This window comes from Lates calcarifer, linkage group LG3 (assembly GCF_001640805.2).
Source record: "Lates calcarifer isolate ASB-BC8 linkage group LG3, TLL_Latcal_v3, whole genome shotgun sequence".
NCBI classification, from domain to species: domain Eukaryota; kingdom Metazoa; phylum Chordata; class Actinopteri; family Centropomidae; genus Lates; species Lates calcarifer.
The window spans coordinates 10988430-11132608 of record NC_066835.1 but is presented as its reverse complement, the minus strand read 5'-3'; the positions used below and the strand labels follow the sequence as shown (position 1 = coordinate 11132608).

The following is a 144179-nucleotide window of genomic DNA, read 5'->3' as shown; positions in this document are numbered from 1 at the left end:
ATTTTTGTCATATTCAGCTTTGAGCTAGAGCGTAGAAGAGCAAAAATATTATAACCCACCCCTTGTAAATTTCTGCACGATGAAGAGAGGGGTTGCAGAGAAACCATTCTTTGTTAAAAGCAGGGGGACCTGTCTTATCACTGAATGAGAAAGCCAGGTTCTTAGAGGGGTCTGTTTCTTCGCTCTACAATGGAAGTCACAGCAGACGAATGAAGGTCAGCGTTGTGTGTCTGGAAAATATAGAGCTCAGTGAGTCTGCCTCAGAATGCTTCCAAATAACTCCATCACTGTCTGCCTGCGTGTCTGTCTGCCCACATACATCTGTCTATTCATATCTGTCACTCCTGTCCCTTTTCCTTGACACTGTCCAACTCTGCCTATTGTGCTTTTTATGAGATGTATCTCTGCCTCCTGCTCCTTTTCACTGCCCGACCCCCCGCTCCCCCATCTCTCCACTCTCGCAGATCCAAACACGTCAGTCCTCCTCAATAAGTGTCCAGAGGTCCCCTATGAGGTAACACTCCCAGGGTCTGTTTCATCTCCAAGACTGTCTCGGCTCACTCGAAATCACATGAACGGCATCGGAACTGCTTCAAAATAAAAGCAGCTACAAAAGTACCGATTGTGGTAATATCAACCATTCAAACGGGGCTCACACATCCAAGGCTGCCAGAGAATTTATTTTAGTAATGAGATGGAGAGATGCCCTGCACATATCACAGCTTGGGCTTTGATTTATGCCGCTGAATGAGGTGATGCCGTAATTTGTGCACGAGGGGAAAACACACACAGCCATTTAGTGATGGGATCCAGCTCTGTTCAGTGGCACTCTCCCAGCCCATCTGGCTTCATTTACAATCCAGTTGGAGTCACACACGAACATTATACTTGGCTGTCTTCATTTTTATTGGTCAGCCTTGATTTATGACCATCAAAGTCCAAAATAATTGGCTGACACTGGATGTCTTTTATAAGTCGTGTTCAGGGGGCAAAGCTTCGGCGGCAAAAAATGCTGGAAAATGAGTGAAAACAGAAGGAATGCATGACGTGATGCCTTGAGAAGGAGCAGCAGAGTCTCTGCAGCCGAGCTTCCACTTGTGTATTTTTATAACAGGCGCCTCCTTGGCCAACTATGTATGGTCATGCCAAGTACTTGTGTATACAGCATTGGCCAGGTCATGTAACTTGTAGATTAAAAACATCTTTGCCAAGATAGGTTCAGTGACTAGAGAAAACACAAAATTGCATTGGAGTTATATATCGTTTAACGCTGAAGCTAGAGGAAATTACTAAAGAAAAAAATCTTCAACCAAGCATAAAAGTATTTCCTTACTTTTATGTCTAATGCATTGAAATAATTACAAACAGCTTTTCTGAAAATCAAACTGACATGTGAAATCACCTCACCTTTTGCATCAGGAAATATACATTGAAAGGACACTGTGGCCAGTGTTTATGTTTTTATTTTATTTTATTTTCAAAGGAAGATAAAGTCTGTCTGTGGCAGCTAGCTTAATGCTTCTGTTCCAAGCTTATTAGCCTAGCTAGCTGACGTTGACACTGATTAACACTAGACATTACTTTTTGCTTCATTGCTCTTGTTTTAAGACACAGCTGTATTTGTCAGATATTCTATCAAAGACAAGGGCTAGCTAGTATTAGTCCTTCTATCATTAATCCAGTTGTAGTGATGGCAATGACCAGACTCAAAACACACGCACAGTCCTGTAACCTCAGCTGTACTATCTGATCCGAATCACAACACGAGGTAACTGATGGAGTCACAGTGCATTGATGGAGTGATTAAAATGTGGCTAAATAACAGCTATTGCAGACAAGTAGTGTATCTTTAATCCCTGCACCCCCTCTATGGTTGGTCAGGTTCCCTCTCCAGCATTGTGTCAATCATCGTGACTAGCTTAAAATACCATCTGAAATAATCTGTGTCCACAAAGCCACTCCAGGTGTTGAAAAAACACAAGCTCTTAAAAAAAATGCTGATGAAGCTTAATTCTTACTGCTTCCTACTATTGTTTCTGTGACTTTAACATCCCTGCGCAATGCATGGAAGCCACAGTGCAGCTCTCTGCTAGCCACATGCTGGCACACAACCAAAACAAGACCATCCCATAATTTAAATCCACAGGCTCTCACACAGACCCAAGCTGATACATTACAGTACACCTATTACTTATTGATTTTGTATTCTTATTTTACAAGAGGCGAGTTGAGGGCTTGTTTTTAGAGCTTGTTTTTCAAAGTGTTTCTGTCCTTCCAATGAGACAATGCAAAGTCAAGACTACTTGGATAGGTATTTTACCCCGTCTTTCTTAATCTCAAGTACACAAAACATCCTTGAAAACTCAGACTGAACAAAAAGTTGCATTGTGTCTCATTCAGGAATGGTGGAGAGGCTTGAATGACAAAAAAAGACAAGAAAGTAATAAACCAGCAGAATAAAATCAAGTGAGCTGAGCCAAGCAGCTAGAGAGGGTTTTTTTTTTCTTCTGCCTCCATCTTTTTTTAGTTTTTGGAAGGCAGCCTAAAAATGTGCCTGTCGCAGATGTTTGGACAGAAGGTGTTTGCATGCTGTTCGTTTATACACTGCCATACGGGACACAGTATGACCACCACAATAACCAGTAAGTAACACTCTCCATGTGCACAACGCCTCGCCAACTTCTACCTTCTGTTTTTGGAGGGAATGTGTACCCCTGTGGATTGAGACGTACCTTGAAGCTCCTGACTTGCCCCACCGCCACTGATAATGACGCTGAGACGGTAATGGATTTTGTGGTAGCACTTGGTTCAGGAGGGAAAACAAACTCTTTTTATGGAGGTTTTACTCAAAGTCTGCGTCTAAATGCGTGCACAGACGTTTACATCTGTGTGCGTACAGACCGCTGTCAACCGGAGCTTGTCAAAACTCCCACACATGCAAACTTCTTCCTCATGACATGGTAGCTTTGCACTGCTATGCTCTACTGCAGAAAGCTACCCGGGCCATCTGTCATTCTACCCATGAAGGTGAACAGACTGTGTGCCTGAATCAGTTCCAAGTTTCTCATGCTACCACTCCCACTACATATTGCAGGGGTACAGTATCACTGTCACCAGCTTTATGCTGCATATTCATCAGTTTCGACAGTTTGTCAGAATTCTACCATCAACGCTCTTGACTTATTCTCAAATGACTCCAAAATATAATCCCTTGATGCACAGCAGAATATGGAAACATCCAGTATACCTGAGATGAATATATATATTATTGTCCAGAGTAATAAATGACATAGAGGGGAATTAAAAATCGGCAGTGTGGTATGATGGGAGGTGACAACGCCTCCATATGTGAATAAAATCAGCTCATACGTGTTCACCTTACAGAACCATTTGTCATGTGCTTGTGTGAATCGTCTCAGTCATCACATGTGAACACAGCACTTCTGTTCATTAACGTATCTCACCAGTGCAGTGGAGATGAGGCAGACTGATGTAGCTCCAAACATATGCTGTTCATTTTTCACCCTTGAGCCATAGTTTCCTGCCTGAAATCTGGGATTATTTAGCAGAGAGAGAGAGAGAGAGAGAGACCTGGTTTGGTCATGAATGTGGCATTAAGCCTTTATAGTCTCAAATACTGCGTGTGGGTTCAGCAATCCCCTGGATACACTGGCGTCATTTTTGTGGCTATGAAAATCTACAGTTCTGCAAACAAACATTTTAAAAGTAATTTTTCTCTACCTGCAGCCTATTATTTGCACTGACTACTCTACTGGCCCAATTTCACACAGCTGAAAAATTGGCAATCTGCAGTGCCCCCAAAATATTACCCCAGCATTATCGAGCTATAGACTCCTGGCTCAGAATTAAAGTTTATGGTTAAGAATACTTAAACCTGACATCATTAAAGTATTAAAGTAAGTACCACTGCAGAGCCTCTTATTGATGTGATAATTTATTTAACTACAAAACAAGTTTGATTTTCTGTTTTAATAGGAACACATCTTTAGATTTATTTCTAAATCCAAGGGCTATAAAAGTTTGTTCCTTTTCTAAACCACAGATATTAGTAAAGAAAAATTCTAGTCCAGGGTAGATAGGCTTAGTTTAGCTTAGCATAAAGACTGGAAGCAGGGAGAGACAGGTAGTCGTGCTTTGTCCAAAGGTAAAAAAAAAAAAAAATCAACCTAATAGTGCCTCTCAAACTCACAGTTTTCACATGGGGTTTTGTGCCAGAATATTTCAAGGCCAGACACAGCGACTTCCTGAAATGTCACTGTGAGGTTGCCAGCCAAGCAGCAGAGAGCAGCTAACTGACTGCTGACCGTAACCTCGTATTTTCTGTACAAACATTAAAGTGATACCAAGCAAATCAGCATATTTCCCAAAATGCCAGACTCCTTTATCTCCCTCCGTAAAATCAGTTTAAGTAAACAATAGGAAGTAAAATGTATAGGCAGCATGAATTCATACTGGACAGATAAAAACATGTGAAAAAGATATAGATTTGTTGCACATGGCACAATATCCATAATATCCATAATATCCTAAAGCTCATCATTTGCAATTAGTAATATTACGCTCATTCAACTGGTTTAAAGGGTCATTTTGAAAAAGCAAAGACAATTGTGGAACCACTTGTTCTGTCTGGCATGTCTTAGTCAGATGGTTAGTTTGTCTTGTGGATATTTGTAGTTTTATCTACAAATGGGGTTTACCTGCCAGTCTACAATTATTTTATAAACACACATGTAGCCTTTGGAAAATTTCAGTTCAATTGATGCACTAATAAGCAGAAATATTTTTACTTTAACTGCAAAATGACATTATGGTTGAATTTAATTTCAGCGTCATTTTTCTTTAATCACAGTCCTACTGAGCTCAACATTACAGAGGGGAAAAAACCATTATATGTAACTGAATAGGCTTTGCCACTGAATAACCACTGTGTCAGAAGAGTGTACTTCATAGTACTGTAGGTCTGTGAATATGCATGGCTCTGTTTTTGGTGGGAGCAAATCCAAGCAGCAGTGAATAACACTCTTTGTTGAAGCAGCCAGACCTCTCACAAAAATTCAATTTCTGAAACTACATGAATGAAAGGCCTCGAGCAGAAATGTGAAAGTCAGCCAGTCAACATTAGGTTCAAGGCAAATTTTTTTTTCTTGTCATAATTCAGGCAGTGGAGAAAAAGTTTACTTTAAATTTCAGTCTTTCTTAGTGTTCTAAGGTTCACGTATTTTCATAGTTATCTGATTCATAAAACTTATGTACTCTAAGAAAGTTAACAAATGTATGCAGAAGAGGATGTGATCATGATTTTGACTAACTTTTCTGAACAATGCAGCTGCCATCATTTACCTTCTATTGTCTGCTTTTCTATAGGAGGAGGAAAAAAAACCAACAACCATTAGAATAGGACACGTGGCATATTTGTTTACCCCAGCATATCTCTCATTGACATGCAAATGCTCCCATCTTCCCCCCACTCCTCAATAAAAAAAGAAGAGAAAATCAGTTATTAAAATTCAGGTAATGTATTCCTGTTTCTGAATTCTATTTGAGAAACGTTATTAATTTCATATATCAAGTTCGGAACGGCCATCTGTTCGCTGCGCACCGCTGCACCTCCCTCCATCTGCCCCTGAGTTCCCCGCGCGCCGTTCTGCCGCCACCGGCTCCAAGTTTTTATGCACTCTGGCTTTTTGATTTGTCACTCATCGCCGGCTGGGCCCATGTGACCAGCTGAGCGTGCTCGCTCCAGGATGGCAGGGGCCTGGTGGGGGCATTCAGCGAGATCACGATGATGGTGACATCTCAGGTGACTCTGAAGTTTAATAAGTGACTTTGACCAGCCGATAGCCACCAACGTCGCCTCCTGACACTGCTGAACTCACTATGGCTGCCTTTCTCCTTCCTCTAACTCCTCTGTTATTCTCTGCACCTCCTCTCCTGTATAGCCTCTTCCTCTTCTCCCTTCCGGCTTTGTTTTTATCTCTCTCCTTTCCTCCTCTTCTTCCCTTCTTTGTTTAACTCTGTCCCTCTCCCTTCGGTGTTCTCTCCTCCAGCTACGACACCCCTTTCCTCCCTCCCTCCCTCCTTTCTGTAAGTGGAAGAAGCAGATTGTGCAGTCGGCACAGTGCGACGTGTCCCTGCCACAGTTAATTTAGCATCTGTGCCTTCATGAATATGAATACATTTACACGTCCAGGATATAATTAGGTGGTGGAGTGTGGAGAGGGTTCACGACACTCCAGGTGGGGAGAGAGAGAGAGAGACAGAGAAAGAGAGAGAAACAGAAAAGAGATGGAAGTGGAAAAGAGGAGCAGGTAGGGCTAAAACAATCTCCCAGGCACTGTGACCTCTGTCGCCCAGCTAAGCACTCACATCAATCACACAGAAATAGGCTGGAACTGCATGACTGAGGGGGTTTACATGCCTGGCACAGAGAAGTAGATGCAGATGCAGAGGCAGGCTGTGAGGCCACTTAAGCTTACAGCAAAGTGCATAGTTGTGATGCTAGCTGATGATTATGCGTGTATGTATATGCTAGGAAGGCTCATGTTACATTTGTTTAAATTACTGGTGCAGGCTATCTAGGTGGCTCATGAGACCTTTTTAATACTGTGGGTGTCAAATAAACACTGAGAACATGCTTGACTTTCTTTTCATGGAGAGGATTATTAGTTATTTGGAAATATTGATGAGCCTCCAATTTGGTGACTGTAGGTTTTTATCTCTACATCCTGCAGGTGACATAGTCACCTTCCTGTCTTTTGTGTTCCTCGGTGGCTGGACTTGGGAGGTTTCCAGTGAATTGTCAAGTTGCTGCATGAAATTTGAGGCCATGGTCATGGTACTGAAATCAAAGACAAATAGTGGGTTGAAATATTGCACCAGGGTACATACATGACTATGATTGATAGCATGATGATGGAGTCTGTGTGCCTGTTTTCCTAGGCTGTCGTAGTGAAGAAGATATTGTCAATGTAGTTACAGTCCCGTGTAATGGTCCTCAGGTGATTAGCAAGTTATGGGTAATGACTGAAAACAAACAAGTTTGCTTGACAGTGGTCATCTTCAGGGCCCAAATAGGGCCTTAGGTATCAAGGAGGTGAACTGCCACATTGTAAGGGACCAGTTAAGATGATTTAGGCATTTCTTGTACATGTACTCTGATAACTGCCAAATGAGGGGAGATCCTAGAGCCAGGCCCCGCTGGAAGGCTTATAGATATTCCTGCTAGGCTGAGAAACACCTCAGGATATCCAAAGAGGGGTTGGAGGATGTAGACGTAGTGTGTTAGCAGGATTTTTAGCTATTCTGTTCAGTCATCTGGCAAAAGAGTATGGCTGAATAGATGGATAGATAGATGGTGTAAACAGTGTTTATGTGTATATACTGTAATTATACATTGTTTTACTTTTATGTTAAGCTTACTCACATGTGGTATTTGTGTATATTTTTGCATACGTTTATAATGCAGATTTCTCTATTTTCCTGTGCTGCTTTGTTTGTCTCAGTAAAACATGGTTAAGAAGCTCAGCTTGGTATGCGAGTCCATAAGTCATTCACACTGCATAATGGTTTATTTGCCAAAGCGCTGTGCTATTTAGGCACCAGGGAGGCACAGTCTCCAAAATGTTTAATGTTGTGTAGTTTAGCCATATGCCACTGTTTTACAGCAAGCAATGCCTGTGTCATTACACCCCGGTGCATTGGGCGCTTTCCATAATGGATCCATAACGAGAAGTTGCTGCAAATGAATAGCCAAACATCTTTGGGGATGTTTGTTTAACACAGGTGTTAGCCTTCTGTAAATATGATGGCAAGGTGCCTTATGATGAGGTAAGTTGCCAGACAGAGGTTGGTGTTTTGTGTGGAAAGCAGACAGCTCCTCTGTCTGCACAGTTCCTCTGTGGAGTCAGTGAGGAGGGCTGGCAACTTGGGGCTTTAAAAGTCAGGTTTTGTATTCCCTTCTTGTCTCTGTTCCAACCTGACTGACATGACAAAATCGCTCCTTCTAACCAGCTTTCACAGTGAGTGATTTGAATGAGGGGATGTTCTGAAGTGATACAACAATCTCCTCATTCATAAAACACTGCATCACTCCCGTATCAGAGATGTCCTTCAAAGTGAAAAACAACATTGTCTTTAAGGTTAAAAGTTTGTGATGGAGCCTGCACACTGCGCCACTCTGTTCCTCGCCAAATGCTCGTCAGGGGACCAAGCGAGGTAATTGATTTTGGATGCAGTCATGCAGGGGTAGTCCCAGCCACCGCAGATAAGAAAGAATTTCAAATCAAAATTATGTCTGCACTATGCATATGAATCAGATCAGGCCTAATAAAATAAAGGTATTAGCGGCAAGGGAGGGAGAGAAGTAATTAAAGCAACTCACCAGGCGCCGCTCTCGCTACGCTCTGGAGGTCTCAGTACCTAGGGGTAAGTTAAAGAACTTGTAGCTTTTAACAGAAGGCGCAGAGGTCATCTGACTTTGACTTTGTTCCAGCCTTTCAACAGGGGTTCATACGAGGGTTCACTCATGTGCATCACACATCACAATCTTTCCATTACGCTCTAGCATATAAAATACTGTGGTATGTAACAACCACAGGATACAGTATAAAGAGGATTTAATGCAATGACTCAGGAGTAGATAAAATAAGGGGAATAAAATACCTGTTTTTAGACACAATTCAAAATGCACCAGTGAAAAATCTGCCTGAACCTGACCTGCATAAATACATTCTCACAAAATAAGAGACTCAGCCTGAAAGGAGGACAGGCCCGGACTGAATAGACCTGAGGGTATGAGACCCAATCCAAATGCAGTTGACTCTAACAGACCCCAATAGAGGGAAGAATACCAGCACTGCCTGCAGATGATGTGCCATCAATTGACGAGCAGCAGTGGCTGAAAAGAGAAGCAATACGTGTCATTTTACCCGTCGCTTTCACAGTCGTAAACAAAATTTTCTCCCGCACAACACGACCACATGGACCCGCCCAGGCATTGGAGATATTGACACACAAACCTAAAACCTGTGTGTGCTAGTTTAAGTGTGAAAGGTGAGCTGAGCTACATTACAGCACCCTTGGACCTGGTAGAAATTTAAAGTCTTGCTCAAGGATACTTCTCATACTCCCTCTTTCTCAAATTTCACCCACCCTGCACTCACTGTGCCAACCGCTGCATTGTAAAACACACATCTAGCACATGCATAGGTCAGAGGACACACAAACGCGCTCTCTATCACTGTCTATCTCTCTATCTGTCTCCTGTCAACAGTTGATTCAACAACCGTTTTTGGTTGCTCGGGTAGAAGTCATTCTCTTTGTCTGTGGTCAGAAGCTCTATAAGTTCTCTGGGGAAAAAGGATTATTCACCCCCCTCACACACTCTCTGTCTTCCCCTCTCTCTATCTCTCTCTACTCCCCTCAGGGCTTGCCTTTGAGTGTGTCCCTGGATGCTCTTCCAGTAGCCCTCTTGATCTGGACCCCTCTGTGGCTCTCTTTCATTCTCTTTTTTGTTATTTTCTCTTTTTTTCTCCCCACATTTTCTCTCTTTCCTTTGGTTCCTCCTATCATATTCCCTCTTAACCTATCACTCTGTTTTTTTCCTGTCTTGCCCATCTTCTTCTCAGTCTTTGGGCATGTTGTACCTTGGAGATAAATACAACTTCTAGAGTGGGACACACACACACTCACACACACACATACACACACACAGGGAAATACAAATGGTGGATAGAGGCTCTAACAGGTGCCACTGGGACAGGCCTGGCTTAAGACTCCAGCCTCTTCAGCTGGCTGAAACGGTGGGGCCGCCGGGTTCTCAGAGATGGCATCATGCAGGAATACTCTTTCATCACAGCAATGCATCCTACAGCATCCCCACTTAACCCCACTACCACCACCACTGGGAGCACACACACACACACACACACCAATGCATGCACAGGTTTTAAAACCCCAGCATGAAAACAACAACAGGAAAAGTGTCCAGGACAGCAAGGTCACCAGCATGCCAAGATGTTGAGGCATTCTTGTATGCTCCTGTGTGTGTGTCTATATGTGTGTGTGAGAGAGAGAGGAAGAGGCAGTAAGTGGAGAGAATCTATTAATAATGAACAAATGAATGAATTTTGGTTGTGTGTACACACACACACACACACACAGACACACAGACTGCACGCACACATGCACATCTTGTTCCATGTGACAGCATAGATGGTCCTCTTTTATCCCCGCTGGATTTTATCTGCTGGCTCCAGAATCAGTCCAATCCAATTTATTCCGTCCTTCACCCTCACCGAGTCATTTACGCCTACTCTAATTTCCGTATCATTTAATTCTGCTCCCTATCTTCATCTCCCCCTATTTTCTCCTGACACCACATTTGGAGTTCTGATAATAAAAAAAAGAACTCAACTGAAAAAGTTGCCAAAGACACACATGGCATGGTTTGTAGATGCATGACGGGTTAATGCAAATTCAGGAATCAAGACAGGTGACTACTGAATGTCACCTTGGTATCTGAAGGGGCTTTACAGCAGGTCTGCAGCATAAAACCTACAATGGTAAACATTCAGTTAAATGGCAGCTAGGTAGTGAACATGCCCATAACTTAAACAAGTATGTTTCTTTTTATAATCCTGTTTTCTCTTAATCACAATGTGGAAATTTATTGGAAATAAATCTCTTTCTTTAGCTCTCAATAAGTGTATTATCCCACTATCCACAGTAACTGTGTTTCACAGGCTCTAGTTGTTTTGAAAATTGTAAAGGAATCAACTTGGTTAGTACTAACAGAAAAGGTTTCAGTGAAAACATGGGGTCGTTATTGATTTGGTCCACACTAACTGATCTTCATTTCCCTGACATAAAATGTCATAGTAAGAACAGTACAAGCCCATAGGAAGTCCACAGGCTGCATTGTTGTCCTTGACTATGGTTTCATTACAGGCACAGCTTGGTTTAACAATATATGGGACAGTAAACTTATTCTACTGTTGCACAATTTAACATAATAAATGTTTAAAATACATCTGTAAGTTTCCACATTTTGCTGCATCTCTCCAGATCTTTTTAAAATAACAAATGTAAAGCCACAGCTTGGTAAAAGTACAGCTGGTTCAAGAACACTCAGATGACCTCCAAAAGTTGCCTCTTTTGTCCTGGGAGAGTGTGATGTGCCAAGCCCCCAGTCTGCGTGCCCTGCAAGTGAGCGCGAGCCTGGCAGCGATGCCAGTCCAGAGACGGGTAGGAGTTCTGCAGGCCATCTGGGAAAGCTCCAGGAGAATCCTGGGAGAGCTTGGCGCTCATCTGTGGGGCCTGGGACCTGAAAGTGCACTATAATCATAAACAAAAAAGCAACAAGAGAGAATGAGTGCAGGCACCATGCATGCACCCGGACTCTCAAAAGTTAAAAACCCACCAGTAAAGATTGAGTTGAAATTACTGTAAATATACCCTTCAATGTATAAAGAGCTGTAAAATTAAGTGAAAAATGTAACTGATAGAAACTGATTTAAAAAAGAGTCATGACTCATTCATACATCACTGAGCAAAACTTACACTTTTGACGTACTCTGGTTGTGTTTGCTTTGTAGCCCCCCCCCCCCCAAAAAAAAGAAAAAACCAAACCTTCCCTTCAATAGATTTATCATATGAAAATGATTGAAGGGATGAAAGAGAATTTTTTAGATGTTGAACTCATTTTTTTTTTCTCTTAATGGTCAATTTAAGCAGTACTTAAGACTGTATCGCTTTGAAGTCTTTGAAATTTTAATGATGACCTTGATTCTTGTGTGAATCAAATGCTTCAGCGGGGAGTGGAGTGCGCATCAATGTTTCTCGCCCACGTTTAAAGGCCCCCGCACATAAATGACTTAAGTTGGGTTGTCCAATAACGTCTCCAAGGATGCCAGTAGGTGGTAGATGTGGTAATTAATTACTCTGTGGAGATGTAAACATTCTGTAAGAAGTTGTGTTTTATGCAAACTGGCTGTTTGTGTTTACTTTGCTTTGATAGTTAAAGCTGATTTGGTTCGTCTGACCTCTGAATTCAAAAAAACACTCAGTTTCAAAATAGGATAATGTCAAATAAATTTCACATCAAAAACAGGGGAAAAAAAAGACACTTTCATTGGTTCTCATGTTTAGATTAATTACCATGTGTGTCTGTAGCACCTATGCATTTTTAAGTGTAGAATGAGGCGAACGTATGTGTTCATTTGTCCTCTAATGAATACCTAACTCGAACTACTGATGTGTTAAGTCTTGATTCTACTCTTTCATCTCCTTCTCTCTCCTAAAGGGTCTATTGATCACACAGCACTGTGGTCAATGTTACAACCAGTCCGCCCCCCACCCCCCTACCATCTTTGCTTAATGTAGTCAATAATCGTAATGGTGTGATCAGTGCGGCCCCCCGTGAAATGGCTGCACAGCTGTGACTGCTTCATTTGACTGGTGGGAGAGCTGGAGGAGGGGAAGAGGAAAAGATGAGGAATTCTAAGGGGGTGGCTGCGGCAAAATTAGATTAAGTGATGGATGGATGGATGGATGGATGGATGGATGGATGGATGGACGGACGGATGAGTAAGTGGTAGAGTGAGTGAAATGAATGCACAGAAGCTGGTTTCATTTAGAAAAGTGTAGAGGAACGGAAAAGTCTGGTTTACAGCGTAACAGATGGGAGGATTGATGGAATGACGGGAGAGCGGAGGCGATGAGGATAGAAGAGTGGAGGAAAGAGGGGGGGATGGGAGGACTCTTTAAGCGTTGTGGCATCCAGGCATCCCAGAGGAAGGAGATTAATGGCGTGTGCCTCTCTGTCTCTGTGCCTCTTTGTGCCAAGCGCCCCCTCATAAAGCACACCTCACACATCTGGCACAGGAGTGGGGCACCAATCCCTCTCCGTTCCACCCTGTCTGTGGAAGAAGGGAGTTCCTCTTGGCACAGCTATACTGTGTTTTTACGGATACTGGTGGAGAATTAGTCATATTCTGACTAATAATTAGTTCTCTGTATTTATCTGAGATGACCATGTGATATTCCATTATGAGGACAATCATTTTTTGAGGCTCCTTTTGTGTTCACCAGATGTATATCTGTCAATTACAGCACTTAGTAACCAACCCAGTGGGAATGGCGTTCCATGTTACCCTCATGTAGCCAGTAATACAATTACCTTGTTAGTAACTGATAGGATCACTCTCATACTGAATACAAATGAATATAATTAAGTATATGGGTACAGTTGTATTGCATGACTAAACCTATCTTTACCATGTCCACTGAAATTATTCAAAATGCATCTTGTAAAGAAATGTTATACTGGTCTCGTGCAGCATAAAAGTTGTTGAGAGTAAGTCAGAGGAAACAGCTGGATGGACTAAACATCAGGTTTAAAACCTTAATGCTTTCCCAGGCTGCATGTAGGTAAATGTGTACGTAAAAAGGTGTGTGTTTTTTTCATATTCGCTTTTGTTTAATCAGCCAGTCTAATGTTATGTCATCAGATTATGTTTAAACAGCGCATCACTCTGAGGACATTTCACATGTCAAGGCTTCAAATTTTAAGCTTTTCGTGTGTCATTTAACATTGTTTTGGTTGGGGTGGAGTTACGGGGACAGGTGGGGTTATGGGCTAGTAAGCAGAGAAATTATGTGAGATGACACACGAAAAAGCAAAAAAAAAAAGTGAGACCAGGGTTTGTATTCTGTGTCCCACTTGAGGATACACTTGGTTATAGTTAGGATAAGGTTAAAGGTTGATTATTTTAAAAAGTCAACGCAACGTCAAATGTCATCATAAAAAGTTTACTATGCTTTAGTTGCAGGTGTGGATATTGTATTGTTATATGTTCACAGTGAACAATTTGCTCAGGTAGAACAGTTGCCATATATGTTCATCATATGTACATGTCCTCTTTATGTTGATAAAAAGGGTGAGTGTGATGTTTCTTACAAAATATAACGTTGCACAGTTGTACGTGAATGTATTGTTCATGAGTAACTTTTGATAATTGCCATGTTACAACCCAGTAACTGTGGAGTTTTCTTAGTTCATATACATAGCTTGAACCGTTGGTGCCCGTCTGCTGGCTTCAAGCTAAACCAAGTGAAACATAAAGACTCTGAAACCTCTGTTTGACAGTGGCCAAATGCCAATTTGTCATAGAAAATTGAGTTAAATGTTATATGAGAGGTGTTGAAATGTGTTTGATTGGTGGTGAGAGGTGAATAAAAGGTTGTGTGTGTATGTATGTATCAGTGTTTGTGTGTTCATGAGAGATGGGTTTGACGTTTTACTGCACAAAAGCAGTTTGGTGAGGGGTGTGTGTGTGTGTGTGTGTGTGTGTGCACTATACTGTATGTTACTGAGCACTGAATGTGTGTGCCCTTCGTGGCCATGTGTGCGTAACCTATCTGAGGGTCGTAGGCGATCAGTCTCTGGTGAATTCCTGTCGGCGCCAGAGAGCGGGAACGTTTGACGGATCGGCCTCCCCCACACTCAGGACGCTACGTTCCTACACAGATGGCGTAATTAACGGGAGGCGAGCCAGGGAGGGAAATTTATCTTTGATCAGCACCTTCGCGCCAGATTGTCATCTATGTTAATATGATGATAGCATCAGTGCGCACGCGTGTACACACACTCACATGCACACACAGCGAGAGATGGATGGTGAGAGAATAGAGGCTAGGCAGCAGTCAGCCCTGAGGATACAGGGTTATGTGCGCAGTCACACGCATACACACACACACACACACACACACACACACACACACAGAGTCTCCTCCTAATCCTTTGTTCGCGGCATGGCACTGCACTCCCCTGCTGTGAGGAGAGCTGCGATGATCTTTGGAGGATGCCTTAGAAAGAATACATACACACATTTAACTGTATGATTGAAGTGTGTATGCAACAATCAAGAAAATTTCACTCAAATTTGCCACTTCAGAGTCTATAGTAACTATAGTTTTCACTGTAAATTGAGCATGTAAATAACCCAAAGCAAATAGTCATATTGTCTGCTACATGACTGGCTGTTTGAGATGTAGAATAATTTTAAAAATTCCACCTTGAAATATAAGAACTTGAAAACATCCAGGTGACAGCTACGGTTTGGTATGTGTGATACCTCTGCCTCTTCAATTAACTCTGCACGTGCATGAGTGTGAGTGTGTGTTACCATTTGAGAGGAAATGTCACAGATGAGCTCTGCCGCATACACTTTCACCCCAGTGAGATATTAGGAGTAATGGCGTGTAGGTGTAATGGCATGTGCCATAACATCTGGACTATGAGAGAGGAGAGGGAGAGAGAGACAGAGGAAAAGAGAGAGGGATAGGTGGTCTACAAAGTCTCCAGGGACCATCCAGGCTGTGGAGGTAGGAGGATAGATGATAGTGGGATTGTTGATGTAAGTGCGTAGAGAGAGAGAGAGAGAACATGAAACAAAGGGGAAAATTACAAAGGGTAGTTTGGAGGTCATAGTAAGAGAGAATGGAGGGAAGGTGAGATAGAGGTAAAGTGAGGAATGGAATTGGTAGAAAAAAGGAGAACAGACTAAAGACAGTAGAAAGGAGAAGTGGAGGAAGTGGGGAGAAGAGAGGAGATAGGAGAGTTGGCCAGTTTGAGTAACTGAGAGAGGAGTAAATGAGAGGTGAGATGACATGAGGAGAGCGGAAGGAGCATATTGGTGAGTGTTCAAACATTTCCAAACAAACCGACAGGCAGGCAGACAGAAAGGTAGGCAGACATGCAGACAGACAAAAACACGAAGGCAGACAGACAGCAGGGAGAACAAAGGCTGTGTTCCTCCGCCTCGCTCTGCTGCTCCCCAGTCCATCTGCTGCTTCTGCGCGCAGCCTCCGATCTGTTTCACACTCATTTTCAGCTATCTCGCTCCTCTCCATCCTTTCCGCCCTCTCCCTCCCCCCTCTCTTCTCCCTCGGCGTAGTCACACACACACACACACACACACACACACATATTACGTTTCTGCTCATTTTCATCCTAAACTTGTACCATCCCTCCTACCTATCCTCTTTTTCTCCATGGTTAATTTTCTTCTAACTTCCATCTGTTGTTTATTTTGGAGTTTGACGTATGACACAGCCACTACCTGCAGGAGACAATGGCGATCATCAGCCACACATACATGACGTTCTTTTCTTAAAGGTGTTATACGTAAGGTTTCTGCTATCACTACATTGCCAACGTTAGCATTAACTGCTGTTTACTTATCAGTTTAGAGGAAATGTTGTGAGTTTAGCATCAAACTTCATTTCTTTACTTGTCAAGGGTAAGAGGTTTCGCCATCAATGTGTTTACAAGATAAAGGACGCTACAATGCTTCACTATTTTAAAGTGGTATTAAGAGATGGGCCAGGATGGCACTAGCCAGTTAGCATGCTAACTCCAGTAGAAGAAAAGAAGTGATAGAAATAGAAGAGTTAACATGTTCCCTCTAGACTGGTAAGCTGTTAATGCAAATTTTGTCTATGAAGCAAGCACAAAATCATACATATAGCACCTTACAGGTACTGTGTGTAGCTTCAACGTGAATACTATGAATAAAAACAACCAGCTGAGGCTGAAAGTCTGAAAAGGATACAGTCACCATTTTTCAAGTCTGATTTAGGCACCTTACTACTGTTACAAACTTATAATTTAAATATATCTACATAGACTTTTGTTTGATGTATCACCTGCCTTGAATATCCCATTCAATTTGAGGAACATATATTAATCATAAATATGTCACACTCCACCAAATAGAAATATGAAGGAAAAAAGTCAAAAAATCAAGCCGTCAAAATCATTGGTCAAAGAGGGAAAAGAGGAGCAACAACTGATTCCTTCCAACTAAAACAGGCACAGCTGTGCATTGGTGCCCTAAAAAAATCCTTCTGCCGAACACCTGAAACTCATTTTGCCTGCGGTGGTAGAGATGTTTGTAGTTAATTCTGGGATGAAGTGTTTTCAGGAAAGCTTAAAATATCTCAGTAGAGAAAATGAAAAGGTCACAGGGGCATTAAACTTATTAATAATATTAATAAATACATTAATTCATGTTATGTTTTAATTATAAGAAACAGTAGAGCAATAGAGACAAAACAGACATAAAGAGATCAGGTCTGCTATATGGATGACACCTGTAGTTCCCAAATAAGACTGTAAGCTTAGAGGGATCTGTGAAATCTGTGTCATACATAATTAGGTGTCAGATTTAAACAGTCTACCATGCCTGTGCATCTGTGCATATATGCACGTGAACACACATGCACATGTTGGTATTTACATGCTTTTGCATTTACTTGACCTCTCGCATCATTTAGTTGCTGGTGACTCTCCAAACAGGACCGCCCCAGCGACAGCCCATAATACAGTGTATCATAATGGGAGATTTGCTTTCATGAGCTAAGCACCGGGACTGTTTGGACCTCCCATTTAGACTCAACAGGAGCTTGGCACCGACTCTGCACAGGTGCAGACTGAGAGAGAGAGGGAGTGAAAGGAGGAGAGAGAATTGGGTCCTGCGAACAACATTCAACATCTGTGTCAATGGCTGTTGCACAAATTTTCACCAATAAAACAGAGAGCAAGGGGAACGGAGAGAGTCAAACAGAGAGAGGGGGATAAGGAGTAAAGCGGGGATTCAACATCTGTCAATGTCTGTTATGCTTTCTACTAAATTGAGAGGGAAAGAGAGAGGAAAGGAGGTAGGATCTTAAAATAGCAGAGAGAGAAAGTTGGTGGCTAGCCAAGCCTGGATGAAGCAATCCGCTTCCAGCTGTTGTCTTGTTTGTGTATCAGAGAGAGGACAGGAGGGGAGGCAGGGAATGGGAAGGTAAGAGGCTATTGAAGGTGGGGAAGAAGAGAGGGATGACGAGATGGGGAGGTTAAAGTAATCATGCAGGAGGTAGCGAGGATACAGCTGTTCCACAGGTTGGAGTTATGAGAAGGAGCTCTGCCTTTGACTGCAGGATGAACTGCAGCATGTTTCTCTGGCATGTCCTTCCTCTTTGGATTACCCTGAGCTTATCACACTCTGGTTTTGTTTTATCATATGTTTACTTCCTGGACAGGTCTAACACAGGGTTGACACACAAAACCCCACATAGAAAAGCCACAGCCAAACAGTTGATTTGAATTCACAGAGGAGTGTCTTGCTGTGAGGTGACAGCATTAACCAGTTCACCTACCTTAACCATAATTATTTATCACTAAAAGCTCAACAAAAAACAAACACATAGGGGTTATACTGAACGTTCACTGAATGTCTGTTTCAAGGATTGTGCGTCCTTGTGCCGACAGATTTATCTGTTATTTTAGCCTGTTTTCGTGTGGTGACGAATGAAATTAATGTTTACAAAACAAACTACCTTTCACTTTCTATTTTGTTATCCTCTGTTTAATAAAATGGACGGCCCAATTCGTTTCAAAACCATTTCTCCTTCATAACTGTACCCTTTAAGCACAGTGATTCACATTCACATTCTTTCATCATTCACAATAAGCTCTGAAAAATAGTTTTTGATCCACAAAGCACACAGGACAAGTCAAATTGAAAAGATTGCCTTGACTTAGTAGATAAAAGTAGATATTTGATGAAGTATCTTCAGTGTATTTGAGGGACAGCCACGTTCCATCACTAGCACTCTTTTTACATCATGTCCTTGTTAGTTTCTTTAACACCCTCTGTCAGCTGTGGCTAGTTCTTTTATACATGCAGTGATCTGTGGTTTGGGTGTGTGAATGTGAATCTTTTTGTATGTTTTTTTTTTCTAAATACTTTCTAGGTCTGCTTGATAGATAAGTGGCAGTTTTAGGGGGGAAAATGTTGCTTATGCTAAAATCAACAGGCTTTTGAAATTTGCCAAATTGACAGGCTTGAATAGGAACCAAACAGGTGGAAAGTGGTGTGCTCTTAATGTGATTGCATGTGTCAGAATCAAAAACCAAGCTTTTCTCATGAGGAGGCAATTCATTTGAGATGTTTCATTTTATAGTCAAAAGGCTAAAATGAAGCAATTTACGAGCTGAGTAGACTTGGGCAGGGGGGTAGCCAGTTGCACACATCAAGGACACATCTTCCCTATGAGCACAAAAAAATATAGAAGGTAAGAGTGCATCTTCAATTCTTTGTAAGGTTTTATTTGTATTAGAGTTTAGAGCATTAATACAAGTGGTGTCTGTTGTCTGTGTCTGTTGTTCCAGTCTAACTGTTGTTGTTTCCAACTCCTGAAGTTGCTTGGACTTCTTTTCAACACCCAGCCAGAGCCTTGTTTTTTTTTTCCTTTGGTCTCAACTCACTCTGAACGATTTTCTCTCTTTTGAGTACCTTGCATCGACAATACCAGTAAAGATTGCTTCCTGGCTGTTACTCATGCATAGAAAACGCTGCCTCAGTATTGTGGATTTCACCCAATGCATAGAAAGCAGATATGACTGTCATATGTTTTTTCTTTCTTCTTTTTTTTTTTTTTTTTTTTTTTTTTTTGGCCATGTTTTGGAATTTGTCAATACTGATGATGATGGCAGCCTTTTGTGGTCAGAGAAAAGGTGTTTTGTGTGTCTTTTTGAGGAAAACATAGAAATCATTTTGTTTGGATTTCCCTCCTAGTCTGGTGAAGGCTAATATCTGTCTTCTTTTTGAGTAGTTTATGTTTTCTCTCACATTTGAAGAATAATATAACTGAAAGGATGAAGAAGATATTTGTTTTCTTTTTTAACCTGTTCTAATGCAAGGAGTAGAAATGTATTTATTTAGCTTTCAAGATAGGTAAGGCATATAGAAAGATATTGGGCTGTGGAGTTGTTGAGTGGCCAAATGGAGGATAGTCATACTGAGCAGAAGTTGAATGAAAGTGTATGTAACCAGTGTGTGTTATTGTTGAAAAAGCGTATGTGCACTCAACTCACCCTCTATAGATGAGGTAAAGGAGAAAAGATTGCTTGAATAATGAATGAGGTTTGGCCACAAGGGTCAATTTATACAGTACACAAACACAAGTGATACCTTTCAGACATGAGTATATGTCACATTAAAGTGCACACAAAGACACAAAGATTCATTTCCTAATGGTACTAGTTTTTTCCCCCTTACATAAAACACATCTTCACATCTCCCTGTATGTTTGTGTCACTGCTTTATTAGAATTTATTGTCACATTAAGATGCATAGAGACATAAATGGTTAATGGGTCCCCCACACAGCTCATCAGTTTAATGCATGGCTAACCTCTCACAATTAGCAAGATCAAGGGACACAGCTCTTTCTCTTTAAATGGAGAGAATGAGTGGAGTCTATTGCATTAAAAAGTAAAGAACATTATATCATCTTTATGCAGTTTCTTCTTCTACCTCCATAGTTGATACGCCACATGATTCACTTTTTCACACACATACAGTTGTGTGTGCATATATTTTTCCAATGCACACTCTCACTCACACTCTCTTCTTGCAGGCTATTAACCTGTCTGCTTTCTTCAGAGTCTCTGTAATTTGGCCGTCAATTATTAAAATTCTACCCGCTGGCACATGGAGACAGAAAAAGTCCCCAGCATTCATTCTGGACCCCAAGAGGACTGACTTCTAACACACACATGGGCTAATGTGTGTGTGACGTCCTGGGTATTGCGGGTTTGACATCGGGCCCACCGCACTGAGTGGATAATTGTATATGAGATGAGAGGGGTGGGTGAAAAGGAAGGACTGGCGTTTGCTTAACAGTATGAATGTTATAATAAATTGGCAACCAGTTGTGTTACTGAAAATGAGGATGGACAGCGATTTCATGTGCTGTATATATCTTACAGTAATGGAGACTTGATGTTTAAACAAAGACACACAGTCACCTCATTGATACAAACCACCTGAAAACAGTATAGCCAATAGCAGTGCCAGCAGCTTCAGACCTGCACTTATAGATCATCAGTTCCACTTTGCCACCGATGGGCAAAGAAATAACAGGAAACATCACCTATTATAATGAAATGTTGCTGAAACTCTCATTGCCTGCAGGTGGTTCAAATGCAAAATTACAACAGCCATTCCTCTCTCTCTCCCTCTTTTTTAACATGTAGGAGATGATATAAACACATTTGACATTTGGGATTATTTGAGTTGTGACTAGTTGGAGTCTCTGCTGGTTGTCTTGAAACATCACAGTGATGACTCCAGGTATTACACTCAGCCGCAAAATAGTCCAGCACATAATCCCCCTGTAAAACTCCAATGTGTCGTTTCTACGCTGGACTTTTTGTATGGATTAAACAAACAACATGTAATGTGTTAATTAATGAGTTTTAGAGGTGGTTGCCTTTGGACAGAGCCAGGCTAGCTGTTTCCTCCTGATTCCAGTCTTTATGCTAAGCTAAGCTAGCTGGCTGCTGGATCTATGTTCATATTTACAGTGAAAACAGTCCTCTCATCAAACTCTGGCCGTTAGATAGTCGTTAGCCTTTTTTCTCGAAATGTTAAATGATTTTTTTTTTTCAAGTTTCAAGTGATTTTGAATATATTCACAAGGCTATTTTTATTGCATTTTCAGCAGGATGGAGCAAGACAAAGTGTTAGAAAAAAGCAGAAACCTTATATTGTTGAGGTTGGTGTGCAACCCACTGATGTGTGCAGGAGTGCGTGATGTGTGTGTGTGTGTTCTTCATGTTTGTATGTCTGCCAGATTAAGCCAAAAAATAAAACAATACACAGATCCATATTGAAAAGGGATGAACATTTCACTCTTTCCTTTCAGGCTAATATGAACCATACACTCCGCCACGATAGCTCGCCAAGAACAAAATGGTAATGGTGGAACGTTGAGGGGGTGCGCTTGATTATTTATTTGTGTTTCAACAGGGGAAACCGGAGCTCCGTCACCACTATGAGGCTATGAGTCATAAAAGCCTGTTTATTTAGAAACCAGAACTTGCTGCTCGACAGGCCGTTACATCTGGTGGCAATTATATCATTCAGCTCTCCATCCCACATGCTGAATTCAACGCATATGTGGGAGTTGCATCACATCAGAGTGTGTTGTACTGTATGTGTGTGGGTGTTGTGTGTGTTCTACATGCCCTAGTACATGGTTTTACTTGTGATCCAAAAACAAAACATGTCATCAGTTTAAGGAAGTCGCTTTTTTTTTTTTTTTTAAACAAGAGAGATAGTTTACAAGAGATTTCAAACAGAATCGTTTATTTGTTTTTGTCCCTGTACGAAAAGTCTTTGACCTTTGACATTTCATTTGATGGAGGATGTCAATCTGTGTTCTCATCTGGGTCAAGAATTTTTCCGCAAGCTTTTATCACTGAACTGAACGAGGAGTGGGTTTCAGAGGAACGGCGGCGGTTTTTCTTGTGGCTTCTTTTCTTATGGGGCTCCAGTTCAACAGCTGCTAAAACTTCACTAAGAGCTTTGGCCGTTGAGGGAAAACATCTTGTTTCATTTTAGCCGCTCTGTTGTTAAAGGACTTGGAACACTCGCTCTCTCATCTCCTCGCCGCTCACTCGCTCACTCGTTTGCTCGCTCACCCTCCTCCCACCTCCTCCTCCCCTCTCTCCCCTTCTCCTCACCTCAGGTCCTGTCAAACCTCTCACTGGGGAGAAATAGAAGGTGGCTCCTTGGTGAGGTGTGTGTATCTGCATTTGTGCATGTATGTGTGTTTCTGCGCGCATGTGTCTCTAAGCGTGCTCCTGTCTATTCAGTCATGTGTGTGCATGTGTCTCCACGTGACTCAGTGTGTGCTCTGTTTAAACCCACTGTCTCCAAAGCCTTACAAGGCTCCCTGTGTATAATTGGTGACCTATTACTTTCTGCCCATTGCATTTGACAGATATGAATTGGAGACTGCCATGCAGACATGCTGATTAATGACAACCACAATTGGTACCTTTTACTTGCCAAGGATGAGAAGTCAGGCATTGCAGAGAAAAGAGAGTCAAAATGATGAACACACACACACACTTTTGCACACATCTGTGATTATAGGGTTGGTGTGTGTTTGTGTCTCCTCTCTCTCTCTCTCTCCTTGCACATACAGGCCATTTCTGACACAGGGGTAGAGTTATTCTAATCGACCAATGGTGAAGTGTTATGGGAGCCAGCTGTTTGCCAATGATGCTACTTTCTCGGCGTGCGAGCATGTGTCTGCGTGTGTTTTCATGTATGCGAAACCCGGGGGTGCGGGCGTTGGGTCTGCAGGGGGATGGCATTAGTAATGTGTGTGATTTAGCACACATCTGGTCATATACACTCGGCGAGGGACCGGAGAGTTATATTAGCACACAGCGCACACACTCGAGCAGCTCTACACACCGCTAATTAACCTGGTGCTTCTCACAGCTGCTGGCCTCGACTTTGCTTCTGCCAAGACGGACGTGGGTGGCTCCTCAACCTAAATCAGTCTGCACTAATTGCTGGTCTATGCTCCCCTGCGTCTTTACCTTGCTGCCTGTCAGCATCCTATCTACCTGTCTGATTTGACAAGCAACTCCCACATATTAGAGCCACTGTGATCACTCCGGCAACTCAAAGGTCTCGCAGTGTTTTGATTTTGCAATGATGCCAAGACACAATGTTGCAGAAGTGGCTGCATGCTTATCTGGGATCTCTTGCAGTTAAGTGTTTGAATGACGTAATGTGTGGTTAAATTAAATGTATCACTCCTCTGTGAATTCTCAACTTGAAATAGCTGAACTTTTTTCACTTTACTGTATGCCCTCACTGTGTAGTCATTTCTATCAGGAGTTCACATTGAGGTTGCTGAAACTATCCATCATATTAACATGAACAAAAAAGACTCTCTTTTAAATAGCGCATTGATTCAGTGGCGATGGAGCTTGCTTAGATTTAGAGTTGATGTCCGGAGAAGAATGAGGATTGGGATTTATGCTAAGGTGAGTCTCAGCTCACAGTTTTCTGCCTCTTTTATGGCTTCTCTGGCACGCTAAGCTGTTCTTGTCACAGATGCCTATGATCAGTTATACTCCCTCCATCCACTACTTTGCAAGCCAGCTATACGAATGGTCTTGTCATCAATAAGGATGTTGCCAGGAACCCCGGGGTTGAGAACGGGACCAAGAATGGAGGAGGAGCCAACTGAATTTATAAGTAGCTGAGCTTCTCACAGCCACCAGAGCCTTAAAAGGGAATAGGTATGAGGAGAAAGTAGCTGTTCTGTGTCATTTCCACAAAAGCAGGCATCTGTCTCCTTTTGGCATTTCTCCCCATGCTGACAGAGGTCATGAGTTTGTGTTGTGTAAGCATGAGGTTAACAGTGATTCTGTCAAACTCAATGGAATGATATGAATGTGACAAGAAAGGCAAAGAGCGCATAGAAACAACAACAGAAAGATGAAAGAAGTCATCAAATTATGAGACAGGCCGTCCATAGAAGGCCATTCATTTCACCTCAGAAAAACCAAACTCCATATATGAACTCCATATAGGAATGCATAGAGAGAGATGATTGAGAGTGTTTAAAAAATGTTAGAATCAATCCATCCACCACTTGGGTATGTTTCACTAATGTTTCGATCTAGCCATACTAGCTATTGGCTTATTAGCCAAGGCTTCAGGTGAAGACATTTGGCACAGTGGAGAGGGCTTATGTGAATATCTCTGGTAAGGGAACTGAAAAGGGGGGAGTAAGTGGGCCTTCATGCCTCCCCCTCCCTCAGATGGAACTGTACTTTAAACAGCTGGAGGAGGGTCGCAGAGGGGCTGAGGGAAAAAAAAAAAGCACAGAAGAAAGAAAGGTGGGGGTGTGTCGTGGGCCCTTTCACCAGAGCAGTTGTGTGAAACTGTAAATCCATCAGCTATGTTTCAGCGGGACTGGCAGCACTAATAGACGCATCTAGTTAATATTTTATGAAGTGTATGATGTGTGTGTGAGCTCAGGGGAGGAGAAGACAAGGGGTATTGTGATGGTGTCACACCAGACAGACAAGTGTGGTCGGCAGTAGTGAGAGAAAGTGTCAGTGTGTGGATGAAGGAAGATGCACCATGACCCATAAGTCCCATTGATCCCATAAGTCCTCTGCTGTATAATGAACACACGCAGGGACTGGAAGGAAAGATTTTATGACAAACATTTACAACAAAATGGGAGTGATTTAAATATATATATATTATCAGTTACAAAGATGACAAGCAAACAATATGGTGATACTCATTTCTCTGTTTAATTGATAACAACTTCCAATTATCAAACTATGGGGTGTGAAAAAATCTTAACATTTTTTGCTATATTTTTTGTAACTCTCTTGTAAGGTTCCAGATAATTATTGCTGATTGGATATGGGGAGGATGAATGCGGTAAAGGTGAGATGTATGTGTATAGTCAGCACGCCTATGTGTGTGTGTGTGTGTGTGTGTGTGTGTGTGTGTGTGTGCACGTGTGTGTGTATACTCTCCAGAGTGTCTGCTCCCCACATGGAAAACATTGCCATTCTGGGCTTTTTCTGCCTCATAGAATCACAGCTGCTTTCTCCCATTTGAGGAGATTTGTCAAAACCGATACACAATTCACTCCATTTTAATGTTAAATCACGGTCCAAAAAGCCATATGAATAAGTGAACAGTCGACTTTACAGATGTGCATGTGAGCACACACCTGTGCTCGCACATGAAAGCAATCAGACTCACCTGTATTAGTTTAATACTCTGCTGAACAGCAGCTATGTATCACAGTGGTTAGGTTTTAGATTGGACATTTACTATTCGCTTTTATATGATCATGTGGATTACTAAGGTGATCATCCAAATAATAATGAAGTGCATTATGTTGATATGTTATTTTGGTTAGAGAGTATAAACACACCTTCTGAAATAGTTTCCTTGCCCACATAACTGTCTAGTTTTTTATTTTGCCATTAGCAGCCTTATAATGAAGTTGACCAGCATGGAGTCAGGTCATGCTCTATCTAACCACCCACCTTGAGGCTTTCACAGTCCCAGAAACCCTCCTAAGTCAAGGGGACTGTGCTGGTCATGGACGGCTGTACACTGACTCCAGAGGATGACTGGAAGGCAGAGAAAGGCAGACTTCAAACCCAGATGGGCTTTGATACGGCCTCTGAACCAGTCCCTTGTCATCTAATAGATGGTGGCAAGAGAGAAATAGAGGAGGGGAGCAGCAGGAGGAGGAGGAGGAGGAGGGGTGAAAGAGAGGGTGAGGGGAAAGGGAGCGAAGGCCTGGGGAGTTTTTGAAGTGAATATACTCGTAACATGATCAAAGAAAAGTGAAGAGAGAAAGGAAAAAGACAGAGGAATCTTATGTCCTTCAGACTTTTTTCATCCAGAGTCAAAGTTAAGTTAAACTTTACTGCACACTTCTAATTTACTGCCAAATGTTAAGGTCTTTGTTATCAGTTCCAGACTTGAGACAGTAGCAACAAATATCAACAGAGTAGAGACGTTTTTATATCGCGAATCCTAAAATATAAAGGTGAATAATGGAAAACATGGGCTGCAAGAATGAAAATATAAATTACTCATACAATGCAAGTCCAAGTGCCTCAACAGTCTTTTTTTAATTAAAGTAACTGGACTATGGTTTTCCAAAAGTGCCTTTAAAATATGTCAAATATATAGACTTTGTTCTAAAACTGACATGTTCATATGTGTGCAATACTGTTTATCTGCATTTATCTACATAAAATATCCCCCAAGTAGGTATCTCATGCAGCTGCAAGGTCAAACTGTGTGTGTGTGTGTTTGTGTGTGTGTGTGTGTGTGTGTGTGTGTGTGTGTGTGCCAAGTTTCTATGGCCTGTGTTCTGACATCTGTTTTGGGTGAGAGGGCTAAATGGGTCTTGGATGGGCTCCGCAAGCCAACTGTCTGTCCCAGAGCACAGAGAGCTTGACTCTGTGACCACGAAATCAGCCCAGCTGAAAACCCGCCATCTAGGCTGGACTATGTGCATGTGTGTGTATTTAATGTATTTATCATGTTGTGGCGGAAAAATCTGTTCAGATCATCACTAATGAGTGATTTACCTCCCATCTGTGGAATAAAATCTGCCCCCAGAAGAATCTGAACCGTTAATAAGAACCTTAATAAACAATTTAGGTTAGAGTAAGAGTGGCAGTGGTTATGGTCAAGGATTGTGTGCAGGTTATTAGCAGCAAATAAAATGTTGTTTACATGGATCAATGAACAAATGAAGCTAAAAGCTGAACTATCCAGACTCATATTTTAGAGCACACAAAAACATTACTGAGAAAATTATCTATATTGGAGTTCAAAGTTCATTCTTGACCTTGGAGGTATCGGCTGCCAAAACTATCTCACCTCAAAGTCCATTATGTCAGCTGTTGTGGGGCTTTCAGTCACATCACATGATCTTCTGCTTCAGTCCTCATTTTGCAGACCATGCAATATAATCGAAAGCTAATAAATGGATTGGATTTGATTAGTCATGTTACAATGAAAAGAAACGTGGACGTAGTTACTTACATGGTTAAATGATGCCTAAAGATTTGAATATGAATAAAATGGCATGTGTGAAAGAAGTGATATAAGAGAGGGAGAACTGAGAGAAAGATGGACTAACAGAAAAGCGGTCTTATAAAGAAAACTTGTTATCCCTCTACCCGAGTAGCACCCCCCTACTCTCTCGCTTCTTCTCTTATTTTCTCTCCTGTGCGCTCATTTTCAGTGGGAGCAGTGGTGGTGGGAGAAAATGTGAGATCCAGATGTCGAGCCTTCACTGCAGATGTGCTCACTTAGAGGCCAAGAAACACTAATCTGCTTTGTTGAGCGCACACACACACACACACACACACACACACACACACACACACAAGCATAAAAGTGGGCACACACATTCACATAAACCCATATTTTCAGAAAGAAAATCACATACACACTCATTGAGACAGGAATGTTTATCAAATTAAAACCAAAGAAAGAAAAAATACTCACATACAGGCAACAAAAGACCTACAGACTCTGCCCTCCTCTCTGCATCAAGGATTTTTGGTACAAATACTTTCTGCATTTCATTTACTTAACAGTCACCAACCTCTTAATACTTACTGGCCAGAATGAAACAAACAAACACACACACACACGCACACACACACACACAAGAATCCTAATGGTTTTCAAAATGGTTTCAGATATTAATGTTTCCTCTGCTCGCTACTACTTACATGCCTTGTAGCCCATTATTGTAGAAATGAGCTGTGTTCAGGAGACCTCACTCAACCTCGTCCAAGGACTTGATGCTAATGAAATGAGCAGGAAGGGCAGCATTGAACCACTGACAGAGAAATTAAATATGTGAACAACCAGGCACAGGAATCCAGTTCCCACTTATGTTCTGTGAACAGTTGTCACTGTAACAAGCTTTGGACTTGTTCTGGTATAGATGACATTTTAAATATAGACAGAAATAAATGCTGCAGCTGAAAAGGCTTAGAAACAGGCTTTATTCAACTGAAGGACATCAACATATTTAGAATATTACAGTGAGTTTTACAGTGATATAAACTTAGACTGGTACTTCATATTGCTCTTAAAGGTGAATAGGAAAATTGAATAAAATACTGTAGAGCTGAATAGAATTAGCGCTGCAACAGTTATTTCCAGTATCAATTAATCTGCCTTTTATTCTGATGATTAATCAATTAATTATTTCATAAAAAAATATCAGGGAATTGTGACAAATGTCTCTTGAGCTCTCACAGCCCAAGATGACGTCTTCAAATGACTTTTGTCTGATGAGAGATGAATATTCAGGTTATGGTGAAATAAAACAGAAAAATGCAGGAAATTGACACATTGTAGCTGGAACCAGAGAATGTTTGACATTTTCCTAAATAAATGCCTTAAACAAGCAAACTAATATGATTAGTTGACTAATCAATTAATAGACTAATTGTTTCAGCCCTAACTAGAATGGAACCATTTTTAAGCAGCCTCATCAGCAGGACCTTTTGAAGATTTCTGTGATTATTACTATATAATATTTTTGAGTTGAACTGTCTTCTTTTTGTCGGTTAATGCCTATTTTATGCAGTAAAACTGCATTGATGACTCAATACTTGGTTCTGTTTCAGTGTATATTCAATGTGCAGTTCATTGCGTAAGGCAGAGAAATTGCTCGTTCTCTCTCAGTGTGTATGTGTGTGTGTATGTGTGGATATACTGGGGGATCATAGATGTGCGCCAGTTTATCAATGTAGGGGTGAAAGGGTGGAGCTATATAGCGGCTTTGAAATATTCAGTAGAGAACAACACATCGACATCAGGGAGAAAAAACTAATACCCATGCATGTGTGTGTGTGTGGTGTGTGTGTGTGTGTGTGTGCATGTGTGCATCCGTCCCCCCAGGCCTGTTGCTCATTATTCGTCCTTGTGTCCTCCCAGCCAATGATTATTGATTGGGCCATGTTAAGTATGGAGAGGGCACCTTATGGTGACAGCTTGACTGGTGTTGCAGCGCCTTGATCTCTTCTGTGGGGAGGCAGGGGAGGCAGAGGGACGAGGGGAGGGAGACGTTATGGTGTGAAGCGTGTGGATGTGGAAAAAGATATTTGGGGGTTGGAGGTGCAAAGAAGTGTTCCTGGATGGGGCAATTATGGTGGGAGAATTTAAACAGCATTTGTTTAAACTAGACTTGGACTGTGCTGTGGGTGTGTATGTGTGTGTGTGTGTGTGATTACTTGCATTTCTCTTAGAAAGACACATCAAAGGATACATGGCTACTTCTGCATACATTGTGCCTGTCTTTGGTCAAAGACACTCCTTCAGGTGTTCTCAAATAAATTAAAAAACATAACCCTGACAAACTGGAAAAGACAGAGGCAGGGTCTTGGAGGGAGAAATCCACTGACAGGGCTTGTACAGTTGTAGCAACGTGTAGCAGAAAGGATGAACAAAGTACAAGCAGCATTATGAAGGAGAGGGCACTTGTTGTAATGTTATAAAGACTGCCTCGCTATATTCATCAAATGTAATCAGTGACGTGTCAGCAGGTGCTGATCAGCTGATGGTGAGCAATGACCTCAGTGCTCTATCTGAGCTGGAGCAACTCTTCATTTGATGTTTCAATCACTCAGTCCTCTTCACCTGGAATGCCTCATGAAAGTTGTTGATTATGGAGAACCGAGCCTCAGACAGTTTTTTTTTTTTTTTTTTTGCAAATGAGACCACGACTTTGTCTTTTAGTTCAAAATGGTGGGCTGTGGGAACAAGTAAAGCACTTTTTGGGAGAAGTGTTAAAACATACTTAAAACTACCTTTAACAGCTGCTCTGTTTTCATCCTTGTTTCAAACCTTGTCTGTTTGTCTCATGGCTGAATTGATTTGGGTATAAGTTAGCTATGTACCAGTTAATCTATATTGTCCTTTGTTTTGACTGTTATTATTCTTAGTAGTATTGTTGTTTTTACTTGTGCAGCAGCTACCCGTCCTGCTCTGTTTCCTTTTACTACAACATCCTAAGCTGGGGCCCTTTGAAACCACCCAACCTAAGGAGACTAATAACACATCTTTTGATTTAAATCAGGGTCATGCAACTACTTATCGCTAATAAATAAAACTGTGCCAAAGCGGGCTTGTTTTGCTTTATCAAAGAGGGCCTGTGACTCCTTATTCATCTTGGCTAATTGTGCAGGGAGTGAGGGGGTCACACGGGTATATCTGGAAAACTGCATATTGTGAAAGGGATAGAATCAGATTTCCGTGATATATGGGAGAATATGAAACCAGATGCTCAGTCTAAAAGCACTGTGTTCAACACAACCATTAGTACAGCCTGAATCATAATTTATCCTGCAACATGAAGGGTTTTTAATTTACATCAGTTTCTTTTAGAGAAAGCTGAATCTATTTGTTACATCTGCACACTATACATCTAATTTCTCTTATTGTGTTTGGATTGCTACAGATAACAGCCCACTATTCATTCTGTTGGCTCAGGATTTGGAGTGCCGCCTATTGGCTTGCATCAATGCCCTCCTGTTTGTTTTCTCCACAAGAGTAGATGAGTCAACTGATTGGCAGTCAGACGGCACACTAGATGACAGTGCTAAACCTTGGCCCAGGCTAACTGTTTAATTATTCAGAGAGAGAGCAAGAAAGAGAGTGTGTGTGTGTGTGTGTGTGTGTGTGTGTGTGTGTGTGTGTGTGTGGTTGGGTGGGTGAGAGGCAGAAAGACAGAAAGGAAAAAAAATGAATGAATGAATGAGCCAAGGAAAGAGAAATTTTTAAAAAAGATGAAAGGGAGTAAAAGAGAGCAATTCAAACTCCGAACATTACTTAATATTTCCGACTGAAAAAGACCCACTTCTTATTATCACCCACCCTTGCTGGTGCAAGCACTGCCTAATGCCTTAATCTAGCTGCTAGCCACTGCCACCCACCACAGCGTGAGACACACAAACACAATAAAGTAGCACTACCTCTGCCAACACTACACACGCGCACACACACACACACACACACACTCACTCCAAGCACACTCCAGCATATGGGTCAGATCTAATCGCAATAATTTCATTTCCCCCCTCATCAGCTCCAAGCCAGATAGACTAAGTCCCATTTGTAACCACTGCAGCGCTACTGGAAGGAAATATGACAGATAAGAGGACTCTTGTAATAAGCCGGCTGTGTGGATCTGATAAATGAAGAGAGCTTTTGCCAGTTAGCTGGAGAAATATATTGTGGAACAGCAGAAACCCAACTGTGGTGGCTTGAGGATTCATAAAAATAAATGGGGAAACAAATTAACTTTGTTGATTAGCGGCAAGATGGAGGAAGCCGCTTGGAAATGACTCGATGCCGTTTGGGAAATCTTGGGAGTACGAGGCGGCGTTCTGATATCAAGGAGAGAAGGGGGGGGTTAAAAAAAGCATAGATGCATACGATACAGTAAATCCTCGTAGGCATCTTTTCAACAACAGAGTCACTCCTCTCTCTTTCAATAACAAATCTCTATCTCTCTCACGTGCACACACACTATGTGCAAAAACATAGTTTCTGTTGAAGAGTCCACCCTGTTCAGCTGTTCCTAGTTAAAAGACAGATGTGCAGCGCTGCCTGTGACGCAAAGTGTAATATCTGTTTAGAGCTTGGGCCTGCATCATGTCCATATGGCTTTCAGTGGGAGAGGTAGAGCCGCTCAGGCGGAATTTGAAATGTAAATAGAACAAAGGATTGTGGAAGGTGGTTAATTTCAGCTGTTTCCATGGCAGGTAAGCTGTGTCGGTGAGGCTGTGATGTTTATTTGTGTGGCTTTATTTCTCCACACAGCATGTAAAATGATGTTTGACATGCTTTTCACAGTTGAGAAATATGCATGAAAAAAGGGGGTTAAAAAAAAAAACAGCAATCAAGGCAAAGTTGCAAAGAGAGAAAATTATAGTAACAGTGATAGATTTCAATAGCACGACTGTTTAAACAGGGGGAAGAACTGGGGTGAAATGTGGAGTTGGTTTTAACATTATTTTACAGTGTTCTCCAGTCTCTGAGAGGGCTGTTTGTCTTTCAAAACTGAGAGCTCCCTGGTATTTTCTGCAAAGCATATTCCAATGAAAACAGGTCAAAAGGAAAGTCGAGGAAGTTTTCCATGTGCTGGGTTCTCTCCTGAGGAAACGCTTCAGTGCGTCTCAGGGAATCATCCATGCAAGACCCAACACATAAACAGTCACCTCGTCAGTCACCTTGTCAATCAGTCGGCCAGTCAGTAAGCCAGTAGGCCAGTTCACCATCCAGAGAACCAGTCACCGAATCACTCCTTTTCCCTCTCGCCCACCCACCACCTCCATTCTCTGAACCCACCCACCCTCTCCCCAACACCAACTGAGCTTCATAGACCTGTAATGATCCAGTGTCTCCTCCACTTACTAATGCTTGGTGGAGCTGCAGGTCACGACCTCTTCCCTCCCACACAGTGCTTCCCATTGGTTGGACAAAATGATTGATTCTTGTGTTCTTTCTTTTTATGAAATCAAATTTGTCTTCTGATGTAGTGCCACTCAATTTTTTGTCTCTATACTTAACACTTGGATTTACATAAGGAAGATCAGGGTGTTGAGTCTCGATTTAACCAGATCTCAAAAAGATTAAATAATGGCTTTGCTATTGCTGTACAGTGAGGGCACAACTAAACTAAAAATGTTAAAACAGGGAAAAAACTTATTTATATCATGTTAAGTATTTGATGCATCAGTTTAGTTTGATGCGAGCGGGTAACTTTGTCAGATTTAATGAATCAACAGCTCCGCCCTTTGGGGGCATTATTTATTCCACGGCTGACATTGGCATATTGACAGACATGTCAATGTTTAGATGCATAATTCTTATTACTTAAGCATCAAAGCATCCTTATTCAAGAGGAAGGGAATGTTTTAACACCTATCCCAATCATCAGATTGCATCTTTATTATTTAAGCCACTTCCTCGTGCTGCATATTGATTCAGAATCAAATAAAGGAAAAACAACAAATTGTTTCTGCCTCTTTTCTGCTCTTTTGATAAAATGAGTGTGCTTGTGAGGCCACTGAATTGGCATAATTACATGGGTTTAAATGCAAATTTACAGTGTGCTTATTAATTCTATTCTGCTCATTTCAAATGACTGACTGCACTTAATTAAATCAGATTGATTAGACCTTTTCTAGACTTTCCCTTTACAACCACATAATTATGACAAATAGAGCCACTTGACACCAAATCTACAGCAGAGGACAGAGCTTTCTTTTCTCTGCTATTCGGGGTCTTTCAAGTCCCACCGCGTGGGGATCTACAGGCAGTGCTGAAACGGGTCGCCATGTTGTCCTGGATTGACACTGTTTATTTTAAGGCCAGCTAACCTGTTATTCACATTTTTCCATACATGAAAGTGTTACATCAGCCATCTCCTCCACCCATCCACAGCATTTTCACTCAAACACCCCCATCCCAGTCTCAATCCTCTGGACATATTGTGCTTGTTCCATTTCATGATGCTCCTTATCAGCACACCCACATGTTCTGGAGAATCGGGTGACTACACTGGTCAGTGGATATGTGGTTATATGATGTTGAGCTCCTAAATTGGAGCCTAGAGATATCAATTAATATAGATGATGGATCATAAAAAAAAAACTAAGCTGTTTCTTTAATTGGATATGATTTCCTGCTGTTTTATATAACACCAATGACTCCTTTAAGGTGTGTCCTTAATGACATTGGCTGTCTGGGCTGGTTGTATTTGGCCCCACTTGTATTTCCTACAGTCTAATGAGCAGACATCATTTGTTGTTGTTCACAGTGTCCCTCTCAGCGTGAGACAGTAACCAGAGGAAAACGGCTATCTCATCAGCAGCCATCTCCTGAATGTGGTCCTTTGTCTGATACAGTTGAGCCAGGTCATGTGAGTACACACAACAAGATTGAAAAATGGTGATTAAGTGGGATAAACTTCATAATAGTCTTTTGTCACTGCAGTTACTTAGCTTGAATATTAATAATTCCAGAACAGCGCTAATGGTGAGATGAAGACAAAGAGAAACAGGAATAATAATTAAGAGAGAGGGGAAAAAAACAATATGCAGAAAACACATTCAAAGAAATGTATTTAAAAAGCAGCACCCCAGGACCTGGCGAGTTAATGGCTGAAAGGGCTCCTGCTCCTCAAGTGTTTTTCTGAGCTTTGATTGCAATTTGGAGAGGAATTATCTCACTGGGGTGCGTGGGTGGAAGGAGGTCGGATCTGACTGTGAAGTGCTTGTCATTACCAAGATCTCTCCCCTTCTATTTTCCCTTGTTCCCTTTGTCTAACTCTCTTCCCCTCTCTCCCCTCTTTGTCTAACTCCTCCAGTTGTGGTTGTTCTGCAACTGGAGCTCGACAGTGTCAAAATATTAGCGAGTGCCGTAACACAACACACATACAGTACACTGTGTTTCATTTGTGTTTGAATATTAAGCGATGTCTGCAAAAACATACATATTTATATGTTTGGAAGCCCGACTACTCTGCATCTGTGCTGCAGGATATGCAATACCATCCCATATTACCTCCTCTGGTAAAACTAAAAATGAGCAGCCGTGTAGGAAATCTGATGATCTGTGATTACTGGATTTTGTTATAAGATATAGGAAAAATTACAAGCACGGACATAAATCCATGTGCCTTCACACACACAGGCAAACATGTACATGCATAGTGAACCTGTCTCTTTCATCACAGATGCACCCCATCAAGACAGGTTCATTTTCCACATTCCTTCCCCCTCCTTCTCCTCCATTGATTTGACAATCACTGTGTAATCTTGGGCTTAAAGGACTCTTTTTAAAAATGCCGTGGGCACTAGGGTCATGATATTTCCCCTTAATTACTGTGCCACATTATCACCATAAAGCACTTTCCACCTCTCTCACACTTCTAATTACATTGTTCCGATTGCCGTGACACATCCTTTCATTCGCCGATGCACTTTGCAAGCTGAATGAGTGCGTGAGCAAGAGAGAAGGAGAGGAAAGAGCAAATGAGCAAAAAGAGGGAGACAAGCAACACTAAGCAGCTCTCTGATAATGCAAGCAAAACATCTTCATAAAAGAAATTCTTTAGATCTTTTGCCCAACTTGTGCTCAAGGCCCTGACAGCTAAAACAAAAAATTACAACATATAAGTATCTGAATTATTTGCCCTGAAAATCAGAGAGAAAAAGAAGAAAACTGAGGAATCTGCCCCTATGAACTTATGGTGAGACATAAAGATGCTTTTGAAAATCTCTATAGCTGAATTTCTGAACTTAATCTTATAAGCAGTAGCAATGAGTATTTCCTCTGAGATCTATCAAATCATCATGTCAGTCATTTCTTTCTCAAGAAGGACTTTCTTGCATTTCATTCCTCAGTAAAATGCTGCAGACATCGACAGGAGAAGCAGGAGAGAGACTAGAGGCTCAAAGGGTGAATACTGCTATAGTGTGTCTTTTTTTGTCTGACATATCTCCATATGACAGTCAAATGAGCTTTGTTGAAATCACCCAATAAATATAAATGGGATGGACAAAATAACACCTGTCAGTCTAACACAGCACAATTCATCAGCTCTGGACAGTTGTATTAGACTGTATTAGTTTTAGTTAAAACTAATAAACCAAGTTGGATGTATTTTACACACAAGACATAGTTCAATATGTTTGGCCAACTGCTACACTTGCACTACTATGTCTTAGAATAACAGATGTTTTAAACATTTATTCATTACTTTTAGTTTCACATTTTGTTGTCTCTGTTCACCGGCTAACTAGTTTTCACTCACTCTCAATAAACTGTTTCATGTCGATAGGAGACTTTTCCTGTGCAGTCGGCTTATTGTAGCTGGCGATTTATTAGTCACTGTCACAATAAATGGTTCAGCCTCACACTAATCTGTAAACCCATTAGTGTATTTATTTTCTACCTAAACACAAATATATGTTAACCATTATCATCAAATCCTGCTTTACCTACCAGTGATATCACTGGAGAAAAACAAATTAAATGTACTGATGATGATCATTTTTGTTTATATAAATGTTTTGTGGTTATGCTGATTTATTTTTAGTTGTTTTTTTTTTGTTTTTTTTACAATTCTATAGAAGTAACAATAAATTTGAGTTTTGACTTGGGACTCCCCCTTTAAACAGCTAACCCCCTCCACCACCCCATTTTACTTGTCACAGTGTTCACAAACCATTATGAGGTTGTTCCCTCTGGTTTCAGTGTGGGATGGGAGGAAGGGCTCAGGGGCTACAGTTTCACCAGGTGGGCTCTTTGCTAAATGGCCATAGCTCACTTAATGTGCCCATTAAAGGCAGTGAAGTGGTGATATTGTTGGACAACCCTTTCCTGTGTGAACACCGTATGAACCCTGGTGTGTTTCCATTGGTGGTCTCCATTTCTCTTATTCTGCTTGCTCTCCCTGTCCGTCTCTCTCCCTCTTCAAGCCAGACCTATTACACAGTGATGGCGAGAGTCCTGTTACGTGGTACATAACTCTTTGCATTCCCAGAGTGTGTCTGAAGAGCCATTACAGTGCCAAATGTGGTTGGTTTACGTTGTGGAGAGCAGAGGAGATGGAGACGTTTAAGATAATCTAATTGATGAAAAAAAAATGTCTTTGTGACACTTCAGAAGCTATTTTAATGAAGAATATATTATACACATTTGCTGTAACTATACACACACACACACACACACACGCTGTGTGATCTGTGTGTTAAAGGAAGAGGGCAGGAGGAAAAAAATTTAAATGGAAGTTTGAGTGCTTTGTATTGAGCGGAAAATCATGAGGAGCACAAAATCAGTAGATAGAAAGAGCAGTCTTTTCATGCTTTGTGTGGGCAGAGTTGAAGGTCAGTGACTCAGAGCAATTAGAGTCGCACTTTAATATTTAAGCTAAATGCTAAATAACACCTCATGTAAAATTAATACATAGTTGCATTAAATGAAAGCTTTTTCTACACTGGTCCACATCTATTTCAACAACTACACAGGTAAAATACAAAGGCCCGATATACTGTAGGTCTCCTCAGTGAAAGACATTATAATCTAAGTTATTAGCCCTGCATTTTTTAAAATGTATACTGAGTGCATGTGCATGTTGTCTATTATTTTATTTCAACTTAAAATGCTCAGTATCACAGAATTAAAATCTTACGTATTGAAAGAAAATCCTCTCGTGCTTATTGTCTCTGTGTGTTTAGTTTTTCAAATTGCAAATGCTATTTTGGTCCTGAAAATTAAAACGAATGCTTCAGTTAATCAGTACTAATTTAAATATTATTGCCAGCAAATGTCTTAGCTTCAAAACAGTTTTGCCTTTCATGTGACTTTTAATACCCACTACTTTTGATGAAAGTAAAAAAAAAAAACAAAAAAAAAACAACAACATATGGGCAAATAAGTTATTCGCCTGTAACATTCAGTCCATGGCATATTCATGTAATATGAGGCAGTTATCTGCCTCAGGTCTACAATTAACCTAAATATTGAGTCAGTCTTGTGTATTTTTGGTCAATCATACTTGACCTGAAGACAGATTAAATACTTCCTAAGTACCTAATTATCTCTGTGTTTTCTGCCATAGTTCAATCAAATTCATTTCAAATATCCAATATCTTCTAATATTAAAATATCCAGCTCCTGTGTGTATGTCAGACAGGAATAATGAACTTTTGGGGAGACAAAGCATTTAGATATACAACAGATAACCTTTAATCATAGATCTGAGTATAGTGCATCCTGTATTATCAGTAGCTAAATAACTGGCATTCATTCATTCCCATTACTGACAGGCTTTTTGCATATGAAATTATTCTCCTCTGAAAGGGAAAATAAAGGTGTCAAGTGACTCTTGCATGTGTTACTATAGCTACCATATCACAGCCAACCATCCACACTAATATGTTGTATGCAGTACATATATCATTATGCCACAGGTACTGTCCAAGGTCACATATTTGTACAATAACCTACTAATATAATACAAGACTTCACTTACCATGATTCCTTTTCAGTGTCTGCGATGATGTGGCGGGAGATGGATTGCTTGAAAGGGATGGGAAATAGATGGGTGTGGGGTGAGGTGGCAGGGTGTGTCCATTTGTCAGGGTGGTGTGTGTGCATATTGCACACTGGAAGCGGCAAAAAGAGGTGAAAATGGACAAAGATGTGTGTGGCCCGTGTGTGTGTTTTGTATGAGTGTGACTTGGACGTGCGTCGCTCTCAGCCTTTGACGACCTTTGCGTGTTGCCGTGTGAGCAGAGTGACCCGGCTGTACTCATTAAAACCAATGGAACGGATCATTCCCCGCTAATTGTTTTCCACTGACAAATGGCTCCTCTGACTCCTGAAGACTGCTGCAGGGGCCCTGCCTGCCTAGAGCACAGTGACTCCACTAATGAGAACCGCTGGTCTGTGAGTGTGTATGCGTCTGTGTGCAAGCAACAGTGTAAATGTATGTCTGTGAATGGGCAAGAGTGTGTATGTGTGTGTTTGTATATGCTGTATTTGTGCTGCCAGCCTCCCTCGCTGTGCACTGGCATGTGTAAAGTCAGAAACACTGCTACATTAGGCTCAACATAAGCCATTAAGACATTTTTCTCTTGTCAATCACCCTAACACCAAGACATTGTTAACAAGTAAAGTATTCTATCCAACTGCTTAAAAAGTCATTATTAATAGTTGCACACATTCAGTACAATGTAATGTGTGGATGGCATTCGTTTTAGTAAGACAAAGGTAATTTTGCCTTTATTTACACTGTAGGTAAAATATTTTTTAATGTCAGCTTTAGCATGATTGTTATTAATAGTCAGGCCATAAATCTTTCTCCTAAACCAGTACTCTTCTCTGTTCTTCCATTGTTTCTGCATTCACATTCAGTTTGTTTCGGTCATGTAGACATATAACCAGGAGTATTATTGATGCAATGGCACAGATGAGCATTTTCTGAAATGGCGCCCCTATCAGTAGGACAACATTAGTTACATTACATTATTAAGTGCCTTACAACATTGTTCTAATCATATTATATCTAATACAATATAATGATATCTAATCATATACTTGCAAACCTAAGCCTGTTTTCTGTCCTGATGCCACCATGGTTAAGGTTTGGTTAGGTTTAGACGCAAAAATGGCTCGGTCAAGGTTAGGAAACGATCATTGTCATGGTTAAAATAAACCCACATTGACTGTTGGTAGGAAACGGGAAACAAACTGAAGTCTTCCAAGTCAACAAGTCCTCAAAATTAAAAGACAAATGTCCATGTCCTCTAGATTGACACCCAGGAGTGGGACAATATAATTTAGGGAAAGATCACGGTTTGGGTTTAAATAAGTACTTTGTCAAGATTAGGGAAACATCAGGGTTTAGGTTAAAATGACTACTTCATCAAGGTTATGGGACCTTCTTTATCATGGTTGGAAAATGATGATGAAAATGGAAAAGGGAAACAAACTGTGATCTCCCGTGTTGAAATCTGAATTCCAACCAACCCGATCATCTTCATCTGTTGACTTTGCAGCTGTAACACTGTTAGACTGTTTCCTCCTTTGCTCCAGGTGGACGACAGTCATAATTTCTATGACTGGGCTTTGTCACTTGATCATATGCTGATTTTCATCAAAATGTCTGAATGCTAAAATGACTCATGTTGTTTTGGAAGAACAATCTTTGTTATGTTTGTTCTTTTCTTTCCTCAGCTTTTGGTGTATTTCAATGGTTCTATCTCCATTTCCTCCTCTATACATTTCTGCTGTCCCTGATTTACACACCACCTTACTACACACACACACACTTCTCTTTCTCCCCATTGTCCCTCTCATTACTTCCACCTGTTCCATGGTCCACTGGATCACTGTGAATCCTATTAGGGGATGCCCCTCAGCACCCCACAACCCCTCCCCAGCCACACTACCTGGCACTAATCCATCAGAGGGGCAGTCAGGCTGTGCGCCACCCCACCGCCACCCATCCCTGATACCCGCCAGTGCCCAGTGCTGCAGCAGAGGCCCCAGCTGGGGGACCGCCAAAGCTCGGTCGTTATCAGATGACGGATAGCTTCATATCAGGTGTGTAAAGTGAGCGAACGTTGGAGAGGGCCATCTGGTCGATGATTTGGGGGAAGTTGGGAAGTCGGGTCCGCAAGCGAGGTATAGCAAGGTGGGTGATGATGATGGATGGGGCCAGGAGCACCGCCGCCAATCACTGCAACCTTTAGCAGCCATTATATGTACATCCATACACAAACTGTTTCATAACCACATAAGTATGCAGGCATGGTTAGACAATAGCTGTTCGGTATATCTATTTACTTCACATGTGCACATGTTCCTACTAACTGGAGGTGTGGGGAGCCTGTTAGTCTCTACCTAAAGAAGAGAAATGAATCACTCTGAAACAAAAGCTGTCTTATTTGCATGTTGTATCTTGTTTACTGGCTTGTTGACATCAGTGAAAAGTAGGCCTTTATCCAGGAATGACCTGGGTTGGTTCAGAGTTTGAGGATGTCTCGATCCCACATTGTCACTGTGAAGCCAGGACCTCTGCAGTGCTCTGTGCAATCATCCTGGCTAACATTAAGCTAGCTGTTGATGGTCAAAAATACCTCCAAACTGCAGCAATGTGATGTGTGGGTGTGAAGGATTTTGACTTTTTTTAAAGAGTGTTGCAGTACGGCTGAGAGACAAGAGTACTGTGATGAGTAATGTAACTAATTACTTTTGTAATGAGTAACTGATTCCATATTTTCCCAGCACTGCTCAACAAAGTGTGTCACTGTCATTTTAAACTGAACTTATATATTAGAGGTTGCAGACTGCTATTGAATTAGCATTTACTTTTGAATCCGTGGTAGTATCTCAATAGGCAGAATCATATATAATGCAGATATCATAGTATCTTCAAACAAAAATAGGGGAAATAAATCCATCATCTTAGAAAACAACATTTTGTTACCATTGTTACGACGATCTTGTGAAATGTTAATGAATTAAATGTTTTCTATCGGAGTGCTCATAAAGGCATTAAACGTCCTTGAGTGATGTGAATAAACAGTGGAAGTGTGTTCTGAGTCGGTGGAAACGGTGCGTCGAGAACACACTTCTGTTTCCCAAGACAAAGGAGCAATGTTAGGTGGTTAATTACTTTCTGAGCCGATGAGTAGTTTTATCATTTGAATTCCACTGTACATTTGTTTTGCCAACATCAAGAGGCTCAGAAGATGATTCATCACCCAAGTGACATTATAACAAAGGGATTAGCACAGCTGTCGAAAGCAAATGACAAGGGTAGGAATTACAAAGGGCAATACCAATACTCCATACCAGATGAAAACTGTGGTTGGAACTTCTGTACAATTCATGTCTATGAGCAGTTAATGTTATAGGCCTTTGTGAGCTGTAGTGTGTATAAAATCTGAGGCATATCGTAAAGCATATCTGGCTTCTTAATTTGCCCACGCAATTGGAAAACCCTCCCGAGATGTGTTGTAAAGGTCTCATTGCCTGAGTACATTTCCAGTTGTTAAAACATAGTCCCATCTTGGCAAATGAATTCACTCCATCATCCCCAGTGTAAAACCAGGACTAAACTTTCAGAGGTTCTGCTCACTCTGAAAGAAAAAAAAAAAAAAAACAGACTCTCTGTCAGACCGACTGACGAGGAAAGCAACAGAACATTTCTTGCATCTTGTCTGTCTTCCTCTTGTCTGTCAACTTTTCTTTTGTCTTTCCACAACCAGAGGGAACACGGGAATGAAGAGAAGGGAAGGAGAGGTGAGAGGAGATGTGTTTTTCACGTGTTCACATCAAATAGCACGTGGAAAACTACAGCACCTCAAAGGATTATGGGATACCCTCCAGGCCCCACTAGAGAAGCAATGACAGATGTATATATACAGTATCTGCCATTTTGGGATTTGATGTACACAAAGACAATACAGTGGGGATATTTCTTCATTTTCAAAAAGGAGATATTTTCTGTTTTAATGTAGTATATTCGTTAAGATGACAACCTATCTGTTTGCTCATTAGACATGGAGTTTGTTCTGTAATATACCATCACATAATAAGACATCATTATCCACAGTGTGATTTGAAAGTTATTGTCCTACATGTTTGCATGCTGTCAGGATATTTAGCCTGTCTTCTGTAGAAGTTGGAGAGACTCATTTACATTCTCATGGAGGAAGGCGAGGATGTCAGTTTTCGCCCACTTAGTTCTTCTCCTTTGCTATGAGCCAGACGGTGGGTTGAATTCCATAATACCCTAGTGAGTGACAGAGATCCCTCTCCAGACACTGTACCTGCATAAGATGCTGCACTGCAGCTGCTATCCCATCATGCACCTCTGTCTCTTTTCCTCCCTCTCACAATCCCTTTCCATCTCTGTCTGAGGAGGGTTATGGATTTTTTTTTTAGATTTAATTTACTGCTCTTCAGACTTTATCCATGAGTTGTAGAATAATGTGTGTGGTGTGTCATATTTAAATATTCATGCTGTGAGAGATAAATAACTGTGTGTGATTCACTTCAGTATTGCATGTGTGTTTGTTTCAGTGGCATGGTGATATTGAAATATCAAGACATTGTGCCCGGAAGGCGATTTGGGGTGGGTGGGTAGAATAAGTTGACTTAGGTGCTGCAAAGATGTTGTACATCAAGATCACCGACTTTCTTACCTGATCACCTGCGTCACTGTTTATATGTCGGTTGGTGGAGTGAACTATCTTGTCGCTACTGTAAAATCTTTACTTAACACGGCGGTTCTTTGATTACGTCAACAAACCGGAAATTACGCTGAATCCACCGGAGTGTGACTCAGGTAACTAAAGAGAACTTTACTCATAGACTGTTTGTATTTTAATGTCACACTACGTCCAACAGCTGCCGTCCGTCATGATGCAGCTAGTTCGTTTCATTTGAGTGAATTAATTAACTAGCTAGCGAGCGAGCTAATGCTAACCAGCCAGCGGGCTTGCTAACTAGCTAGCTAACATTGTTGCATCTATCCACTGTCAGACTGAGAACTTTAAACGAATGTTGAAATGCTGCAACCCTGTACATTTTATTTTCATTGTAAGATTTTGCTAGCGGAGGCAGGTTACATTTACATATGAATATCAACTGACCCTGTGCTCGTCTCTGTCTTCACTGACACAGATGAAACTGAAAAGACTGAATCGATCAAAGCTCAGCTCCGGGAAGGGAAGATACACAGGATAAGATGAAAAGATGAGAAAAAAAAGAAAGAGGGTGAGGAAGATGAGAGGGAAAAAGCAGGTACTATATCACCGTTATGTCCCTGTGTTATTCAACCATAGACTATTTAAAATGTTCAACTGGAAGAAATGTGTATATGTGCAGTTTTAGACACATTGCTATGATTCAAATGCAAACTCAAAACACTAATATGGAACAAAGAAGGTGTGATAATTTTGCTAAATTATTTTTAATATACTCTGGCAGGAGACATATGAGGAGTCAGAGAAACAGACAGACAAGTAAACAGAGGGAGAGGGAGAAAAGAACAGAAAGAATGTAATGTTGACAAGAGACAAAAGACAGAAATAGTGGAGTAGTGGAGATGAGAAAGAGGGAGCAGGTTATAGCAAGTAGAGAAACTCAGAAAAGACGTAGAGAGAGAGTCACAAAAGATTTACAGATAATTTTTGCTACTGCCCACTGACATGTCTTTGAAGCTAATGTTTTCCCATTTTTCAAATATCTTAAAATGCACATTTGTAGATAGAGGAAATCAACACACACACACACACACACCACACACACACACACACACACAGGTGCATCACCCTTGTTAAAAATAACAAATCACCCTCTGGTTATGCCATGTGGCTGCAGTATCTGAGGTTACAATACACCCAAATATTTCAAATATTAAATCTGGGGTAGTTAACAAAATCCCTGCCTCTTTGAACGTGCACATTCCGACCAATTAACCTTGCGAGGGCATTCAATAAAAGCCATGTTTTTCCCTTGACAGACTGGCACTCCCCATCTCTATCAATGCTACTTCTTTTTTACTATCTCAGAATCAATCAAGTATTCAATCTCTGCTGACTCACTTGAGGACAATTCCAAAAGTTACTGTTACCTTGGACATTATTCTCTAAAAAAGATTTTACTTGCTGGTGCACCTCAGTTTTCTCTTATTAATGACTTGTCCAACCACAATTCAATAAGCAGAGGAATTTTGGTGTTCAGACCCGAACAGAAATGAATGTCCTTTACTCCAGAAACGTGACATTTACACAATGCACACTAATGGATGTGGTGTGTAAATATATATTTCATTCAGTCTCATTGAAAAATGGACTGTGGTCCATTTGTTGTAAGATGTGTTGTTTGGCTGCAACCCTGCTGGTAGAGAAGCTACATGGTTATGTCATATAAACTACACCTATGGTATGCTTGGAATTTGCAACAAAAGCACTTGGTTCAGGAGAAGATTGCGGCAGTGTTAATTCTTGGTCTGTGATGGATGCTGAAGTCAGGCTTGTATTAGGTGATTGGCATCTGCTGCTTCACAATCACTGGCTCATGCACAGCTGTGTGGCAGTAATGTCCAGTCACATTCGTGAAGATGCACACCATGGACATTATAACCTGACACCTAACACTGCTGATTACACTCACGTCAGTGCTCATTCTCCTCCTCCATGTGATATTTTTCATATTGTTGATTTATCTAAGCTTCATGATCGTGTTTATAAAGGAAGATCAGTTCTCTCAGCAGAACCTTATCTGCTGTTTCTAACTGTATATTTGCTAAATGCAGTGTTTCCAACTGAAATGCAACCTTTTTAGCATTAACACCTGTTCCTCACTCTTGACCTGCTTGTACTAAGTGAGCTACTTCACTTTAGTTGTCTCTCTTCCTCATCCTGTGGTTTTTGTCACCAGTGGTGTTGATGATGGTGATAGGCTGCTCAGCCTCAGGCAGTGTTGATCCAGTTTCAGATAATTAGAGGGGTTTGACTGGCATTTGTTTACTGTCAACTCCCAACTTATATTTGTCTCATTCAGTATTTGTCCCCATGAATATAATATATGTGTGTGTGTGTGTGTGGTGTGTGTGCGCGTGCGCGTGCGTGTGTGTGTGACTGTGTGTGTGAGTGTGACTGTGTTACAGGTGGCCGCCCAGTAGGTGGGAAAATGCAGGAAGTCTGCTTGTCTGTGTGCACATGTATCAGACGCAGCATGTTTTTCCCTTTCAGAGGCGAGGTATCCTGTGTGTGTGTGAGTGTGTGCGTGTGTGTGTGTGTTTGTCGCCGATCACATTGGGCGGCTGACTTCCAGGAACCCCTGCAGCAAAAACAGGCACTGTGTGTTTCCTGCTCTCACGCACCGTTATCACAGGACACACACACCCGCAAACACACACACACACGGATCATTGCCCTATTCTCTTTTCCCTTGCAGGTTTCCTCAACGCCTATCCTTGTGCCTCCGGCCGTCAAGATGTTTCGCTGTGATTGTCATGAAAGAACTAACTCTCCGGGAACAAACCAGAGGACACAAATAGGCGAGGAGTGACGGCATCCTCGTGGCCCCGCTGTTTTTTTTCTGACTGCGTTTGGTTACTCAGATCGAGTGGGCACGTTACCTCTGCACCTCTCCTGACCTCTCTTGTGTCCGATTCAGAGGCCACTTTTTTCTCAGGCATGTACTTGACACAAACCTCACTTCTTCCTTCATTTCATCAAGAGTCATGAATCTCATTTCCTTTTATCATCCTTTTAACCTCCCTCCTCCTCCCTTCCCATCCCTTACCCTCTCTCCCCTGTATCTATTTGTGCATCCGGCGTAGCCCACTGCCTATGTGAGACATTGACAAAAGGATCCAGACTGGAAAATGGAAGTAGAGCACAGAGTCCTTGCTCTGTGCTTGTGAGAGTGCCAGGGACTGTATCTATCCATATTCCCTTTGAGAACACAATGCAGCCCACTGCTGAAGCACTCCAGATGACAAGGGAGAGATGAGAGGGGGAGAGAGAGAGAGAGAGGGAGAGAGATGAAGTGAAAGAGAGAAATGCACAATGGTACCATTGCAAACAATTGCCATTAATGGCATCATCTTTTTCCCCACAGAGATTGCATTGGGGGAACAATGAGCTCCACGTTGGTTCAGTAACAATTCACTGAATGTTTTACATACAGTATATGACAGAAAGTACTCAGTGTTACTTTAGCTGCGATGATGATCTATTAGCTGAATAAGGTGTTTTTAAAAAAAATATTAATTCATTTTATCCAGTGGATACACAGTTTTTTTTAAGGTCTAACCTCTGTATAACCTGGAAAATAGAAATCGTGTAGCAATGAGTAGTTGGTTATTTTTATGAAAATTTGTCATCAAATCAAAATGTTGAATATTCATAAAAGAATGTCTTGCAGTTAATTGAGGTTTAGTCATTGTTGCTAACATCACCTAATTTCTATCAGCCAAAAGGAAAGACGGCAAATATATGGGCACTGCAGAATAGAATATAATAGAAAAGAACAGAATAGAATAGAAGAATAGAATGTTTTATGAGATGTTATGAACGGGCTATGGTGCATGACTTGTTCAACCATGCAGTTCAAGTGGACCAGTTGTTATCACCGAGTTGTAAACGTAGCTTCTGCTCTGTGCTTTCACTGGCTCTGCGGGCGAGATGACTTCCAGATGGTCCGGGGAAAGTGTTTGCCTTAGGTTACTGCAGGCCAGCCTGCCTGCGCCTTTTTCGGCTGAGGGAAAGATAGAGATACAGTGTGTGTCTGTGTGTGTGTGTAAGTGCAGACATGCATCACGCAGTCCTACTTTTTTTTTTTTGGACACCCACACACACACACACACACACACACACACACACACACACACACACACACACACAAAACAGCCAACCAGCCCCTCAAGCGCTCAACCACTGGCTGGTTCCTGTCCATGACACTCCACTGTTGTCTGTGCAAGTGCTTCTCAAAAGTGGGGTCCAAGGTCCACAAGGGGTCCCAACCAAGAAAAAAAAGATCACTCTATGTGGCTGATTGGAAAGTATCCTGATCACTGGTTTTACTGTATAATAGGTCCCCACATAAAGCAAACAGACGTTTAAAGAATAGGTTCACATTTCTTCAGGTCTGACTTTAAACAGTACGTACTTCCCCATATGTGCATTGAAAGAATTATTAGTTGCTGTAATTGTTGCTTCCGTCCATACTGGCCACAAAGAGACTTCCTATAAAGCAATTTTAATGTAAGTGACAGGGAACAAGTGGCTTTTCTGTGTGCCATTGTGCCCTCAGGAATAAGGCACAAATACAACACCATAGAAAGAATCTACTGTTCTTATTCTGTGCAAAAATGTTTATCTGAGGCAAATATGTAGCACAATCTGTCAGAGTAAGGCAAATGAAGTGGCTATTTTCCAAGTTAGTCATTTTTGTCAGACTCTAGCCAAGTTTCCTTACAAATGTAACACAAATTTTAGCAGAATTTCCAGAAAATTGTCAAAAGAGAGGGCATATAAATACATATTTCCATCCACTAATATCCTTTTTTATGTCCTGGGCTCATTGAGATTGAAAACAGTTGATGGTTCTAATTCTCTAGTGGATTCCATGAAACATGCAGAAGAAGATGCAACAAGATGATGTGGCTGAAAAAGCACAAGTTAAGCCTAAAACAAACAAAAACAATGCATATGTGGTGGAAAAACAATTCATTTTAGTAATGTTACAGTCTCCTCCTCATCAGTTTCCTCAGCCTGTTTCTGTTGAATTTTATTGGATTTTATTTTATATCAATATGGCAACGTTGCCACCTCGGTCAAGTTTGCTTATTTGCATTTTTTTTTTCTTTTCTGAATTTCTGGTGTTTCCACTCTGGCTTTTTCTTAACACACAAACTGAAAATTCACATCTAGAAAGTTTCTGGAAACGCACTTAGTGTTTCCATACTAAGCTGCAGTGAGGGGATAGTAACACAAACTGGGGATTTAATACCAAAAGAGGTTTGGTGGACAGATGGGACCCCAGAACACAGCACTTTTACACAAAATACAGCCGTTTGTTTCCCATCTGAAACCAACAGTTATCATTGTTTCTTATATCCATGAGCATTCCAAAATCTTTAGGACCTGTTTATTATTGCAACCATGACGACGAACGTCCTTTGCTTATTTTAACCCAAACCACAATCTTTTCTTAAACCTAACCAAGTACTTTTTGTGCCTAAACCTAACCAAAACATGGACCTTTCCAGAAACTAAACCAATGTTCACTATTGTAACCATGACAACAAATGTTACATATGGTCGCTGTTATAAAAAGACTCTGAAAGATGCTCTGTTGATTTGTCTAACCCACACTGCTGAGTCTTGGCTGAACTTTAGAATCTGCACTTGCATTAAAGACAGAGGAGACTGTAGATTTAGTCCTTCATCATTTCCACTGGAATTACACTAGGAAGAAATGCCATGACCATAAGCACAGGAACAATAACAGCAACCAACGATGCTTTAAATGTACATGAAAAAAACGTGTTGAAAAAATGTGAACCTATTCTTGAATTCTTGACCAAGATAACATGTGACTACACATTGTCTTGTGTCCTTGGGTAAAAAAAGAACATAGGGGGTAATCTCTCTGGGAGCTCTTGACGTGAAAAAGCTTCGGAAGCCACTGGCACAGTAGAAAACACTTCGACTTGACCTGACCCTGCTTTTTCCAACCTGTTTTAGGACACACAGATGCTGGCTGCTGCCCAGTCGCCTCCTCCCTCCCTCTCTCCCTCCCTCCTCAGCAGCGCTTCAGTCCCGCCCACCGCCACCTGGCTCTGCTGCGCACCGCCGACTGGAGGCAGAGCGCCGCTACTCCTCTTCCAACCACCGCCAGAACGGAGAAGCAGAAAACAGGGAGCCCCCGAGACCCCGAGGGTGTGTTGACGAATTTTTTGGTTTTCTCACATTTTGAAAAAGACACGATTTCTTTAACCTAGAGCGACTCGACGTTTAAAGGATTCTGGAGGAAAGTAACGAAGACGAGTAAAAAGAAAGAAAGAAAGAAAGAAAATAATCAGACGGGTGCCCCTGCGCACTAACTGCATCCTTCCTCTCCATCTCTTTCTCATCTCTCCTCCTTCTCCGCCTCTGTGCGTTTTTTAAAAGCAAGACTACCCCGGCTCTTCCCCGATCCTGCGTTATCCCTCAGTGACTGATCGTTCACCGCAAGCCCCGTGTGACGCCCGTCTTCTTATGTTTTTATGGTCGGAGTTTGAACCACATTTCTGAGCTGCTGGAAGTATACTTACTACACCGCCAGAGCCGCCCCCCTCCCTCCCCGCCACCGCCGAGAGCTGGCCGGACTCTGCAGCTTTCGTCTTCCCCGACACGAGCGGATCATCGAGGGGACCTCGCGCGGAGTCTAAAGGACTGGAAATTATTTTGCCCTCTCACATCAACGTACCGCATGGTGGGAATTTCTGCCTCTTTTCAGTGTAAGTGGAGCTCTATCTTACCCCCCACCCCCCCAGTTATGCTTTGGCTGTAGTTGTTTTGTGTCCCCCTCGTACAGACATGTTTGCGCTACATTGAGAAAAATATAATCATGAAATAACTGCTGACCCATAACAGAATTTAACATTTTTGATTTGTGCTTTCTTTCATATATTTTAATATCAAGTAGGCGGAATGTGTGGAACCTCAGAGAGCAAAAAATATGTAGCTTTGAATTAAAACCAGCTATCACATTATTTATTGAAATATTTACAGAAATATCATTCAAATAGGTTTTATTTTTATTATGCGAGAGGACAGATCTGTCACAGGAGAGAACAGTGCGTATCTGTGATACGGTCACAAGTACATTTTATTCTAATGGGAAATTAGCTGTGAGAATAGGTTTACTGCCATTAAAGGATTTCAAGTTGGAATATAAATCATAACTTTGCAGAATTAACGCCCCTTTTGCTCAAACTAGACCAAGGAAATCTAAATATCCTACTCAACTATTTAACCCAGTGTTGTGTCTGAGGACACTTTCTAAGAACAGACAGTGATCGAGTCATTTTTATGGTATCAAAAGAATAATCTGCTTCTCATAAACGGCCGGTTCCGTTTGTTTAAATAGGGACATCAACTCACAGTTGACTGTATTAAAAAAAAAAAGCAGATATCAGTTCGCGAGCTTGAGCCACCAGGATGGAGAGCTGTTCTCTCGGGCAACAGGCAACTTAAGTTGACGGATCGAGTTTGGTGACACGCGTCCGACCTGTCAGGATCAACGCTTTCTAAAAAAAAAAAAAAAAAAAAAAAAAAGCCTTCACATCCGCTGACGAGCCTCAGAAAGCGTGGACACTCAAAGACTTGGATTGTTGAGTTTTAAAGCGAGGCGTGTGTCGCCACTCCTCAGCACGGGAGAGATGAGAGATGAAAATATATGAAGCAGAGATTAAAATGACACAAGGTGAATTCACTGATTACAAGTCCCCTCGAATTTGATAAATTAGAATAATCCTAAATCTGATGACAAGATGTTCATCAGTTTCTAAAAGACACGAGTCAATATTTTGTCATTAATGGTTCCTTTCCAAGAAATTGTTGTTGTTAATGTTCGCACTTTCGGTGGAAAAGATTTTTGGATGCGGCGACTGTGTGTCATCCTCTGTGTTTTGTGGAAAGCCTCCTCCTCTCCTCTCCTCTCCTCTCCTCTCGGGCGTCCTGGAAAGCATTTCAGAGAGACTTTGCATTTGAAAACATCCTCTGGAGCTCTGTTAACAACTGTCAAACGCATCTTCTCAAATCCATGTGAAGTTTCCATCTCCACCCGCTGCGACTTTGTCATCATCACATAGCTTAACCGAAAGCGAAAAAAGATTCAGTTTTTTTTAATGGAGTGGCGTAGGGTTGAAATTAAAGGGTTCGCGCTATATAGGCTTATTTTACTCCAGTGGGAATCTTTTCCCCCCCGACTGGGAAAAGAGCAGACATGCGGGCTGTAGAGAGGGGAAGCTGCTGGGACACAACCTGCTGTCGATGCCCGGCTGTTCTCACGGCTCGGGATTAGAGGAGGAGGAAAATATCTCCTGGAAACCCACAGGGCTTTGGACATTTCTTTACGCATGCCAAATAGTCCCAAGCAAAGCTTCGTAGGCATCTAAGAGGGTGATTGTTAACTCCTCTCAAAAGCTTTGACCCGCTGCTGATGCAGTCTTTGCTGAGTTAAATGTAGATGAAAAAGAGCAGAGCTGCTTATGAGCATTTTGCATTGATACAAACACAATGTATATCAACAAGAAAATTGTTATCAAGCTGTCATGAGGCATGTGTGATTCACTGTTATCAGGCTTTTTATTATCAGTATTAACTGTCATTACTTATTCTTATTTACTGCAGTGGTCATACTATTCAAATTGGTTACCCCAGCTATCATTTAGTGTGTCATCTGGTGTGTTTTTTTCTATTCTTTAACCACTGGGACTTCTATTAAAGTAGTGACTTGACTGAAAAGACCATTACCTGGAGTGTGTGTGTTTACAGAGATAAAGAGAGAGAGAGAGAGACAGAGAGAGAGAGAAGGAGCAAATGAAAGGTAAACAAAGCTGGTGATGAGGGGAGAGTAAATGATAAGTGCTGTTTGCAGGATATCACCGTGTGTGTGTGTGCATGGGCACCTGTGTCCATGTGCACGTCCGTGCACACTGTATAAACAGGCTTGTATTAACCTTAGTTGCTAACTGTGGTTCAGGCTCTGCAGCATCAGCTAGCTCTTCCAAGGGCCATCTGCCCAGCCACCAGCCTGCCTCACACCTGTTCTCCCCCCTCTCTCCCCTCCCTCCCCACCTCCAGCTCTCAGGCTATAGGGTCAAATGCATCAGACCACTGCTCGCAGACACGGACGTGGCCTTGCAAAAATGATGGCAGCCATTTTATTCTCGCCTTCACTCACACACACGCACACAGACTTCGAAATGCACAGAAAGACTGCACTTCCCCAGTTGACAGGTTGAAAAACATGTGTGTCGTCAGCACACTGACACAATGTGGTGTGTGGATGACACACACACACACACACACACACACACACAGTCACTTTGCTTTGATTATTTGCATTTCTTTCCTTTAGTACCTTTTGATGCTAACCACAGCTAATAGCTTTCTAGTGGTTTATACTGCATCCAAACACAGCATTTAGATCACAGCCTCAAACAATAAATTACTATTATTTCAAATGGAAAAAACTGCTGATTTCCCCTTTAGCACAGAATCACTCAAAGGCTCCAGTGCTGTGATGTAATTACAAAGCACTTCTTTTAAGTGTGACACACAGACGTTTGGATGCGGTCCAGGTTTGCTATATAGTGAATAAGTGATGATGACTCAACAGAGTTAATATGCCAGCTACACCGTGAAGCCCCCTTGTGTATTTCTGTATCAGCTGGAAGGTTTTACTTTCTCTTAGCAGCACATATATTACCCATTGTCCCAGCAGAGGCTTGTTTGTTCACATGGTGTTGTATTGGATGGACCATTTTGCCTGTATCACCTGCATTGATTCAGTATGCTCATTTGGTTTTACCTGAGCCACTGGAATACAATGTTCAGTTAGACAGAGAAAATGAATCGATTTAATACCAAACATTCTCTAGTTTTAACCTTTAAAATGTGACATAAATGAGTGTATTTGAATAGCTTTAGGTGTTGGACTGATTGTCAGACAAAACAAGCAAATTGTAGGCATGTCATTTTGCTTCGGTCGGCTAATGGAGCTGTCACTTAACTACAACGTCCTGCAGTTGAGTCTAGTGTGGAGGGTTTGCTGTTGTCTCCTTTTGTCAAATGTTAAATATTAATCATTTGAAACACAACGGCCTCAGTAAATGAACTCTATGTATATAAAGATAAAGATGGTGGGGGTTAAGTGGAGGTTTCATTTGAAGAAACGCAGTCAAAGGGCAAATGTCAGCTCTAGAATTGGATACTAAAACCACCTTTCCATGCAGTCCTTCAAGATGTATAGATCTGTTCTGATTATTCCGAGCCGTCTGTTACCAAGCCCCAGAGTGAATTATCGATGGAATCTGAGTGTGTGTGTGTGTGTGTTTGTATGTGCACAAACATACACACACACACACACACGTGCCCTTGTAGATCGATTGGCCCATTGATGGTTATCAGCGAGAGGGTAGTTCTCTTCACTGCTTATTGAATTTCATCACCCATGAAAGAGCAGCAGCAGTGGTATAAAAGGACTTACAGGTACGCGCGTGTGTGTTTCTGTGTATGCAGCTGCGTGCAAGTGTGTTGTGTATGTGCTCTAGCACGCACTCCCCCGCGCTCACAAAAGCAAGAGGTCTTTGCTTTATTGTAGCTGTGAGTTGGCCTTTACAGGGGCTTATTTAATGTCAAAGTCAACAGTGAGCACTACAAACTGATTTTATTGGCCTTGTTCGTGTTTTTACTCCAGATAACATGAGACTTATAGGGCAACTGAAGAAGAGGCCAATAGGGCAGAGTCTGACAATGCATCATGTTTCATGGACGCAGTAAATTCTTCACAGGTTTTTACACTTCAAGCTATTTAGGAAATAAATGGAAAATCATATTGCTAATAATTCAGTTCCTGAATGTGAGCAAATCCAACTCCTACCTTCAGTAACATAGAGACAGCTGTACAAGCAACAACAGAGAAGCTAGGAGATACAGTTTTTCAGTTGTTCAGGTAGCGAACTGTATCTACCACCGTTCAGGGTTCCTGGGCTGAATCACACACTGATAGACATGTGCAGGGCAACATAAACACACACACTCTCTCACATGCACTGCCCTCTCAGTCCTCTGTATATAGACTGGGATTGAGTTGCTAATTAACTTCACTTTCTCTAACTGTATCGCACACAGGCAGACTGCCATACACACACACACACACACACACACACACAGTCGCACACACACAGAATCTCTCTCTTAGGCTCCTTCTCATGATGTCTGTCCCCTCGCTCTCTCTTTCTCTCTCTCTCTCTCCCACTGTTTATTTTCCTGCCTCCATCTGGAGTCGGCTGATATTGTAATCGCCCTAATGCACATTGCCTTCCCCTCACACACACACACACACACACACACATACATACATACAATGTGCCATCCTGACAAGCCCCCTTTCTTATTCCAAAAGATAAGCCACTGGATGTGATTCTCTGTGACTGTGTGTTTGCGTGCAAGCGCGAGTGCAGAATGCAGGTGTCTATACAGTGTGTCTAAAGAATACAAAAGGACACACACAAAAGTGTATTTCTCCCCCCTGCACTCTGCAAAAGGTAACAATATTGAATAGGGAGCCGTCTTAGTGATGTGGACCGGCGATAATGTGGCCGAGTGAAGATGTTACCCGTTATCGCTCACCTCCTCGATATTCACCTGTCACCCAATTTACATTTTAAGACTAGACAGAGGAAGGGAAAGGAATTCAGGGGTGGTAGAGGAAGTGTGTCTGTGTGTGCATGTGGCTGTATATGTATATATGTGTGTGTTTGCTTGTCTTTTGTGAAGGTTGATTTAAAAAGGAAAAGTGTGTGCATGTGTGGGCATATGCAGAAAGAGATTACTCTAATAGCTTTTGTTTTGTGATTGAGCAGAGGTTTGGGATGACAGAAAGTGAGAACACACACACACACACACAAATGCTGAAGACACACAGACAGGTTTGATTGATGGGGAGTATGAGCTGTGAAACTGTGCGATTAGGAGCCTTTTTTCCCCCCTAGTTCACGAGAGGACAATTGTTGAAGAATGGACCAGCTTGCTTTGCTACTAGTCCATAAAACCTGGCCATAAAACCTCTTTTTTTCTTGTCCCTGTGTGTGTGTGTCTGTGTGACAGAGAGAGAGAGTGAGTCAGAGTGAGAGAGGTGGAGGGGTGGGCACAGACAGACAGCTCTTAAAACAAACAAACAGGCAGGCAGAAAATCAGACAAATTGACAAAGAGAGACACAAAGAAAGAGGAAGTAGATGAGAAAGAGGGAGAGCGAGGGTGGGCAGAAACCTCACCTCAACCCCGTCACGCTTTAGCGGTTTTAATCACCTAAACCCGAGGTTGCTTCCTGCATAAAAATCCTACATTGTTAACATAGACCCTGCATGAGCATGTGAAAATAATTCACTTTCTGCCTTTCTCTTTTTGTTTTTTTTAAGACATAATTTACGATCACCATCCAGACTTATCAGCTCGGATACCCCCAATGTTTGATTTACAGCTCTGTTCTCTCTCATTAATTTTGATGTATGGATTTGGACGGTACAGTTTATGAAAAGGGCAGCCGCTGAAGTGGAGCCTTGGCTAGCCTGGTAAAAAGAAGTGTAATTAAGATCAGCAGACAGGGAGAGGGAGAGAAAGAGAGAGGCGCGGATCAATAGATGCAGACAGTGGACCCTCTGTTTTTTTCCCTCAGAGTATTGACGTGTTCAGTCAATTACGGCTGGAGAGAGGAGAAGAAATGGGGATGTAGGAGTCTTGTGTGTTCAAATATGTGTTAGAATGTAGTCACTAGTGTGTGTATGCGTGAGTGCAAACAGCCAACACGCATCTGCGTTTAAGATGTGCTTGTGTATTAATTGTAATAAAATACAGTCAGCAACTGCAGAGCACACATGTCCACTGTTGTTTTAGGACTTCCAGTTGCTCCAAGCGCTTTTATCTAACATCAGCAGACACGACTAAATCATTGTTTCCTCCCTTTGCTGGTTAAAATCACACCACTGCAGCCAAATAATGAGGCCCTTTTCTTTTGTGGTCGGATTTGACTTGCATGATGGGTATTGTAGGAGGAGAGGGCTTCCAGCTGTTGTCAGTTAGTGTCACAGACAAACAGGGAGATAGGACAATGGGAACGATGGTGGCTCTCTCCGTTCCGATTGTCTTGTTGTCAAACCGACAGCAGGTGCCTCGAATGATAAACGCAGAGTGTCAATTATTTCAAAGAAGGGCCATTTTGGAAATTGGTTCAACGAGAAAGAGGGAGAGAGTGGCAGAGGAGACGGCGGGGGTTGCATAAAGAAATGGAAGGAGCTGGTCCATTTTCCCAAAATGGGGCCAAGTAAAAGCCCCATTTTGTTTAACTTCTAGTGCATCCTGTCCTCAGCATTTCCCTTCCCCACGTGCCCCCTCTCCCCCTCCTCATCCCCGTCCAACCTTCAATAGCCTGAATTGTTGCTAGCCACCCCGCTAAGTGTTTGTATGCTCACAGTCAATATAGTCTTTGCCGGGAACAAAATTACAGTCCATTTTACCTCAACAAAAATGATATTTGATGGCATTTCCACCTCTAAAAAAAAGAGAAGATGATTATGCTCAAAATAATCATACTTGCTGGGATTTTTCTTGAAGGGGATAAAAAACTCTTGGTTTTCTGGCTGAAAATGGTGGTTAAGTAAAGAAAGCTGTTGCAATTCAGTTGGACAGGGGGATTAGGTGTGAGGCTGTAGCTGTGTATCGATGAATAGATAGAGATCTCAAGAGCTGCCTCTCCTCAGATGTGTGTGCTTGTGTGTGTGTGTGTGTGTGTGTGTGTGTGTGTGTGTTACAGATAGAAAACCGTAGAATTGGGAGAGACAGAGTGCAGTATAAAATATGAAAGAGAGAAACTAAGTTTATGCACTTATCTGTCTGTCTATAAAAGATTTATCTATACGTCCGTCTGCCTCTGTATCTGTATTGTCATCTATACATTCATGACCCCAGCTGCTCTTATGGATTTGCGATTGACAGCCCTTTCATCAAAGCATCTGTTTTTTCCCTCTGCCGTTCTCTCACCATATGGACATGTCATCCTCAGCTGTGCGTTTCATAGTAGCGTAGATGATGTGTCTCCATGGTAACCAAACTCCACTTTTAGAAATGTAATATGAATTATGTTTTTTGGCCCCACGTGTGCGCACGATGTCTACATACACTAGTGTCTGTTTTGCAATGTACCTTGACATTTATAGTGTTTCATATCGAGTCAGTCGGTAGGATGGGGAACTTGCGCTGGGTTGATATCGCGGCGAAGCACTCTGAAGTTTTATGGCTCCTACAGCGTACGGACATGTTTGTCTTCTCTACACGATAAAGCCATTTCTGAAAGAATCCGAGCTTTTTTTTTCCAGGATTTAAACAGCTCCAGATTGTGGCAAAACTCTTTAGCCCTGGTTTACACTGAGTGTAGGCGAAGGAGCAGAGGAGGGAGAAGGGCTCTCACGGAGCAATAAAAATCCAGGAGAGAGCATAAATCCATCTCCCCTTGTAAGGTCCGACATTTTTTTGCAGATGTTTCAAGATGTTTGGCCCGAGTGATGGTAATTTCTTGCCCATCTGTCTTCTCTCCTCCCCCTATGTCTCTTTATCAACATCTGGTTTTCGGTGTGGCAGGGAAACAAGTATCCTTTATAAGCCAGGGGTTCGCAGTTCCCCCTCTGCTTGTGCTATTAACTTAGCCTCAACTACTGCTCTCTCTCTGTGCACACATATTCACATATGCTAACCATTAGAAAGTCATACCATTCAGAAAATGTAATAACTTTCAGTTAGAGGGGGAGATAAAGTATTTTGGCTTTTTTGTTCTCTCTTCATTTTTTCCATAACTGCAAAGAATTTGGGGTTCTGGTTTTTATGCCTCCCCTGTGAGTGGACAAATTACTGCCTAGATGTTAGTTTGAGGATGCTTTAGTGAGAGGAAAGCCCCTTCTCCGTAAGCATCTGAGTAGGACCCTTGGGTCTCTGTCTGCACCTCAACTAGCAGTGAAGAGTGTGAAGCTGCTACTCAAGGTGATGGTATCAGAGACGCGTTGCATTGATTGTAGGAAGAAGACATGTTTATTTGGGGCTAAATGGACGCAAACATTTGGCCGCATGCTTTAGCAGTGCAGCAAAACCGAGATCTTAATTTGCCATTTCCTCTTTGGCAGTAATAAATTGTCCACGTATAATTCACAGCTGCGCAGGGATCGCGTATTGTGGCGCAGCTGCAACTTTGTGTTTGCGAATTTAACCATCTCACATACAGGACTGAACTACACAACAACAAATATACACACATACACTCACATCTGCAAACACACGCAGGTGTGCCCTCATCACATCAACAGTTAGAGGTTGAATATTCAAACACAAATATGCAGCTCAGTACTGTACAGCAGGGTTGTCAGTCTAAAATGAAGGAACGCAGGGTGTGTTTTGAGTGTGTAGTGTGAGGTGGTGTGTGTTTGATAGGGTAACATGACATATTACAGCAGACATACACACAAACTCACAATAACTCTGTTTCTTGTATGCACGAACAGAACATACAGTTTCACTCCACCACATACCCTTGTCCTACGTTTTGTCATTTAGCCACTTAACAAAAGCATGCTGAGCTCATTGTTACTGCTAATTATGTTCTATTAAATCAGTGTTTTCGCTGTAACACAACACAGTCTCTTTAGAGTTTTATGAAATGAAAATTAACGCCAAAACGCAGCGTCAGATATGTATTAAGACCACAGCATGCACCACGCCACATGCAGTGTCTCTGTATTTGGATGAAACGAGAGTCTTTTGGTTTTGCCACTTTTGCCCAAGGCTACGTGACACAATCACACAAAAACATGTACCCACACATGACAGATGCCCCTTTACTGCCAACAGACACTAATGCATTAGTCGTGCACTGCCCCCGGGCTTTCTGCCTGTTAGGACAATAACAAGACCAAGTCACCAGCTGATCAAGGGGGCGGAGGACGCACAAATACGCTGGTTCAGGCACATGTGTGTGTTTAGACTGAGCCCATGTTTGTTTACAATTACCATATAAAAGGGATTACACTTGTAGCCAAATGTACTTACTCAGTGTGTTTTAATAATTCAGTGCAAGATTTACTTGTTGTCTGTTTCCATATGACACATCAAACATTTGATTATTTTAAGTAGATTTAATGCAGGTGAATCAACATGTTGTGTGTGTGCATACAAGTACGGATGCAACCACAGTGTTCTTTGCAGGTAATAGTGTACTGAGATGAGGATTGAGCCCGGTGATGGCTGCTTTTGTGTCTTGTAGACCTCTGTTTGCTCACTGTGTTTGAGCCTGTGTGTGTGTGTGTTGGGGAGGTGGAATCTTCATGTGGAATTGATTGCAAAGGATTAAATTGTGATTGCAAAAGGGGGTGGGGAGATAGATTGAGGGAGAGAGAAAGGTGAACAGGGATGATGAGAGAGGTGCAGCAAGGTGAAATGGAGAGGAGAGATGGGGAAGAGATGAAGATTTGTACCAGCATAAAACATCAATCATGTGAGGAATTATGGTGCAGGCTTTGCCAAAGTCATTGCAAGAACAAAAACTAAACTACTTTTTTTTTTTTGACAGAAACATCTGCATGTTTGACATATTGAATAAAGATTGGTTTATAATTCGATGTAATTCTCAGGGGCCAAACACTTCAATCTGTTGAGAGCACAGACTGTCAGACTTTAGGTACCAGCACTTAGTTAGACCAGTGGGAACTATCCAAAATGGGATTCTTGTGTTTTCGAGTGAGAGCCAGGTTATTAGGCAGGGTGAGTGGGGTTGTGTGTCTGTGGCTCTGATGTAAGCCTGTTTGCCTGTGCCAGTTGGAGAACAAGATCCTGAAAATAGAGAAAGTGGGAAACTAGAGAGGAAAAGCAAGTGGGACACATTTGTGAGTGACTCTAAACCGCTGGAGATCGACGCCAGAAGCCACAGAGGGGGAGAGAGAGAGAGAGGGTGAGGGAGGTAGTGACAGACAACAAAGAGAGAAGGAGAGAGAAAAGAAATAACCCCATACAAGATGTTAAACAACATTTATGAGTTTCCAAATTGCTGAGCTCGGATACAAGCTTCAGCTTTCAGACCTCTAATGTGTTTTTGAGATGCTCTGTCTCTCTTTCAGGCAGCTAAACTGCCTCTACGCTGGAAGCATTTCAGCATTTGGGGGAAAAATAACATATGAAATCAGTCAACCTATATTTAAGTAGTCCATGTCAAGGAGTTCACACGAGCAAGTCTTAACCACAGCTACATGCGAGCCACAGTATACACTATATATAGATGCTCTGCTGTAATAGAAAATTATAGTGCAAAGCAGGATTAAGAGGTTGAGAAAAATGCTGTATTGATGGTATGTGGAAGAAAGCTTGTAAAATGTGACATACATAGCCTGCAGCTAAAAAAAAACTCTGTGCTTTTCAGATGATTGTCAGTGTGAGGCTGTCTTATTTCATGAAGATGGATAGAGTGGCTTTTTATTCTTTCTTTCTTTTTTTTTAAACCAGGAGAGAAAAGACAAAACAGCTACCGTGTGTGTGCCGCGAGGGCAGCGATTTTGAATTTATTGCCTCTTCTCTTCTGAAATGTGCTAGTGTTTTTATTCACACCCCATATCTGACATGACAGTGTCAGATGATTAAATTCATGAATTCAGAGATGCTAAAATTGTTCATTTGCAGAGACTTGAAATGGGATTTGCTATTTTATAAATTTCCTTCAGTGCACATGCTTGTAATCTTGCAATTCTTCAGGAATGACAGACATATATTTCGGTTTCCCTACACAATACATGAGCGATGCCTCCTCCACATACACACTCTGACATCCCTCCATCCCCGGAAAACCATCAATTCTGATACCGCTGAGTGGTTTTGATTTAGGAGAGGTTGTACAGTCCCTGCCTGTCTCTCTCTCTCTCTCTCTTTCTCTCTCTGGTGTCTGAGAGCAGCAGTAATGGTGCCCTAGTGCCAGAGGAGGAGGCAAGGACACAGTGTTTTATTTTACCAGCTAGACACATGGTGACTCTGGTTCAGGGAAAGACAGGTGAAGAACATAGGTTACTGAGAAAAGAGATGCCATACTTAAGCCTCAGATTTTTTCTTGTAGATCTCAGTACCATAATCACACAGGTACATTAAGAGGTACTGGTAACTACAGTCATTGCCAGCAATAAAATCCAGAGTCCTTGTTCCATCTTAATCAGCCAATCCAGCCTTCTTTCTCTTTTTCCTGTCTTCCATTGTCTCTTTATCTCTCAGCTTCCCCTTCTTTCTCTGCCACACCAGTAGCCTAAGAAGTGTTAAAAAATAGCACTTTAGCACTCACCTAGCAGTCTTTACACTGCATGTGTATATTTGCATGTGCATATATGTGCACAGGGCGTGTGTGCGCCTGTCCTTTGACAGTTGGGAGAGCATATCTGCTGCTCCTGTTGTCATGGAAACAGTGGTTACTGTGTGTGTGTGTATGTGTATGTGTGTGTGTGTGTGTGTGTGTGTGTGTGTGTGTGTGTGTGTGTTTCACTGGAGACCCCCAAAATAGAGCAGGGTGCAGGTCTGGTCAGGAGGACCAGGGCCACATTCAGACCTCTTTCTCCCTCTGACTTAATTCACTTCTTCCCACTTTTTAGTTTTTGTCTCCATTGTTTGACTCCTGTCAGTAAACAGACCACTGCTGCTCTGGTTTGACTCACTGTTTGATGCCCCAGGCGGTGTCTGAGGAAGACAGATAGGACAGTCCGCTTACCCAGGGCAGGAGCCAGGACAGCGGGGTCAGGTCCAGGGCCACCGGTCCCACCACCACCCTCCTCAACCTCCCCTTCCCTGCTCCATCAACTGTCCTTCATCCGCCTTCCATCCCACAATCGCTGTTCCAGCTTTAATTACCTGAAAACAAGCAAAAACATCCTGGTCCCAGAGAGGGAGACCTAATGGTGGAGTCTATAACGTGTGTGCGTGCCGCTGTGTGTGTGTGTCTGTGTCTCTGTGTGTGCACATGCGCAAGGCATTGCGTGTTTTGCACAGGAACAAGACATTTATCTGAACAGCACATTGCTGTCTTCCACACAAACACACACACACACACAAACGCTGTCCCCTTCACACACATCCTGACCCTGACCAGCCAACCATCCCCACCCCTCTCCTCTCCCTTGCTCCCTGGGTTCCCATCCTCTAGGCTCCCACCCCCCCTCTCCCCTCCCCTCTGTCTCCCCCTCCCAGGTTCCTTCTGGTTCCCTTTCTGGTTCCTGACCAGCGGGGCTATCTCTGGATGGCCGGCGGTTCCTCTCATTCTGCCGGCCCATTGTGTGGCGAGCTGGGCTGGGCCCTGGGCCCCGGGGGCCGGGAGGGGAGCCAGGAATGGCCTGGTTCCTGTTGCTGTACTAGTTAAAGGAACTGTGGCACCGTTTCCATTTGTCCATCATGAACTGCTGTGAAACTGATTTTAGGGCTATTTTTGTGGAAACAGTTATGTCCATGTACGTTGCCTCCTTCGTTTTGGGAGAACTGCCACTTTGATAAGGAGAACTGTGTGGTTTAATTGGACGCCTTGGGTGTTAAAATAAGTTTAATAACACAATTTGTTCCACAGCTGTTGGAGGACAAGTTTGTGTTTTACATATAAAAAATGCTGTCCAAAAATGAACAGCTTTCCTTGGGGTCAGGAGTCTTCTCAGCCTGAGAAGAGATTCAGAAACAGTTATATTTATGTACAAATCTAGCAATGGCAGACATTTTTAATGATATTAAACAGATAATGCTATTGTCAGAGTACTTTAATGAACTTTTTTCAAACATCAAGATGTGCAAGGAATCATCCATCATACTTTTTAACAACTTTTTAGTCTTTAAAATCACTAACACTAACAAACATAGACAACAGTGTTTCTTGAGTTCATTTAGTACCTTATTGCCCAACACTGACTTAATCAGCAGCCAAGCAAGAATAATTATCCATAGTGAAGAAGATGATACTCAAATGAGTGGCCTCGAAAAGTCTTTCCCCCCACCCTGAAGAATAAGAAGAACTTTACCCCTCATTATCTTTGTCACTGAGTTGTGTGATGAAAACACACAGTCTGGTGCATGTGTGTGTGCTCGAGACATCCGTACAGAGTGTCTGAAAGAACACACACAATTCATCACACACATACACATACACTCTCAGCTACAACCCGTTGTTCCTTGTGGCAGCTCGGACTGTGACTTGAGTCTATTCTGTGCCTCTTGTGTGTGTGTGTGTGTGTGTGTGTGTGTGTGTGTGTGTGTGTGTGTGTGTGTGAGTTTCTCCCCTTTAAGACTCCTGGCTCAGTGTGGTGTGTTGCACACATAGCGCTACACTAACTACTGCACTCAGTTAATTATGACTGCCAAGCCAGGCTGTCACAGTGATTCACTATGGAAAAGGTGGGGGTGGTGTTGGCAGGTGTACAGATGTGTCGTTAGCGCCACCTAGTGATGCTGAGAGATCAGAGGAGCGACTCCTTCCCAAGACAGACTTGTATGTCATTCTGTCTATATTGCTACACATTTTTCTTTCCCCTCTTTTTCCTCATTCTCATCTATTCTTCTCAAAAGTCTCCTTCTGCTCTCCTCTCTTCTCTCCGGCTTCTCTCTTGCACCTCAATCTTTCAACACCCTAGCACTCCCTTTTCTTGCTTGCTTGTTTTTTTTCCCTCTCTCTCTCTCTCTCTTCCTCTGTCGCCACTTTTCTTGCCGATGTCAGTCGCGCTGTCTCTCGTACTGTTGCGACAAATCAAGCATTCCATTCATCTTGTGTCATCTGTGTTATAGAGGAACTGGAAGTGTGCACTCTCTCCCCTCCTCTGTCTCCACTGACAGCCACCTCTCCACTTTATCATCGGCGAGCAGATCAGATTGGAACTGGGCCAAGTCACTCAGTGCTGGATAAATGGAAGGTGGCTGTGAGTGTGGATTTATGGGACTGGTTGAGGTTGCCCAAGCTTGAATGAAATGGGGGTAGTGCCCTATTGTGATCATATGGTTTATTTGCCATTGGTTCCTTGAGGCACAGTGGGAGGGGTATTTAAATCACAGGTCCCTAGATTCAGTGTACAGGGGGGTTATTGGATATATTGAGTGTTCACTGTTTCCAGTGCCTTAGAAATCAAGCATCTGTGTGCAAAGACATCAGATCGTGTGTGAGCAATCTGCTGCTATTTTGTGCCTTCAGGTGAGAAAAAAAATGGTTTCTGCATAACCATTAACAACTCTTATGGCAGTTAAGCGACTGGTTTGGCAGCGAGCAGCTGAGATTGGAAGAATTCAGCAACCCATCCACCCATTCACACACACATCCACACACACACACGGAGGCCCGCACACATGCATGCACCCACAGCAAAAAAGTCATTTGTTCTACCTCATTAGCATGTATTGTGGCGAGCGGGCGTAACACACTGAAAGGTGAAATGGGTCCGCCATGAATAGCACACCAGTCGGGAGAGGAGGGGAGAGGAGAGAGGAAAAAGGAGGAGGGGGAGGAGAAATGGGGTGAGGGGAGGAGGAGGAGGAGGAGAGTGTCCAGATGGCTGGGGACCCGCCGCACACACAGGGAGTCTCTTGCTCGCTTTTTTTTTTTCTTCCTCCGCTGATTGCACCGTTTCGACTACACTCGCTTTCACTCGCTGTCTTTCTGCAGCTCCTTCTTTTTCTCACCCCCATCAACACACGCACGCAGGCAGGCACACACACACACACACACACACACACTCAGAGGCAATGTGTGACCAGGAGGCGTAGTGCAGTTGAGTGCGGCCCAGTGGAGCGCCTGTTGTGGCCCATTGCACTTCTACACAAGCTGGTCGCCTTCATTCCTCCTCTCCTCCTTCATATCTCTTTCAGCCACCTCCTCCTTTCTCCTCATCCATCCCTTTTTCTGTAAGTGTCTTCTTTAAGTCTCGCTTCTCCTTTCCTCTCCTCTTCACTTATACATTCTCTGAAGTGAAAACATGGCCGTCAATATTCCCTTAATTAAAGGTTTACATGGACTGGAGTGTGTTAGATGCACTAACTGTCCAGCTTCAAGTCTGACACATTTTGGACAGATTTCACATAGCCTCCTTCTTCAGTTTGATGACTGGGGTATGACTATGTTTGATATGCAGTATTGAGACTCTGTTTCTGGCGAGTTACATCAGATTGCACTAAAGCTGAGGCCATCTTTGGTCGATCCTTTGACAGCAAAAGAGGGGAGAGGGAGAGAGGGGGAGTCGCAGAGAGGAAGAGTACTGACGTTTGCCCTGATGTTCCCTTTCCTTTTCTCTCAGCATTGTGTAGCGCTGCCAGAGTATCTGTTCATTTATCTTCCCATCTGTGTGTGTCTGTATATCAGTCTGCCAGTCTGTCACCAACTCTCTCTTTCTCTCATCGTTTTTCTCTGATTCTCTCTACCCACCCACCACCACCACCGCCACCCATCCCTTTCTCCTCTCTTCACTTTTGCCTCTTTTCCTGTCTCTCTCAGACTGTGTCTTCCCCATGTGTCTGGTAGAGAATCAGTAATGGTCTCTACTGGGGTGTAAACTGTGTGAGATTCTGTGTACTCTGCAGGCTGTACACACACACACCACACACACACACACACATCAATTTTAGACAGTGTACAAGCAGACAGGAAAGGCAATAGGAGGTCTGTCTGGGTGTGTGTGGTGATGGTGGTGTACTGCCGTGTCACTCCAAACATTGTATTTACATGCTTTTGCATCTACGTTCTTTTTGCATAGTGCTAGTTCTGCTTCCTGCCTCTGCTCACATCGCTCCATGCCATGAAACCTACACATGTCGAGTGGCCAGAGGCTGTCTCATGGGACTTCACTGTGTGTGTGTGTGTGTGTGTGTGTGTGTGTGTGTGTGTGTGTGTGTGGGTGTGTGTATGAGAGAGAGAGAGAAAGAAAGAGCATTCTGTGTATGTGTCTCACTCCATCACCCCCGCTATTCAAGTCCACCTCATTGACTCATCATTGAGTGGGCCCTCCAAAGCTCTATTGAGTTTATCAAGTCTTCCACAAAAAAAGTCACTCCCATTCTTTCTTGTTGAAGCCAGTTATCCCCCCCACCCCACCCCCCAAATCACCCCATCCACCCCACCACCCCTGACACACACACATACACGCACACACACACGGGATGGCTCCATGTCACACAAAACAGCCTCGACGCCTCATTGAAATCCCCTCAGCAAAACATTTTCTCCCCATCAGCATTGTGCGACTATTCAGTTTGTTAATGCGCCTCTGTGAAGAAAGCCTTTTATTTGCCCGTTTTGCAATTTAAGCACATATATTAACCCATATACTGAGAATGACTCTTTAATAGCCTGAATAGGAGGTTAAGGGGGGGAGGGAAGGGGTGTTAGGAGGCAGGAAAGGAGATGAGGAGAGGGAGAGCCGCATTGGCGATCCAGCGAGCTCACTTAAAGCCATGGTGTTGCAGCTTCTTGACAAGTTGACTTGTTTAATACTTGCATCAAGTAAGCCCCCGATGCTCATTCACAGACACACTCTCACACAGAGAGTGTAATTTAACACAGCACACCTCATATCGCATACAATTGTAAATGTGGTATTTGCAATGCAGTTGCCTCGAATGTATTTGTCCCTTTTTAACAAAAGTGTCCAAATGGCAAGGGAATGCCATTATAAGAAACAGGTGAAATTACAGGTATTACAAAACACAGACCAATGCAAACAATCATCTCTACGTGGCCACAGAGTTTTGCAAAGCTTTTGTTGCAGTCAGTTGGATTATGTGTTTTGGCAAGCCTCTCGCTAAAGTATTTGTTTGGTTGCCTACGTTTGTTGCTGTTATTACATGTTTTTGTTGTGGATGAGATGGTGAAAGTGGGAGCGATTCCAGGCAATCTGGGACAGAGGAGTGAGAACAAATGACTTGAAAAGAGGCTTCAGCATCCTGCTTCCACACATATGGGATGATTTCATCGGTGTTGCGAGCCAATAAATCCTTATCAGGTATAAAAAAAAGCTTCCACTATGCCAACTAATGGTGTATGCTTTGACTGGCACGGAGCTGGTACTGGTTAGCATAGCAGGCCTTCCTGGCACAAGGGTTGAAAATAATCAATAACAGATCTCTGATTACAATAACTGGAAGGTGGGATGTGGAGTTAAGCTCCCAACTGCTGTTTATTGAATGAGCTAAATCCATTGTATCAATAGCTGCTTATGAAAGGAAATATGGGCTTAAAGAGATGGAGACTACGCATGTGAATGTGAGTAATTTTAGGGGCCACAAGTCTCAGGGGAGCTGGTGGAGGTATTGCTGTTGTTTATCAGCGTGTGTACACACACACACACATACGTATTCTCCCTCTCATCTGTCTCTATCTCATCTCTCTTGCTGTCTTATTATATTTCTTTATCCCTTTCTCTCTTTCTCCTCCATTACTGGCATTTTAAGCAGCTCACCAGGGAACACGAGGCTCGTTGGCTTGCAATAATGTTAAGATGCTTTGTCTCTCATCCTCACTATTGTGGGCACACACACACACAAACACACACGGTCACACAGAAAGGGAGGTAACTGCAGTTAAAAAAGGAGGATCAGTGGAATTTGGGTGCTTCTGAACCTGAGACATGGTGCATGAGATTGTGCAAATGCGTGTGCCTGCGTGGGTGTGTGCATGTGTGCAGATGCCTGCAAGCTGACAAGGAGTGAAAGCCCAGACATATGTTAATCAGATGTTGTGATGATGGCAGAGCAGAAGGAGAGAGGGAGAGAAAGAGAGACAGAGAGAGAGAGTGAGAGCACTAGAGGGAGGAATGAGGGGTGAAAACGAAACGCAGAGCTTTTAAAAGACAGAGCGAGAGCAGGGAGAGAAAGAGAGGGGAACCATGCGGGAAGAAGAAGAAGAGAGGCATGTGGAGAGAAGAAAGGAGGAGGAGGAGGAGAGAGAAAATGACAGGAAATGGCGCAGTGATTCATTTTCTAACGGCAAAAACCACTGCTGAGAATCGATCCAATCCATGAGTTTAACTGAATGGACCTACACTAGGAGTTTGAGGTCACTGAACAAAAATGATAAATGTTTTCTGTCTGTACCGGATACATTAGCCATACACAGTGTGATTTATTATTTTCAGATTTTAGCACAACACTGTTACCCTATTTTAACCTGATACTAACATCTGATATCTGAACTTATTGTAAAACTGGCCAATAATTCAGTATTGATTATATATTATAGATTGTACAATCATCAATTTGAATACATTTAAAGTCAGAGGGGTCACTGATGAACCCACAGAGTTATCACCACAGTCTACAAAGCTGTTTTAATATTTTTAAGTTGAACATGTATTGACTTCAGTGTGATTGTCTCGTGAAGATGAGATGATCATATTTGTTTATTGTTAGATTCTCTTTCACATCCATGACTCCAAGCAATGTAATGAAAACTTATATATATTATATTTACATGTGTTTTCTGTACTGAAACATTAACTGATAACTGAATTCTTCTGAGCATCATGATAGAGGCCATACATACATACATGAGCTCATGAATATGGAGTGAGTACAAAGGGTAAGCAAGTTGCTCAAGAAACAGATAAGACAGAGAAAAAGAGAAATAATTAGACAGAGGGGAAATCCTAGAGGGAGAGGAGAGAAGAGGAGAGATGTGGGGCATTTCTACTCAAGAGAGTTTGGAGGAGGCCAGAGAAGCAGCAGACGGCTGCTCCAAATGGATTTTCCTTGTTTGTAATGAGGCTACTTCTTCTGCCTCTGCCAGAGCATGTGGTGTGGGGGTTTTTTGGGGGTGGGGTGGTGGGGGACTGCAGTTGGAGAGAAGGACAGAGAGGTGAACTGAGATGGAGTAGGATGAGTGGTGGAGATGGGTGGAAGCGATAAAGGGAGAGAGGAGGAAGAAGGGAGCGCTGGGAGGAGAGGTAGGTGACTCGAATGAGCAAGAAGCTGCAGAGGGCGAGAACAATAGGGGAGAGGAAGGGAGGAGGAAAGGATGGATGGTGGGAGAAACAATCAGTTATTGCAGGTAGTGGTGGCCAGTGAGAGGGAAAGAAATAAATGGAGCGAGCAATAGGAAGAGAGGGGAGAGTTGTGATTGAAAATATTACAGCTGTTGTGTTGTAGAGGAGGAAAGTAATAGCTTGGTGGTATTCCAAGACTCAAGCTGTTAAACTGCGATGTAGGAATAAAAATATTAAGATAAATGGAACGCCATCTGGATAAGTGTATTGATTTTTTTCAATGCTATGTTCAGCAAATGAGCTAATTGCCTGAATTGCATGTGAACATACTCCCACAGAAAAGAAGGGGGGGAAGAAAAGGACATTGGATACGTGTAGAGTGCTTGTGTCTTTCCTTGGCCTTCATTTTCAAACAGTGGTTCAGAGGGTTTAAATGAGAAACATATGAGAGAGAGCTTCACCCAAGGCAAAACTCTGGTAAAGACAGTGACCTGTTTTAGCTTTTCTTTGATGTGAATTCCACGGTTCTGAACTCATATTACTTCCCCACTTCTCCTCTCCTCCTCCTTTTTACTTCCTCCTCTCCTCTCCTCATTTTCACTCACTGCGTCATATGATGTAACACTAACATTAACTCCTGCTGTTTCCACGTTTTTCATCTGTGCTGTATTCACGGTAATCTGTCATTAGTTGTTATATGTATGTATCCTCAAGCCTATATTTATTGCATATACGTGTTTCAATATGAGGGAACCACTTAAGGACACCTCTCGTGGTCCCTTATCTCATCTGTACATCTGATCCTCATCTGATGTACAGATGAGGCTGAGCAAAAAACAGGACAGGAGCTTTAATAGTGAGCCTCCGTGGACTCTGTCTGTCTCGTTCAATTCCAGTTAACCTGAAAAAGACCTGTCAATTGATGGCATGTCTTAATCTTATATGCCACACTATGAAAAATACATGTTAAGTGTCGATACACAGGTGGTGTGACGTAACGCTTGGATCTGCGGCTTGGAAAATTTGTCCGATAAGATGAGACGCGATGATGAGAGTATGCGGGGAAGCGAGGAGAGGGACTGAGAGTTTATGAAAGCAAAAACAAGGGCAGAGAACGAAGCAGAGGGAGAAGTCAGAGGCAGCGCACAGATGGTGAGCTGTCAGTGGCCGGCTGTGCGTGTGTGTGTGTGTTTGTGTGTGCGAGCCTTTATGTGTGTGTGTTCAGTGTTCATACTATGCATATTTGTGCACGCTGCATGTATGCGGAGTGCATGTCTGCCCTTGCTTTCTTGTGTGTACCCATGTGTGTGTGTGTGTGTGTGTGTGTGTGTGTCTGCGCCCTCTGAGCTGAGGAGAGGTACTGTATGTGCGCAGAGCTGTTCTTCCCAGATGGCACTGGCAAACAGACACTGCAAGGCTGGCAGAGTTGGCACGGTTACGCAGTGCACAGTTGGCACTGCCAGCCACCATGCTCTCCCCTATGTACCGGGGCGAGGGTACCTGCTGCCAGCCGCCTAAGCTCATTGACTGACTAGCAGGCTGTCTACCAACTGACTTACTCAGTCGGTAAAGTTTCCCTGTCTTTTGTTTGATCCGTAGAGAGCGTCCTCTCATCCTAAATGAATATGAAACCTCCTGATTTCAAGAATCCATCACTCAGAATCAGCGTTTCACGAATCTGTTGCCATACAGCTGCTGGTAATGAAAAAAGCATGAAGTAACATCAGGTTGCCTTCACAGGAATTCACATCACACATTGAGCGTTTTAAACAGATTCAACTGTATGCAGCTGCATCGTAATTATGTTCTGTTGATGCTATTGTTCCAGCACGAGCTTTCATGTCTTAATTTCATTGTCAAATCATTAAACAGTGATGTGTCTTGACACACTTCTATGATCATGCCGATCTATAGGCCTCTGCTGGCAGGTTGCCAACACTGGAGGCTTTCCAGCTGAACGCCTTGATGTTTTCTCTCTGTGTGGCGAGAAAACAAGCAGATACATACAAGGTTGAATAGCTACCGAGGATAAAGGACCATATTAGTAAGTGTTTGTACGTGTATTTGTGTGTGGCAGATGCACAGGAATGCATGAGTGTGTCTGCGTGTGGGCTTTGGTGGCGTGGGAGTGTGTACGTGTGTGTGTGTGTGCATGCGTGTGTAGGTGGGAAGTGTGGACTTTATACTTCCCATGCCTTAAACAGGAAGTGTAAACTAGGCACAGATGTGTGTGTGTGTGTGTGTGTGTGTGTGTGTGTGTGTGTAACTGCAGTCCTCTGCTGTGTGTACACTGTGTATGAGTCAGTCTATAAGTGTGTGTGTGTGTGTGTGTCTCTGAGGAAGCAGCTGTGCAAGCGGCAGCGTGTGGCAGGTCGGGAACACTTAAGCAGAACCAAGATACTATGTGTGTGTGTGTGTGTTTGTGTATGTGTTTGTATCTGCATGTGTGTCTCTGTTCTGGAGCATATGTATGTGTGTGTGTTTGTGTGTGTGTGCACGCAAGTGTGTGTTCTTGCATGTTTGCAGGCGGAGGAGGGTGGGTTGGAGGGTGGGTGGGGGGGTTATTTTGGCCACCCATCTGTGCTAGGCTATTTCGCTACTGTTTCTGCAGGCACGCACACACACACAGTCACACACATACACACACACAGAGCTCTGTGCCAGGCAAGCTGTTCACTAGCTGGCGCTGGCAACGCTCCAGAGAGAGTGGTGGCATCCATCTGTAGCACTGGAGAGCGGTTAGGCTGTGTGTGTGTGTGTGTGTGTGTGTGTATATTTGTGTTTATGCCGCAAAAAAACAAAACAATGGGATTGTCGCAATGATGCTATTAGTACTATTGATAGTGGGTGTGGGGGCAGAGTTCAGAGTTTGCACTGGTTTAAAAAAAGCTGCTGTTGTCTGACGGACAGTGGGAGGTGGATGTAGGAAGGTCAGTGATCTGAAGCGCCTCCTGCAGAACAAAGATGTAACATGTGTCCCACGGTTCAGAGTTAACTTTTATAAAGTCTGAGCAAAGTTTTTACTCCTCTATTCTGAGCATTCTGTCTCTTCAGGGCTGAAAGCTAAAAGATACCACCCACACAATTCAGATAAATAATGGCATCATCGCTGATATTTTGTAGCTACATTTATTAATACATTTCAGGTGACAGTATTTTGACTTAATTATGTGTATTCTGAATATTACATATATTACAGATACAGCATGTATAATATTGTAAATATAAGGCTCACTAGGTTCTGCTTTTTCTAATTTCCCATGAAAAATAGCAGAATTCTAATTCAAGATAAGCAGGTTTTTTTTTTTTTTTATATTTAAGTCAAATACAGAGATACCCATGGATTTTTTAAAAATATGAACCCCAGATAATGTATGTATGTACCATGTACTGAATGAAATGCATAGAACTACTGAATCCAGACAGCCATGGTGAACCCATTTCTGTTGGTAATGTTTCAGAGGTTACCATGTGTCAAAGCTTTGCTGTGAACTGGTTTTCTTGCCCATGTTGAGATGTTGTCTTCGTGTTTGTCAGTGGACTCAGATGGCTGGGAGCTGACGGGGAGGCGAGACAGCGAAAGGTGAAATGATGAGAGGAAAGAGCCGAGGAGAAAGTGTCTAATGCTTCCTCGAAAGGAGACAAAGACAGATTGCTGACCTCGAATGGCTGTGGTGGCACCGCTTGTGTGTGCATGTGTGTCAGGAGAGACCATCCCTCTGCTGTCTCGAGCCATACACTACTCTCAGCCACTCAAAGCCATTAGCGAACAGCAGGTACACAAACACACAGGTATACACACACTATTTAAGCCTGGAAGTGCCCCGATGCGAGGTCACACCGAGCCACCGCTCTCCAGCTCCCTGCTCGCCAGATGTGACTAAGACCCCCCTTTTTTAAAACATCCTCTCTTGCGGGTGGGGTGGGGGGGTGGGATGGAAGCGAGGGAGCGTAAAAAGAAAAGAGAGTAGCGATTTTCAGAGGAGGGGCGGTGAGGGGGTAAAGGTTTTTCTTTTTTTTCTTTCTTTTTTTTTCCAGTTTTGCAAATCTGGTTCTACTTAGCAGAGCCCTGGAACACATTTCATAAATTGCAGACATATTTTTTCGGAGCGGTTTTGGGGAAGATAGTTAACCGGCAGTAATTTTCAACACATGGCAGCCGTCATGTGATATTTTGAAAACACCAGGCAGACGCACGGGCCAAAACCCCCACCCCACCCCCCGAGGAACCCTCCCTCCCTTACTGTTAGCCTCTGCCCTCTTTTTCCTGTGCTCATCCTCTGCCTCTCACGTTTGATTTCCCCATCTGTCCCTCACAGGTGCTTAATGTTATCTCTCCTTTTCAGTCCCTTTCTCCGGCGTCGTCAGCTCCCTTTTCCCTACCTCTCCCTTCTTCCCCGAACCCTGTTTTCCCACATGTGCTTCATCCTTTCATCCACTCCCTGCCTGCTTTTCTACCCATCACGCACAATAACTGCACAGCATTGTGTGTCACTCCATCCATCCAGCAGCCCTCCATCCCTTCTCTCCCTCTGTGCCTCTGCTCCTCTCTACATAGTGAAAGATAACCAACATGTAAAACATGAGCCTTTACTGTCTGTTGAAAATTGATTTTGCTCCTGAAGACAGGGATATGATTCCTTTTAGCACAGACTCACATACACACATGGATATAAATTGGCTGCGGAGAGAAGCTTCCATCTAGCTTAAGGGGGCATAGCAGGCAAAAAGATACAAATTGCCACTTGGGCACGTGTGTGTGTGTATCAGTGTGTATCAGTGCATTTGTGTTTAGATATGGAGTGGATGCATCAGTGATTTTAAATTGTGCTTATGCTTCAAGGGTCAGGCAGTTCATTGAGGGTTTGTGTGTGTGGTGTGTGTGTGGTGTGTGTGTGTGTGTGTCCTTGTGCCACTTTTTTCTCAGTAGAAAAACCTATAGACCTAAAAATGTGTTACTTACAATGGGATTTAGTGTTGTTGTGTACTATACAGTGTTATCCTGTATAATGCTGCTACAATGTTAATCCTCGCCTAAACAACATATATGTTTTCTACATAACAAAGGCAAGTAAGGTAGTCCACTGGCTGCACGTTAAGCTTAGGAAAATAAAGCCATGTGTCGTCAGCATTAGGATGTGTGCTGAGTGTTTTGTGCAAGTCGTCCTCTGCTGGCGTAGAGTCTTGCCTGGGAAAACGCCCAGATCCATTTGGGTTCACTTGGCCCAGTGTCAGTGTGGCATCAGAAATGAACCAAACTGTATACACACAGCAATTTTCAATAGGCTGGCTTCCATCAAATGGGCAAACAGAGCTCACCAAGGCTTACATCTGATTCATATCACTCTATTTTCCCCAGAAAGCAACATTTTATATCATTATTTCGACATAATGTTGTTAATGGTAATGACAGAGCAGCTTTATATAAATAAACAACACTTTCAATAGAGTTTTCTAAATATGTTGAGCCCCGCATGGAACTGCTGTGGAAAAATGTTTAATGACAAGTTATTCCTATAATCATGGCTATCTCTTCCTCTTGCCCCCTCCCTCCATCACACTGTACGTATCTTTGTGTTTTCTTTACCTTTACCTCTCCCTGACCCCCAACCCCCCCACCTCCACCCTCTTTGTGTATTTTTTTCCACCACCCGTTCCCATTGCTTGTCTTTTCTCTTTTACAAGACCCCATAGTTCAATTTTGCCTGGCAACAAGATGTGGCAGGAATCGGTTCGATTTGAGAGGATGTGTAACGGGCACTGTGAATCATTTTTATTGTTCCTTAACACTTGCTTCCTCTCCCTCTCTCTGCAAGAGAGACCTTATTCCAACAGATGGGTAAAACAGACATTACTGTAAATCTATTTTTTGAAAAAGAGTGAAGGACATCTAATGTTATACACCACATATGTTTTATTGTCCAGCGTGTGAGTGCGCGCGCACGTCTGTGTAGTCTAAGGTGTTCTGCGGGATTTGTATGTTTGGTTTATGTATTTTTCTGTTTGTGTGCATATGTGCAGGCGTGTGTGCGTTAATGTTTGTGTGATGGAACAGATGGTGTTCAGACCTTTGTGTGTGATTGAGAAATCTCCTTATGTCTTTGCTGGCTTGACAAAGTGTAAACACACGATGTTACACTGAGAGAAAAATACAGATATGGTGAGAGATGCAAAGGACTGTCAACAGTGATCAGAAGCAGATCTGTTTGCAGTGCTCTAGTGCTGTGATTATACCATCACTCTTTCTCTATTATACTCAATCTATACAGAAGTCCATGCATTTATGACATCAGGGTAAGATGGTGCCACAATTTAAGGCAAAATGGATGCACAGCACGCTTTGAACTCAAAACATTTAGTATAATGATGAAGGGAAAACACTTATTCTGGATACTGCAGTTGTCTCTCACATATTATTTTGTGTTGCATTCAATAGGACAGATATAATGGACTTCAGGTCCTTTTTTCTCATGATACAAATATTCCATCCACAGACTAACACTGTGACCTTTAACCCCAGCATTCCTCCGGTATTAGTTGGGCTCAAGACTCCTGCATTGCTAGAGAGCCATTTTTCAGATAACCAAATTCCCAAACGTAGCATCTGTCTCCAGCATGACTGGTGGTTGGAGAAGAAAAATGTAATGATGTTCAGATTAGTGGACCACATAAACTGCTCCACCAGCTGGTCAGTCAAGAAAACATTAGATGGTACCAGTCCACAGAAAAGTGTGTTTTTTTTTCCTGTGACAAATTACTTCAGTGTCAGTTATTATTACTGGTATTAAAGTCTTCCTTGAATCTCAGCTCCTTCCCTGAGTAGTTTGAAAAACTCAGTCATATTTTTCTCAGTCATAAGTCATATTTTTTCATGGTCAGAGTTTTTCCATCCACTTTGAGTTATTAGACTGTGTGGATGCCAGGACCTCCTTCATCAAAATACACAGGAATTTTAAAGGACACAGAGCAACTAATGTCAGTGTTTGAGTTGTGGTACAAATGACATTTGCTAGATAACTCGTTGAGCAGAACCCATGGGGTAACAGGTATAGTAATGATATTTGCATTCAGTTCATAATGTGTAATTGCCCATTTCTCGAACAACCTCCTCATTACTGGCAAGTTGAAGCTACTGTATATCACACTGCGCCCAAAGTCTTAGCATCACTTACAGTAATATAATTTCACTGGGAAACAAGATGAAGCAGCAGCCACCAGTGAATACCAGCCTTCGGGAGAAATGTGTGTTCACCACTGAGTCTTCACAGCGGAGAGAGGGAGAGGGAAAGAAGGATGGGACCGAAATTGAGAAAATAAAAGTGAGGGAGGGAGGTGGGTGGGGTCAACAGAGAGGAAGAATGAAAATGAGAAAGAGGGATGGGAAGAAAGAAAGAAAGAAAGAAAGAAAGAAAGAAAGAAAGAAAGAAGTCCAGAGGGACACACTGATGGTGGTACTGCTCTCCTCTGCATCCTGCATCTGCTGGGGAGGGAAATAAATAAGATGATGGAAATCAGATCTACGTGTGTGTATGAGGGAGGGAGAGAGAGAGAGAGAGAGAGAGAGAAAGAGAGAGAGAGAGAGAGAGAGGAAGGGAGAGTTGTGTTGTTTTGCTTGCAGTGTGAGCATTGCATCCTTGCAGCTGTGTGTATGTATTTGTGTGTTTGTGGGTTTGCGGTAGGGCGTTGCATCCATACATCTTCTTGACAAGCGGGTGGAGTTTGATGGGACATGCTCTGCATACTGCTCCATCTGGCTGCTGATGAATCTGTGTGTGTGTGTGTGTGTGTGTGTGTGTGTGTGTGTGTGTGTGTGTGTGTGTGTGTGTGTGTGTGTGAGCGAGCACATGGTCTAGAGGAGGGGATGATGGAAAGAGAAGAGGGGTTACTACACTTGCATACCGATAGATTCCTCTTGTTTCCCTGCACACGCCGCCTGAATCTCAATCGCCCCACCTGTCCCTCAGCTCTGCTCTTTAACACATCCGTCCTCTCATTCTCTCCATTTTTATCCCTCTCTTGTGTCTGTCCCCTGCTCCCTCTCTCCACATCTGTACCCAGCGCACAGAGCAATCACCACAAGTCACTATCACACCATCTCTGTATCGCTTCATCTATTCCATTACCTATCTGTCCCGCTCCCTCTCATCACACATTATTGTGTATTATGTGTGTATTGTTTGTGTGTGTGTGTGTGTGAGTATAAGACACCCAGAGGCACCATTTTGCACAGACATTGGCATGTTGTGGACATTACTGCTCAATTCACAAGCTTCCTGTGGCTTCAGTGCCTCACGCTTTTCACTTCAGCACCTACATATCAATGTGTGCGCTGAAGGTAACTGATTTTGTGTTTGCCTGCGTGTGTGCGCAGGACGTAAGTGGGACTCTGTATATGCATTTTTCCATTTAACTCCATAATGATCATATCTTATGTCTGACTAATACAATCTTGTGCTCGCACAGGCACCAGCACACCGTAAATTGTTTATGTCACAGCCGCCAAGTCTCGAAAAATTCACCCAGCATGATTGAAATCCATTGTCGTTTTGAAGAATGGGATTTGCCTGTGTGAAGTACTCTCGAGTGGACATATTACTGCCACTGTTATCACATCATTTTCTGGGCCTCCAATGGCACGATCACAGCGCGCACATACACTCGTGCAAACACATCCGTACGCACAGAGGCAATTCTAGCTTATGAAGTGTGTAATGGAGATTGTTTGACTCTATCTCCTGATGATAGACTTTGAAGTCATTGTAGCCTTTATGAATAATCTATAATACCAAGGTTAGGCAATGTTGTCCTCATTTTGCAAGGTGATTTGAATGCGAAATGACCTCCCAGCTTTGTGTGTGATGATGAAATGTATAAGGTTTTGATATAACATTGTATTTTTTTTTTCGTTTTTGCCTTGAGTTGTGGGTTAGCAAAGTCCTTTCTGTAACATGCTGAACTGTTTCTCAGGGACTGCGCTCCTTCTAGATATCGTTCATTGCAACAACCTTGTTTTAGGCAAGTGATGTAACTTGCATGTAACCTTAGAAAAGGCGTGTATCGCGAGTCAGCGGGGGGATAAAAATCTCCTTTCTTTGAGCTCGGCTGAAAGAGGCTACAAGCGAAGGGGAGAGAGAAAGGCGAAGAGGGAAAGAAAGAGAGATTTTGCAAACACTGAGGATCACGTAATCACGGACGATGCAAACGGGTGATGTAAGTGTGAAGACATCCTTGTGAGTGGCAGGTAGTTGTCCAGGGTTTTGCCTCATTTCTAGGATCGCTCTCTGAGTCAGAGTCATAGATTATAAAGAGACTAATGAAGTTACAAACAAGAGCAATTCAGCTTTCACTTTGTTATTTTTAACAGGGAGCCTCTGAGAGCCTGTTTGGAGAGATGTGAGGGTGGTTAGCATATTCAGTTTCTTATGTTTTATTCTCAAACGATAACGAAGTGTATAGTGAAGACTAAATGTGGAGGTTTATACCAGTGGTTTCTAATCTGAGTTTACCCAGTAGGTCGAAAGATAAATCTGAGGGGTGCAGAAATTATTTTAAAAATAGGAAACTTCTCTTAAATCTTTGTGTTTTTCTTGTGAAATCTGCGAAAGTTTCACTTCTTCAGTGTCAAAAAACAGAAACAATATGCAAAAAACATATGCAGCCCCTTGTAGAGAGTTGGGGGCAGCACTGTTGACCAAATGGTTTATACCAACAGATTTCTCACTGCACAGGATGCTAACAGTGCTTTGGTGTTAGTGTAATCCTGACTTTATCATAGACAAAGCAAATTCAACCTCATCCCTCACAGGAGCACATCATTCAGTCAGATATTAGTGTAATTACCACTGATGCATATCATATGATAGCTGGATAACAAAGTAGCAGATATATTTGATGAAGCACCACTACAGTCCTGGTATTCTCATGGGTTTGAGTCTCATTCAGGACTCCCATTTTACAAATATTTGCACTAAGAGCTCCTTCACGATGCTTGATATAAAAACACGCAGCAAGTGGCTGTTGTGAGACATTAATCACTGTCATCCATAGCCATGATCGTCAATAGGTTTGGCACCTCCGTCTGCACAGAGTGCACAAGTGAATCAGCACACATTTTAGAGGCTCTTCTGTTCCTTTATAGCTAATTGCTGCCTCTTCAACAACCATCCTCATCCTCTTCAATCCATTAATTCATGGACAACAGCACTTCTGAGAAGTCGTAAAGTGAGTTAGGCAAAGTCGAAGCACTCATCACCCCCTTTCCATTAAAGCTCTGCGCGTCAATACCTGTCCAGTCCTGGAATACCATCCATCGGCTGGCCACAGAGCTGCCACTTTGCCCCACAACATGCAACTGATGAGGCAGTAACAGAGCTAATAAATGGACAATAGATGTGCATTAAGTTCAGCCATTAACTTTTAACAGACATATTAGACCGGAGGAGACGCCCCGACTTTGTTTTCAAGGTTGTTTAAGAACGCTTGTTCTTTTTGAATTGAATAATGCATGAAGTCGCTTGCTATTGTTCAGCCTCGTTCTATTGCTGTAATAAAATGGAGGCTTGTCTGGCTGTTGTCTGTACATATATTTTTTATCTTAAGATATTTGCTCATGAAAATGGATGGAACACAGTCATGTGTGTTTTCAATAATGTGCTTCACTCGCAAGATGTATTTTTATTTTTCCCAAAGACCGGGTAAATTACCTTGTGGAGAGAGTATTGCTATTGATTCAAGTGGCATAGTAATTGCTGAGTGAAGGGCTGGGTGCAGCCCTTGTTGGTTAGTATGAAGCCATCGATTTTATTCTGCTTATATGCTTTGCAGTGCTCTCAATCAAATCAGAAACGGAGAAGATGCTGTTTATAAATCAGGAAAGTGTGTATAAGAGAGAGAGAGTGAGCAAGAGAATATGTTATTGCCTGGATGTATGTGTATGTGTTTGCCGCGTGCATGGATTTCACTCTAATTCATTCTTTATCCTTCATCTTCTTCACCCGAGGGAGTGCGGATGAGTTTCAAATGCTTTCAGGGTTTACGTTTCTCTCATCCCTACCCGACGACTGCCGTCCAATGATAACACTAACCCAGGTGTTAATCCCCCAATTACAAGCCTCAAACCAAATTCATCTTTTCATACTGCTGCAGGGGCCCCGTGGTGCCACACAGGAGTTCAGGTGGATCTTGAATCCAGACTTTTGTGTTCTTTTCCCTCTTTGTGTGTCTCACTTTGTGCTTCAGATTGAGCTTTTTTAAGTTTTTATTGTGGGAAAAAAAGTTTTAAAAATCATTTTGATGTTCCTTTTAAATGAATAATACCCCAAAGAATAATGTTCCAGACAGCTCTTTAAACACCCCATTTTGCTGTAAACTGGGAAAAAGGGAAGAATTATATTCTAATATCTGCACCCTCGGGACTGCTGGACGTTAGTATCTGATTCCAAATTGCATCTTGGTGATGTGAGTCATTTACTCTATCTAGTCTCATAGTTTAAGGTAATTATAAGATGATTTGGATCCTGATTTGATGTCCTACTATCTAACAATAGATCATTCGAACTAGGCCAAAAATTACCACACAATTAGAAAAGGCAATATACAGAACTATGGAAAGCATGAGCTCAAAGATCCACTGAAACAGTATAAGTGCAACCATGTGTGATACAGTGATTTCTCTGTATTTAACTTGGGCTGGTTAAGTATATACATGTAAGATCTTTGTGTTTGACTGGAAAATGATGAATTACCTTGGGTCCTGTCACCCGGCCGTCTTTTTTAATGACCTTGTATTTTCGTAGATCATATTTTAGGCAGGCACACAGGATATGATAGCTGGCAGCCAGGGGTAAGACTATATGTTTCCACTAGCTTTTCTGCTATATCCTGGGTTTATAAAATAAATAGTCACATCCAGACTTTTTTTTTCACTGTGGTGAAATTAGAGTAGTAAACCTTTCTTAGTCTGGCCAGGTTGGGAGGATGGAGGACGAATGTATGTGTGTGTGGAAAGGGGTAGAGAGCGCAGTTACCAAATGTGCAGCACAGTGGGTAGTTTGGACAGTCGCTCCACTCTCCCCGTCTTCCCCTCGTATCGACTCTTCTTTCACCTCCGTTCCTCTATTCTCTGCTTTCCTAATCAGTCGGCTTTTTTCCACTAATCCATTCATGTTGCTCTCCTGCAATATATCCATTTCCCCTTCACATCTCATTCCAATCCTCCATTTATGAGCTAAAGCTTATATTTACTGTGAGTCAGTGATTACATCAGTAAATTCATTTTAAAAGTACAATAACTGTGTGCGTCAAACCAAACCCAGACCATAAAATTTTAGAGATTGAACCCAAACTTTACCCATTCACCTAACCTAAACAGTTCAGGCTCCAGTTCTGGTTCTCAGTCTTGGTCTGTATCTCCCAGATCATCCTAAAAGTCACCCAGACTCAATGTCAGTGTCCTGGGAGCCACATAATTCTCACCTTCCCAGCGACTTTTATCAGTTGTCCCCTCCTAGGGTCGGTCCAGAGACTGCAAGGTTGAAGGGACAGTCCTCCATGGTTAGCAGGGAGGAGTGTGACTTCTGTCTGGGGAGGGGATGTGATGGTTGTGTCCCTTTCTTTTCTCTCCTCTGACAGTGTTTTGGTTGGGATCTGTTTGTTTTGAGGATCTTTGGAAGCTCCGGGGGACTCATAAAATGAGTAATTTCTCACCATTTAATAAGAGAATATCCTGCGACATCAGAGTACCAGCGAGGAGATCTTTACATGTTCAGATCATTTTAGTTTGGTTGGACATGAGGAACAGTGAAGCATTTAGGAGCAGCTAGTAGGTATTTTAGACTCTTGTTTATTGGAAAACTGTTCAAAGAAATTAATCCTTGCTTTCTTGTACGTCACGGAGCTTCACAGAAAACCTTTAAAGCCTAGAGAAACTAATCATTGCTGTTCCTGGGTATGTTCCTGGTCGTGACACTTGGGTGTATGCTTTGTGGTGAGCGTGATTGTTTCGTTGAGTTCCATCATACTCCCTCTGCTTATTTCTCAAAGGGTCAACACATAGAAAACTGACCCAAAACGTTGAATCCAGAAACGGAGCGACGGAGTGCGTTCTGTTTAGAATTTCAGTGACATCTCCATCTTTCGCTTGCCCCGCTGCTGAAGCCGAGCCAGCGTGACTGACGTACTTAGTCACAGTGCACCTCAGCAGCAGCAAGGCAGAGCGCTACTGAGGCTCGGGCTTAGCTAACAGGCTTAGGCTATCCTCTCTCTCTCACATCAGTATTTCTCTTTCATTTTGCCTAAACTTAACACTATGGATCCAAACAGTCACACACAGTAGAGTGCTATAATTTATGTAGGTTTTGGTGCATATATTTAACACGCTTGACTGCACAAACATTGGGGGAAAATATGCAAATAAACATAGTTACATGTAAAATAATAGATTATGTAACAGCATGCATATTTATTGTGCAAAAATATGCACTCACACACACAAGCGAGGATGTAGAAGGAAGTGTGACGGCGATCACCCTGTCTCTGGAACATGTACCCTCACCACCCTGATTACAGAGAGTGTGTGTGTTTATGTGTCTTTGAGTCAAGGCGCATGCAATCCCTCAATGATGATAGCTATATGTTTCCAATGTCACAGATAGTGCTTTTGTTTCTCTTTCAGCTCCTCCTTTCCCTCCTCTCTGTCTCTCCTTTATCTTTTCACCCTCCAGCCTCCTTCCTATCTCCTCCTCCTTTTTTTTCTTAAATATTTCCCCTTCACAAAGTGCCACAAAGACAGTTGATAACAGTCTGTTGACTCTGTGATAGGCTTGTTACTGCTGCTGCTGAGACAAGTTGTGTATCTTATCCTGCGCAGTGTGGGCTCAGCCCTCGTACCAGTGCAAGACTCTGATAATGTCTTGTTGCTGTTCCCATACATTTGATATGGTCAGGTATCTGCTGAGCAACTGAACGAGGTGAAAATGGGAATGTAATCAAAGAAGATGTTTTGTTTTTCATAAATGCTTTATCTTTGAAATTGTTTATAAGTAGTAGTGAGTATGATGAGGCTGATTTTTCTGTTTTGTCCTTTTCATTTTTCAGGTGTGGGGTCATTTTTGTCACAAATATCACAGGTGAAATACAAGTCAAGAACAATTTGTCTGTTTTTCTGCCGTGTTCTCGTCCTGAACAGATGTGAGCATAGTATCCAGAGATGCAGGCATTAGGACAGTGCGTGTGCATGCTGTGTGTGTGTGTGTGTAATGAGCACTGCAGTCGTTAGCAGGGGAGAGAGAGGAGTTGTGTCGTCGTTCTGTACAGCGGGCATGCCGGATGGCACAGATGGTGGTGGAATGAGACCCGTACTCACTGCAGATTTACACTTCTCTCTCGGGCGTCTGTCTGTGTGTCTGTGAGTCTCTCCTTTCTCTCTCTCTCTCTCTCTTTCTCTCAGGCTTCTCATTTGACAGTCTGAGCATATGCATCAGTGTCATTGTGGCAAGACACACAGACATATGATGTTGTGAGCCATCTTTTTCCACATCTAGTCTGTCTGATGCACCTTGCAGGAGCTTTGTTACCAAATTAAGTCCTGCTGCTGGTTATGTGCAAATAATGATATAGTTCTTTCCAGGCAAACAGATGTGGAATGTGTCATCCTGACCTTTGTTTACTTCCTGTGTTAACCTATCAGTGTATTACAGTTGGTGTGTTATTCTAATCTTTCCCATGTCTTCTTTGTCTTCTTTCAGATCGCACTGGGAAGCGCTCCACCATGCCCGACTCACCTGCGGACGTCAAGACACAGTCCAGGTTAACCCCCCCTACCATGCCGCCCCCACCCAGCACACAGGGAGCACCACGCAACAGCTCCTACACCCCCACAACTCGTGAGTAAAGCGTGATTTACAGTTGTAGCGTTAAGGGTTTATCGCCTAGGGTCCAAGTTGAAGAAAGGGTCTGTAACACACACAGAGCAAAGCCATCTTCAGAAAAGGTTGTGTGCATTCCTACATAGTGGAGGTAAGACCACTGGTCATCAGTCTACAGAAGTAACACACACAAAGAAAATACACACAGCAACACACACATGCTCCAATTCCAGAAATCATGTTTCTATACAATGAAACTGCAACAGCAAATATATTTTGTCAGAACCATTATCGTGACCAGATTACATTTTCTGTTAATGGAAGTCACAGACACATTGATACTGAACATCTGTCAAATATGTAGTCTGTGAACAGTAAATTGCTCACAGACTACATATTTGTTTTCTGCCAAAATGTCCGATCTTGCAGTGCAGTGTCCACTTTATTAAACTCTCATGTGGTCGTGTTTTGACACTTGCAGCACTCTTAAGTTAAGGTTGTGGAAAGGTTGCGGTCTGGTTTAATATAGAAAAAGTTCACGGTGACCTCAGACACAATGTTTATTTACATTTAAGTGAAACCATGATCTTTCCCCGACCGTAACCAAAGTGCTTTTGTTGCCTAAACCTTCCCACAGACTATGGATGTGAACTGCAGTCACGGGAGTGACAGACATGCACTCTGTACGCCTGCCATCCACCCAATGTCTCTGAATGTAATCCAGCCAGCAAGAACATTTCTTACACAACATATTTGCTGTTGCAGTTTAGGTGTATAGAAATGTAATTTGTAGGAGACTGGGTTATGTGCTCATGTGTGCGATACTTGTGCAGCGGTAAAATAAAAGAATTAAACATCAGCATCAGAAGACCTTCTTAACAAGTTGCATTGAGCTTCTCCAAATTGCAGTCATTCCCAACAACTCCCCCAACAAGTTCATTAACGCCCACGCTTACAAACTGTTGGAGCTCTGCCATGACGTGCACATAGCCTGTGACGAGCAAATTACACCCTAGGATTCACTTAGAAGTACATACTTAACCATTTGCATGAAGAGCACTAGAATCAAAGAATCAAAGGCCCTGTGGTTCAAAATGCTCAGAGCACTCAAGTCTGCATTAGTACTCCTGGTTCTCTGCAACAGAGGCATTATTTTGTTCTCTTTCAGTCACTTACTCTCCCTTTCTTAGTCTCTGGTATATACTTTCTCCCTCTCTCTCTTTGTATCTGTCCCTCTCTCTCTCTCTCTCTCATCTCTCTCATCTATCTCTCTTTCTTTCTCTCTCTGTCTCTCTCTCTCTTGCAAATGCTCACACTCCACAATTAACGTCGGGGCTTCCGTGCGATGAGGGAGGAAAAGGCCCGGCTCTCTCATTACGCATGCCGAAGGTTTTAACAAAGCAGTATGCTTTGATTTCCACCCGACGTAATTGTTACCAGATGCAGTTTGAGTATCTCGTCTCTCTCCTCTCTCTTTACAGTGGCGGCTTTGGACGGCGGCCAGAGGGGGAGTGAGTGGATTGCTAGTCAAAACCTAATCTCATTAGAGGGAAAGCTTTATGCCGCCTTGTATCTCTTTGTACACCAACTCCCCCATTGACATACACACACAGACACGTGCACACACTGTTTCCGTACCCGGGCACGACGGGGGGTCACGCTGTCCCTGCTTGTTTAGACTGCGGGGGAAGGAGGGGAAGGGAGAAAGAGATGGAGAGAGGCAACATGTCTCCAAATGCAGAAATATGTTATTTGTAAGAGGATGCCGCAAAGGATCAAACAAGCCACGGTGATTGGAAACAAATGTTGAGGATTGTGAATGTTTTCAGGGGAATGTAAATCACTTCAAATCAGTGGTTAGGTCTCCATGAAGCTGAGCTATGTTGTTCCCTTTGTTGATGTTTGTTAAAGGTACAGTAGATTATTTTGAGTGATTTGTGTACAAACAAGAACGCAGTGTTACTTTTGCACAACAGTGTGTCACCATGGAAATTATGTTTTCCAAAAATAGAACTGTTCTCATTTTTGCCCTTCTTTCTCCTAATACTATTATTTATGTCCTTGTCTCGTGCAGTAACCAATGGCAGTAGCCACTCCCCCACAGCGCTCAACGGCGCTCCGTCCCCCCCAAACGGCTACAGCAACGGCCCCAGCTCCTCCTCCTCATCCTCTCTGGCCAACCAGCAGCTGCCGCCGGCCTGTGGCGCCCGGCAGCTCAGCAAGCTCAAGCGCTTTCTCACGACCCTGCAGCAGTTCGGCAACGACATCTCGCCTGAAATCGGCGAGCGGGTCCGCACATTAGTGCTAGGACTAGTGGTGAGTAGCTACTGTGTGTGTGTGTGTGTGTGTGTGTGTTGTGTGTGTGTGAAGTGCAGTTCAAAGGACTCAGAGAGTGAAAGCTGACACCAGGTCTTATGTTAGCAAGAGTAAGTGAATCAGTTTGTAGGCTATTTGAGAATAATTCTTAGCATTTGTTCAGCATGCCTGAAGTACCAGATGGAAGGAGTTTACCCAGTGAAGAAAGTTTAACTCGGGTTAGTCGTCAGTCACAGAGATGAAGATTTAAATAACTTTGAAATACTTAGCGCTGATTATGAAAACAGCCAGTGGTATTTTTGAAAGACTTTTTTATTTTCTCATGTCAGAAACTTCACTCATCTGGTCCTTCAGGCATAAGTGTAAAATAAACACTTGGAGAGATTTGCAAATCTCTGCCTTCTGGATTGACATCCATCAGTACTTTCTTGAGTGTAACACAATGCCTGGCAAAACACTGAAAACATGTTGTTGTCAAGGACAAAAGAATGACATCAAACTACCATTTTTATGCACCTGATCCTCTCTGGATTTAATTGCATTACATTTATTTAAATTGAAGTACAACACGCAGTAACATGGAAAACCACAGGCACACAGTGATAAGGATTAGGCTTCTTATTATAACATCAAACTAATAGTATCATTAAGGTTGTGCAGGTGCCTGATAACCATAACATGACTCAGCCAGTTGCAACATTAAGACCTTATTTATTTAGTTAGCTGCTAAATAGATGGAATTGCAATAAAATGATGATTGTAGCTTTGAGAGGATGCACAAATTAAGGTATTGCGGATGATCACTTCTAATCCAAATAAAGATCTGGGGAATATAGTAAATAAAAAGTGCAAGTGTGATAGTCAATATATCTGACTTAACCAATAATACAGTATATAAACAACACATATACAAAGACTAACAGTTGGACCTATGAAAATGTTTAATCGCAGCATGTGCAAAAAAATTTCTTTTTGTTTTCTTCCATCCAAATAAAGCCTGCAAACATCAAAATACCATTTATTGAACATCGAGATGTGATGAGACAGATGTGGTTTATCTGACATGGTAACATCAAGGCTATATCACGAAATCTAAAGATTTACCGCGCGTCTGTGTGATCGAGAAAATCTGAGCATAAACGAACAGGGGAATACAGAAATAGTGATTGAATGTTGCGCAGGGAGGAGGAGGAGGCTGAGGGAGATGGAGGGAGGAATTTTTTAATTAGCCACACAGAGCATAGCCTCCTTTTGGCTTCACTATGTTTATTTTTCTCACCTGTCTGCATATGCACATGCCTCTCCTGTGTCCTTTTGGCTTGCTTACCGCCTCCTCCCCCTCCCCCCATATCTCTCTCTCCCTCCAACTTCTTTCTCCTCTCGCTCCGTGCGCCCCCCCCCCAAACCAACCACCACCACCTCCCCTGCCTTATTGAAAAGAGTGACACCGTTAATTAGCTAGTTGTGTGCTGGAGAGGGGGAGAGAGGGAGACTCAGGAGGTTTCGCTAGCTGTCAAGAACAGCCCCTACGCAATCTGGGCGAACAGATGTAAGGCTGAATGTAACAAAATTCAGGTCTGGGAAATAAGGCTGAGAGTGTGGGGAGGAAAATAATATCTGCGGCTTCTTTTTTTTTATGTTCTCCGTCTCGCTTGATTTTTTTTCTTCTTTGTTTGTATTTTTGCTTGTTATATAGCAGAATCTTCTCCCATGTGCATGCTCACCTCTCTCTCCCCCTCTTGTTCACTCTTCTTTCTGCATCATACTTCATGTTGAAAATTAAAAGTAGTGTCACTGCTGACTTGTCAGCCATCAATATGAGTTACAGGGAACCAAAAAAACTAGACTTTGTTTGGGTGCGGATGGTTGACAAACTGAAACGCACAACCCACTTTTGAAAACACACACACCTACACACATACAAATCCACATGCCCCCTGTTTGCAATCATACAGAAAACACTATCTCCTGCACATTAGATTGATCCACCCCATGCTACTGTGATGTATTTTGGTCACCTTGGTCTTATCTGCTCTGTGAAAAGAGGGTTATTCACTGATGGAGAGAGGTACCACAGGCGTGCAGCATTATGGTACTCCATAGGCACATTTACTGTGTTGATAAGGACAAAGATGCCGCGCATGTACATGTATACAACAGGAAAGCTTGTGTGGGTACATCCAAATGAATGTCCATGTGATGGACTCAAAGAAAAAGGAATTAAGAGAAATAAAACAAATCACGCCTGTGATGTTACTAGAAGGCTGTGTTTCAATCAAAGAAGCTCAATTTTCCAACATTCTGTGAAAAGCTGCATTTGTCTTAATGGAGAGAAATTAGGGAATGCAATACAAAAATTAGCCCATCTCCATCCAGGTAACAAATAAGCAGACCTGTGCTAATGTGAAAATAGACTGAAATGTCCACCAACTATTCAACTGCAATGAAATTTGTAGTGTGTATCATATTCAAGCCCATGTTCAAAAAGAGCACACTTGGTAAAAAATAAACAATAAGCAAGTTTCTGTATCATGCAGCGTATTTATCGATGATGTGACTCCTGCTTGTGTATTTGTTTTGTTAATTGAAGGAGATCTCTGTCTTTGTTTTCTGTGGCTCTTTTTCACTGTGGCCTGCCCATGTGCTTCCTATTACGAAAAACCCGAAACATTCACTCCAGGCCAGGATATAGCTTAGCTTCCAATAAGTAATATTATCACTTAATGCCTTCCACATGGATTCATGTGTTTTTTGTCTCTGTCTCTCCCTCTCTCTCTCTCTCCTCCAGAATTCCACGCTAACCATCGAAGAATTTCACTCCAAGCTCCAAGAAGCCACCAACTTCCCTCTGCGACCTTTTGTCATACCCATTTCTGAAGGTAGATATTCAAATATACATTACTACAGAGGGTTTGCCCGCCTGCCCGCCTGCCTGATTGACCAAATCTGGAAAACATTTAGTCAGCCCAGTTCCAGATGTGCATACTTATTTTCGTGATATTTATCCCCATTTTCTCCCTATTTTTGGAGTCTCTCTTTGAATCTTTAGCTCTCTGTTATATCTGTCCCTAACCTGATATTCCCTTGCTTGTTGCTCAGTTTCTCTGCAATTTCACAAGCTACTGTCGCTCTTGTTTTGTCTGTCACATCATCTGCTTTTTTCTCTCTCTTTATCCCTCAATCTGTCCATCCATCCATTGTCCAAATTAAATAGTGCTTAGGTCGTCTCAGCGATACGCTCTTTTTACCCTAGCATTAGCATGTTGAGACTGTAATTTTTCTGTACAGTATTGAAGTGTTGTTTTTTTTTTTGTTTGTTTGTTTTTTAAGAGGTTTGCTTAACATGTGCTGTAGCAGAGCACAATGAATGTGGTTTTGGCACAAGGGCAACATCCCCTCTCGTGCTCCTTCCCAGCCTTCTTCTCCTGTTTCCCCCCAGGCTTGTTTTGTCATCGATTCCTCATCCATCTAAAGCCACATTTTCAGCAAGTATTTCCTATTTTCAGCCATTAGTATAGAGGAAGGAGCCTCCTCTTAAGCATCCAGCCGTGCCCTCGCTTTAGCCCATTTTTCACCAGCGCACATCGCGTCTCTTTATCCCAGCCCAGGAGATAAAAATGAAGAGGAATGATGGGCTTTCTGTTTGTATCCACAGGTGAAATAGTGACCATTTTGTGTCGAGTGTATATACTCATATACTCGATGTCAGAGGGATTTGAGGTGTCTGACGCAGTGTAGGGGTGAGGCGGCGGCGGTGGTGGTGATTTGTTTTGGCAGTCAAAGATGACAAATGGGGCTCCAGGTTTATATTGAGGGATGCACTGTGCAGTAGCAGTTCAGATCATGTTATGGGGTCTAGGTGAAGCTGAGATCAATATCAGTGTGGCGCTGAGAGATGGAGAGCAGAGACAGCCCTAACATTTAACACAGAGCTTATTTGTTTCTATTACACACTTCTGGAAAGGATCTGTTTCACTTTTTCACTTACTTTTTTACTCATATTTTTTTCTGTTTCCCCTCAATCCTCCTCTTGATTTCTCTGCCTCTTGCTCTTTATCTGTTCCCTGTCCCTTATCTACCCCTCCCTACCCTGCTCTATCCATTTGTGTCTGACTGACAGGCATGAGGTAAATGTTATTTATGAAAACAAGACAGTCAGTTCTCCCCGAGTACAATATCATCTCATTTTCTGCCGCCTGTGTGCGTGTGCGTGAGCAAATCTGCAGATGTGTGCGTCTGTGAACTGACATTCACAAGCTTATATTATCCACTGAGGTCCTGCATGGATGTGGGCAGCAGAAATTGGTCCCACCAGAGCCGCCGTTACTGGCTGTTAACAACACAAACAGGGACTCTGTGTCCTCACTCTCTCCTTCCTCACATCCTTCCCACATCCTCTCTTTTCATTCACCGTCTCATTTGTTCTTTCTCCGTATCTTTATCCCTTTATCCCCTGTCTCTGTTTATCCACTGTTTTCTATCCATTCATCCTCCGGTCCCTCCTTCCCTTCCCTTCTCCTCTCCTCGCCAGATGGTTAGTGTATCACTGGGATGGCTGCAGAATCAAAGATGCAACTCCCCCCCACCCCCACCCCCTCCTTCGCTCCTTCTCTGCCTCTCTCTCTCCCCAGTCTAATTTTAGTGTCTTCCCACTGCGGGGCCTTTAATGCCAGCTACCATATGGTAGCAGAGAGCTGTTGGAGGTGTGGAAGAGCTTTTATAGGTGCGTCGAAGCACAGCTGCAACAATGCACGTCCAGGCTCTGAGTTTTTCATTACGCTAATGTTAGACCGAGCCGACCCTTCCAGTCCCCCATCCCAACCCCCGCCCCCACTCAAACCTACTCAACTCCTTTCCCCTTCTCTTAATACTAAACCGCAAATTGGTTGGGACTCTTTACTGGAAGGAGGCAATCATAAGCCGCACAACTCCAGTGACGTGATGTGTTGGCGGGACGCCCGTCACATGAGACAACAGGCTCCCACAGTAACAATGTTTCTCTGTTTTCAAGTTTAAGTTGTTGTTTTTTTTTTAAGTTTGCTCTCATCTTAGCTGTCAAGCGTTTTGTTTTTCTTGAGTTGTGCAGAAGTGAAACGAGTGCCGAGAGACAGAGGAGTAAACACATTTAGCTAAAGAGAAAGAGAGAGTGGCGATAGGAAATAATTGAAACAGGACAATATATAGACGTGAAGAAAACAAAGTCACCACGACTCTCCTCCAAAAGCAAATTACTTCCGAAACAGAGAGTTGATGAAGTGCAGCACATCCTGAACGTGGCATTTCCTGAATTGTGTTTTTTGGCACCGTTTGACAAAATGACAGATCCAACATTTTCACAATAAATCACCCTGAGCAGATTTTTAGCTGCGGCCGCTGAGCGAACACCACTTGAAATTTTCCCTTTTATGCAAGTACAGATGTTGGTTACCGTAACAGCACAGGAGCGAAATCTCCATACTTCATCATATGAAAAATGATCCAGTCCCTTCAGCCAGTCTGCATCTCTTGACTCAGTCTTTTTGTTAATGCATTCCACATCTCTGGCAATTAGGATGACCTCTAATTAATGAAAGATGAGTTCACCAGGGTCAAAGCAATCTATTTTATGCTCTTTTTTCAGAGGGTAATTACGATCATAAACTATTAACGGACCATTAACTCGGGCAGGTAAAGCGAAGGCCAGTGCTTGGCATTTCTTTTACTACAGCCAATTACTGGAGAGGGATTTTTGTATGATTATGAAACATAAATACCACTAAAGAAACATGGTTGTGTTTTGCGAGTATTATTTCTGTATGCAGTTGGCAGAGACAAGAGGGAATGGTCAAAGAGATGGAAGCAAATTCATTACCAAGAGGAAAAAAAGGGATGAAGGAGGAGGCTTATAAAACAGGGAAAAATACGCAAGAGACTCAGAGAGAGATTATGTTATTGAGGACAAAACAAAGATTAACAGACCTAAAACTTACAAAGATGGCCCCTCCAAAGGCTCCTGTGATGTGCCTCGCCAAAATAGCCCCCACTCTCATTCTGAACCTGCCTGACGCAACACTTTCATCTTCTTGCTTCAAAATGCACCCCATCAGATGTCTTTGAAGTCGATGCTCACATACCTGCACGACCCTGTAACTCCACACAAGAAAGCAGACCCCCCTGTTATGTCAAAGAGATTGAAAATAGCCGCTGTTTCTTTAAAAAGAAAAAAAAAACATGTATGTGCCACAGAGAAAGTATTAATGCAGTCTAGATCACAGGAAGTGGTGTTGGCTCAGTGGTAATGAGCAAACTAGGGTTAGATGACATGGAAGAAAGGGGTCTCTTGTTACTTCAAATTGGTGTTTTTGGAATGAAAAGACTGTAGGAAAAACTTGTGATGTTTTATATTATTATAACAGTATGTTTTTATGTGACTTTTATGGACTTTGTGTTCTGTCTGAGGGATAGTAAGGTTTTATTTGTTATCAGATACATCTCTCGAAATTAAGCTCAGTGTCAATTCAATTTTGTAGAGTTTCACATTTTAAGATGCATCAGTTTTATTGAGTTTATCTTTCTCATGACATAAAACAACAATCATTTTCTGGTTGTTTAAGACATTTTAAGACCGTTTCCTCTTTTTCTAATTCAGTGGCGTTTCTCTCCGTAGGCCAACCTGCCGCTTCTTCAGAGGGAGCTGCTGCACTGTGCCAGGTTGGCCAAGCAGAACCCGGCCCAGTACCTGGCCCAGCACGAGCAGCTGCTCTTGGACACCAGCACCACCTCCCCGGTGGACTCCTCCGAACTCCTGCTGGACGTCAATGAGAACGGCAAGAGAAGGACGCCAGACAGGTGGGTGAATCTGAAAGTCAGAACCACTTTGGAAATGGGATTTTAGTTAATTTGGGTTAGAACCGTTGACACAGTGACTGGGATCAGAATGTGGAGTTTATAAATTTACCAGCCCCAAACATAAAAGCAGCTCAGGCTTCTTCTGTTATTTGATCTCATGCATAAATTCCTTTGAGTCTGACTTCATCCCCATGAGCCCATACATTGCTCCACAGACACAAGCTGAGCCAATACAAGGCAATAGTGTGATGTGTTAATGTATGTATGGGAAGTTTCTGTCAGTGCGCCAACAGGCCTCATGGCGTGCTCTGCTGGACATCTTGGCATCCAGCTCCTGCTCTTAATGGGCCAGAACTGAGGAGATGAAGAGTAGACCTGGATACATTCAGACACACACACACACACACTCACACATCCTGAGGACAGAAAGAAGAGGGACAACTGTGCCTTAATGAAAAGGGGGAATGTGTGTGAATACTTCTGCTGTGTATGTTTCTGATACCTAAGTTATCGTTTACTTCCATGCTTGACTGGATGTGTGAGTCTCTCTCTGTGCAACCCAAACCAAATCATTACAATCATTTGTTGTCACGGACTTTGGTAATGACTCAATGTTCCCTGCTCTAATGGACAGGCAGTGAGACGTGCCATCCAGGAGCACATAGTGGTGTAAAAACCTATAACCCCCCCACCCCCACCCCACCAAAAGCAGCAAAACCTTCCAGACCAGTTCTGTGTGTTTGCATATGTTTAAGACTATGGCTCATTTCCAGTCTAATGAAGTAGACACTGTGTTGTAGAGCAGCAACACCACTACAATATCACATTATATCACGTATCACATCTATATCCAGATTTGTATGTATTTTTTCCTAAAATAGTCCAAATAATAACTGAGACTAGCAAACCTTTAGTAAATGCTATTAGATGTGCTCACACAAACACTCAAACAAACACTCTTTCTATAAACATTATTAAGCATTTTTAACTTCTCAGAAATAAGTTTGTGAGCATTTTTGCGTTTGTGCTTTGTTGCGACTTTGTGCCCATACGATGCGCGCATGTTCTTTTGAAATAAAGAGTAATTCCCGGGGGTCGAAATTTTTTAATACAGGCAGGGGAGAATAAAATGTACTTTTTATATTTGCTGAGGGACGAAAATGCCGAACGCGATATTAATAATTCTCACTTCTCTTTTCCCCCAACAGTCGGATAGGCAGACTTTTTCTGTAATACCTGCATATTTGCGGGCCGTCTGGTGCATAGGGGAGTGAGCTTAGGGGAAAAGATGTGCGTGTAAATGTGTGTGAGAGAGAGAGAGGAAATATATGGAGAGTGAGTGAGAGAGAGAAAGTAAGTAGGCATCTGTATTCAGTGAGAAAATGTGGTCTGTTTGTGTGAATGTGTGTGTGCATGATTCTGTATCCTGTGTGAAAGTGTAAGGATGGTTCATGCATGTGCACCTCTGTACGTGTTTGGGTGTCTGTGTGTGCGTGTGTGCGCGCACGTGTGTGTGTGTGTGTACCTAGGGGAGATGGGCTGATAACACATACAGATGAGGCTCCAGCACCAATACGGCTGGCTAAGCACCTCTTCTTTCTGCTTACCTCTGCGCTGCATTCCCGCTTATTGGAGCCTTGTGTCGGAATATTGGAATTTGAATGGGAATCCTTAATTACAGACAACAATGCACTATCAATGCATCCTGATTAATACCTTGGTCTGCAGAAACCAGACCAGGAATATCGTAGTCTAATATGCATATGAGAATAAAAACATATTTATATATAATTTATTCTGTAAATTCACAGACAAAAGCCGATATTTAAATAGTAGCACAAAGTATAAAATGACTGATACATGTACTGTAATGTCTTGCAAGGTAAATTCAGCATAGTTCAGCACTTTTTCACTGCAGTAATTTCATCAGTGGCATACAATATTATCACACAATACTGCATTACTGTAAGACCCTTTTAGCAGGAATATTATTTCACTTACTAACTGATTCATTTGGAGCCGTTTCACTTGACTGAAGACTGAAGTTTGTGTGTTAATGTATGTTAATGTATGTCAACAAGTACTGCAGATGTTTCACAATAAAAGTCTTCCAGACAAGAGCAGGACTCATGAACCCTGAAAAACTGAAAACTTTTATTGTGAAATAGGGAGTGTGTGACAGCAGAGAGGAGCAGATCAAAACATAGAGAGGCATCTTACTAAAATATGATAAAATCTACTCATTAAACAAAGGGAGTTTAGAAATAAAAGCTGTGTCTCTCTTAACAACAAACCACAAAATAAAATGCTCCTTCTTCACCATTTGAGAATTTCCAGTATTTGTATATGAATGTTTCATTGTGAGACACTGTTTAGTCACATTACCATGGAGACAATGTGAATCCAATTTCTGAAGTCCTGATGCATGTGTGTGTGTGTGTATGTGTGTGTGTGTGTGTGTGTTAGTCATGATAGAACAGGGGTCCAGACTGAAGTTTGTATGTTTCATAAATAAATAACAGTATTAAAATGTCAGGTATATCAGCGTGTGCATGTATTTATCTACAGTAGCTAAATTATGTGTGCACACATGACTGCACTGCATAGGTGACTGTGAACGTATGTGCATATGTGTACTCTTGTGCCTGTAGATATAAACATTGTTGCAGCAGGAAGGCTGGGGAGATAAGAGTGTGGTTGGTGGGGGGAGAAGAATGGATGGATGAGTCAAGGGAGGCAGGGAGAGACGGACGGATGGAGGAAAAGAGCATATGGAGAGCTGTGGATGAGCATTAGGAGCCCATAAAAACAGCTCATTAAGAAGTTCAATCTGTTCATCGGAGAGAGAGATGGGGAGGAAGAGAAGAGAGAGACAGACAGAGAGAGAGAGAGAGAGGAAACTGGAGGATTGCAGATAGTCGGGGGAGGTTGGCAAGATTTAACTGTGAACTGACAAAGCTAAGAACACACACACACACACACACACACTCTCACAGACACACATGTGCAAGCATGCACACACACACACACAAACACACCTGGCCACATTAATCTTCGGAACCAGGCTGACAAAAATCCACCTGATCCCCTGGAAGCTACTTGTGTGAGTCCGTATGTATGTGTGTACCTGTAATTTGTGTGAGCACACACGTTCACGCTCTGGTTGTGTATGTGTGTGTATGTATGAATGGACATGTTTTCAATGAAAGAATTTCTGGATGATTTTTATGGATGTTCCTTTGTCTGGTAAGAGGTTGAATCCAAATTTACTTTACTGCAGCGTGAAGGGCCAGAACAGTTGTTGTGATGATAGGTTTCAAGTTTGGCTCTTGTATGTAATAACTAACAACAAATTTTGAATCAGTCATTTTTACAAAATAGGTGATATAAACATCACTGTGCCTGTGTCCTCTCCGCTCCCCTCCTGTTATTTCCTTTGTCTTTTCTCCTGATCCATAGCACCACAAGAGGTCTTTTGTTATTTGCCAGGCTGTCACTAGCAGAAATGTGTTCAAATCTGGTATCAACAGCAAAAACCCAGTCATATTTGGTCTCATATTCAAATCTTGTTTTACTTTGAACGAGTGACACCTAATACAGTGTCATTGTGTTAATCATCGCATCTCACTGGGATTAAAAGCCCATCAACATTCAGTGCTAGACACAGTGACAATGAAATACAAACTCAAAACTCATCTTTCTCTGTCTACACCCAGAACCAAAGAGAATGGCTTCGAGCGAGATGGTGCCCTGCACCCAGATGTTCACCCCAGCAAACGGCCCTGCACCATAAGCCCCGCTCAGCGCTTCAGCCCGTCCAACGGGCTCTCCTACCAACCCAATGGCCTGCCCCACCCAGGCCCACTCCCTCCGCAGCACTACAGACTGGATGACATGGCTATCGCCCATCACTACCGAGACACCTACAGACACCCTGCCTCCAATCATCGGGAGATCCGGGAGAGAGCCAGGTCCATCGGTGAGAACATGGGGGAGAGGAGGGTATATAAGTGCGTGTGTGTGTGTGTGTTGAAGTACATTTGAATTCTGACACAAACGCTAATCCCACTACATGGACTAGTGTCAAAGCTTTTACTCAGTAATAGTACCAAGAAAAAACATAAAGAGGATTTCTTATACAAAAGTAAACAGTTACAACAGTTACATCATTTTTACATCATTTCTCAGCCTTCTCACTTCTTATATACAGAGATCAGTAACTTTAATAATAATGATAATCAGTCAGTGTTCACTTCAGCCCGGATTCTTGTGGGTACGGCATGTGGACCGACATGGCTGACTGAAGTAACGCACCACAAGATGTATGAGCGCACACAACAGAAGCACATTTAGGCTCAGTGTCGTTGTATTGGAGACATTTTTTCTGTGCAGACCGAGCCTTGATGAAGCTATAATGACGACTTTGGCTCTGTTCTAAAAATAGGAGACATTTACCATGTCTCGCCTTGTGATGGATGTTTATTGGACTAGAAGCTCAGTCATTTGAGTCCCGCCCTCAGGGTGGGAGAGAGATATGTAGACAGCAAAAAAAAAAAAAAAAAAAAAAAAAAAAAGGGGGGGGGGGATAAATGGGAAGAGAAAGAAATGGATGGAGAGAGAGAGTACCAACGAGACACCAAATGAAGGATAGATGAAAGGGAGTGCAAGCAAGCGGTGGAGTAATGTTAGATTGATCCTGTGTGTCATACTGACTTGCCCTTTGTTTATCTTTCTATCTCTCTGTCTGTCTATCTTTTTATTCTTTCTTACAGGTATGCATGCAGGGACCAGGCAGGAGGAAGTGATTGACCACAGGCTGACAGACAGAGAGTGGGCAGAGGAGTGGAAGCACCTTGACCATGTAAGAAAAGTAATAACATTTTTTATTACTATACCCTACAATTCTGTCTCTGTAAGTAAGATTATTTAAGTCCCCATTTCAGTTATTTAAAAATTATTAAACTGTAATACACTGTATGACATGTACTATAAATCTCTGTTGCTCTATGTCTGTTATTTACTGTGAGGAGAAATTTTGTGTTGTATGTGAAAATGTGTGTCTACTGCTGTATACTAAATAAAAAAGGCCTTTACATGTTTTGTGGACTGTTTAAAAAAAAAAAAATAGTCATGATTTTTTTCATACAAAGTGTCATCATATATATGCATGCTTGCATGTTAATTTAGTCCCTTTAAAAGATGCAACCTGTAATTTTCTGCATGTTTAAACTACCTGATATGATATGATAGAACATGTAGTGTCACATTTGTGATGATATTTCACCTCACTGTTGTTGGTATGCAGTGAAAATTTACCCAGCCAATCACATGATATGAACATGAATATATTTCATGAGAATAAGACTGAAGTGATGAAGTAAGAGTGAGGTGTGATCTGACAACCCTGATCAGCATTTTAAGAGTGAGAGTGTCTCCAAAATATTCACCTATTGTTTCATGACCACAGATGGATAGAATAATGATACACTAAAAATAACATGACTTTAATTTAGAACCTCACCTCATCCTTACTGAGTTTCAATCAATCCATCCACATCAACGTGTAAACTCAGCGTTGTGTCTTCTTCCTGTCACCTCCCTCAGCTGCTGAATTGTATCATGGACATGGTGGAGAAAACAAGGCGCTCGCTAACAGTACTGCGGCGGTGCCAGGAGGCCGACCGTGAGGAGCTCAACTACTGGATCCGACGATACAGCGATGCCGAAGAGCTGAAAAAGGGTGCCGCTAGCGGGCAGTCAAGGCAGCAGAGCCCTGCAGCCCAGGAAAATACAACATCAGGTAGGGGATCACACATATATGTATTAGAGCTATTAAAGAACAGAATGGTAAAAAAAGTATCCGCATGTTTACAAGGCTGTTCCTCCAGAAGACTTATGGTCATCCCAACAAATACCAGTTCAATAAATTCAGTGAATTATTATATATAAAGGACTTTTAAAATGTTTTTAAGACAATTCAACATCAGCTCTCCACTTGTAACTTCACTAACCTTAGTATTTCTGTATGACTTTATATATTAAATAAAACATCAGCACTATTTAATTGTTTGAAATATTCATTCCATCTGCCCCCTCGATCCACTTCCCTCTACACTCTTACATGTATAAATACCATAAACACGTCCTTGCAATCTGTCAATTTCCCTAGTTTTTTAAATATGCAGTTGTCAGACCACAAACCTGACAGCCCTGTAATTATTTATTATAACCTGATCTAAAATATTCCATTCTCACTCAGCTGGCTTCAGTCTACCTGAAAATGATGGTAATTCTCAATATTCTCCAGCAATTTTATGTCTAGAGAGGCTGATACTGAATGTGGCGTCCCCCAGGGTTCAATTCTAGGTCCTCTACTGTTATTTTTGACTATACTGATGACAGTTAGTTTTTAAAAGCTGAGCTGACTAGTTATTGCATGAGTCACAAAAATTGGACATTTAACTTTATTCCTTAAACCTTTTGGAATAAATATCACAGTAACCAAAAGATTTATGCAACATGCTGATTTGTTCTTTTGCATCATGTCATACAATCTGATACATCTGATCACCATGAATGTGTGTTTTGTGTCTCCCCAGAAATTCACAGGGAGCTGCTGCATCGGCCTGTGTCTGGCTACGTCCCTGAAGAGATCTGGAAGAAAGCTGGTGAGCTGCTCTTTTATGCCAGCCATCATCATCATCTCTCACACACATCCTTTCTCTCTCTTTCTCTTTATCTCTCTGCAGTTTTTAAGACATTTTGCTTTGTAGAAATCAAGACCATCTTTTCTCATCCAGATGACTGAGGTTCTGGAAGTGGTTGAGAGGCGCTCCCTTTAAACCCCCCACCCCCCCCCCCCATCTCATCACAGTATAGTCTGCTGTCTGCAACCTCTTCCCCTTGTAGAACTGAATGAATGTGTCAGGCTGCTCATAGAAAATCATTTTTATTTGATACAGTAGGACGTTAAAAAAAATAAGAGTTTCACCACCACTTTCTGCGCACTCCAAATATGATGTCAGGTCATAAAATTATTTTATTGCACCAGTCAAATAAGGGACATAAGTAGCTATTACAGCTGGCCCAGTGGTTCTGCTGTTAAAAGTACAGTAGCAAGATTTGATATCTTTTTGCTTCTGGCTTTTTTGTTATCCCCTTAGCAGTAGACATTGCAGCCATTCTATTTAAGAAGGTGATGTAAAAATGCAGAGGCAAATCTGTTAAGCAGTTAAGATCAAGTGTTGAAACTAATTCATTGCTTTAACAGCTTTCATTAGTTGCTGTTAAATTGTTAGTGTACACAAACAGCATTTTTTAAAGTCATGAGTGCAGCTGCAGTTACCATTATCGCTGTCCTGAAAAACGAAGAGAATTTTCCACTGAAGGTTCAATGCTTGAGGAATCCACTTTGTATTCACCGTCAGTGATACAGTATATCTGCTTTTTAAACCCCTTGGAGAAAAGAAATTGTCCCCTTGCTTGACCAAGCATGATGTGTGAGATACTCAGAACAAGTAATATGCATTTAAATTGAATTGAGTATCACCATCGGGACTCTGTCTGCTCTCCAGTACTCTCCTCCCCTCACCAGCTTTGATCGATCTTCCATCTAAGGCATTTGGTGTGTAATCACAATTCCATGCACAAGGCATATATCACACGGCACCAGGGCAATTTCCATGACTTCAGGCAGCACAGTAGGTTAAAGACAAAACCACCCTGGATTAAAAATTTAGCTCAGTCACGATGAAGAGAAAATATCTCTGTCTTTAGAAAAGCACACACTCTGTCTGCTATTGAAACAGATTTTACATTTGTAATACAAGTGTAATTTGTACAAAGGGAATGAAGTAAAGTGATGCATATTTGTCAGACATAAAAGCTGTATTTATCTTTTGTCTGTAGGATAAATGGTGACCGCTATTTCTCATTCTCTCTGCATTCTTCTTAGTATTTCTGCCATCCTTTTCACTCCAATCTCAACTATTCTGGCTGAGGAGAGACTGATTTAAATGTGACCCGGGGAGGATTGCAAAATAGGATTTTTAACACAATGGAGTGCGGCTGTGAATACATCTGTTTGAAATGGGCAAAATGTTTACAGTTGGTGATAAATATTCAAGCACCTTGCACGGTGTCCTACCGGTTTCCCACTTCCCCTCGCCGCATGGGCCTCTGGGATCACAATGGAAATGCATAATTTAAATATAAATTGCCTGATTTGCATACACAATTAGTCAAGTTACAGGCTTGATGGGAGCAAACAAAAAGCCCTCCTTTTGCTTTGACGTTCGGTTAGAATTCCACCGCTTAACACCCGCACGGGAAGGTTATTCATTCCACAAAACAAGTATAAAATAACACATTGCTCCAGCTCCGAAAGCACATTTGAGTGATTACCTGAGATTAATTGGCTTGTGCTGTTGTCTTGAGGATATTTTTCAAATTCAAAGAAAAAATTATACATTTTGCTCACTTATCTTCAAATGAGATCATTTCAACTTTTTTTTCAATTATAACATCACACATTGACCCATTAGAGGATCTGACTGATTAAACACACCACAGTCACTGTCATAAGAATGAACTAATTAGATGCGGGTGTGCAAAAGTGATGGTGGTTGACAAATAGGAATCCCCAAACACCTGAATAATTTAATGAAAGCATCTCATATTTATAACATTTAGATATGATGTTTGGTTAGATTCTGTGTATTCTAGTCAGAAACTGAAAGCTGATCTTTTATAAGGTACAATCTGATGATAAAGTAGTTAACTTTTCTATGTGAAATAATTCTCATCATCTCCAGAACTACAAAGTATGTCTCTCTCAGATTTTGTCCTCACATAAATATGATTGAATACATCGGTTTTATAGTTCCGGTTTCTGTCTTCCAGATGTGTTACAGATTTAGCAGATGAAACAGATTTTATTATTAATCTTTTGGAAGGCACAATCTTAAATATCACTGTTGTGGAATGAAACTCTCAGTGTTTACAATGGCAGTTTTGAACAGGTTTCATAAAATTTGACTTTATCTAACATTCTTATTCCCGTGTAAATATTCAAGAGAACATAAAAGATGATCAAATCATAATGGAATAAATTTTTCATGCTAATTTCCCTTTCTTTGTGTGATAAATGTTTATATCCAGAAATAGTAACTGTGGTGTCCTGGACAAAAATCTACTAATTTGCAGTCTGCTAATTGAAAACTTTAGTCCCAACGACCAAGATGATATAATGCGAACTACATTGCAGGTACGGGAGGCTTGACTTCCTCTGTGTCCACACTCTTTCCAGAAGAGGCAGTGAATGAGGTAAAGCGGCAGGCCATGTCGGAGCTGCAGAAGGCCGTGTCGGAGGCTGAGCGCAAGGCACATGAGATGATTAGCAGCGAGCGGGCCAAGATGGAGCGCACGGTGGCCGAGGCCAAGCGGCAGGCGGCCGAGGACGCGCTCTCCATAATCAACCAGCAGGAGGACTCCAGCGAGGTAGGAGCATACGCATACACACATAGACCCCTCAAAACATCTAAAGCTGTACCCTCAGTCTCTCAGGCGCATCACAACAACTGTCATTGTCATCCTCTTGTTTGGCAGTTATGGTATTGCATCTTTCTTTGTTGTCACTTTGAATTAACTTTTGTTGCCAGCTGTTCTAGTGTCTCCCAAATGACACAGATGATAGCATCCTCTCATACAAAGACGGTTCTGTTTATGTTATCATTATATTAGTAAAAGCAAATCATTGTACAATATTAAAGAGGTTGCTGGTTAGTCGCAAAAAGTGTTCCTGCAAAAAGAGGTTATTTTATAGTCAGGAGACCGAGCAGAATGAAGCAAAACAAGGTCAATCAAGCATCAATTACCCTCGCTTTCCTCCTTTTTTCCAACAGAGTAGCAAGCATGTTTAGAAAGGTGTTACCAATTCAGCTGAGAGGAAAGATGGGAAGGAGCTTTCATTTGCTAATCACCATTGGAGACCTTGACGTTTAATCAGTTAAGTGAGAGGGAAATATGGCTCACATCTGACATTAATTGCAGGAGTGATGTTTACGAGAGAGAAGCACCCCAGAGGGGAACTTTCAGAAGCTGTTTGTAACCTTGTCCTCCTGTTTCCTGTGGATACACAGCCACCCTGACATGCTCTCTCTGCGGTTTCTAAGATATATAAGAGGCCCTAAGTGTAGGAAGAGATGGGTTTTGATCTGTCTGTGGTTTGTTTTTAGCTTAAGTGTTGTAAAAGCAGAGGCTTGTTCTGTTAATGTGCAGACTGTTGCCAATCTTGTGAGTCGTGTTTGCTATGTCTGTTTGATGTGCCTGTCTGTTGTCATTCGTCAAACATATGATTATCTTTCTGTGTGAATAGAGGCATAAAATAAAACAAACAAGGGGTCCCTAATTACGCTGTTATTATTGTCTGGCTGATTGTGAATCCTGCTGCTGAATTATTTTTTTTTTGTGTTAGTTAACTTTGTCTCTATCTGTTTGTCAGAGCTGCTGGAACTGTGGCCGCAAGGCCAGTGAGACGTGCAGTGGCTGCAACACAGCGCGCTACTGTGGCTCATTCTGCCAGCACAAGGACTGGGAGAAGCACCACCACGTCTGTGGTCAGACCCTCCAGGCCCAGCAGCAGCAGGCCACCCAGCAGCAGGGAGGCGTCCCTGGGTCAGAGACCCCGGCTCCCATCAGCTCATCAGCCTGCACCCCAAGCAGTGGGACTGGGAGTCCGGCTGCTACCCCGCCTGCTGCTACCCCTCGCTCCTCCACCCCCAGCACCCCGTCCTCCTCTGTCCTGGATGGCACACCACGCTAAGAGACTCACACAGAGGATGGAGGCAAAGGCCTCCAGGGCCAACCCTCAACCCCCACAAACAGCATGACTGTCTACATTGCCTTGCGAAGATGCTAAGCTAACATGGATAACAGAGAGAGATGGCAATGCTTCTGTCTATCTTGCAGCGTAGTCATAGAAGGAGGAGGAGATCCATAATCAGGTCATATTGACTTGCCATGACTTTAAAGAAACACAAAGATATTCTTTGTTTTGAATGAATGACTTTAAATATTGACATCCTTTTATCGTTACACTTGCTATTCTTGTTGTCTGTTTGTCGTTGTGCCTGTTGTTGTTAATGTTGCTGTCATTGTAGCTTATCTTGTTTTCTCCTGTAAATATGAGACTCAGACTGAGCAGAGATAGCAGTGAACTCAAGACAAGTATATCTGACCTCCCCCTTTTTTTTAATGTTTTTATTTTCCATCCTTGAATTAACACTTATTTCCTTCCTGTACCTGGGACATGAGACTAGTCAACCTCAAGAAGACATTTTACCAAACAGCATACCAAGGGAACATACCTGGCTAGGAGAATGTCATCAACGTTCTTTGTGAGGAAAGAAATTAAGACTTAAATACTCTGAGAGACACACTGGCGGATACATAAACAAGTTTGCTGCCTGGAGAGGGGAGAGGGATGGACTGAATCTCTGGTCCACAGACTGCCATGAAATGGGCAGATGTGCAGCAGATTGCAAGCAGAGCCAGCTGTTCAACCAATGTTATTTCCCTCTCACTTGTAATAATATCCAGGTCAGTGGGCTGGGAAATACAAATCCATCTCCCCGAAGGATGTAAAAGGAAGAATTCTTGGACAAGATACAAAACTTTGCCCACCGCACATGTGGAGGATGTACTCACTGCAATTCGCACGTGCATGCTCGGTGGGTCGCGGAAGCTCTCAAAACAGGAAGTGAAGTCATCATCCCCACCAGTGAGACTGTCAAATCAGCTCGACAGCAGTTGCTGAGGCACGCAGAGCTGAAACCTACAGTGTGAAGACTCACCCCCAGACACTCCTCTCCCGTCTCAACTCTGAAAAACATTTTCATCTTTCTTCATGTTCTTTTTCTATAGATGTCATGGTGTTTAAGACTTCTGTCCTGTGGTGTCATCAATGGTTATTTATTGTATATGTGTTGGACAATTGTGACAATGCATAGTACTTCAACCAGTCACAACTCTTAAGTCCTTCATAACTCTCTCTCTCTCTAGCTCGTGCAAAAAGAGATAAAAAAAAGAAGTGTTATCTTTTTTCCAAGCTGCTTTTCTATTCTGTGTGTAAGTGGTAGATCCCTCGTAGTTCTATAAGTTTTACTTCCCTTTGTCCTCAAGAAAAGACACAAGCTATATCTCAGAGCTGCTACTTGAGTCCGACCCAGATCTTTTCTGAGAACTAGCATGTTGCGCGGAATGCTAACCTAAATGTTTTGTACAAGGGACATACATAAATGTATTTGCACTGTCACAGAGGTTATTTCGGCATGCTTCTTTTCAGCATACTTGTGTTGTCGGTATAGAGCCATAATTCATCAACCATTTTGTATGTAGTGATAGCATAATCTGTTTTTACATTTTTTTGGGGCGATGGGGGTAGGGGTGGGGGAGTTGAAAAAATGTAAAATCACCAAACCCACATTTTTTTCTTCTTAACATGCTAACAAAAGCAGCCATACAGTTTTTTTTTTCTTTTGAATAGTTACAGACAGTGCATGCACATTACTGAACGTTTGTTAAATATTTGTTATTTTTTAGAAAAACTGAAAAACAACCAAAAAAAGTATAAAAAATACAAAAAATATTCTAACAAACTAACTTTCCAAATGCAGAGGTGTAGACTCCGATTGACAGCTTTAACACTGCAAAGCACCAGGTAACACACAGTATTAACACAAGAGATAAACAAAAAAACAAAAAAAAAAAAAAACAACACCAAAAACAGCCAAAGACTGACACCAAGGACCAAAATCCTGATTTAAACAATTTTCAAAAGAGGTTTGTTCACATAAACATTTGGTTATTTATTTTTATGCAGGTTTTGTTCACACAGAACAAAAACCAACTTCAGTGTCATGAAGTCATTTATTTTAATCTCCCTATGGAAACTGATAGCACTCATCTTGCATTGTGGAATGAGAAGGTGTGAATTAAACATAATGAACATTTCACAGCAGCGTTACATTTTAACTGGAGCAATAATAACTAATGTGACATGAACACTAATAACTTATGTGATCATTTTGTTGGAGAAATTCTTGGGATATTTTTCGATCTTGCTTGTGCATTTTCTCATTACACAAATGTCAGATTAAGTGCCCATTTCAGCTTTAAGTTCTTTATTCTTAAAGAGGTGAATGTGAGACTGGGCTTTCACACCAATGTCATTTACAGCTGTTTTATATTTATTTATATCAGAGTATGTCATTATTTTCCTTTGGGATAGATAATCAGTCGCAGCTTTGTTGTAAACCTTCAATGTAAATCAAACAAACCTCTCATTCGCAGTAAGAGAGCACTTACCCTGACGCACACAAAGGCTCTTCACCCCAAACACCTTGGTGCTACACAGAAGCGCGTTACAAATTCTGACCTCAAGGAACAAGTGGAGGCCCACAAAGGTTCTGGGCAGTTTTCTCCCTCTGTACTTCCTCATCTCTCCCTTCTTGTCTAAATATAAAATACACACCTGCATCCTTGACTCTAAAGGGTTAAACAATCCAAAAAGGTGTATAACACCCTACTTGCGACTCCTCAGATGCTGTGAAGAAACAGCCAAGCTGTTTTAACACTAGTGTATTTGAAAGTATACAACAAATAACGTGTGTGTTCATCATTATCAGGGCGAACCTGGGTTTAAAAAAAAAAGAAGAAAAAAGTAAGACAAACATTATTGCTCAATGATTCTTTGAGAAGCTCTATTTTTTTCTTTCTTCCCTCCTCTATGTGTGTTTTGCTACAAATTCCTCGGTGGCAAACAAGTCTCACTCTACCTCTTACAGCACGATAAGAGCATCAGTCGCGGCGCTGATACTGGTCTAGTCGAAACCAAATGGGCACAAGAGAACAGGAAAATAAAAAAACCCAAAGTCAAAGCTCATACAGCTGCAAAACCATATCACTACTTGGTAACAATGCAGACCTCATAAATAAATGAAACATAAATGAAAAGAAATGAGAAAAAAAAAGTGAAAAAAAAAACTTTTGTTATGTTCCTTTATGCCTGTGGCGTTTCTAGAGTACATCAAGAGTTTGAATTGTTTGAACAGATTTAAAAAAAGAAATTGTGCTAATTTTAAAGAAAAGTGTCATTGATTCCTATTTCAATGACACAAGCTAAGGTCACAGTTAAGAAATGTTGTTTCTCTCTCACTCTTTTTTCTCCCCCGTTTCCCTTCCACCTTTTTCTCCTTTTCTCTTCTCTGTTGTGAAGACATGCTAAAGTGCTTGTCGACTTGTCAGCTGGGGTAAATGCAAAAAGGGCGGGATACACAAAAGGAAAAAGCTTGTAAAAAATAAAAACAAAACTTAAAAAAATACTAAGGCTATGAATTTAGGCATGCCTGTTTTTCACAATAGCAGGAAATGTTATTTAAATTTCCTACTTTAACCAGAAACATCGGGAAAATGTGCAGGGCCAACGGTGAACAGCGAACGCCGTAGCATTAATCTGGGGGGGAGTGAGTTGAACTTCAGGGGTGGGAGGTTTTTTTTTTCTTCTTCTTTTTTTTGCGTTCTCTTGAGAAAATTTATTGTGAAAAAAAGAGCTCAAATGATTTGAAGTTGTTGTGCAATACTTAATTGAGACAAGAAAACCACAGGTTAGTGGTAGGCTGACACTGAGCGGTCTTTCCATCGCTTAGGGTCAGTGTCCTCTAGAGAGCTTTCCAGTCTACTATGTCAGAACTGTGGTTTCTTGTTGATTTTATTTCTTTTAGTTTCTTTTTTAAAATTCTTTTTTGGGCTGTAAACTATGGTCTGTCAGTCTGTGAAACTTTGCAGTATAATTCTGGTATTGTTGTTCTCTTTACGGTGTAATAAATATGTTAATACCTGCCGCGGAGACTTTAGACTTGTGTTCTTTCATTACAGCAGCAGTATCCACAATTAGCAACATTACCCATATTAACAGCAGAGTATCCAAAATTAAAGGGACACTCCATTTACTGCTGTAACTCAGTTTACATGTCACAAGGGCTGCTGCTCACCCTGATGATGTCATCCAGGTTATCTCAGCTTGGATTTAAGACTTTTTAACAGAAATCCTACATTACAAACTGGAGATGTAGGGTTTAAAAGAAGTAGACATTCAGGTGGGCAGGGGGATGCTACTGAGTTGTATTGAGGGAAATATAAGGTCCCCTGCTGGAAATTAAAGTCAGGATATCTTGGTCTCTGCTGCTTTGATTTTGACCACTTTTTGTCCCTCATGAGTCTCCCATCTTTATGGAAGTGCAGCACTAAATCCCTAGAGTACCTCTTGATTATCCCGAATGTCATTATGGTTAGATATATACTCAGAAAGTACAAGGTCAGATTAGGCACTATCCACCATGTTGAAAATGCCTGTGTTGTCAAAGATGGGGCAAAAAGCTAGATAGGTGAAGTGCAGGATTATAAAGGAGAGGAAGTTGTTTCCCCAGAGAGAGAAAGACTTGCAAATCATCACACACAGATAGCTACATTTTCTGATGTCTGTTGAATATCAGCTGTGTGGTGCGTCTCGAGATAACTTCTGTTGTGAACTGGCGCTATATAAATAAAATTTGACTTGACTTGACTTGGTGGAGGAAGAATACATCTGCCAATGCATATCTGCCTGTCGTTCAGAACTTCCAAATGTCAGCCCAGCCCATAGTAAACACATCATACAATCACTGGACACTCAGACATTCCAGATGTCTTGCTTCTGATTTATTTTATTGGTATAAAAAGGAACTGAACAGATCCAAAAGTGTGACATTACAGTTAACAGTCCTGTATTAAACTCATGCCAACTCTCAGTTTCATGAGAATAAGTGATCCATTTTAAATTAAAATCTTGTTCTAGTATGAATTTATTCAGCATTTAGTGAAATACACTGGACATCTGGACAGTGAGAAGTGGAAAATCTGGTGAAGATGATGAAGGCTGTATAGCTAAAGCCCAAAGTATGACTGCTAAGTACATACACAGCTTCTTCATTTTTCCAGCGTGATGGCTGTTCTTCCTGTTACCAGGCTTATTTGGCCTTCACAGTCTTCATTACAGGGCAATTCCCTGCTATTGCAGTGTTTTTAGAATTTTCTATTGGCTTGTTCATCCTTCAGCTAAAGACACAGTTTGGAAACTGTGCACCTCATCCTTTATTTTGATAGTTTGGAATAGGTTTTATACCACACAAGCCTAAAGTAGCACTCAAAGATCTGGAATATTTAACTGTGAGATATGTGAGATCATTATTCCAAAACCTGACTACTTTAGCCATCACATGTACAGTTCATCCTTACAACACCCACTGAAGAGCTTTTACAGTAATCAGTGATGCTGTAACAGGATAATTGTGGACTTTAAATGTACGTCTTTTCTCTCTTTCCCATGACTTCTTAATTTCCTGTGGCTCTGTCTGTTTCTCTCATCCTCTCTATAACACACTGCCCACAGCAAGTGTTGCACCAGATACAGTTTGAGCCGAAAACCCACAGTGAAAACATTCTCTAAACTAATTCTATATGTATTGTTTGAAGAACCTTAATTGAGCATGACAAACAGATGTAAAAATACTAAATGAAAAAAAGGGAAACACTTTCAATTATAAAAACATTTGTCTCTATTTCCTTTTCATAAAGATCACATCATCAGTCAACTCTCCGCAGAGCTGGTTGAATGAGGGATAAAAATACAATCCACTGACAATTCAATATAGCACAATATCCATTAAATCTGCTTGAGATGGTCACATATGTCAGGATGTCTTCAAATTTCATGACCCTGTCTGACTGGCTGTAAACTACTTTACTGACCATTTTAACTCATTTCCACATGCAAGTGAGCTCTTGAGAGAACAAAGACCAGCCACCATATTTGATTTTAGGAAATCTAAATGATTGATTTTGAGGGTGCACTGGCAGCTTCAGACGCACAAGTTTGGGGCTTGCAGTGATGTTTGAAAGAAGACAAACAGGAATCAGAACCAGCTATTAAGTGATTCAGTGATTATATTCCATTAATATATGTTTCCTGGATATGGGGTCTGACTATTTACATGACTGTAAATTGCCTTTGAAGTAACAGTGTATTGCATATTGTTTCTGAGTGAGGCTCACTTTAAATAAACAAAGGAAGCAATCATATGCACTTAGGTGTGCCTTGTCTGCCGAAAAGGAGGAGAAGAAGAAAAAAAACCTGGGCCTGAGCATGCGCATTAGGTCCTGTGTGTGCTCAGGTAATATGGTTCAGGTGAAATTGGCGCCGACTCATTGTAGGCAGCTGAAGAAAGGGGAGGCCACTTGGACTTGGACAATTTCGTGAAGTCTTATATTGTCTTTTGAATAATAAAGTAAGTTATCATGCAAGCAATAATCGTTTGTGAATTTACTTACTTACTGCTGCCGCTGTCAGCAAGCGTTAGCTAACCTGTTAGCTAGCAGGCTTAGCTAACAAACAGCAAGCACTGCACAATATTCTGTTTTCAGAACCTGTTCAGGTATGTTTTAGCTGTTAAGACTAGTTTCCCGCCATCATCCTGGACCACCTGAAAACACATTTTAACTCTCTCTTTCTCTCTCTCTCTCTCTCTCTCTGTGTGTGTGTGTGTGTTTGCGTTTGCGTGTTTGCGTTCGCAGAGCCACCACAAGCCTGCAGAATGACTTTTTTGATGCCCTGGATCGCTACACACCACGCTTTGTCAAAGTCCTCAAGACCAAGAAGGGAGGTGTTAGAGAGACATTGGCTGAGTTTGTGCTGCAGATTGATTCAGGGGTGAGTCTACTACAGGCTTCTTATATCTTTATTTATCATGGTGAGTCGACCATAAAGTGTTTTCCCCCCAAAAGTGGTTTGGGAGAAGATGATGAAACATAGGCTACAGAGACACCAGTAGTATTTTTTGCATGATTGCTTTCTGTAGATTATTTATTAAGTAGATTTTAGGTAAATGTGCTACTTACATTTATGCAGTAATCATATATTAGAGCATGCATGGATATTGATTTATAGTACAATGGAAAAAGTACTTGGTATGCAATCGATGTACAGTATTAACATTGTTAAATAGGAGTCATTGCATGCAAGGTATTGGGTGATGTTTGGGATATTAGTATGTATTTGGTCATTAAAGGAGGTGAGGATATGTTCTAATGGCTGATGGCGTGAAGCCAGAATTTTGGCCTTGAAGAACTTGTGTCTTACTGATGGAAGTAAAAAGACACTGTGACACGGGCGAGAGTTGTCGCTTAACACTGGAGATGCATGTTAGTGCCGGGTATGAACAGGGCCAGTGACAACTGATCACGTTTTATCAACTTTTCTCCATTGTAATGTTGTTTTTGTTTGGTTTTATACATGGTTCTGACAGCATAATGCTTACCTCTATTCCTTCAACGTGATTGGCAGTTTGATTTTTATTATATGTTTTTAGAAATGTGATTAATTTAGGAGCATGGAAGTGTTTTCCATTGATGTATAATGGGTGTTTGATGCACCTTATATACACTTATAGATTTTAAGAGTTACTTGGTCTGTTTGAAAGCTTTTTTAAAGTAAGGTTGACTGATTAAAATTTACAGTGAGCCACTATATGAGGGGGACAAGTCTCATGAGTCAATATCGATGATTATCACAATAAATGTCAAATCATTATTTCTTGTGAGTTTTAAGGCTGATTTTTGTTCCTCTGTGAAAGTTGACAAAACCAGACAGTTTATTGTGGTTTTAAACTATTCTTTATTGTTAGAACATGACAAACACTTGACAAACAGTGGAACATTTCACAAATCTGAAGTGGAAAAATGATTATAATGATACAGTCTACCTTTATTCCTGCGATGTGATTGGCAGTTCATGGCTCATTTCTGTGCATGTTATCTAAGAATAAAAATTAATTGGTTCAAACATTTATAAAGGAAAATTATCTAATGATATAAATATAAATGGAATTATGTTGAAATATATTATGATACTGCAGTTGTTATTGTTTTATCACCCAGCCCTGGTATACATGATACAGTATATCAAGTAGCATCTTGGACACCTGAAAGACTGGTTAGACATCCAGTTCACCATCCTTACTGTGCACCTTAACATGTCACCAAGCATAGCTGACAAGGCTAAAGGAACTGTTAAATTTAAGCTGTGATACACATTACAATAAAGCTGTTAAGATATGAGCCTTTGATGGAGCTATTTATATGCTGCTCTGACACCAGTACAATTAACCTCTTAACTAACCTCAGGTTTTTGCCCGACAAGATTGTGTTGGACCTCAATGAGCTGGGATCAGCTGCTCCCTTTCAAAATGAATGACAGTGAAGCCATAAAGCAGCTCCTCAGCTCTGGAAGCTCTGCCTTTTTATGGTCCCCACCCCCCCTTATCTTTATCTCTGTTGAACCACTTTTGGAGTTGATAAAGCTCAGGGATGAGTTGGACTGCTGTGATATTCCTGCCACATTCTTCTACATAAAGTTCATTGTGACCAGGGCTCTTTTCATCTCCCCCTTCTCTCTTCCCTTGTCTTTTCTCACTCTCTCTTATCAAGCCAGGCAGAAGCAGACAGCGACTTGAATTAAGCGCTGGTCGGGGGGGACGCTGCTTGGAGCCGATAACAATACAAAATGGATTTTCTCAAACAGAGAAAAACAGCTGTCTCCATTATTTGAATGCTTCACCTTTCCCCGCTCCATTAATTGGCTCTTTGATCACAGGCAGAGGTGCACAGTGACTGATAAGGAATAGGTTATTAGTAAAGTAGCCTGGAGGGCCGAGAGGCGGCCGGCCGTGCCGGGCTGCAGGAGATGAGATAAAGGCGTGGTAATGCTGGTGTGAGAGAGTGCCGGTGAGTGATAGGGCCGTGCAGTCTGGCCCCTCGCTCCCTGCTTGGCTCACGGGCGGCGGGAAAAAGAGCAGCAGCAGGACGAAGTGTGATATCGCAGCTAATGCAGGATTGTGATTCAGCTTGTGGGGGATAGAGCGTGGGATTTGATTCCATAACGGCTTGCTCCTCTAAGTGGTAGATCTCTCTCTCTCCCTCTCAGCCTGTTCCTACCTCTCTCACCCACTCTGACAGAAAATCAAACTGTGTGACAGGAAATTTCCTCTGTGCTTTTCATATTGGCCTGATATGTGGTAAATGTTAGGCCTATGATAGCCCGCCAGGAGAAAAACTAGAAGGAGGGGAAAAATGACATTACCCCATCTAGGGCTTTTTAAAAGATGGGCGGCTCCTTTGATGTTGCGCTGAGTTAAACTCACTGCATTAAATCTGATGGAATTTTCACTATAAGCCTGTTTATGTATTTTCTCATATCCATGGACAAGGGACGATTTGCCACACTCCTCAGCCGAGGAAAGGAATCTTCAAGAAGTCACTATCTTGTAATCCTCTCTCTCTTCTTCCTCTCTCTCTCTCTCTCTCTCTCTCTCTCTCTCTCTCTCTCTCTCTCTCTCCTTCTCCCTCCCCCCTCTCTCTTCAAGAAATAGGACCGGAGGGGACAAGCAGGGTATTTGTGTGTTGTAAAGCGTGGTAAGAAAAGAGGGGAAGTGTTGATATTAAATTACCGAACACAAGGTTATCTAGTTCCTGCACATGGCTAGGCTGCCCTGGGCCAAGGGTAATCTGCTAATAGCGTTCACACCGAATGACATTATTAAGGAACTGGGCCCATGTGTCAGACCTCTCTCTATCCGTCTCTCTCTCTATCCGTCTCTCTCTCTCTCTCTCTCTCTCTCTCTCTCTCTCTCTCTCTCTCTCTCTCTCTCTCTCTCTCTGTCTCTCACTCTCTCAGACACACAGCGAACAGTAGTGAGGGAAAGAAAAATAGCAAAAGAGACAGGGGGGCAGAGATGGATGAGGAGAGCTGGAGGAAGAGATAGGAGTCGAGGAACCAGACTGAGAGGGAGACAGAGAGAAAGAGAGGAAGAGCGAGGAAGTCAGGGGTAGAGGATACGAGGCTGAAATGCTTTCTTTTTATCAGCAACATTTGTTAAAAATGCCCTGCAAATATCAAAGTTCAAGCTGATTTATGACTCGAAAATGACAAAACACTTGTACATATGGAATTGTGACCTACTAAACCACTTTGATTCCCTCCTCATGCGTCAGAGTTGCATTAGGGGTAGTTAAATTAGTTAGTCCAAGACATTGTAAAGGAACGATAGTATGCATCAAACACAAGCTTGCATTTAAACCATGAACACTGGCTTGCTGAGTGAGGGAACGCCCTAACCTTATGTCTCCTCAGAAGTACAGTAGTGAGTGTATTCAGTTGTGGCATATACTGGCCAAGGACAAAAAGCCTGTGCAGCTATCAATGTCAAGTAATAGCCTCCATACACTACCCAGCAGGTGAGTGGAGAGAAAAATACACAACGCTTCCTTGCGTCCCTCGGGGAAAGTGAAAACTCACTGGGAAGATTCAATAGAAAAAAAGTAATCTTTTCCCTTTCCTTTATTCTCTCCCTCCCCCCTCTCCCCACCACCCCCTCCAGTCTCACCCTTAGCCATGGCAGCATCCTGTAATCCACCTTGCAGTTGTTCTGCTTGAGACAGCTACAGTTGTTTCACACAAATGGATATGCACATTTGAGCATACACAGTCACAGACACACATGCTTGTCCAATATGGAGAAATAATGCTTGAATGGTGCAGTGACTGCAGATCACATTTGGCCATTAAAGACACTGTTACATGTAACTGATTTTTTTCCCCTGTTCTCTCAACAGTATAGTTTTTTCCTAACGTCAGTGGAAAATTTCCTCTGTGACACATAGGCATAGCATCTCCCACACACTGCAGACAATAAAACTTGCAGTTTCATTCTTGAAAATCAAATGAAATCCATAGTTTCCATTATTAGAAATGGCTCAAAAATAATTTTCAAATCTAAAACTCTGCCATTTTACAGTGCTTATAGGTGATTAAGGACTGCCCTTGAGGTTTAAAATTCTCATAAAAGTGGACAGGATAAACAAGCTATTTATCCTCAAGAACTGGCAGACCATCAAATCACAAGTAACTAGCACTGCATTCTCACAGCAACTAACCTCTCAGCAAGTAAACATTTCTCTGAACCTCTGTATTTGACATTGGTTCCATGGGGTGAGCAAGTATATGTTTTCACTCCTGTGTGTGTGTGGGAGGGTGTTTAAGTGCCAAAGTGAACATCTTGCTATGACAGCGAAGTCAGGAGGTCTCTTCCCATGCAGGCAGCCAGTAGAGAGGAGGTGATTGATGGCTAATGAGAGCTGAATGAGGAGCCGAGGCCAAACACACTGTATACTGCCTACTGTGGCTTTACCACATGATGGATGACACGCTGAGATTTACTGCTACCCACACATACACATGATACCGTTCAAAGTTTTTGTGGATATGCTTCTATGTGTGGTCTCTATGAAAGTGTTGATGAAAGAAGTGCCTATTGATATGGAAAGGTTTATTTGCAGTTTAGGTATTTCTGTGATTGTTTTTTTGTTTTTTTAATGTGCATCAGTGTGTGCCTTTCATTTACCAGGTCATACACTTAATTCTCACTACACAAAACACAGACATGAGCTGATTCTCATTCATCTGTACAATCCTTAAGGTAACTTTAGAACACTTCTAATGTTTTCTCTTCTGGCCTATTCTGTTCCACTCTAAACCCACTGAGCCAAATCACATCCAAAAACAGTTTACCGTGACACGCAGTGGGACATCACACTCCATCCGTCATCTTGAACCCCACTGTTTCCTGCTCAGTGAATCCATCCCATACCATTCAAATAACATGCAGACTTCTCCTATAGACGCTGCATGAAGCCTCATATAAACCTTGCAACATATGGATATCCTGGAAATCCTTTTTATCACCCAGGTCAGTTTGATCGCTGATGAATCAGTCCCTTGATTGAGATGAAAACATAACTTAAAACATACAAGCAATTAGGGCGTCTACTAATGATTATTAAGATAATTGTTTTCATTGTGTTTTTGATTAAGTGGTTAATAGTTGTGACGATGACAGTGAATTGGAAAGTTCTGTCATGGGTTGTTTTCTCGGTCTGTGACCTCAAACGGGTAATTTCTTAAACTCCTGACATTATTCAACAAATTTAATCTTTCTGCCTTCATTCTAAACGGTAATAATGTTCATTAGCTACACGTACAAAGCGCTGTGTTTCCCTGAAAAGTGCCCACTGTTACAAATGGGTCAGTCGAGCCTATAACTGTGTCCGGCACTGTAGCCATTAGAACTCACTGTTAAACATTAGTTGAATACTTTAGGTTAAATTACACATTTGAGCCATATATCAGTAAGTGAAAGTGACTGGCCATTTTAAACATTTAGAGTATGTGACTACAGAGTGCCTGTGATGTATTTTCTCCAATCTTAAATGAACCACCAAGAGGGATGTAAATCAGTGGGAAACTTTTTTCTGCGCACAACACCCTTCTCTCAATCTCTACCTCTTTTAATCTTTCTCCTGTTTAAAATATATTATTATTATAGTTATTATTATATATTATGCTCTCCTAACTCACACTTACATAGGTCTACTTCTGTCTATCAACAGGGACAGTAGAGAAGCACAGAGCAGAGCTTATGCTCAGAGAGAATTTTTTTTTTAACTGTGCCCAAGTGTGCCTGATGAAACTGGGCTCACCACCACAGCAACACCATACATTAGCACTGCTGTCCAGACAGACAAGGAGACGCCATAAGCACCCGGAGCGCTCCTGAGGAAATTTATAGCTTATTCCCGAGCATCCTTTACACCCCCTGGCCCCACTTCCATCCACCCGTCCCTCGTCCTCTGTCTCCCCCATCCCTCCTTACCCCAGCACCCTCCCCTTGGCTTCCCCAGCTGTTGTGCACCTGGATGCTGGCCTAGGAGAGGGATGAGAACGCATGCCATCCATCTCTCTGAGGGGGCATGTGAGGTATGTGTGGTGTGTGTGTGTGTGTCTGCAGTTGGGGGTTGCTGGAGCTTCCAGGAAGCAAAGAGACATGGGGGAAGCTGCATTGTGGATAAAACTAAATGACATGGCTTTGGGTTGGTGCTGCTACATCGATCCTGCATTTAATGGTGTTTAAGTCTATATAAATGTCATGACTTGGGCATGTCATTGCCATCAATGGTACGCTAAGATATAAGAATATGCTAATGCATGCACAAAAGTTAGTATTTTACCTCATACATATTTAGATATTACTAAACCATAATCTGTGAGATAGCTGAGTGAGGTGTGGATTGTGAACGGGGGAAAGAGTCATAATGCGATGATTATTTAGATTGAGGATTCTTCAATGATTCTTTTCTATGTTGATTCCTCATTAGGCTTATTCATGTATTTTGAATTATTGGGACATGCTCTCACATTTGCAAAGACAGATTTGTCGACACTGGTGACAAATAGTTTTTATATAGCATAAAAAGGATGATCCTGTGGAAGTAAATTTTCTTGTCTGACAATGAAGTATTGCAGTATTGCTGTATTGCACCCAAAAATACATTGTAGTTTAATTAAAACACACTGCTCAGATTCAGTACCTGTACATTATGTCTTATTAGTCTTCTGCTGTCCTGAAGAGAAATGTAATAACAATACCTTACATCACTGACTCTTAAATGTTTCCCCACTGTCCTATTTTACTTGTTATCTGTGTTTTTGTCAGGAAAAAGTTTTCATATTAATGTCTTGACAAAAGTTGAAGAGAACATAACAGGGCCAGTGGAATATTTATAGTGGAGCACGCCATGAGGTCTTCCCTGTGGACAATATGAAATGAATTTATTCAAACTGCTATGTATTAATAAAAATGTTAAAATGTGATAGAAACACCACAGGCATGTCAAACCATCATCTTGATTAAAAGCTATTTATTTGTGAGCAGTTTGTTTGTGAAATCAATTTTTCATTCTAAATGTCACATTTCTATGAGTTTTGCAATGCAGATTGGCTGAGATATTTTGTTGAAATATACATGGGACTTCTTTGCTCTCCCATGGCACACAAATTTGATTGGTGTAAGAGGGAGGGAAGATTGATGAAGATTATCCAGGGTCGGTTGTCAGGGGACTGAGGGAGGTTGCAGTGTTGTTCTATATCTGCATGAAATGTCTTAGATCAGAAACGGCAGCTCCCATATGGATTCAAATTCAGACATAATCTGTTACTAATAAACAAACTGCACACAAACAGAGACACATAGGAGGCATCCACATGTAAGATGACAACAGACCATAATTACCATGCAATAATTGTATGGATTTTAATTAATTACATAATGTATAAACAAAATGAGCAAATATATTACACATGTAAGCTACTCCTACTACTTCCTAATTTGTAAAGCAATATTAAGAAATAATTCAGGTATACATATTAAATCAAACAACTGCCAATTCCACTGGAGAAACAGCAAGTAGTTTACCACATTGTTTTGCTTGTCTGTATTGTATTGTTGAGTTTCTGATTAAAAAAACATCAGCTGTGGTGAGGAGAGTCAAACATCTAGTGGGCCAAACAGATATGGATATTTTTCTCCAGAAGATGTAAAACCAAACCAGGGAAAAGTGAATGTTGGACTTGCATTGGATAGGGGAAAGCAAGTAAAAGGACTCCTGTGACTGAATGGGGAGGCAGTAGTGGTTGTTTGCAACTTAATAGGAGGCTGTGGGACGGATGATAATAGGGTGTGTGGAGACTCGTAATTCATGGATCACGTAATGTCTTTATCTAGTTAATACATCAATACTTGTTGGTGAATTTGTTTTGGAGTCTACTTTTTGCCCTGTTGTGACCAAAAGTCTCTTGATGCAGCAGTCATGTGGCTACTGAGCTTGTAGCCCAGACAGTCAACAAGGCCATTCGCAGTAGTGGGTTAGGAAGCCAAACTAACCCTAATTGTACAGTTTAGTGACAAAATATTCAAGATAACCCTGAATTTCATTTGAAAAATTGTTCTTTCAAAGTTCATACAATGTCACATTGTGAATTTCTACCGTTAATAAGGACTTCTTACTCTGTGTGTTTGTTTTTTCAGCTTCACAGGACAAAAAGGTGAAAGCTGACAGGGACAGTTAAGCTAGTTTTTCTGAGTAGCAGGGCTAAAAAGACCAAGGGGCCAAATTAGAGTCACAGTTTTTCTTTTATAGGGCAGCTACAGAGCTTCTCTCTTATTAGCAGCCCAGGCACAGACATGTGATATCTAATATTCTGAAAAACTTAATATGAGCCTAATTTGTCTGTCTAATGCCACTCAGCTCCACTGCTTCTCCAGCTGCTTAGTTACTGTCTGCACCACTCGTCCAGCTATAAATTACTAAACTTTGTTAGCCTGTGCTTCCAATTCCCTCTAATGAGACTTACAAAATATCCCTGCCAATTCAGAGAACTTTTCCTCTTCTGTCTCCCACACACACCCACGCAGGATGTCACCACGACTTCAACTTTCCTCCAAAATGGTAATATCCAGAGAGTTAGGTAGATTAGATCCCAGTGAATCATGATTCCAATTCATCTCCCTCATGCAGAGGTGGGACTCTATCAGTGGTAGGCTGGATTAGGTCAAACAGCGACTGACAGACCATCATGAAGCTATTTCCCTCCATCAGACCTTCCCACTCTGTCTCTCTCTTTCCTTTGACATCTTGGATTCATCTTTCAACGCTGCTCATCTTTTTCACCCGTTCTCTCTCTCTCCTGCAACATCTTGTATTTATCATTTCATCTGCTGACTTCTCCTCTGCTATCACTCTTTGTCAAATGACATCTTGCATTTATCAGTCCATCCTTTACTATTCTAACATGTTGGACTCATCTATCCTTTGCCACTTCATTGCTCTCTATTTTTCTCTGTCTCTCTCTGTCTCTCTCTCTCGCTCTCTTGCTCAGATCCACAACAAATGTTTGACCAAGTTGTTCCAGACTATATTATTCAGTGCTGTGTGTGAGCCGGCATCATCAGACATGTATGTCTGACATGATGCATTGGCTCTGTTTAATTATAGAGATGCTGAATAAATATTTACAGATGGCCGATCTGTCTTCTCCCGGCCAGGCCCACAAATGTGATTTATGAACCGTCAGTTAATGTGGGAAAAAACGACTGTCATTGTTTCTTTATGGGGGCTAGATATTAAGTACTACATGTATATATTATCAGCTGTATGGTATTTCATGTCTTAGACACTGCTGTGTTAATACATACAAGTAGCTGCTACTACGAGTTTATACAGGGTCTTGAGACTATTAACCTGTAAAGGTATTGTCATGGCATTAGCTTCAGTAGCTGTCAGGTCTCGTCAGATATGGAGAATTCTAGCAATGGTAGAAGAGCAAATGGAATATATTAAAGTTTTAAAACTCTGTCCTGAAATTACCATACTAGACCTGGTATAGACTCTGTTTTAACCTGGCATGAACCGAACTCTAATACTAGAATATCCAAAGAGTAGTTTTAACCCTGGTTTGCTATTATTCTAATCTAACCTGGCCTCATTAGTGAAGTGAGAGCCATTTGTAGATTGCAGGCTGATTTACAATAAGGTGATTACAGGCAGGAGTTGGGTATTAACAAACTTTAATGTCAAAATGATAATATCAAAGCTGTTACATTCAATATATACTTCAATTAATTCAGAATTTGCACAAACAAATAAATAGTGCTCCAGTTTAGTTGGGGGAATAATGAGTAAAATTAAACCCGACCTAATTCGAGCCAGAGGGAATTAGATCCTGAATCAAGCCAAACCCAAAGAGTCAGGCTAATCTGGTTTGGGCTGAGATTCAAAGCTCTAGATTAGCAACCCCTGGATCCAAAGCAGTCTATTACTGGCGTGGGTGGCTGTGTGCAAACAGAGGAGCTGCAGGGCTAGTTTTGATGAACTGCTGGTAGACAAATACTGTGCCTTTACATGCAATATGCTTAAAGAACTGCCATGATGTGTAACATGGCATGTGGTCAGTGAGTGGTTAAACTAATGGTTTCTCTTGAGCCACTTGTATTTGTGACTTTTTAAAAGCGGATGAGTGAATAGACACTGTACAAAATAATGGTCCAGCAACTGAGCAACTCAATTTGCATAGAAATCTTTAGGTACAGCAAGTCAAACCTTAAGAAAACCTCAATCCATAATAGATCATGTCTGACCCAGTATAGGTTATACATTAATAGCTCCACTGTTAACAGATCTGTTTTTAAGACATGTATTATTTCCATGTTTGTAGAATCTCTTCAAACTGCAGGCAAACATTTCAGTGAGTAGCTCACATGCCAAATAATTTATTCAAGCATAAAAACTGGAGTCGCACAAACTCTAAATTTCATCTTGATGTAGTCCAGGTTTAGACTTTGAGTGACATTTATGTGAGCTCTGAGGTGGGGAGAGTTGTACTGTGTATGGCTCTGTTGTGCATAGTGAGTTCTGCCTCGACTGCTGGAAGAGAGGTACAGTAAAAACACATTAAGCATTTCACTTTGAAACTCACTGGAGGGCTGCAATGTTTCCTAATGTTCTCTTTTTTTTTTACTGCACACAAGAGTGTCTGTGTGTGTGCAGATGTGTATGTAACTATGTATGTAACTAATGTGTGTTCTCGTGTGTGTGTTGTCGTGTGTGTGTGTGTGTGTGTGTGTGTGTGTGTGTGTGTGTGTGTGTGTGTGTGTGTGTGTGTGTGTGTGTTTGGTGTACTAGCCTGCCTGCTGGTGCTCCACAGCCATCTGGTATCTGGTCAGTCTAGCGAGCCTCTGGAGGGCACCTGGCCAGCAGCTTGCTCACCTGGCTCTGCTAGCCCCTGCCAACCACCACACCTGGCCTGGCCAGCACACAGGGAAAGGGAACAGATTGCACAGTGCAGTCAAAAGCAGTCCTACATTGCAGCATGAAATAAAGCAGCGATACAGGATATGTTTGCCATTCAGTTTATAGTGTTATAGAAGTTACAAATATATGAGATGCCAACTGTGATCATGTGATATTTTTAGGGTACTATATCAGAGATGGCATTACCACAAGTGTTAATATTCAGATATTAGTCACCATACTTCTGGAAACAGTGCTTCACAAACCATTTGTTAGGAAAAAAAGATCCTCAACATACTCATATAAGATTCCATAATGAGTAATCTTGACTTCTGCTGCATCTGTGCCAACAGTTTGTGCCAGTCTGTGCCAACCCATCCATTGAGCATATGACGGCACTTCCTTCCTGCATGTTGTCCTCTGCTATCAATTACAGTCTCCCTCTCCCTGCAAGAAAGATGCTCTTTGTCCCCTGTCGCGCACACACACACACACACACACACAAATGTGTGCACATGCCACGGACGCAGAGGGACAGACACCTGCAGAGTGTTTGTCACCTCTTCTGTTGGCATCTGTGACCGCTCGGCATTGTGGGAGAGATGGCCATCTGTTGTCAGCAAGGCTGGATTGGAAGGGGGCAAGCAGGCACGATGCATCATGCTGCTCTTTTCTGTTGGTCTGAGCTGTGTGAAGTGTTGAGTTGTTATCGTGCTTTTGTTGTTTTCACTCCCACCACCATCACATAGCTAGAATAGTATAGCAACAGGAAAAAGGAAAATAAGATTTTATATTAAATAAGTTACAAATGCAACTGTGTGGTTGTTACAGTAATTGTGGCTTCTCTTGAGGGCATTAACACCTTTTTTTTTCCAGGAAATTCAACATATGCTAATTACACAAAAGCAATGTCCCATACAGAATGTATTGGATTCATTAAAACTGCATGCAAACGGTTGCCTTTTGTCAAATTGAACTCTCTCCTAATTATCTTGGAAATGTTTACCCTCTTCACGGGGAGACAACACATGAATGCTTGATTGACATGACAGTGGCTGCAAAGTTTCTTCAATTATCCTGGCAAGGTTACGATTGCTGCCTCTTGATTCACAGCAGGTCCTTGTCATTCTGAATGCAGAAATACTGAACTCTTTTCTCCGTCTACACTGCTGTAACCTATGAATTTTAAATCTGCTATGTATAAAAGATGGACAGGGAGTTAGAGCCATTAAAAATTATTGTGGTATTTAAAACGTGGGGCGAGCTGAGGGCTGCTTTCAATTCAATTTTGTCGGTCAGTCACTCAACCACTGTGGTCCAATAGAAATATTTAAGCGATTGAGTGCCAGGAAGTTTTGTTTAGATATTCATGGTCCCCTGAGGATTAATCCTACTGACTATCTCTAGCGCCATCATCAGCATATTGGCTAAAGGATTAGAAGCACTGTGTAAAATTACTTAATTTTCTAACTTAAGAATATATATGGAATCTCGCTGTAACAACAACGGACACTAACATATTCAATTGAAATTGCAAAAAAAATAGTGAAATGCTGGAACAAAGTGTTTGCTCCACAAGAAATGAAGCATTAATAAGCATGGAGCTGTAGAGAAATGTGGTTTTTATATGGAGAAACTAGAGAGCAAAGAGCAAATATCGACAATGGCTTTGCTTTGGAAAGATTATAGACAGGAATGAGTAGAGCTAGACTGAGATAACAGAGACATTAACCCACATATTCCTGAAGGACATTTCATGTGTGCAGGACGTTCATTTGGCTGGTTGGTCAGGTTGTGGGTCTGCTCATCCAGCCGGCTTACACATCACAGACAGATGTTCGGCCAGCCAAGCCTGCAGCGCCACAGGCACTGTGTGTTCTAGAAAAACCCGGAGACCAGATGCTGCTACCTGGTGTCCTACCCGCCTGCCGCTCTGCTACACTGGGCATGCTCCAGTGGCCATCACATGACCTCAGATTGGGGTTTGAGATTATGCACTGTCAATCATATTTGATGATAGAGTGGAGCAGAGCTGGAACTGGAAGACTTCGTAGGGTCGACTCAGCGGGTTCGCCACTGTGTATCTGACAGGATGAATTCATGTGCCAGATTGTTGTGAATAATTAATCAAAAAAGGTAGTTATAATAAAGTGTGAGTGAGTAATAATATCAAAACCATAGCTAAATAGAAGTAAACATTACACAATAAAGAACTACTTTTGGAAAATGCCAGCATCAAAATGCACATAAAATACCACATGGCATTCTACTGAGTGAACTATCTGAAGTAACATCAAAAAATATAATGCAGCATCTACATCTCTTTCAGCCTCATTTTCCCTCCAGTTTTGTTCCCCAAATAAATAAACAGTCGCTGTCTTCCGAACAAACAGAAACATAGATTCTTTCGTCCCTCCCCGCAGTCCCTGTTATTACCAGAACCCAAGGAAACTTTTGAAGAGATTCAAAGACACTCAAGATTAAAGATTTATTTGTTCTTTTGAAGTTCCAGCAGTGTTTTTGTCTTATTTCTTCGACAAATGTAGCGTGGTAATGGTGTTTTCACAGTGTGGTGGGTGCTGACCCAGAACTGCCAGAGAGAGGTTGCTGCCCTAACAGCCGGGCTCTTGTCTCAGTTCCCCTAATGAGGAATGGCTCAGTAATGGCATCGCTTCCTTGTAACCTCAAAGGATAGACAGTTTACTTGCTTGTATTCAGACTGTTATTTATATTATATTGTGGTGTGATGTGAAAAAATAGCAAAAGATTAGGAAGAAGCTGGGTTATTGGATTGGTACGTCTGGGTGGTTCTGTTTTGTAGCATCTCTTTATAGTCGTGTGCACCACAAGTGTAGTTTGTCAAGATTATTTCCTCTCAGCACCTATTCTATATCAAGGAAGCTCTTTTGTTGAATATGTTGATTTTGATGAAGAGATAGTTCAGTTATTGTCTTGCACATCTGGTGTCTTTGCCATCTCTTTTTCTATTGATATGCATCAATGAACGCAAGAAAACTTTCGCCTTTTCTCATATTTGGTCGCACTTATTCGATTTTATAGTCACACGTGTGTTACAATGCTCTGATCTGGTACTTAGATTTCAATTAAGCTGTGAATTCCAATAACGTCTCATTCATTGTTCTTGCTTTTATTAGCTGCTCTATCTCTTAGATTCATCAGGCATATCTCAGTGTGCTGTGCATCAGTGCAAACCACCCCCACTTCACCCCATCTGCTCAAGGGGCCAGCAGAGAATCATACTGCCCCCTAGTGCCCACAGTCATTAGTAACACAACAGAATTGATTGTGCAGCCGTCAACCAGACAACACCCTGGTACTCTGCCAGTGGCTCGATACCTAAGTTCTGTCATGGGCAGCGATGCACGACAATAGATTCTACTGATTGGAGTGGTGCACACTCCTGGGCTATGACACTGGCCTACCACTCACTATTGAGCGTCTGTTTTTCTCTCTCTCTCCTGTCACAAGGCCCCTAATTCAGCAATCAATGCTACTCATTTTAATAGCACCTCTGCTGCTGCCCTGAGGAAAGAAGAGGAGAAATCAGGGTGAGGCGGTGTCAAATCATTCCTCTGAGGTGAAGACCGCAATCACGACTTTGATGGATTGCTGAAAACGACTAAATGTGCTACAGTGTTGCAGGAGAGATATCATGCTGGACCGTGTTTGTCACTGGAACCAGCTACAAATAGCTTAGGTTGTTTGAGGATAATACTGTGAAAATGAAAAATCGAAGAAACCGCAGTGAAAAGTATGTATACAATACTGCATATGACCTTCAGCAGCAAACACACTTATTTTTGTCATATCCATAACAATAAAAGCTTGCAACTGCCACCCTATATTCTGTCTTTAGCTAACGCATCACTTGGCTTTTCTAACCCCAAGATGCAGTGTGAGCCCAAGCAGCCATAGGCCCCTCTAAAGACATCCGAAGTAAGTGCTCCAAATGACAAGACAGGCTAAATACCACCTAACAAACGATACAAGACTGCAGAAAGCACTTTAACAAAGGAGGTATGTAATGAACCCAAGGTGCCTTCCACCCAATATATCATCCTGAGTGAATTTGCCAACATCACTCTCTTTACCTCCAAGCATTGTAAATGAGAATTTATGCACCCGCTACTTTATCATTCTTTACTTTTTTCACCCCCATGAGGTAGCTATGCCATGTGAGACAGATATTTCCACCAAAGGCAATATCCCCTCACAGTAATTATATCAGAGCAAGAGAATGGCTCATTAACATATGCTAGACATGTCAGGAATTTACAAGCGCCTTTTGTAGATGCCTCTCATCAGTGTGCTGCTCCCATCCGTATGGTGTCTCCTTTGAGGATGCAACTTCCTCATTTCCATAGATGTCAATCAAGCTGCGCATGGTTTTTAGAAACATTCTGTACAAAAACACAGGGATCTCTGAATACAGCAATCATAAGGGACAGCTCAGTGATATGGAAAAAGTGTGTCTGCACACATGTGGGGGTGCATTTCTGTGTTCTGTGAAATGACATGATGAAAACAAAGCGATGGGGGCAGAATTATCTTGATGATGTGCCATCAGTGCAGAGTGGGTGGAGTGATTGTGTTTGCTTTTCTGCAGCGTGTTAAAGAGGCATGTGTGTATGTGTGAATACGTGCAGAAAGCTTGACACCAAACACCAGACACCAGGCCGACTAACAGACAAGTCCTGAGGCCAGTGAGCTAGTGGCGCTGCTGCTGCTGCTCCACTGCTTCAGGACCCAACATCTGCTGCCTACAAGAAGGCACGTACTGTTGGCCTTTCACCCATTAGTGTGGTGCCAGCAGATTGAAATGACCTATTTATCAGCCATGGTTATGTACACCCCTTAACACCCCAACACTTTCTGAATTTCCATTGTGAGGTCATTATGTAAATCTAGTGAATAATTATGGTAAAAAAATTTACCCCAGCACAAAATCGTGTCTGTAATCTTAGTAATGTTAATTAAGTCTTTAAAAAGTTTGAATGTAGATTTGTGAACATACAGCTCTCTTCCAATGCTGGAGGCAGGGGAGCAACATCTGTGGTGATGTAACCATGCAAAATATGAAGTGAAGTGCTGTTTATTTTTTAATACACCAGAGCTGAACTTAAAGGGCAACACGATGGTAGCCAGTGTGATTATTTCAGAATAACGTAACATTTTTAGGTTGAAGAACTGCACAACTTTGTGAGTGTATGGATGTAAAAAACACAGTTGGATGCAAGTTTGATTACACGTCTTCATTCTAAATACTCTGTTGAGGTCTGTTACTGCTGATGTTACAGACACTGCTCAGGGCATTACATGATTTCTGTTTTTTGGGTAGAGTTTTGATGTTGTGCAAATGCATAAGCTCAAATGGCATTGTGCCCCAGTGGCCCTGCCTGCTTTCTCTTTGTCTGCCTCACCCCGAGGCTTCATCCAGTCAGTGCCAATGAGGCCAAGACAGACTGGTGCAGTGTTTAGTTCCACCACAGTGGCTGAATGGGCCACTGCCCTCATACTCTAACTGAGAGTAAACTACCTAAGCTGACAGCAAAAGGAATATAGGCTTTGCTGGAAACACAAACACTGTCTGTATGTGCGCTTGAGCAGATGGGCTGTAAATGTACAGTAGCTTTGAAAATGACCTTTTAAAAATGAATAAGGTAAGTGAAAATGAACAAAAGAAATAATTTAAAAAGGATATGGATCCATTGGCTGGGAATGAAATAATGACCTCACAGTGGCAAAACAGGAGTTTGACAGAAACCCTACAAAGTGAGATGGAGATAGAGAGTAAAGTCATTTTGCATTTGAATAAGTCCAGTCTTTTGCCCCAGCAAATGTCACTGCAGTGACTGAAGACCCAATGTCCATTTCCATCACCAACTGCTCTCTCTATCTCTCTCTTTCTTTCTCATTCATTGTCATTGCCTTTTCCCTTTAAGTGCACTTTCGCCCACACCACTTGGAAATTGATTGAAACAAAATGTCACAATTATGCCCTGTAGCTCGCCGCTTCAATTATTCATCAATTAGGGGCTAGGCTCCTTTTTTTCTCTCCTCTGAGCTGATTTTTCATTCAGTTTGCTCGAGATGTATGGCTCCCCTGCTGTTAACCAGTCCAAAGTCATTAGTTTCTGGGTTTGCAATTAAACCTGATGCATTATGCATGAGGCTCCGACTCAGTAGACACACGCAGCAGCGGCCGCAGCAGCCTAGCGAACGAGCTAGCAAGCTCTTGAGGCGTGGATGGGAAATTAATTTGCTAGAAATGAAGTTCTCTCTCTCTCTCTCTCCCTCTCTCCCTCTCCCTCCCCCCCTTCTATCTTTCTCTTGTCTGGCAGGTTTGAACAGATGCCACTGGCTGGAGATGGAGAAAGAGACGGGGCAGCTATGGAGTCTTAGAGTGAGCACTGAATTTAATCTGTCAAAAACTGTGTAGGAGATACACTTTAGTAAATTGTTTGTACACATATTACTAGCAGTACAATTAAAAGGAATGATTGAGGCTTCATGATGAACAAATCTGGTGAAAATCTCTCTAGGGTTAGCACTCATATATTACATACCTGCACTGACCAACCAATGTGAAGAAACAGGTGCAGTAGATATTATGTATGTAAGTTATCGTGTAAATCATATTTGGGTAAACAATGTATTTTTGGTAATCATGGTATGTTGAAATGTTTGTTCTATGTTCAGGAAGTTGAAAGCTTTAGTAAGTTTACATCATAATTGTACAGTAAATTCAGCTGAGGACTGTGTTAAACACTGAAACAGGGTCCAACTAAATGCGGTCAGTGTTCATTTGCTGCCACCTAGTGACCAAACAGTCAAATATCATCTGTGAGATGTTTGAAGGGCAAAAACTCAACATGTTGCTGGAAAATTAACACGTCTAACTACTGCCAATAATCCATTGATTGGTGATGTCTACAGTGTGAGTATTAACAGATCTGTGTCCAGTTAAATAAAAGAGATTACAAGAGATAGAGATTATGCATAGTGACCTTTTTTTTAAATCAATTTGTATTTATCTTGTAGCAACACCATAGTAGGGGTGTCCATCGGTATTAAAGCACTTGTATGAACAAAGGAGGGCGCGCACTGGGATAGTCAGTGAACTCTTCATTTTCATGTCCTGTAACACACAGTCATAACAAAGCACATTTAAATATGTGAACCACCACCTATTTATCATATTTTAGCATAGTATAGCATTTATACTTACTAGGTTTCATAGAAACATTACAGTCTTTTTGCATAAAACCATGATGCAATGATAGTCAAAACATTCCCCTAACCTTCCTCAGACTGATAAAATGTACACACTCCAGCCAGGTGGTGAGGAAGGGGCCCAGGCAGAGTGCACAACAGCTGCCACTGGCTAACAGGGCAGTCAGACATGGGTAGTAGGGAAGCATCCTGTGGACTAGAGAAAACTTGTTCCTGTCCTCCCGCAAGACAAATCTTGCAACCAGTTCCTGGGAAACACAGATGAAACAAGTAATGAGGCATTTACTTACCAAACACAAATACACAATAATAGATAACTTACATAGTAGATGATTCAGTAAGTCTTGTTGTGTCTGCTGTACTTCCATGACAATTACCTTTAATGAAAACACCTCAGCATCCTGCTCTGATGGCATTGGCTCACAGTGCACAAACCTGTTGCCTTCACAGTAGAGCTCCTTCAGGGACAGCAGGTGAAACTAGACAGGGTCACAACCACAGAGGTTTATTTCCACATGTGAAATTCTACACGTTCCTAAATTAGATAATGTGTTCTGTACCTCAACAGGGAACATGGACAACTTGTTCCCAGCCACATCCACAACCTGGAGTTTTGTCAGTGCCCTGATTCCCTGGGTGACATGAAAAGTAGTCAAATTCTGCAATGCTGAGAATGAACAAAGACTAATCACAGAAACATAAAAGAAAACTGTGTTTAAATGTGAGCTGAGGACAAAAGTTAAGGATCATATCAGTGAGTACCCACCTCTGGTAGGCTGGTCAGCTTGTTTCTGGCTACGTGGACTTTGGTTAGGTCTTTACACTGGTACAGCTGTTGAGGTAGCCAAGACAGCTTGTTGGAAGTCAGATTTATTTCAGACAATTTAGTGAGATGACCAAGTTCAGCAGGAACTTCCTCCAGCTTATTGTCCATCATACTGAGATGCTGAAGCTTACTCAAACTGAGGGGTTGTTAACATAGAAAACAATTATTCTTAACCTCTTTGTTCCCTTTATTTGATCATTTCTTCAGAGATAGAGATCAAATCAACAGCTTAGCCTTACATGTACAAATATTAAATTAGCAGTCGTCTTCAGAACCAGTTATTGCAGGTAAAAAAAGAGCTATCTTTGACACAACAATGCCATAAATGTACCTTTTAATCTCTGGTGGAAGTCTTTGAATCTGGTTGTGGTTCAGATTGAGCACAACAAGGTTTTGTAAGCCGCCTGTAAAACATAAATATGACAGTGAGGGGATTCATTTTAAATTTGTGTTTTCGGACGAGTCCTCCGAGATGTTTATGATGTCGAACAGTGAGAACCTACCTATCACGTCAGGTGGCACCACTGTAATTCGGTTGCTGAAGAGATAGAGTTTCCTCAAGGACTCCAGATGGCCCAAAACAGTGGGAACCTCCTTCAAGGCATTATTTCCCAAATTCAGCTCCGCCAGCTTGCCGATATTTTAAAAGAAAAGGTATTTAAGGTATTTTGGTGTGTAAAACATTTAACGTGTTGTCTTGGCAGAACACTCACGTGCTGTAGAGAGAGCAGCTCGGCTGGCAGAGCAGTGATGGAGTTGTTGTTCAGCAGGAGAACTGACAGGTTTCTTAATCTGGAGACGCACTTCGGGACGTTTTTTACTTTTTTTGAACTCAGATTTAAAGACTTTGCATTACCATACAAAGCTCTAACCACTGACTCAGCCATTTGCTAAACCGACCAAGTCTTCTCCTTCACGTTTCTATGACGACAAGAAGCTTTCCGGCGACGTTTTCCTGTGCGTCAGTGGCGATCTCTAGTGGTGACAGGCGAGTATAACAATTGTTTAGCACTGCATTTTCCAACATCATGGAAAATACAAAGCAATGAGTGTTTGATTATAGACAGGTATGATAGATGTAGTCCTCCAGTATTTGTGTAGTTTCCCAAAGGCATACATGACACCAATGTTAAAATTTGTATGGGAAGTATAACTTTGTTTCTACCCTTAGTTTCAGCCACTGTTGGCTAAATTAATATTTCAGTGGAGGATAATTGCAGTTTTTTTTTATGGCTTTCATGTTTGATTGCTAAACTGGACAACAAAGACACACTGTATTGTTTTATTGGAGTTTAGTGTGTTTTATTGAATATTTCCATGGAAAATCATCTTTGTCAGTAGCTTCCATGTCTTAGGACCAATGCCAAACAGTATTAATACACTGGACAACTATGACACACATCTTTGTATTGTATTTTAGTGCACCCTCCATTTTATATGAGTATTTTTATGGAAAAATCTGCATTTTCTTCCAGAGATCCAGAGTCAAATATGCAACCTAAAAGTTCACCACGGTGTCTGATCATAGACTATATAGCATACATACTGTATACCAGTCTATGTGTGTCACTTGGAGCAATGTGTTCTCCTTAATGGTTAATTTGTTTACATTGTGTAGTGTCTCGTTATATTGTTTGAGGGAACTATAACTAATAGCATAAATGTGGATGCAACCAATACTTTAGCTGTTATTTTTCTAAGCTAGATGATCCTACCTGTATCAGCACATTAACTAAATTTGTGAGGACTATGATAGTTGGTTCTGTTTAAACATGCAGAATTGTAATTTCATGTGATATTGTTGGTCTGACATTTGAGAGCTTATGGTAGAGCTTTCCATGTGGAGAATCACTTCTGCTGCATAGCTGCATTTCATTGATATCATGATATCAACTAAGTATTGACTTTGGTCCTGTCCAGTCAATGAAGCATTGTCTCACCCTTTCCATAATCTTAAATGTTCTGCATTATGTTTTCCAAATGTGTTTTTTGAAATGCTGCTGTGCCATTGCAGAAGACCAATATTTATTATTTAAGGACTTATGGATGTACGTCTGCCTCCTGATGACCACTTGTATAGAACAAAACATCACTTATTTCCTAGAACTGACAAAACTCAATCTCATTAGTATTGCATTTGTTTATGTAACATTGATATGATTTACAGATTCAACAACTCAGTTCCTTCCAAGAACACAGCAAAAGTTCAACAACCACTCAGGACTCCTTTGGTTGAGTGACATGCATGACCAACATCATCTACTCCCATCCTGTCCTGCCCAAGTGGATTTGCTTACGTGTAACACCACTGTGTCCCAAAACTAGCTGCAGGGGCACCCATGGGGTCATTTGGATCGACCAAGGGTGTCCAATGTAAAATCATTAACACGTTAATTTTCTGTCTATGTTATTGTTCATTAGTGCAATCCACTCTTTCAAATACATTTGTATTTAGGGATCCTTGGTGTGAGTGGTTTGAGCACTCTCTGCATTACACATGAATGATTTATGTCACTCCAAGACTAAACTGTCTCTCAGCTGGCTTCCGTATTGACTGGGTCCTTTAGCTGCTCCACAGAATTGTAGTGCTCTCCTAGTCCATAGGCATGACGCATGTAGCTGCAAACAATGAGAAAATAAATTCTGTGAGTCAAAGTCTCTTAGATAAAGCTCAAAATTTTGAAAAGCTGCACCAGTACCTGTCATTTAATACAATTCAAGCATAGATTAGAGTTATACAGGTTTTTGCATCTACAACTGTTTTAGTGTGCTGAGTGTTAGTCATGATTATACAATTATGTAATTACATGAGGATCTGATCTGATGAGCAGCATGCTCCATGAGAGATGTCTTTTGTTGAGCCTTTCATAAATCCTCATTTTACATAGTTACAGATTACATTTAAATTTGCAGTCGGCAAAAATTACAATATACATATTGCCTGGTTTGCCATTCTATGTGTCTGCTATTGTCTGTGTGTGCTATTGTAATTCCAACCAGTGTCTAATGTTGATGTAATGTTTTCAGCTTCATATATTAAGATAATTTTTCTACTGACTTGCAGTGTATATTTTCTAAACTAAGCTGATACAACTTGAGCCCCATACAAATAACAACATACTGACAACATACACAAGGGTGATAGGTTCACTGTTGTATTCCTCCCCAATTTTTATAGCTGGGGAGTCAGCCTGGATCACTTGTATTGGCAAGTGGAGAACTTGGGTCAAAGCTTGCAGCTGGTGGGTAAAAGACAAGAACAATAATCATTGTGAAGAGAAAGGAGCAACAATGCAGTGGTATCTGTGACAAAACTCAAACAGCTCACCTCAAGTTGTCCACCCCATGCTGCTGTGTGCTCTACTTCATTGCAGTATTTCTCAAACTCATCTGGCAAGCAATACACCCACAAACATTTGCATGAATACTGTGCATACACATAATTTCTTTCTAAATGGAATATCTATGGCTACCATTGATGTTTTACCAAAGCAAAGATAACAGTGTTACCTGTTGAGTACATGTCACCAGTGTTGGGGTTGGTGAGGAAAGGCAGGAAGTCATCAGCATGGCTTCTCATGTGCTCAGCAGTATGGGACCGCAGTTCTTTTACACTCATGGTTAACCCAGGCTAGAGTAAACAGAACATTAATGTGTACTCTTTGTGTATAAACCCTGGTAGACATTACCATTTTCAACTGTAGCAACTCTAGACTGCATACTTTTGCTTATCACATTTCTGATAAGGTATTCAAAGCACAGCTACAGCTATAATATTCCCATAATCACATGTACCTTTGATCGTTGTGACAGCTGGTCTTCAATGGCACGGTACATGCAGTGGCCGTCAGATGAAATTTCTTTGATCTGAAGCTGTTGCTGGGCGAGTTTCTGAGCCAGCTTCAAACCCTCCTGGTGCCTCACACCCTGCAGGTTCTGTACCTCAGCCTCTGCTATCCTGCTCTCCCTCTCCTTCTCCTGGGCAGCCTTCTTGTCCTGGAGAGGTTCATTTAAAAAATATATATTTACAAATGTAAAAACATGACTGAGCAAACACACTCAAACAACAAATCATAGATGAAATGTTGAAACATATGCAACAACCATTGTACTATTGTCTTAGGTCCTGACATTTGTATATTATTCAGAAATGTGGTGTTCAGTGTGCTTATTCCTTTCTACACTGACTGTTTCAGTGAATGACGTGATGTTGGGGAAAAACAAACTGTCCTATTTGAGAGGGATCCTATAACTCACCCTTCTCTTCTGGGCTTTGGTTACTCGTGGCTGTTTGACCTCGTCTTGTTCACCACCCTCCATCTTCATGGTTTCGACTCCATTTATCACCTCCTCTGCCTTGAAAAATTGAGTGAGGAGAGCTTTGGTTATGTCCCAGATTGATGTTAATCTGATAAACATGCTTCATGTAAGCATGAAAAAATGATATAAAAATGTGAAAAAATGCACTCTGTGAATACTTTGCTCAGTACCTAAATGCATTTGCTCCTTTCACAATGTAGCTCTAATGCTTGGCCATGATATTCATTAATCATCTGGCAGGCCTTTACCTTCGTGTCATTTGTAGATTTAAGTTGCCTGAGTTCCGCCTCATGTTTTTGACTGAGGTCAGCCTCCAGCTTGGCAATCTCCTCTGTCAACTGTTTCCTCCTTTTCTTGTCATTTTTTGGGACAGCATTTTTCATGCTCTGGATTTTAGCTGAAACACAAAACTGAGTGAATAAAGCTAACACACACTGAACACAGAATACAGCTCTCAGAAGGATGACAGTAATCTATGTATACATAGAGTAAATTGCAAACAAAAATACAATAGTACACAGAGTTCTGGAATAAATACTGATTAATTTAACAAGTTACTTTATGTACATGAAGTATAGAGTGCATGAACATAATTTTCAAGCCCATTTCTCGTCTGGTCACACGCCAATCTGTGATGCTTAATGTGGTATTTTGCCATTAACGGCTCATGGAAAACATACTGTAACATCACTGATCGGGGTATGGCTACAGTGACAAGACATTTGGAAGTTTCAGCCCATAGACTGACATAGCTGTGTGTTTCAACCTACAACTAAAATCCTTAGTGATGGACTGGTGAAATCTTGAAGAACGACATGTAACACTACCTACTGTTGCCGCTGCTCGTGGCTAAACTGGGCTGATGCAAATAACCTGGCAGCAAAGTCTAAAATTTAATTACAAAGTCAGAACAAATGAAAACAGCTGAGGTTAGCTACCTTGCAAATCTTTCTTTTCCTTGCGATGCTGCTTTGCCATCCGCTCCTCTGGTGTTTCCACTATCGTCTCCTCCATGACTGGATGCTACTGCTGCTCGCTTTGTTCAATAAGAGTCTTTGCGAATTACATTAAATTGTCAACCGTTAGATGAACAGCGTGTTATAATGTCCCAGTTATAAAATATGGCACATCATGACACGAGATAAAAATATATACACCGCAGTAAATAAAACGCGTTGGTACGGCCTTATCCGGAAGAGACGAATGAGCAGGGCGGAGCTTTCTTCTTCTTCACGTCCGAAACTAATGTTGCTTTACCGCCACCCCTCGGCTTGTTACTGAGCTACAGTTCTGTCCTGTCACAGCAACCAGCTGTGATATATTTTAAGTATACAAACCATCCACCATTGCCATTTTCATGATTATTTATTCAACCCGCAGCTGGATTAACCTCTGCAAAGGTTCGAAGGCAAAATTTCAGGTCCAACTTTTTCAGCTCAAAGTCACTCAGGGGCATGTTTTATGCCATTTGGAGTGGATTTGGACAGGTTTTTGGATTTGGACAGGTTTTTGCTGAATTCTTTGAAAAAGTTGACACCACCGTTTCTGGTGACCGCGACAGGCGGCGGGTCATGGTTTGGAGTGAAAAAATGTCAAAATTTCAGGTCCATCTTTTTCAGCTCAAAGTCACTCAGGGGCATGTTTTATGCCATTTGGAGTGGATTTGGACAGGTTTTTGGTGAATTCTTTGAAAAAGTTGACACCACCGTTTTTGGTGACCGCGACAGGCGGCGGGGTCATGGTTTGGAGTGAAAAAATGCCAAAATTTCAGGTCCAACTTTTTCAGCTCAAAGTCAATCAGGGGCATGTTTTATGCCATTTGGAGTGGATTTGGACAGGTTTTTGGTGAATTCTTTGAAAAAGTTGACACCACCGTTTTTGGTGACCGCGTTAGGTGGCGGGTCATGGTTTGGAGTGAAAAAATGTCAAAATTTCAGGTCCAACTTTTTCAGCTCAAAGTCACTCAGGGGCATGTTTTATGCCATTTGGAGTGGATTTGGACAGGTTTTTGGTGAATTCTTTGAAAAAGTTGACACCACCGTTTTTGGTGACCGCGTCAGGTGGCGGGTCATGGTTTGGAGTGAAAAAATGTCAAAATTTCAGGTCCAACTTTTTCAGCTCAAAGTCACTCAGGGGCATGTTTTATGCCATTTGGAGTGGATTTGGACAGGTTTTTGGATTTGGACAGGTTTTTGGTGAATTCTTTGAAAAAGTTGACACCACCGTTTTTGGTGACCGCGTCAGGTGGCGGGTCATGGTTTGGAGTGAAAAAATGTCAACATTTCAGGTCCAACTTTTTCAGCTCAAAGTCACTCAGGGGCATGCTTTATGCCATTTGGAGTGGATTTGGACAGGTTTTTGGATTTGGACAGGTTTTTGCTGAATTCTTTGAAAAAGTTGACACCACCGTTTCTGGTGACCGCGACAGGAGGCGGGTCATGGTTTGGAGTGAAAAAATGTCAAAATTTCAGGTCCAACTTTTTCAGCTCAAAGTCACTCAGGGGCATGTTTTATGCCATTTGGAGTGGACTTGGACAGGTTTTTGGATTTGGACAGGTTTTTGCTGAATTCTTTGAAAAAGTTGACACCACCGTTTCTGGTGACCGCGACAGGAGGCGGGTCATGGTTTGGAGTGAAAAAATGTCAAAATTTCAGGTCCAACTTTTTCAGCTCAAAGTCGCTCAGGGGCATGTTTTATGCCATTTGGAGTGGATTTGGACAGGTTTTTGGATTTGGACAGGTTTTTGCTGAATTCTTTGAAAAAGTTGACACCACCGTTTTTGGTGACCGCGACAGGCGGCGGGTCATGGTTTGGAGTGAAAAAATGTCAAAATTTCAGGTCCAACTTTTTCAGCTCAAAGTCACTCAGGGGCATGTTTTATGCCATTTGGAGTGGATTTGGACAGGTTTTTGGTGAATTCTTTGAAAAAGTTGACACCACCGTTTTTGGTGACCGCGACAGCGGGTCATGGTTTGGAGTGAAAAAATGTCAAAATTTCAGGTCCAACTTTTTCAGCTCAAAGTCACTCAGGGGCATGTTTTATGCCATTTGGAGTGGATTTGGACAGGTTTTTGGTGAATTCTTTGAAAAAGTTGACACCACCGTTTTTGGTGACCGCGACAGGCGGCGGGTCATGGTTTGGAGTGAAAAAATGTCAAAATTTCAGGTCCAACTTTTTCAGCTCAAAGTCACTCAGGAGCATGTTTTATGCCATTTGGAGTGGATTTGGACAGGTTTTTGGTGAATTCTTTGAAAAAGTTGACACCACCGCTTTTGGTGACCGCGATAGGCGGCGGGTCATGGTTTGGAGTGAAAAAATGTCAAAATTTCAGGTCCAACTTTTTCAGCTCAAAGTCACTCAGGAGCATGTTTTATGCCATTTGGAGTGGATTTGGACAGGTTTTTGGTGAATTCTTTGAAAAAGTTGACACCACCGTTTTTGGTGACCGCGACAGGCGGCGGGTCATGGTTTGGAGTGAAAAAATGTCAAAATTTCAGGTCCAACTTTTTCAGCTCAAAGTCACTCAGGGGCATGTTTTATGCCATTTGGAGTGGATTTGGACAGGTTTTTGGTGAATTCTTTGAAAAAGTTGACACCACCGTTTTTGGTGACCGCGACAGCGGGTCATGGTTTGGAGTGAAAAAATGTCAAAATTTCAGGTCCAACTTTTTCAGCTCAAAGTCACTCAGGGGCATGTTTTATGCCATTTGGAGTGGATTTGGACAGGTTTTTGGTGAATTCTTTGAAAAAGTTGACACCACCGTTTTTGGTGACCGCGACAGGCGGCGGGTCATGGTTTGGAGTGAAAAAATGTCAAAATTTCAGGTCCAACTTTTTCAGCTCAAAGTCACTCAGGAGCATGTTTTATGCCATTTGGAGTGGATTTGGACAGGTTTTTGGTGAATTCTTTGAAAAAGTTGACACCACCGTTTTTGGTGACCGCGACAGGCGGCGGGTCATGGTTTGGAGTGAAAAAATGTCAAAATTTCAGGTCCAACTTTTTCAGCTCAAAGTCACTCAGGAGCATGTTTTATGCCATTTGGAGTGGATTTGGACAGGTTTTTGGTGAATTCTTTGAAAAAGTTGACACCACCGTTTTTGGTGACCGCGACAGGCGGCGGGTCATGGTTTGGAGTGAAAAAATGTCAAAATTTCAGGTCCAACTTTTTCAGCTCAAAGTCACTCAGGAGCATGTTTTATGCCATTTGGAGTGGATTTGGACAGGTTTTTGGTGAATTCTTTGAAAAAGTTGACACCACCGTTTTTGGTGACCGCGACAGGCGGCGGGTCATGGTTTGGAGTGAAAAAATGTCAAAATTTCAGGTCCAACTTTTTCAGCTCAAAGTCACTCAGGGGCATGTTTTATGCCATTTGGAGTGGATTTGGACAGGTTTTGGATTTGGACAGGTTTTTGGCTGAATTCTTTGAAAAAGTTGACACCACCGTTTCTGGTGACCGCGACAGGAGGCGGGTCATGGTTTGGAGTGAAAAAATGTCAAAATTTCAGGTCCAACTTTTCAGCTCAAAGTCACTCAGGGGCATGTTTTATGCCATTTGGAGTGGATTTGGACAGGTTTTTGGATTTGGACAGGTTTTTGCTGAATTCTTTGAAAAAGTTGACACCACCGTTTCTGGTGACCGCGACAGGAGGCGGGTCATGGTTTGGAGTGAAAAAATGTCAAAATTTCAGGTCCAACTTTTTCAGCTCAAAGTCACTCAGGGGCATGTTTTATGCCATTTGGAGTGGATTTGGACAGGTTTTTGGTGAATTCTTTGAAAAAGTTGACACCACCGTTTTTGGTGACCTGCGACAGGCGGCGGGTCATGGTTTGGAGTGAAAAAATGTCAAAATTTCAGGTCCAACTTTTTCAGCTCAAAGTCACTCAGGGGCATGTTTTATGCCATTTGGAGTGGATTGGATAGGTTTTGGATTTGGACAGGTTTTTGGCTGAATTCTTTGAAAAAGTTGACACCACCGTTTCTGGTGACCGCGACAGGCGGCGGGTCATGGTTTGGAGTGAAAAAATGTCAAAATTTCAGGTCCAACTTTTTCAGCTCAAAGTCACTCAGGGGCATGTTTTATGCCATTTGGAGTGGATTTGGACAGGTTTTTGGTGAATTCTTTGAAAAAGTTGACACCACCGTTTTTGGTGACCGCGACAGGGTCATGGTTTGGAGTGAAAAAATGTCAAAATTTCAGGTCCAACTTTTTCAGCTCAAAGTCACTCAGGGGCATGTTTTATGCCATTTGGAGTGGATTTGGACAGGTTTTTGGTGAATTCTTTGAAAAAGTTGACACCACCGTTTTTGGTGACCGCGACAGGCGGCGGTCATGGTTTGGAGTGAAAAAATGTCAAAATTTCAGGTCCAACTTTTTCAGCTCAAAGTCACTCAGGAGCATGTTTTATGCCATTTGGAGTGGATTTGGACAGGTTTTTTGGTGAATTCTTTGAAAAAGTTGACACCACCGTTTTTGGTGACCGCGATCAGGCGGCGGGTCATGGTTTGGAGTGAAAAAATGTCAAAATTTCAGGTCCAACTTTTTCAGCTCAAAGTCACTCAGGAGCATGTTTTATGCCATTTGGAGTGGATTTGGACAGGTTTTTGGTGAATTCTTTGAAAAAGTTGACACCACCGCTTTTGGTGACCGCGACTAGGCGGCGGGTCATGGTTTGGAGTGAAAAAATGTCAAAATTTCAGGTCCAACTTTTTCAGCTCAAAGTCACTCAGGAGCATGTTTTATGCCATTTGGAGTGGATTTGGACAGGTTTTTGGTGAATTCTTTGAAAAAGTTGACACCACCGTTTTTGGTGACCGCGACAGGCGGCGGGTCATGGTTTGGAGTGAAAAAATGTCAAAAATTTCAGGTCCAACTTTTTCAGCTCAAAGTCACTCAGGGGCATGTTTTATGCCATTTGGAGTGGATTTGGACAGGTTTTTGGTGAATTCTTTGAAAAAGTTGACACCACCGTTTTTGGTGACCGCGACAGGGTCATGGTTTGGAGTGAAAAAATGTCAAAATTTCAGGTCCAACTTTTTCAGCTCAAAGTCACTCAGGGGCATGTTTTATGCCATTTGGAGTGGATTTGGACAGGTTTTTGGTGAATTCTTTGAAAAAGTTGACACCACCGTTTTTGGTGACCGCGACAGGCGGCGGGTCATGGTTTGGAGTGAAAAAATGTCAAAATTTCAGGTCCAACTTTTTCAGCTCAAAGTCACTCAGGAGCATGTTTTATGCCATTTGGAGTGGATTTGGACAGGTTTTTGGTGAATTCTTTGAAAAAGTTGACACCACCGTTTTTGGTGACCGCGACAGGGTCATGGTTTGGAGTGAAAAAATGTCAAAATTTCAGGTCCAACTTTTTCAGCTCAAAGTCACTCAGGAGCATGTTTTATGCCATTTGGAGTGGATTTGGACAGGTTTTTGGTGAATTCTTTGAAAAAGTTGACACCACCGTTTTTGGTGACCGCGATCAGGGCGGTCATGGTTTGGAGTGAAAAAATGTCAAAATTTCAGGTCCAACTTTTTCAGCTCAAAGTCACTCAGGGGCATGTTTTATGCCATTTGGAGTGGATTTGGACAGGTTTTTGGTGAATTCTTTGAAAAAGTTGACACCACCGTTTTTGGTGACCGCGTCAGGTGGCGGGTCATGGTTTGGAGTGAAAAAATGTCAAAATTTCAGGTCCAACTTTTTCAGCTCAAAGTCACTCAGGGGCATGTTTTATGCCATTTGGAGTGGATTTGGACAGGTTTTTGGATTTGGACAGGTTTTTGGTGAATTCTTTGAAAAAGTTGACACCACCGTTTTTGGTGACCGCGTCAGGCGGCGGGTCATGGTTTGGAGTGAAAAAATGTCAAAATTTCAGGTCCAACTTTTTCAGCTCAAAGTCACTCAGGGGCATGTTTATGCCATTTGGAGTGGATTTGGACAGGTTTTTGGATTTGGACAGGTTTTTGCTGAATTCTTTGAAAAAGTTGACACCACCGTTTTTGGTGACCGCGACAGGCAGGCGGGTCATGGTTTGGAGTGAAAAAATGTCAAAATTTCAGGTCCAACTTTTTCAGCTCAAAGTCACTCCAGGGGCATGTTTTATGCCATTTGGAGTGGACTTGGACAGGTTTTTGGATTTGGACAGGTTTTTGGCTGAATTCTTTGAAAAAAGTTGACACCACCGTTTTTGGTGACCGCGACAGGAGGCGGGTCATGGTTTGGAGTGAAAAAATGTCAAAATTTCAGGTCCAACTTTTTCAGCTCAAAGTCACTCAGGGGCATGTTTTATGCCATTTGGAGTGGATTTGGACAGGTTTTTGGATTTGGACAGGTTTTTGCTGAATTCTTTGAAAAAGTTGACACCACCGTTTTTGGTGACCGCGACAGGCGGCGGGTCATGGTTTGGAGTGAAAAAATGTCAAAATTTCAGGTCCAACTTTTTCAGCTCAAAGTCACTCAGGGGCATGTTTTATGCCATTTGGAGTGGATTTGGACAGGTTTTTGGTGAATTCTTTGAAAAAGTTGACACCACCGTTTTTGGTGACCGCGACAGGGTCATGGTTTGGAGTGAAAAAATGTCAAAATTTCAGGTCCAACTTTTTCAGCTCAAAGTCACTCAGGGGCATGTTTTATGCCATTTGGAGTGGATTTGGACAGGTTTTTGGTGAATTCTTTGAAAAAGTTGACACCACCGTTTTTGGTGACCGCGACAGGCGGCGGGTCATGGTTTGGAGTGAAAAAATGTCAAAATTTCAGGTCCAACTTTTTCAGCTCAAAGTCACTCAGGGGCATGTTTTATGCCATTTGGAGTGGATTTGGACAGGTTTTTGGTGAATTCTTTGAAAAAGTTGACACCACCGTTTTTGGTGACCGCGAAGGCGGCGGGCATGGTTTGGAGTGAAAAAATGTCAAAATTTCAGGTCCAACTTTTTCAGCTCAAAGTCACTCAGGGGCATGTTTTATGCCATTTGGAGTGGATTTGGACAGGTTTTTGGTGAATTCTTTGAAAAAGTTGACACCACCGTTTTTGGTGACCGCGACGGGTCATGGTTTGGAGTGAAAAAATGTCAAAATTTCAGGTCCAACTTTTTCAGCTCAAAGTCACTCAGGGGCATGTTTTATGCCATTTGGAGTGGATTTGGACAGGTTTTTGGTGAATTCTTTGAAAAAGTTGACACCCACCGTTTTTGGTGACCGCGACAGGGTCATGGTTTGGAGTGAAAAAATGTCAAAATTTCAGGTCCAACTTTTTCAGCTCAAAGTCACTCAGGGGCATGTTTTATGCCATTTGGAGTGGATTTGGACAGGTTTTTGGTGAATTCTTTGAAAAAGTTGACACCACCGTTTTTGGTGACCGCGACAGGCGGCGGGTCATGGTTTGGAGTGAAAAAATGTCAAAATTTCAGGTCCAACTTTTTCAGCTCAAAGTCACTCAGGAGCATGTTTTATGCCATTTGGAGTGGATTTGGACAGGTTTTTGGTGAATTCTTTGAAAAAGTTGACACCACCGTTTTTGGTGACCGCGACAGGCGGCGGGTCATGGTTTGGAGTGAAAAAATGTCAAAATTTCAGGTCCAACTTTTTCAGCTCAAAGTCACTCAGGAGCATGTTTTATGCCATTTGGAGTGGATTTGGACAGGTTTTTGGTGAATTCTTTGAAAAAGTTGACACCACCGTTTTGGTGACCGCGACAGGCGGCGGGTCATGGTTTGGAGTGAAAAAATGTCAAAATTTCAGGTCCAACTTTTTCAGCTCAAAGTCACTCAGGAGCATGTTTTATGCCATTTGGAGTGGATTTGGACAGGTTTTTGGGTGAATTCTTTGAAAAAGTTGACACCACCGCTTTCTGGTGACCGCGACAGGCGGCGGGTCATGGTTTGGAGTGAAAAAATGTCAAAATTTCAGGTCCAACTTTTTCAGCTCAAAGTCACTCAGGGGCATGTTTTTATGCCATTTGGAGTGGATTTGGACAGGTTTTTGGATTTGGACAGTTTTGCTGAATTCTTTGAAAAAGTTGACACCACCGTTTCTGGTGACCGCGACAGGAGGCGGGTCCATGGTTTGGAGTGAAAAAATGTCAAAATTTCAGGTCCAACTTTTTCAGCTCAAAGTCACTCAGGGGCATGTTTTATGCCATTTGGAGTGGATTTGGACAGGTTTTTGGTGAATTCTTTGAAAAAGTTGACACCACCGTTTTTGGTGACTGCGACAGGCGCGGGTCATGGTTTGGAGTGAAAAAATGTCAAAATTTCAGGTCCAACTTTTTCAGCTCAAAGTCACTCAGGGGGCATGTTTTATGCCATTTGGAGTGGATTTGGACAGGTTTTTGGTGAATTCTTTGAAAAAGTTGACACCACCGTTTTTGGTGACCGCGACAGGCGGCGGGTCATGGTTTGGAGTGAAAAAATGTCAAAATTTCAGGTCCAACTTTTTCAGCTCAAAGTCACTCAGGGGCATGTTTTATGCCATTTGGAGTGGATTTGGACAGGTTTTTGGTGAATTCTTTGAAAAAGTTGACACCACCGTTTTTGGTGACCGCGACAGGGTCATGGTTTGGAGTGAAAAAATGTCAAAATTTCAGGTCCAACTTTTTCAGCTCAAAGTCACTCAGGGGCATGTTTTATGCCATTTGGAGTGGATTTGGACAGGTTTTTGGTGAATTCTTTGA

General features: G+C 41.9%; 3 protein-coding genes and 1 long non-coding RNA gene across 4 annotated transcripts; 2 read left to right on the top strand and 2 right to left on the bottom strand.

The window, feature by feature from the left end:
- The first annotated feature begins 49465 nt into the window (after window positions 1–49465).
- On the top strand, window positions 49466–108186 carry runx1t1 (RUNX1 partner transcriptional co-repressor 1). The gene is given in 12 exon segments (XM_018697648.2): window positions 49466–50009; window positions 84024–84161; window positions 86218–86459; window positions 89248–89325; window positions 89327–89338; window positions 93106–93287; window positions 97004–97266; window positions 98060–98148; window positions 98892–99087; window positions 99887–99955; window positions 102595–102785; window positions 103789–108186. Coding segments are annotated over 12 exon segments (1809 nt in total). The 5' UTR covers window positions 49466–49981; the 3' UTR covers window positions 104110–108186.
- Window positions 108187–110528: 2342 nt separating this feature from the next.
- LOC108897848 (uncharacterized) lies at window positions 110529–129125 on the top strand. Its single transcript, XR_001963357.1, has 3 exons — window positions 110529–110668; window positions 110955–111090; window positions 128480–129125. It is a non-coding gene; the product is annotated as an uncharacterized LOC108897848 (long non-coding RNA).
- A 43-nt stretch (window positions 129126–129168) lies between these two features.
- lrrc69 (leucine rich repeat containing 69) lies at window positions 129169–131141 on the bottom strand. The gene is made up of 8 exons (XM_018697647.2): window positions 130911–131141; window positions 130701–130827; window positions 130529–130601; window positions 130138–130333; window positions 129932–130003; window positions 129749–129850; window positions 129440–129619; window positions 129169–129276 (listed from the first exon to the last, which is right to left on the bottom strand). The coding sequence occupies exons 1-8, from the start codon at window positions 131082–131084 to the stop codon at window positions 129169–129171; spliced, it is 1032 nt and encodes a 343-aa protein (XP_018553163.1). The 5' UTR covers window positions 131085–131141.
- Window positions 131142–132322: 1181 nt separating this feature from the next.
- Window positions 132323–135734, bottom strand: otud6b (OTU deubiquitinase 6B). The gene is made up of 8 exons (XM_018697659.2): window positions 135456–135734; window positions 134766–134914; window positions 134455–134553; window positions 133993–134193; window positions 133708–133828; window positions 133526–133587; window positions 133330–133436; window positions 132323–132816 (listed from the first exon to the last, which is right to left on the bottom strand). The coding sequence occupies exons 1-8, from the start codon at window positions 135529–135531 to the stop codon at window positions 132732–132734; spliced, it is 900 nt and encodes a 299-aa protein (XP_018553175.1). The 5' UTR covers window positions 135532–135734; the 3' UTR covers window positions 132323–132731.
- Window positions 135735–144179: the final 8445 nt, after the last annotated feature.

Bases quoted from the DNA above. Each gene is read 5' to 3' on its own strand.
- otud6b (XM_018697659.2), bottom strand. From the start codon at position 135,531: ATGGAGGAGACGATAGTGGAAACACCAGAGGAGCGGATGGCAAAGCAG. The intron at 134,915-135,455 runs GTAGCTAACCTC...TTTGTGTTTCAG, and splicing joins GGAAAAGAAAGATTTGCAAG to CTAAAATCCAGAGCATGAAA. The intron at 133,829-133,992 runs GTACATGTGATT...TGTTTACTCTAG, and splicing joins AGCTGTCACAACGATCAAAG to CCTGGGTTAACCATGAGTGT.
- lrrc69 (XM_018697647.2), bottom strand. From the start codon at position 131,084: ATGGCTGAGTCAGTGGTTAGAGCTTTGTATGGTAATGCAAAGTCTTTA. The intron at 130,334-130,528 runs GTACATTTATGG...ACAACCCCTCAG, and splicing joins CTTCCACCAGAGATTAAAAG to TTTGAGTAAGCTTCAGCATC. The intron at 129,851-129,931 runs GTACAGAACACA...GACCCTGTCTAG, and splicing joins TGTCCATGTTCCCTGTTGAG to TTTCACCTGCTGTCCCTGAA.